Source organism: Rhinolophus ferrumequinum, chromosome 11 (assembly GCF_004115265.2).
Source record: "Rhinolophus ferrumequinum isolate MPI-CBG mRhiFer1 chromosome 11, mRhiFer1_v1.p, whole genome shotgun sequence".
Taxonomy (NCBI): Eukaryota; Metazoa; Chordata; class Mammalia; order Chiroptera; family Rhinolophidae; genus Rhinolophus; species Rhinolophus ferrumequinum.
In genome coordinates, this window is record NC_046294.1 from 55,839,340 (window position 1) to 55,983,518 (window position 144,179).

Sequence of the window (144,179 nt, forward strand, 5' to 3'; positions counted from 1 at the left end):
CCCAAATAATTGCTTCTTAATATAATATCTTAAGAGTCTTAAGATTCCATTAATGTTATCTTCTTTCTTTTGATACAAGCCAAATGAAACGGCTTCCCACTATAGAAACTCTAAGCTTTCTTTTCTCTAGTGTTTTGACTCCATACCCCTGGTTATAATCATTTTTCAAATGAGTTTCTTAATCGTAGACAACAGATTGTTTTTAACATGGATCATAGAAATCTCCTACCCTCTGCTTTAGATAATTGTCCTGAAACTTGTTATTCATACTTGTTGACTGTAATCATTGAAGCCTGATACTCTTTCCAACCCATTCTGGGCCCAGCTACTGGACAATTAACGTCACCTGAATAAGGGGTTAAGTGGCCACAGGCTCCAAAGAGCAGATGGATTTTCCATCATGTAGCCACCTGGCATCAATACCTTTGAGCTCTGCTCTTTAAGCCAACGCTTTTAAATTTATTAATTAAAATCTATTTTTCCTCATTCAAGGGCCTTGGGGATACACATGATACCCCAGCAAGATTGCCAGTTGCAGCCAAAGAAGTCAATATGGTCTTCCAGGCAGATTTCGGTCCTCCAGGTGGATTTCAAGACCCCTTCCTCTCATGTAAGATCAGATAGGGCGAGAGTGCCGTGAATCCCCAATAGGCAGGGACAGATCTACACCCCTGTCCAGCAGGAAGTAGATACAGAAGAAAATACCTCCTGTCCCTCAACTTCCCATAGAGATTTTGTGGGGATCACATCTCTCAAGGAGAAAACAAGGCAGGCAGTTAGACATAGGCATCTGATATCTGCATTCCTGCACGTCCAAAACAACCCACAGCATGCAACCGCCCAAAACTTCTGCTTTTCACTACAATTATCTATCCCTATGAGGAAACAAATGGGTACAAAATATCAAACTAGATTAAACCAGTCACTCAGACCTGCATAGTTAAGACCACAATGACCTTCATTTCACCTGGGCCTCATTATACCATCATTATAATATCATACATATGCCCGGAGGTTAATTAATATTATTATAACAGACTGAACTCTGGGAAGGAACAGGCTCAGTCTAAAAAAATGAGATGTTCTCTTGTCCATCATAGGTGTCAATCAAGTGGTCCCATGCCCAGAAAGAAACAGTCCATTCTAGAGAGAAAAGGGATAAATATCAACCAAGGCCTCATTAGTCAGGCCCCGTGGGCCACTCTCTACTGCTCAGGCCCACTCCTATTTTTTTGGAGTGTGCTATCTCTTCTAATAAACTTTTCTTTCACTACTTTACCTCTGTCTCATTCAATTCTTTGCTCAAGATGCCAAGAACCTGGATATCGCGCCAAGAAGGACCCATCCTCCAGTAACAACTTTCGCTTCTCTATAAAGTCATCCATTTGTGTTAGATTTTAATTGACAAGTTCAAGGACCACCTACCAAATCCCTCAGCACTTATAGTCATGGCAAAACAAATTGCCAGGTCCCATCAGAAATCAGCAGAAAAGGCAATTTACTCATTGGAAGTCTACTCTTCGGGGATTCATTTATGAAAAAGTAATTCCCCATGCCCCGCCCATCAAGCCTCTATTTTGGGTATAGCAGGTGGCTTTATACATTGAATGTTTAAAACATACTTTTTGGTGATTTTTCTACTACCCTGGGAATGGTTCACACAGTTATTAAAGTGATACATAAAAATAGCAAAATCAACAGACAGTCAAGAGTGATTTCTAGGGGGAGCTCTATTTCCAGGTTAGGTTTACGTACTGCACACATTATAAGCAAAAAGAAGTGGAATGCTAGGTAGAAATGAGTTTTTAAAATAAACTAACAAAAAATATAAATAAAAATAAGAAAAAATTTATAATAAGGGAGATAGATTTTGACTCAATATGAAGAAAACTTTCCAAATTGTAAAATAATGAGTTTCCTGATGATCACAGTGCTTACATGATTGTTGGCTGAAACCTGGTAGAGATGCTGCAGTCAGGATTCACACACTGAATTGGTTTTGAGTCACAATGTTGTGTAAACATCTTTCCATTTCTGAGCTTCTGGGATCTTGTTGCTTTAGTTTGGAAAGAAGACACATAAGCAATTGAGAACTAAGACTGGACCTCTATGGTAACAAACCCATAAACTCAATTAATTTACTGAGCAAAGGAAATGATCATTCAGGGAAAATGACCTGCCTGCCGGCCTAGCCTAGAAATACCATTTTTCCATTTAACAGATAAGGAAGTTGGTACTCAGACAAGACAAAAAACTTCTCCAAGAATATACGCACATGTAGCAGAATTCTAGGATGATAACTCCAGTATTTCTGACTCCAAAGTCTATGCCCTTTGCATAACATCTAATTGATTATAAAAAAGAAATTTGGTATTGATGATGGAAACAAAGTGAGTAATACTCTCTTGTTTATAGGATATCAGACATGCATCACATGAACTGGGGAAAGAGGGAAAATGATTTAAGAGCAGGGTCCAAGGCCCTGAAAGAGGGAGACTTCAAGAGGAAAGCAAGCACCCTAGACTCTGGGGCTCAGGGAAAAGGAGATTGTATGGTTGCTCCTCCTTCTTGGCAATCAGGGAGTGAGGCTCAGCAGACCTGGTCAGGAGGTGTCCCGGGCAGAGCACTAGCCTCGGTGGCAATGTACAGTCAAGAGACAATCATCACTTCTAAGAGTGACTGAAATTGAGTCACCATTCCAAACAGGGCAGCAAACAATAGCAGTAAGGACCCAAAGCCACACAAGAGGAAGTTCAAAGCAGATCTTAGGAAGAAAGCCAGGCCTGATTGTAGTACATGAAGCACAGACTGCTGCAATGGGGTCAGCTCTGGTTTCCAGACCTATGGACATGCATGAGTGGGGTAGGCAAGAGACAATCCTCGGAGTCCTAAACAGAGAAGCTAAGGCAGGAGATAATTTGCATGGGCAGGGGCCTGAGGGAGTGGGAATTTACCTGTGGTTTAGGAAAACTAACTTTCCTCGTCATTCTGATCTTACTCCTTGAAACTCATTTAATAAAAATCTGGGCAATATTATAATAATTGTATATTCTTCCATAAAAAGAGACAGAGGCTGCCGAGCAACTAAAAGTTTACCTTCTACTCTGAACAGGATCAGTTCAAGAGCAAGATAAGCTTGATCTGCAGGGAGAGTTACCAAGGATTCCAGATGATTATCACTGGGAAAAGCAGCAGCTTTTTCCTAATGGGATATATTATTTATATGTATTTTATAAATTATATATATATATATGGCTTTATATTTATTTTAATTATAATGGCTAGTATCAGTCTCAACAAATAATACGTATGCTTTAAGTTATTATAATACTGGGAAATACTACTATAGGGTTGTGGGGTTTTTTGTCTGTGGGTTTTTTGGGTGTTTCTTTGGGTTTTTTTTTTTTTTTTTTTTTGGCTATTGTTGTTGCTATTTTGTTTTTAAGAGTAATATATATAAGAGATTATGTCAATTCATTCCAGCCTAAGAGAAAAACATTTTTTTCAAACCTTGGTATATGGATAGCATTTTTTTTTTACTTATTTGTCTGTCTGGATTTATTTTGTAAATTTGCATGCATATTTTCTACTTAGTTAACTGTGCTTTTGATTCTCCTGCATCTGGAATGAGGGTTGTGATACCACATAACATGCTGAAATCAGAAAAGAAACAAACAATGAAAAAGCAAACAAACTCTGCTCAGAATCTGAAAGGAGCCATTGTTAGTCACTATAGATTTCCTGCTGATTTGTGCTCATTTGTATGGGCAAAGACACTGTGTGTCCAGATAGAGATCCCAAACCATTGTCTCCAAATCAGTGCGGCTTGGCTTCACTACCAGAATGCAAATTACACTATTTGCTACCATTGTGTGTCAGTTAAAGATAAAATGTGAATTCCTATTGCAATATGTTTCTATTGGCATAACATCTGGGTTAACCTAAAATTCATGGACCAGTTTCCAAAGATGTTGCCTGCTTAAATGCAGACGATAGGAAGCCTTGGCCTCTGGGGAGGCTGGGCAACATCTCTGGCAGCAGTAGAATTATGTCTATCAATGTGTATTCCAAATGTATTTTCTAAAAGGGAATTTATCTTTACTTTCTCCCTGTTCGGTTTTTGGATCTATGCTAATACCACTACTATATCCCCAGTCACCAAGATTCATAGCTTAACACAGAGTATGCTTTTTCTCCCACTTCCTCTCGTGTCACTCTACGATCTGATACCAAATCCCATAGATTCCACTTTGCTATATTTGTTACTGAAGCTTACTTCATCATTCCTACAGTCCCTGCCTGGATTCATGTCTCCTATTCCCATCAGCCTAAAATATTTCAACAAATTGGTGTCCCTTCCTCCTCTGGTTCTACCCCTCTCTCTCTCTCTCTATATATATATATGTATATATAATTGAAAAATGATTTCATATATATATATATACATATATATATATATATATATATAAAGAGAGAGAGAGAGAGGAAGACAGAGACAGAGAGAAACAGAGAGACAGAGAGATACATACATATACAGAGATATACATACACATCTATGTATATATACTCATACGTACATATATACACATACATACACATTTGCCTTTGTAAATCACTTTCTGATCATAGCATCTCCATCAGCCAAACATTTAAGGGCTTCCCCAGTTAAAGATGTGGTGCTATGAGCAGGTTGTCTGTGACTCCATGTGTCTCTTTCCTGTCCAGTTTGCCTGGGATGCTCTTTGCCTTGCCAACCTCATTCTTTCTAGTAGTTTGCTACTCATTTTTCAAGACACAGCTCAATCATTTCACCCTCTGTGTAGCAGCCACCTAAACATTCAAACAGAATCATTTTCTCATCTGTGTAATTAATTTCATTTATACTAGCTATCTCCATTATTCCATTTATCTCCTATTTTTATACTATTTACATATTTGGTCACTAAACACTATCAGAATGTGTTTTTGAAAATAACTGGTGTTATTTCATTTTCTCTATCTTCAAGATTTAGTACATAAATAGGTGCCCAATAAATGTTTTCTAATGAATGGTGAATCAACTTTTAGGTATACATTTAAGTAAAAATTCAGGGGTAAACAAAAACACTATTGCCTCTAAAATGTTTAGCTGAATGAATATAATTCTTACAACTCCAATTGATATTGGATACAGCACATTCTTACTGACTTATTCATACAGCTGCATCTCTCTGATAAAGAAAATAATGTGCATTGGGAATAATTCTTAAGCCTTCATAGCTTTATGCAAGTAAATAAATGGCATTGTCAATATGTCCCTTAATGAAAAAAAGTAAAACACAGCGACCTACAAAGTTTCACCCTGCTTTACTGAGTCAATTTAATAGTGTTATGACTCAGCCTCTGACTTCACTCAGTGATTTTACTTGGATAAATAGGGTAACTGCTGTACAAATAAGCTCTTGGCCATTTAAAATACAGTAAGTGGAAGGCTGACCTAATAACATCCATTCATCAGCATTTATTAGACATGTACTATGGAGACAATGTCTAGTCTATGAAGAAAAACAGTACAAAGTTTTGGTTGGAACACTTGAGATTACAGTCTATCGGGGTAGACTGACCTCTATCTAATTCAATAGCGATAATATCAGAGAATGAAAGCTCTAACGGGGGAGATGAATAACTGATTCAAGGGCCACGAGGATGGTGAGATCAAGTCAACCTGCTAGTTCTGGAATGAAGGGTTAGAGCATAGGTTTTTAAGGAATAAATAGAAGTTTGACAAGCAAAGAAAAGGAATTGACATTTCAGGAACAAATTACAGTCTTTGAAGTCAAAAGCATATGAATGAGCCTAAGTTGAACTCCCAGCTAAGAGACAGCATCAACCAGCAGACATGTGTTGGAGCTATACTGGACATGCAGTCCAGCCCCGCTGATGGTTATACAACTAGTAAGTAGCAAAACTAAAACTTAAATACAGGTCTGATGATACTATGTCCAATGCTTAATCTCTGCTGCACTGCTGCCTGCCAAATGGAACTAGATTATGTAAAACATAGAGTTTAAGACCAGTATGGCAGAGTAGTTAAGAGCTCATACCGTGTTTTCCCAAAAATAAAAACTAGTCGACAATCAGCTCTAATGCGTCTTTTGGAGCAAAAATAGGACTCAGTCTTATTTTACTATAAGACCGGGTCTCGTATAATATAATAATGTAATATAATATAATATAATATAATATAATGTAATATAATATAATATAATATAAATATAATATAATATTAAGTAATAAATATAATGTAATACCAGGTCTTATATTAATTTTTGCTCCAAAAGACGCATTAGAGCTGATTGTCCAGCTAGGTCTTATTTTCGGGGAAACACGGTATTACCACATTACCCAATCTTGGATTAGAATCTCAGCTCTGCCACTGACTAGTTGAGGGGACTTAGATAAGCTTGTTGCTATTCTGGACCTCAGTTTCTCCATTTATAAAATGGAGTTAATAATAGACTCTACCTACCTCATAGGATTATTATGAGGGATAAATAAGTTAATGGATATCATATCCCTGGCATATAATAAGCACTCAATAAATTATAGCTATTGTGAATATACTACTATCCTAAGATTTTTAGCCTTTATTACTTTCAACCTTGTCTCTAATTCATTTTCCACCACCATGTTCTCAAAGACTATGAAAGCTTTCACTTCTAAATAGCCTCAAGTGTTTATTTGTTCCTTGGACACACCATCAGCAATTATCTCACAGCCAAATGCATGAACTTGACTATAGTGAAATCTACCAATTTTACACATATTGCAAGAGACTGAAAATTCATCTAGATAACACTAACCCAGTGTTCATTATAGCTTTAATTAAATTCCACTGGGGTGTTTTATCTATCTACTTATCTGTCTTTGAAGTCTCCTGTAAGGTCAGAAACTTTATCTGGCCATAAAAACTAAATAGATTTTGATGACTTTGTATCAGAAAACACTAATGCAATTTCCTTATCTCTGTGAAATAGTCTTTTCTCTATACACACCTCTAATGACTACAGAAAGCAGTTTTGGTTGTATTGTCCTCAATTTGCTTCTGAGTAATTTTTTTTTTGTCAGCTTTTCTGCTAAAAACTCAGCTTAGTCTTCCAAATACGTAGATACATGACTTTAAGAAGCAATAAAGCAAATCTTTGCATCTCTTCATCCTTTAGGATACTGCATGAAATATTGTTATATTCATAATGCCCCCTCTACTTGTAATATTTAATATTAGCATCTGGAAACTTCTTCTCAGAAGTAGGTAAAGGCTAGTACTATATGTTTGAGCACACAGCATACTTCATAGGCCTGCAGGAAAAAACAGAAAACAATAACCTTTCCATTCATGACTTTCTTTAATTGAAGTTAGCTGCAAAGCATCATTGTCCATACCTGGACCCACGATAATATAAGATCCACCTCATATTTGCCTAAGCTAATACTCCCACACAGAAGGCTCTGCTTCCCCTCTTCCTATATACAAAATCCTGTCCTTTCTCCAAGGCCTTGTGGGAACTTTTTGTGACTATGGATTTTTTAACTTAAAAGTGTTTTAAATAATCAAATTTAGCCATTATTTATTGAGTACCTGCAATGTATTTTATATAAAGGTTAATAAAATATGAACCTCATTATCAAGAACACCAACATTAAATAAAAGAGAGATGGGGAGAAAAAGCAAATTAGAAAAAGAAGAAAGCAAGTATTTCTGAGTCTACAATATGCTTTAGGTATTCTGTGAACATTACATTCTTTAATTTCCAAAATTCTTTGAGCTAAGTATTGTTGTATTTATTCCACGGGTAAGAAAGTAGGTGTGATTTGCCTATGTTCATGCCAATAATGAGTTGTACGCCTGGAATCTAAGTTCAAGTCTATATCCTTGCAAAGGGTATCCACCTTTCACATACTAGCATGGAATCAGAAGAAAATAATATAATAACACCTGAGATTTTCACATAAATATTCCTAGATGTAATCTCTTTCTTAAAAGCTTGCTACCTATTTCATATTTTACCTGCACGTCTTGCTGTCAAACTCAGTACCTTCAATATTATCACTGATCCTTAAAACTATCCCTTTCTAGGTACATCACAGATCATATTACTAATATCTGCCAGCCAATCCAATTCCAAACATATCTGCTATCTCCATTTCCCTCACCACCCTCTACCTAAAGCCATGAATTCAACTCTCACATTTATTTCTAAAAAAAAAAATCTTTCAAAATGATCTCGATGTTGTGACTGCTCTCATTCAGCCCTCATCACTTTGAGGCCTGACTGTGGTGACAGCCTCCATTATAACTGCCTTTTGGCCTCCATCCAATGCATCCTCTACATGGTGGTCAGTGTTGTATTTGTCAAGTAATGATCTGGCCACTTCACTTTTCATGTTGCAATTACTCTGTCTATATTGCCTTCAGAATAAAATCCTAATTACGCAGAATGGCATTCAAGCTTATTTACAAACCTCTTTTCTAGTGTATCCCCCTCACACACATTCCCACACACTCATTTAACAACCAGCCCTTCCTGAGGATGCTTTGCAATTTCACATCTTTGAGCCTGTGCAAATGCTATTTCTTCTACCTAGAACCCCCTGCTACTGTATGAAAGCCTCATAGTTATCCTTCAGAATTCATCCCATTTCCACTTAGAAATGCTGAATTAAATTAGAATGAGAGGAATATGTTCGTGTATTCATGCACCTACTATGTGCAGTGCACTCAATCAGGTGCAGTAAACAAAAGAGACAAAGGGTAAATAGAGACATGGATAGGTAAGGTGCTCTGGGAGTTCATGGAAATAAAATATATTATACTAATCTGACTTACTTAAATAATAGTTCAGCATTGAATTAGTTTCCTATTGTTGTCATAACAATGACCACAAACTGGTTACTTAAAAAAACACACATTTATCATTTTATGGTTTTGGAGGTAAGAATTGTAAAATGGGTCTCACTGTGGTTAAAAATCAAGGTGCTGACAAGGCTGAATTCCTTCTGGAGGCCAGAGGGCAGAGTCTACCGTATTGCCTTTTTCAGCTTTTAAAGGCTTCTTGTATTCCATGGCTTGTAGCTCAGCAGTATAGCATCTTCATAGCTCTCTGATTCCAGCCTCCTCTGCTACCTCCCTCTTACATTTTATAGGGTGTTTGTGATTACACTGGGAACACCTTGATAATCCAGGCTAATCAGTTCTTTTAAGGTCATCTCATTAGCACCCTTGAGCCCCCCTTGCTATGTAATGTAATACAGTCTAAGTACCAAGGAATAGGGTATAGATACCTTTGGGTGAATGACACTATTTTATCTACCATAGGCAATGGAGGAATGAAAATTACATTTTGTCTCTCCTTTCCACGTGTTGGAAAACGTAAGCAAACTTTTGCCCTTTGACCTACTTTCCCTTGATGATGCATAAGAAGGAAATTATCTAGGCAATTGCCAGGTCAAGCAATAAAAAATTTCTAAAATAAAGTCTATTAACTTGTTTTCAGATATATAGAGCCATATATTAGGTGGGAAGAGGAACAGAGATTTCTTCAATATGGAGAGATAGATATGGCCTACACTCTTTAGCCATTCCACTTTTCCTTTTTGTGATCTGCTGCCCCAATCTTAAAAATAATGAAATTAACATTGACTCTGCCACTTACAAATCTCTTTCATCAATTATATTATTTTATCCTCAAAATAACCTGAAAAGAAAGTAAAACAATAAATTTAATGTGAATTTTACATTAAGTTGTGTCATCAGACACAAAGTATTCCCTTCAGAATCCAGGGCCCATGTTTTCTGCAGGACGGCACGCTCATTACGTCAAAACTCTCATCTCCCTTCCCTCTTCTCACATGGTCGCAAAAGTCTGAAATTGCATTTCCACTTGTGGGAAGACAAAATAGGCCTCTTAGATAATTTTCAAGCCTTATCAAAAATTAACTCAAAATGGATCATGAACATAAATGGAAAATGTAAAAATAAATTTTAAAAACTTGTAGAAAAAATTAATAAGAGAAAATTTTTCAGGATCTAGTGCTAGATGCTAAGTGCTAGGCAAAGCGTTCTTATACTTGACATCAAAATCACAATCTATAATTGGAAACGGTAAATTGGACATCATCAAAATTTAAAACTTTTGCTATGTGAAAGATTCTGTTAAGAGGCTTAAAAGGCAAGTTACAGACTGGAAGAAAAAATTTGCAAACCACATATTTAAAAAGAACTAGAATCTAGAATATACAAAGAACACTCAAAACTCAACAGTGAAAAAAAGTCAGATCAGGAAATGGGCAAAAGACATAAACAGAGATTTCAACAAAGAGAACATACAGAAGGCAACCAAGCATATGAAAGACGTTTAACATAATTAGACATCAGGGAAAATGCAAATTAAAACCACAATGAGATGCCACTGTGTAAATATCAGCATAGCTAAATCAAAAAATAGTGACAACAACAAACACTGGTGAGGATGCAGAGAAACTGGATTGCTGAGACACAGCTAATGAGAATATGAAATGGTACAGCCACTGTGAAAACAGTTGTACAGTTTCTTAAAAACCTAAATATAAAACTACCATGTAACCTAGAAAGTACACTCCTGAGCATTCATCCCATAGGAATTAAGAATTATCTTCACACAAAAACCTGTACATGAACGTTTGTAGTAGCTTTATTTAAAATAGCCCCAAACTGGAAACAACTCAGATGTCCTTCAGTGGGTGAACGATAAAATGAATAGCAGTTTATCCATACCACGGAATGCTACTGAGCAATAAAAAGGAATGAACTGTGGATACACACAACCTGGAAGAATTTCCAGTGAATTATGCTGCATGAAGAAAAGTCTATCCCAAAAGGTTACATACTACATTACATTATTTATATAATTCTTTTTAAATTAAATTTATTGGGTGACAATGGTTAGTAAAATTACATAGGTTTGAAGTGTACAATTCTATAATACATCATCTATACATTGCACTGTATGCTCACCTCCCAGAATCAGCAGAATCAGTTCTCTTTCCATCACCATATATTTCACCCCCTTTACCCTATTCCACCATGTCCTAAAATTCTTAAAATGACAAAATTATAGAAATGATAAATAGTGCTTACCAGTATTTAAAGGGGTAGGGGCTGGAGAGAAATAAGTATCGCTATAAAAAAGCAACATGAGAAATCCTTTTGACAATGAAAATATTCTGTTTCTTAATAACACATCTGCTTACATACTGGTTGTGATATTACAGTAGTATAGTTTTGCAAATTGTTGCCATTGGGAGAAACTGAGTAAAGAGGACAGAGGAGCTTACTGTGTTATATTATAGAACTGAATGTGAATCGATAATTATTGCACAATGAAAAATTTAATTTTAAAATATCTGAACAATATGGTAGTTCTTTTTTTTTTTTTTGAGGAACCTCCTTACTGTTTTTCATTATGATTGGACCATTCTGCTTTTCCACCAACAGTCTCTAAATTCTTATCAACATTTGTATTTTTTTCTGATAACAGCCATTCTAACAGGTATGCAGTGATATATCATTGTGGTTTTGATTGGCATTTCCCTGATCATCAGCATCTGTTGGCCATCTGTACATCTTCTTTGGATCAATTATACTCAAGCCTCTAGCCCATGATTTAACTAGGTTATTTGGGTTTTTGTTATTATTGTTGTTGCTATTGAGTTCTAATAGATCCTTGTATGTTTTGCAAATTAACCCCTAATCTAATATAGTCTGTAAATATTTTCTCCCATTCTGTAGGCTGCCTTTACAAACTATTCATTGTTTCTTTTGCTGTGCGGAAGCTTTTTAGTTTGAAGTAATCCTACTTGCCTATTTTTGCTTTTCTTACCTGTGCTTTTGGTGTCATATGCAATGAAATCATTACCAAGACCAATGTCATGGGGGAGAAGGGAAATGGGGAGCTGCAAATGAACAGGCAGAAAGTCTCAGTTATGCATGCAAGATGGGTAACTTCTAGAGATCTGCTGTACAACATTGTACCTCTGATAACAATAGTGTGTTGTACACTTAAAGAGTTGTTAAGACACTCATGTTAAGTGTTCTTACCAGTGATTATTTTAAGTCTAAAATCACATCTGACTTTGCTTTCTCTGAATGTCCCCAATTTTTACAATATAACACATGTCCAATCACAATTAAAATATTTCCTTGATAAAAATGAAAACCTATTATTTTGTGGTAGGTGGCTTTCTGGAAAATGGAAAAGTCATAATGAAAGCTGATACAAATGACTGTCCCATGGATACATCACCTTAAAAAGTAGAAAGATGCTACTGTCTGAAACTTACTACAGTCTATTTTCCAATTACAAAGTAATATATTTGAATACAATTATATTCTCTTTTAATAATTAGTGACTTGGGCATCTTGGGTTCATGTAATTTTGATTATTTATGGAGAGTCTATTTCCCAGAATATCATTCCACTTAACATTTCTTGGTAATAATAGAAATGTCACATTGCCTTTTAAATTATATCAACCACTGTTATGTCAAAGAACATTAGGAGAGAACAGAAGATCAAAGTTTGAAACCCACAATCAGTTAAAGTTACACACAGGGACATACACACACACAGAGTTTTCCAGACTCATGACTTTTGTCTCGTTCCTTTCACCCAGGATGACACATCCAACAGGAGAATTTGAAGTGAACAACAGTATTTATTATCTTGCCATTCATTAAGTAGTCAGTAATTTCTGTGTGCTTCACAATGCACTAGAGGCTGAGAAACTGTAAATTTCAAAACAGAGTCATTGTGGTGAGGGATTTTGTACTAGACTGGAGTTTGTGGCTGAAATGGCTGTCCTCTCGATACATGTATCTGTTTGTACCCCGCACCATTTCTGCCCTTCTAAACTCTCCCTTGTACACAGATTCTGAAAGACTGGAAATCTTCTCTTCCCAGATTCTAGAGCCAGCAGGATGGTATGGCTAAATTCTAGCAATGGAAAACAAATGCAGAAGATTCAACTGTATTCATTTGATTCATTGTTTTATATTTCATTGATGTCTGCTCTTATCTTTATTTTCTTCTTCTTCCTACTTATTTAAGGTTTACTTTACCTTCTGTTTGTTTATTTGTTTCTAGCTTCATAAGGTGTGGAACTTTAGGTCATTTACTATAGATATTCACTGTGTCAGAAAAGCATTTAAAACTATAGATGTTTCTCCAAATTTTTAACATAAGCATTTGATTTAAAATTCCCTCTAAAGTCTGATTAGCTACATACCGCAGAACTTGATGTATTGCATTTTTAGTACAGTTCAGTTCAAACTCTTTTCTAATTTCCTTTGATTTTTTTTCTTTAATCCATGAATTATTTACAAGAGGATTGGTTAATTTGCCAATACTGGGGGTGCGAGAGGATTGAATATCTTATTGTTATTGATGGTAATTTATTTGATGGTAGCATCTATGCTTTTAATATTTTTAAATGTATTGAGTCATTTTTGTGGCCTGTCATAAGGTCTGTTTCAATAAATTGGCCATTGACTATTTTGGTATAATCATTTTATCAACTGCTGAGGATAGGATGCTAAAATCTCGAGCAATGATTATGAAATTGTCTATTTCTCCTTTTAGTTCTGACAATTGTTGCTCAGTACATTTCAAAGTTCTGTTGTAAGGTTGCATCAACTTTTACAATTGTTATGTCTTCCTCACACTAATTTTCTCTTTTATCATTATGATATATCTCCTTTGATCTGTGTAATACATTTTGTTTCAATAGTGTATTGTATGTAATAGTAATCGAGCCACTTCAGCATTCTTAAGATTACTATTTTTCAAGGGATATCATTTTCCTTCCATTCACTTTAACCTATCGTATCATTGTATTTAAACTGTATTTCTTGTGGATAGCATACAGTTAGGTCTTGCTTTTTTATCAGCTCTGACAAGCTCTGCCACTGTATTGCAAGTACTTAGTCTATCACCATTCAATGTATTTTGATATGGTTTGAAGTACTTATGGTTTTCTATCTATTTTCCTTGTTGTTCTTCTTCTACTGTTACTACTTTGCTGCCGTATTTTGGATTATTGAAATATTTTTTAGAATTTTAACTTATCTATTGATGTTAGCTATATTTCTTTGCATTATTTTATAATGGTTCCTCTAAAGATTATATTACACATCGTTAACTTTTCATGGTCCACTTAGAGTTAATTTTGTATCATTTTACATCAAATGTAGAAAACTTCTAACATACAGTTCTGTTTACAATCTCTTCATCCTTTATGTTATAGCTTTTGTATGTAATATATTTACACATTTTACAAACCAACAAAACAATGTTGTTAATTTTGCTATACAATTATACATAATTTAAAGAAATTAAAAGGAAAGAATAGTCTGATAGTTATCCACCTTTTTACCTTCCAATATTCTTGATCCCTTCCTAAAGACATGTGTTTTCTATCTAGCATAATTTTCCTTAAGCCTGAAAAAATTCCTTTAACATTTCTTTTACTGCTGCACTCATGGCAGAAAATTATTTCAGTTTTCTTTTATCTGAAAATGTATTTACTTTCATTCTTAAAGAATATTATTAATGATATACTCTAGGTTGACTTTTATGATTTTCTTTCAGTCATTTAAAGATAGTTTCCCACTGTGTTAAGGCATCCAATGATTCTGATGAGAAGTCAGTCATTCAATTCTTTGTTCCCCTGTATGCAATGTGAATTTTTTTCTCAGGCTGTTTTCAAATCTTTTCTTTACATTTTATTTTCATCATTTTATACATGATGTGACTAGGTGTTTTTTGTTTTGTTTTGTTTTGTGTTTCATATTTTTCATGATAAATCCATTGAGTTTCTTTTATGCCTTTCATCAAATATAAGAAATTATCAGCTGCTGTTTCTTCAGACATTGTTTCTGCCCCATTCTCTCTCCTCTCTTTCTGGAATTCCTATTTACATGTAAGTTACAGCTTAGACATGTCCCTAATGTTCATTAAATTTTCAATTTAGTTTGCTCTGTTCATCATACTGGATACTTTTTTATTATTATAGTTTCAAATTCACGGAATTTTTGGCAGCTCCATTCTTTCATTAATCTTATCCAATGATTTTTATTTTTTTTATTTTAGATACCATATTTTTCAGTTCTTCTTTTTAATTCTTTTTTGATAGTTTCTGTTTCTCTCATGAGATTTTCTCTCTTTGCATTCAACAAGCATTTGCTTTTACATCTATAAACATAACTATAACAGCTGGTGTATCAGCTTCCTAACGCTGCTGTAAGCAAGTACCAAAACTGGTTGGCTTAAACAACAAAACTGTATTGTCTTACCGATCAAGGTGTCAGAAGATTCGTTCCTTCTGCGGGCTGAGAAGACGACTCTGTTTCATGCCTCTCCCTAGCTCCTGGTGGCTTGCTGGTATCTTTGGCGTTCCCTGGCTTATAGATGTATCACCTCGATCTCTGCTCTCATGTTCACATAGTGTCTTCTATGTGTGTATGTCTGTCTGTCTCCAAATTTCCCCTTTTTATAAGGACACCAGTCAGATTAGGGCCACTCGACTGACCTCATTTTTAATTGACTACCTCTGTAAAGACTCTATTTCCAAATAAGGTTACATTTTGAGGTTCAGGGGATTAGGACTTCAATATATATTTTGGGGGGAATGCAATTCAACCCATAAGAGCTGGTTTGAAATTGTTATCTGCTAATCACAATATCTGGGTCATCTCAGAGTGTTGATTGGTTGTTTTTTTCTCTACAGAATAGATCACGTTTTATTACTTTTTAAGATGTCAGGTGATTTCAGATTGTATTCTGGAATTATGAATATGTTATACGACTTTTAGTTATGTTATTTCTCTGGAGAGTGTTGTTGAGTGTGTGTCGTGTGTGTGTGTGTGTGTGCGCGCGCGTGTGTGTATATTAGCAGTCAATCAATCTGGCTAGACTCAAACTGCACACTCAGTCTCCTTTTTTGTAAGCAGTTTTTCTTTTAGCCTTAACCAGGGTTCCTGGAATCTGCTCCACACATATCTGCTCTAGGGGTCAGTCAGAGATTTGCATAGAATTTACACATCAAATTGTGAGCTCACCTTTCTGGTTCTCTCCTTTTCAGGATTCCCCCTCACTTTCTAGTAGCTGTGGTCACCTTGAACTCTGCCCTCTGGTTCTTGAAGCCATTAAGTCTGTAGGTTTTTGTGTCCCCACATGACATGCTCTCAGGCTAAAAGCCATAGAAATGTAAACTATATACAATGCTGTCTTCTTCCAAGGGCAGACATGCCTCTGGTATGCCTCTGCTCTTAGTTGTTCTCAAATTCCTTCACATGTGTTTCTATTTCTTTCTTATGTTTTTCAGTTAATACTTGTCATCTGTGGAAGGGTTGATCTAATAATATGTACTGGCTTTCTCAGAAGCCTGCAAAATCTGTGAACAGCAGAATCAGAGCAGGGGCTATTATTTCTACTAAAAAAATGTATTTCAATTTATTATTGCATTTTAACAAAATCCTCCAAAACTCTGTGACTAATATCAGAAGGGACCTGTACCAACTTCTTTGGGTAAATAACCAAAAAACTGTCAAGAACCCCAAGAAAACTTCTCATGTAGTATATTTAAGCCAATAGTGCCTAGATGCTCTCAAGAATAAAATCCATCATCGTCATTAGGTATTTCTACTGTGATCTCATGTGCAAGTTGTCTTTAGAAGACCAAAAGAAAGACTTTTTGTTTGCCTTTCTTACAGTAGATCCTGACATTTCTCAAGAGTCATACATACTTATACCCTAGAACCTTTGTGAACTCCTAAATTTATAAATAGATTGTTTTTCAGGATCTCTCCTTTACCTCAAATTATATTTATGTTGAGAATAATGAGCTCCCTGGCATAGCTTCAAATTTTAACCACAGTTTTCAACATTTACTAAAGTTTTATCTCTCCCTTGTCAGCAATATTTCATAAATAAAACATTTTTACAACCTTAGGAGAATTTATAAGTACATAAGGAGGAGGAGGGAACAATCCAGCTGCATTGAGATGTGATAGCCTATCATCATTCACTATCTTAGTTATTCACAGCTCAGCATTCAGGTTTGTGCTTCAGCAAGGAAACAAATTGTCATTGTAGCACTTATCAAGTATTGTAATTACATTATTTATTTGTGTCTTCTACTAGATCATAAACTAAACTGTCATTGCAACTCTAGTACCTGGCAGAGTAGGCCTTCATTAATATTTGTTGAATGAATTAATGAAAAGATAAAACTGAGAATACTAAAACTCTATTGAATTTAATGTTAAAATAAAACCTGTTTTTCACTATTAGTGATCATTATGAGACCATATACATATGAGGTCTGACAATTAAGTTCCCAAACTTGTTGCAGCAGTGTTGCTAATTGTCACGCGGGGCGGACTGCGGGGTCTCTGCTCCCACTCCCCTCATAAGAAAGCAGGATATGGTGAGGCCAAAGATAGGGGAGTCATACCACTATGTTCTCGCTGGTGGCTGGGTTGGAGACACAGGAAACAGGAGCCACACGATCTGCAACCCTCACTCCGCCGTCATCTTCTTGCTAGCCCCAATTTTCTGCTAGCATAGCCACAGCAGTTATATTAGTGGCCAATGGCTCACTGGTTACAGCTGACAGCCAACTAGCCACAGCTGATGACCATCCAATCACAGTTGATGTCCATTTACTATCCTAGTGAGCACCTTTCCACATGAGGCCGAGAGCCTGGAAACTGTACTCCTGGCTCTGTCCTCACACTAATGTTTTTGGCTATCACAGGGATTATTCATTACGAATTTGTACCAACTGGACAAACAATTAACCAAGTTTACTATTTGGAAGTGCTGAAAAGGCTGCGTGAAAAAATTAGACTACCTAAACTCACAAACAATTCATGGCTCATGCATCACAACAATGCACCAACTCACATGGCCCTGTCTGTGAGGGAGTTTTTAGCCAGTAAACAAATAACTGTATTAGAACACCCTCCCTACTCACCTGATCAGGCCTCCAATAACTTCTTTCTTTACCCAAAGATAAAGGAAATATTGAAAGGAAGACATTTTGATGACATTTAGGACATGAAGGGTAATACAATGACAGCTCTAATGGTCATTCCAGAAAAAGAGTCCCAAAATTGCTTTAAAGGGTGGACTAGACACTGGTGTCAGTGCATAGTTTCCCAAGGGGAGTACTTCCAAGGTGACTGTAGTGATATTCAGCAATGAGGTGTGTAGCGCTTGTTCTAGGATGAGTTTGCGAACATAATTGTCAGACCTTGTATATATGGGGAGGTGGGTGGGTATGCAGGTGTGGATGTATATGGATGTGAGTGCGTGGGTATGGATATGATGATATAAATATATATGAGCATATGAATAATTTCACAAGCTGTAAGTGTCTTGGATGACTACATTTTCTGAGACATGAGTTGCTTGTACCTTAACCACTTCTCTTTATGTGGTGATCTATAATATTTTCTTGATATGCCTACCCTATTCCCTGTACCTTTTTTTTTTAATATAACCTAGACAAAAAAAGATACACCCAGGGTGGGATTTATAGAGACTTCATTAATCTCTAAAATATTCTGCGATCCAATCTCTGACATCTGATGAAAACGATTCCACTAACGAAAGACATGCCATTCACCAATCCACCACCACAAGAATAATTTTCCTTCCATTATATCATGTTCTTGCTTGGAACATTCATTTGTTCCCCACAGTCTAATGTATACAATTCAAACTTCTAAATAACTATTCTCTTTGGGCCCTGCATCTAGCACAACAAGAGCAGTGGGAAGTGAGAAGGGCTGCACAAGGTTAAGAAAGACAGTAGACAAAAGTAGAGTGCAAGTGGGGCCAAGGGACTCAAGCCTCAAGGACTGAGCCCTGAATTGGGCCGACGCATGGCTTCTATTAGTAATCATGCAAGGAAGTTTGATTTTTCCATGGTCCATGAGCTACGTGCCTGACTGGCTGTTCTTCCCAAAAGCCCCCACTGTGCTCCAACACGTGCTGTGCCTTCACACACACACGTGTAACCCCAGGGGATGGAATCACTGTACTGAAACCATCAGATAAGAGAGCCTGACCGATATTATTCCAATAGGTTCCAATCTTTCCGGGACACTCCCGCAAGGGAGATTTACCAACATTATTCCATCGGGTCTCAGCTTTCCAAGACACTTCCTTGCGATATCATGGGGAAAGCGCAGGGAACAGACCGTTCAGCAGCTGTAAGGCAACAGGCCCTGTCTTCTGCTTCAACCCATTCACTAGCTGAGTGACCTTGGAAGACCTTCTCTAAACTTCAGTCTCCACTTTCATAAGTGGAAATATTAGTATCTATGAATATCAAATATAAGCAATATGGAACATATAGGCAATCAATGACAGCTATTAATTTAATTATTATAATTTGTCTATTTTTTTCACAAAGAAATCTGAATTATGAGCCATTCTTCCAAAATGTGCCTTGTACCCCTAGCACAATTCTTAATATTTAGACCAGTGCTTTCTGACAGAACTTTGTGTCATGTTACAAATGCTCTATATCAATATTGTCCAATATGATAGACACTAGCGGCACAGGGCTATTCAGCACTTGGAATGTGGCTATGTAACTGAAAAAGTAAAAATTTAATTTAATGTTTAGTTATTTAAATATAAATAGCCTCATGTCTTTATTGGCTACCATTTTGGACCACACAGATCTATAATTTCCTTGAAAATCTACATGATTCCCTGTAGAAAAATGTGAATCTTTCTTGAGATGCCCTATTTTCTCAGCCTTAGTGAACTCCTATTTGATCACTTCCACTAAGAAGCCTTGAATTTTTCTGTTGTTTTGTTTATTGTGTGTGGAGTAATTTTTGGTGGGGTAACACTGATATCTCTCTCCGCAGATGGATTAAATTATTTTTGTCATCCTTAGGTAATATTTTGTACATGTCTCCATCAAAAGTTTTTAACTGTGTTGAAATTATTTACTTACATGAATCCTCATTAAAATTTTTCAAAGACGGGGTGTGAATTTTAATCTTTTCTATCTCCAGTGTTAAGCGAAAGGCCTACATATAACAGAAACTCACCAAAGATAGCTATAAGGTAGGAATAGAGGGAAAGAGGAAGGAAGGAAACAAAGGGGAGACCTCAAGGTAGGCTGGCATAGATTATGTGTCATGGAGGAAGTGACTCTGAAAAGTACATTGTCACAACTACTAACAAACCAACATTGCTAATTAGGTTCCCAATTTTGAACAAATGCTATCTAGAATTTTCCCTGACGATTTTATCTAAGCAATAATTATCAATAGACAACTAAATATAATGGCACCTTCGTTTGGATTGTTTGGTAGAGAGCTCTATTATGAGAACACAGGTGATCAATATAAAATAAGAAACATTTATCACTGCTCTTTAAAAGCTTCTGGTCGTAACACAGGTAACATTTGATACTTCCCAGAAGGCCCTCAGTCAGGCTGTCACCAGAAAAATCATTGACACAGTAGACACAGTCTGAATGGCATTTTACAATTGCAACTTTTTCACTTATATTCCATGAAAACTAAATTTCTGTGAGTCAATTCTGCCCCCCACAGAAACACCAATCTATAAACCTGCTCTTCCCCAACAGGAAATTCTAAGATTAATGGACTTTCTCTTGAGATCCAATCAATAGCATTAATGTAACATGTAAATGTTATGTTCCCATTATTACTCACTGAACCCTACCCCAAATAATATCTTAAAGTTTCTCCAGAAATCTCCATAGCAATGAGCTCACTTAATAAAATTTAGGTATGGAAATGAGATGAATATCACTATGCAAAACTGGCTGGAAGGAGTCCCTCCCAGGTCAACACTTCACTAGATATATGCCGAGAAGAATGGCAAAAGTGGTATACATATTTTTAAAATATTTGTATTCATGACATACTATGTTCAAGCTTAGACCAGGCATTGGAGACACAAAAGAGAACAAGATACAATTCCTGAATTTAAAGACCTCACAGGCTAGTATGGAATATAAAGTGAGTAATTTAAATACAATATGATAAATATAACCATATGGGGTGAGGGTGGAAGAAGTCATAGGACATTTCTGAGAGTAGATAAAAGCTGGAATTGAAAGGATATTTAGGGTTTACCCGTATGTGTCTGTATTGGTATTGGAATAGGACAGGAGATGGTAATGCAGAGCGTTTTGAATTGAGTATTCTATTCAGAGGGAATAATATGTGCAAAGTCTTAGCAGGTGATACTCAGCCAGGTATAAAGAACTAAAAATGAATAATAAACAAAGATACTATCCTTGGGGAGCTCCCAGTGTGTATCTTCCCTAAAAATGGATAAATTAAACCATGACAAGTTGAGTTCTATAAGAGAGAATGAATTAAGTTCTAGGGGTCTAACACGCCCTAGAAAGTAAAAAAAAAAAGAAATTTTACAGAAGAAGAAGGTAATATTTGATCTGGATCTTCAACCTTCAGAGTCCTGCTCCCAAGTGGATTCTTTTAGAAAGCTAGACAATGTCCCTAATGTCTCTAATACACAAGTACCCTAAAATGGTTTCAGAATAATTTGAAAATGAAAATAGGTTTCCAAAGTATGCTGAAAACAGAAAAAAGCAAAGGTGACTGTTGAACCAACAGATTGAATAGTGAAGTATTCCTGCCAATGCCTGGGTCAAAAATGTGAATTTGTGGAATCACAGAAATATAAAATATCATAGGATCAGAAATAAAATAATGACTCAGTCCATTCACTGAGTTATCCAACTGATATTAAGTGCAGGCCTACTCCATCAAAGGTATTTTGGACATAGGGATATAGACACATAGATTAAAAAGATAACACCTTCCCTCAAGGTTAACACAGCTATTGGGGTAGGCGGGAGTCATAGAAACATATGAAGCAAAATGGGCTGAATAAGCGCTGTGATGGGATAATCACAGGACACTCAGAGGCACTGAATCAAGCTTTCTGGAGGGGAGAGGAACAAAGTTAGGCAATTAGGTCAGAGAAAGTGTTCTGTAGGACATCCTAGCATAATGGAGCTCGCAGTCCTGCAGGTAGCCGGTCACCAAATCTGGGGTTGTAAAATAAATGAAGAAGTTCATCATTTAACGCACTCAACATTTTTGTGTCTGGTGTAAATATAGTCAGAAAGCCAATGGGCAAGGCACAGGTAGATATTAATATAGTCAAGGCTCTGCCTGAAGCAAGTATCTTTTGACACTCCCCTTGAAGGAGACTGTCCACAAGTTTACTCTGATAATTAACGCCAGATACAACAAACAGAAAGCAAAGCCTGAGGCAATGGAAGTAAAATCATATTTATTTGCCTGAACAATCCCTTCAATCCACTGTTTCTCCTGAACCTTGGAGAAATGATCATTTAAAGTCATTTCGCTTTCTGGTGTTCAATGTTTTCAGTAGACTAATCATGGAATAAGAGACTGCTTAGTTTGGAGGAGTCCTAGGTGTTCACTTAAGTGTAATTAGAAGTACAAAATTTTGTCTGTGGTATTCCCCTGGAGACCATAAGCAAATGAGAAGATGACTTAGTGGGTATTTATCCAAGACAAATATTTCAGTACAGGGACTGCTCTGGGCTAATGTAAGAACATGGAAAGGCATTGACTTGTTTCAGAGCTACAAGCTGAACCTAACTTTTAACCTACAGAAAATTAATCTGTTCAAGTCATCTCATGTGAACTAAACATAATTAAATACAAACTTACACTACAACAAAGCAACTAATATTTTCAGTTGTGCACTTATTTTCACACATATCTTCAAAGCTATTCTATGACATAAATATCATTAGATTCACTTTGTAAATGAACAAATGAAAAAATAGGGCTCCAAGAGATTAAACAACTTGTCCAAGAACATACAGACCTGAAATGACAGAACAGAGATTTAAATCAAAACTTTTCTCTACTCAAAATCCAAATTGCCTCCCTAATTCAAAAGTCATCCTCCTAAAGAACAAAATTACCACTAATGTTTTTTGGAACAGGGTTTGGGAGCAGAATCATAATATAAAATACCACCAGCTTATCTTCTTAAGGAGTGATTGGTAGTAATATTAAGAAAAATTCAAGTGGCAAAAATATATTACAAGATTTAAAAATATAATATAATAGTATCAGAGGAACTCCATACCAAAAATATTGTTATTTGGGCCTTAGAAGAGTAGGCTATTTCAATAAAAATGAAAAGAACAGAAATCAAAGCAAAGTCATGGATCTCTTAGAAAGATAGTTCCAAATAATATCCTATAAGTGGATACAACAATATTCAATACAAAAGACCCTTTTAAGCCCCAATCTTATTCTAAAACCAAATCTCTGCAGCATTTGATTCCACTGACCACTTTCTCTCTTCCCTCTTTGTCTGTGACAACCACACTCCTTATTCTCCTCTTACCTGTTGGACCATTCTTTTCTAATCTCCTATTTGGATCTCCTCTGCCTCTTCCTATTCCTTAAATGCAGGTATTCTCCTTAATTCTCTCTTGATCTATTGCTTATTTTACCACATATTACTTTGTTAATTAACTTCTACTGTCAAAGTCTTAACTTAAAATGACATGTTATTGTGATCCAAATTAATAGCTCCAACCCAAGGCGAGAATTCCAGGTCCTCTTTCTGACTCATCATGCTATACTCTTTCCAGTAAAACATTCTTGCTCTAGGCAAAATATCAACAGGTTGAGAATTACAAATGGGGTTCCTAAAACCTCATTGGATTACTTATAGTTGACTAAAAAGTCCACAGAAGGAAACCAGACAAGACCAAGTATGAAATGAGGGCCTCCATCATGAATTCAACGAGCCTAGACAGATTTAGTAGTTTAAATTTGTGTTTCCTTCAATTGCCCTCCTCTTCTTAGTCAACTACCCTTTCTCAGCTGTGGCTCGTCTACTTTAAAACAGAGCTATGGTTTCTACTATAAGTTATTCCTTACCTCCCCCTAGATCTGTAAAAACCAAAGCAAAATGCAGCTGTTGAACAAATTTCCCGTCACTTAGCCTATGTCTCTAATTCCCTGTTCTCATTTTTCTGCAAACCAATTTTCTCCTTACTGACTGTCTCCTACAAATACATTTGAGAAATCCTTTCTTGCTGATTGAATTAGGCCTTGCAAATTAATACTCTATGGTTTTCCTTCTTTCACTTCCATATAACTAATAAAAAATTTCTCAGCGTATTTGCCTTTGAATCTTCCCAATTCGTCTCATAACTGAAGAGCTGTGGTTTTCTTTTAAAGCGTTCTATTTTCTATGACTTCTTTGTAAGAGTAGCAGAAAAAAATTATCTCTTTAACTGTTTTATCAGCAAGCATTATTGTGTTTTTAACTGAAGTTCATTAATTTTGCACTTTAATATCACTGCCTTCAGCCATACCATAATTAAATACATATCATGCTAATACTTGTTCATTTATTCAAAAACCATTTATTGAACCTACAATATGCTAGAGACTATATTAGATGTTAGAGATGTTAAGATGAACTACACATGAAAACTTCCTCAAGGGCTTAGAATGTTGGGGAAAAAAATATGTGAATTGGTATTGTATGATAAATAATAAGTATATTTATTAATAGTAACATGTCATAGGAGATCACATGAAAGTATAACTAAAGGAAGTAGTTGAACAGAGATGATATCCTAGAAGAAATATGCTTGATGTGGCGCTTTCTATGCAGACAAAAGTTAAAAGTGCATTTAAGGTAGAGGAAGCAGCATTCTTAAAGCCACATGTTTACAGCCAACCCTTTAGGGGTGTCTGGCAGGCTCAAAATAATTCACCCACCCTTCTCTGGGAAATGTCTCCTACTATGATATTGACATAGCCTCTAGAACTAAGTTTGTACTTCACGACCCACACCACACTCTTAGCCATAACTTGTTGGATCAGTAATGCACACTTAAACTAATACACATTTAAATACAATTTATTTTCTAAATAATTTTAATGTAGGACCTTAAAAAAATCATGTCACTTTCCTTATATGCCTGTAACTTTAACACAAGAAGTAAGGAGCTCTGAAATAGCAGCTATATCCCACCATGTGGCCTGAGATTGCAGAGGAAGAAAAAAATTAACTGGACACAGAGAATAAAGCAGAAAAGTAGAGGTCCTGATATCCAAACATGCATTTCATTTCTTTGGAGACCTAGATGTAATCTAGCTCAAAGGTTCTGGAAGATGTTCGTATGTCCTTATAATAATTTTCCCTTTTATGGCTTAAGCAGGCCTGAGCTGGTTTCATTACTGGTAGCTAAATTGTCCTTACTAATCCAGGAATTTAAAAGTTTGAGTCAACCATTTCAAAATCCCAATGGCCAAAGCTGGAACATGTCAATCAACAAATAATGTAAAAAAAAAAAAATAAAAAATAATGTAGTATATTCAGTCATAATCCAAAGTATAAAATGAATATTCACAAAGCCATACTGAGACTGGGGGGGTTATGTAAACACTTTATTTTTGCAAATTTTCTGTAAATCTAAGATTACTCGAAAGTAAAAGTAAAAAATGAAAATTACTATAAAGTACAAAGGATTTATGTATGGCTACAGTGCAGGATTAATATAAGAGCAGTGCAGCAAACACTGAGATCAAAGAAGTGAAGACCAAATTTTAGAGAACTGTCTTTCCCATACAAGACAATGAGAGCTCAACAAAGGAGAGAAACTATCAAACCTCTTTTAGAAATAGCATTCCGCTGTCTTTGCCAAAGGTATATTGAAGGGAAGGCGAGAGCATAGTTGCAGAGGCATTACAAAATCCAGGTGAAAGATTTCAAGAACTCAATTAAGGTGTCTGTTAATACGGTACTACCCACTGAGATCAAGATCCAAATAATAGCCTATTCACTCAACGAGACAAGTGTGAAGTCACAAAAAGCAATTTTTCAAAGGCCAGAGAGACCCCTGATATACAGGGACAGACCCTAGCTCTGAGACTATGTCACTGGTCTGAGATCATTAAGGAGGTTTAATTTTCTTTATTGATTTATAAGTAGCACTTCAATTCACCTTTAAATATTCTTCCCCTCTTCCCTTTTACATTTAAAATTTCCATCAAAGGTCCTGAGGGCTTTCCACATGTTCCTTCAACATCAACTTCCTTTAATGTTTCTTCCACTTAGCATTTAAAGTCTAATAATATTGTGGTCACTGCCATTCCCCAAAGTGTCACCCATTATCATCACTGGCTTTTTTCCTAGAATGTGCTTAGAATACCAACTGACCACAGCCTAGGAAGGGCAGGAAGGTCCCCCAGCTTGAATCTAAGACATCCAACCCTGTTCTCAAACTCCCCCTCTGTAGTTGGGTCCTAGGTGTTCTGATCACTATCTGAGTAATTAAAATTCCTCATGATCAAAGTTGTGACCTTTGCATTGGCCCTGCTTATCAGTAAAAACATGTTTTGATCTCATTGTCCATAGCCTGGAAGCTTGTACAGCACTATCTCTGAGCCCCTGCTTCCCTCCCCTGACTTTGCCTTTGCTTCATGCTGTGTCTGCAGCATCAGCCAATCTCATTCGGTAAATGCCTTGGCTGCCTCAGCTAATCCTGTACCAGCACCACCTCCCTTCCCTCTTCTGTAATGCTCCTCACACACTTTCTTAACTACCATTTTAAATCTTCTGATATTTTGCTGGTTCAGCTCTGTGTCTGATAGGTTTTTCTTTTATGAATCCTTAAAAATATGGAATTCAAATTCAATAACCCACGTTTGTATGTTTTGGGTTTTTGTAAAGAAAGTATACTTTTGGCTTTGCCAACAGAGCCAGTGACAGTCCTCTATTTGTGATGAGCATCATTACCACCCTGAGTCTCCAACCCCCCACCCATAAATAAAGGCTTTCTTCAGCAGGAAATCTCCTTCACCCTGACTAGGGTCATTATATATTCTTCTTTTACATTCACCCAACAGTTGCCTACTGGGTGACTCCCATCACCAGGTACTGGGCAAGGTGCCAGACATAAAGCAACAAAGCAGAGAGATACAGTCACTGTCATCATGGGTCTTAAATTTCAGTGGTGGAGAAAAACAAATATCGGAGTAATTGTAATAAAAGTTGCAGTTAGACAGAGGGTTGTCCACAGCTATGTGCTGATACATAAGAACTGCCTACCCAAGATAAGTAATTAAAGACTAGAGAAAGATATTGATTGATCCAAATGTCCATCTATGTTGAAGTTCAGGAAAGCCAGTGCTATCCTGGGGACAAAGAAAGACAGCCAGTCACTCAACAAGTGTCTGAGGATTGCCTTCCCCAGATCTCAGGGACACTGAGATCATCTTTACATTTTAGGCCACTTTTTACATAGGCTTTTTGTGCTCAAAATCCCAAACCACTTTTCTGGCCACTTTCTCAATTGAAGTCATAAAGGGAAATATGAAATCTTTCAGCAGTTCAGACTTACATAGAGAACTAAAATCACCATGTGGACTGGACTCCATCACCATTTTTGATTTCTAAGTGTCAAGTGCTATGGTAGTATATCTACCTAATTTCAACCCAAATTGTCCTAGATAGATTGTCAAAAGTTGATCCAGGCACCACTGGGACTACCACAATCATCCACTTACTTAGTCTTCCAAAATATTTTTATGTGCAATTTTTGTACAGTAAGAGCCATGACGAAAGTTAAAGTTCAGAATCTGTCCATATAAAATGGTCAACATGCAAATTCTGGATAACCCAAATTTTTCAATTAAAAAAAAATAATGAATGTAGCTCTTAAGAAGCATGGTCGTAGAACGTTATCGACAGCAAGCCATAAAATTTACTGGTTCCGCCATCTAACTTAGAAAAGAGAGAGCTGAGACCAAAGAACTTAACCAACTTGCTCAGTGTTACACTGTTAATAATAAAGCCCAGACTAGAATCATTATGTCCTTGAATCTCAAGTTTTAAAGGACAATAAAAATCTGGGTGGTGAACACACAATGTGGTATATAGATGATGTATTACAGAATTGTACGTTTGAAACCTATGTAACTTTACTAACCACTGTCAACCGAATAAACTCACCACTGTCAACCGAATATTATTTTAATTAAAAATAATAAAAGTAAAATACAGATGACCATAAAATAAAAAATCTTATAAGGCTAGCCCTTAGTAAACATTACTGTGTGCTAGTTCAAGATACTCTCCTAATGCTGCCCCTTCCTACCTCATTGCATTGTGATATACGTATATATTAAATGCAGTGAGGATGTAAAGAGTAGTATAAACTGTTCAGCACTTAACAATTTAAATCATTATAATAATATAATAGTAATTGGAATATTTAAATCATTACACCCTCCTCCATTTCTGTCAAAGCAGGATAACACAGTTTGCAGTCACCAGGTGCATTAGCCTCTAACAAGAGAGTCAGCTCATCCTTAAAGCTTTGAAGCCAGGCATTGACTTCTCCTTTCCAGCTATGAAAGTCCTAGATGGTATCTTCTTCCCATATAAGGCTATTTCATCTACATTAGATATCTGTTGTTTAGTGTAGCCACCTTCATTAATTATCTTAGCTAGATTTTCTGGTTAACTTGCTGCAGCTTGTATTTCAGCATTTGCTGCTTCACCTTGCATTTTTATGTTATGGAGACAGTTTCTTTCCTTAAACCTCATGCTAGCTTCAAATATTTCTTCTGCAGCTTCCTTGCCTCCCTCAGCCTGCATAGAATGGAAGAGAGTTAGGGCCCTGCACTGGATTAAACTTCAGCTTGAAGGCAAGTTGCGGCTCACTTGGTCTTTTATCCAGACCTCTAAAACTTTCTCTTTATCAGCAATAAGGCAGTTGCACTTTATCATTTGTGTGTTCACTGGTGTAGCACTTTTAATTTCCTTCCAGATCTTTCCCTTTGCATTCACAACTTGGCCAACTGTTTGGCACAAGAGGCCTAGCTTTCAGCCTATCTCGGTTTTCTGTATGTCTTCTTCACTGAGCTTAATCATTTCTAGCTTTTGATTTAAAGTCAGAGACATGCAATGCTTCCTTTCACTTGAACATGTAGAGGCCATTGTAGGATTATTAGTTGGCCTAATTTCAATGTTATTGTGTCTCAGGAAATAGGGAGACCCCCCAAAGAGAAGCAGAGAAATGGGGAACAGCCAGAAACACATTTATCAATTAACTTTGCCCATCTTACGTGGGCGTGGTTCGTGACGCCCCGAACAATTACAATAGCAACATCAAATATCACTGATTACAGATCACTACAGCAAATATAGTAATAATGAAAAAATCTGAAATATTGAGAGAGTTATCAAAGTGTGACACAAAGACATGAAATGAGCAAGTGCTGTTGGAAAACATGCACTTATCGACTTGCTCACCATAGGGTGCCATAAACCACTAACTTATAAAACATGCAGTATCTGCAAAGTGCAATACAGTACAATAAAGTACAATAAAATGAGGTCTGCCTCTGGTCTATTTTACTAATTATATATTAATCATGACATGCTAGATTTAAAAAGGAGAAATCAAATAAACCAATTCTGTCATTTTCATTGAGTTGACTTTTAGAGAAGTTAACTCTATTTTCTATCTTCAGACAGATACCAAGTGAGTTATCCAAGAGTGAACACAAGTCAGACGGGCTCCAAACACAGTACTCATGGATACTAGTAGGATATGGCTGTGTTTATATCTTCATAATTTTGTATAAATCAAGAGTGTTTTTTCTATGGCCTCCAAAATTGTAAAACCTAGATTAGGAAACCCATCATAAAAAGGCAAAAAGAAATATGCACTTAAAGTGGTAGTACCTAACAGCAATGGGAAACATTCACTGTGCTTTCTCTGTGCAAACACTGGTCCAAGTCTTTTATAAGGTAACGGATCGGTTAATTCTCACATTAACTCAAAGAAAAAGGTAACATGACTATCAGCATATTGTTGATGAGGAAACTAAATCACACAAAGGTTAAATAACTTGCCTAAAATCAAACAGCTAGTATCCAGCTAGGTAGCCCACATTTGTTATATGAATTGCAATAACTTTAAGCCCAGCTTTCTGGCTCCAGAGTCATCCTTACACTAAAAAGGACACTGTCTATTGGTAATCAGTCCATGCCATTGTTTTCTTCTTTCATCCTTCTACAATTGCAGAGGAGAGCCTCTTCACGAACAAGGCTCACATCTGCTTCTGTGCCAAATTCCAACCAATTCCACCTCTGCAAGGGAGTCATTCTACTCATCCCCTCTTCCCTTTATTCCCCTAGATCCCCTTTTTCATACTGGTGCTTTAAACCAACATTCAAACATAGTCAGTATAATCCCCAAACCCTCCTTCAACCCACATTCTTTTCCAAACATTTTTTCAAATACGACTTATTATTCTTTTGTCTCTTTCACAGGCAGTTATTTAAAGCAATTCTATTTATGCAATCTCTCCTTATCGGTTGTCTATCGATACTGTAATCCACTGAAACCTACCTTAGTTATGTTTATATATCGATCACTCCCCAAACTCTGTAACTCTACATGTAGAATCTTCTTCCTGAGCCCTAAATCTCTAGATCTAGTCAATTCAACTGCTTAGTCCACTAGGTAACTCAAACTCAACATATGTAAAACTAAACTTCTTTTTCCCTGTACTCTGGCCAATCACAGTGAATGACACAACCATTAAGACAATCTAGGCTTTCTTCACATGCACCTCAAAACTCCTTCAGCCTTCTCCCATTACCCAGTTCCAAAGCCACTTCCACATTTTTTGGTGTTTGTTATAGCAGCACGCCACTTAGTACCAAAATGTTATTCAAGCTGAAATTATGAGGAAAAAAAACTTTAAGTCTTTGAATCCTCCTACTCCTTACTGCCTTTCCTCCAGCACTCACACATTTTCCATCCATTATCAATTTGTATCAATTCTACCACCTGAATGTATTCTAAAGCAGTCCACTAGTCCCGCATTTGAGTGCTCGTAGCCTTGGTTAGGTTGCCATGAATTCATGCCTGTGTATTAGTTTCCTATTGCTGTCATGACAAATTACCACAAACTTAGTGGCTTAAAATAACACAGATTTATTTTCTTACAATTTTGTAAGTCAGAAGTCTGACACGGGTCTCACTGGGCTAAAATAAAGGGATCAGCAAAGCTATGTTTCTTTCTGTCAGCTCTAGAAAAAAATCCATTTCATTTCCTCTTCCCTTTTCCAGAGGCCACCCTATTCCTAAACTTGTGTTCCTCTTTTTCCATCTTCCAAGCCAGCAAACTCCATCTCTTTAATCCATCAGCTCTCCTCCACTATCTTTATCTGACAATAAGCCAAGAAAGATTCTCTAATTTTAAGGACCCGTGTGGTTAGATTGGGTCACCTGGATAATCCAGGTTAATGTCCACATTTCAAGGTCCTTAATCACGTCTACATAATCTCTTTGCCCTACAAGGTAACATATTCACAGCTTCTGGGTGTTAGGATGTGGGTATCTTTGGGGGTTATTATTCTACCTACCACTGTCTAGATTATTCAAATAGCCTCCTAACTAATGTTTCCACATCTGCCTTTTCTTACTCGTATACCCACCATGTGCCACCAAAAACACTCTCCCACGGTGCAAACATGTTACTTTAAAATCTTTCACCAGCTTCCCACTAATCTCTAAATAGAGCAACCAGTTATGCCACAGCAAGAGGGAGCCCCGGTAGCAGAGCCATTTGGCCCACTGTGCACATTCATGTAAGTTTTCATATGATTTTTAAACACCAAAGATTATGCCTAGTTGTATTTGTATCATGAGATTGTAACTTTGTCAGTATAAAAAACTTTAATTAGAAGATAAAGTTTGTAAACTTTCCTTGAATTTTTATAAAATTGTACCAGGAGCCTCAAAAACCAGAAGGCACGATTAAGATGTCCTACTCTTTCTCATAGCTTATAAGTCTCCTCTGCTCAGACTGCTTATTGTCCCTCAGCCTCACCTCTAGACCCTGTACTCTTGCCCTCTCTAAACTTTATACTGTAAAACCCAGTCATCTCAAACTCTTCCCCAACAGCAAATGTCAAAAGGACACAGGATCTATGCTAGATGGAGTCAGCACATTTTGGTAAAGTGATCTTTTCTCCCTCTGAATTCTCGTGGCCTGAACTCAACACAACTCCAAATCCTGAAGTGAGCAATGCTGAGAGAGCTCCAGGAAAATCCCTCCAGCCCTAGGAGGAGGAGCTGGGAGGGGAAATCCTGACACACAGAAAGAGTGCAGAAATCCCTCACTTTTCTGTCTTTTTTTCCTCCATGTTCTGGTACCCCAACTCCCAGGCAATCCTCTGGGGGTGGAGATGGAAGTAGAGAACAAGCAGCCTATAATGGAAACTCATAAGAGATAAATTCTAAATGAGGATAATTTTCCTCTCCTTTCAGTAGGTCTGCAGCTCCAATAAGATGGAGTTCACCTGTAAAGGAAGGTTTCAGGGAACCAAAAAGTACTGGGGACGTTACAGAAACAGAGGAGCTTGGGGAAGTGACCTTCAAAAGTTATTCATAAACTCTGGGCCCAAACCCAGAAACCCAAAAATGCACGGAGCTGATATTAATTAGCGTACTTAAGACTTTGAGAACTGAACTAATAGATAAATTACTGCCCAGGTTCCAGACTTTCCACTAGGTGGCGCACGTTGGAAACAGATGCAAAGCTAAAATGGAATCCCAGCCCACAGAAGGTTTAGAACTTGCTGCTCCATAAACCTAACTAGTTCAATTGCCTGCTAAAATAAAAACGTCCGCATTTTCCATTGGATTTAAACAAGACCCAGAGTCTCATACCATAATATATTAAATGTCCACAATTCAATTTACAATTATTCATCATTGGAAGAACCTTAAAATGTTGAACACTCTTGGCAAAAGACAATCAATTGATGCCAACTTCAAGATGACACAAATACTGCAAATATCGTTAAAAGAATTTAAAGCTTATCTTATAAAAATAATCAAATGAGCAATTGCAAACATTCTTCAAACATTCTAAAACAGAAAATTTCATCAAAGAAAAAAACAAAATGGACATTTGAGAAATGAAAAAAACAATAACTAAAACTAACGAAAAAATCTCACTGAATGGACTCAATTGCTGAATGAAAATACTAGTAAGGTCAGTGAACTTGAAGATAAATTAATACAACTTATCTAATGTAATCAACAGAGAGAAAAATATTTTAAAAACATGAATAGAGCCTCAGGAACCTGAAAGGCAATGACAAATGATCTAATATTTGCATCACTGAAGTTCTGGAAGGAGAAGAGAGAAAGTGTGATATTGAAAAAGTACTTGAAAAATAATTACTGAAAACTTCCCAATAAATTAAGTAAGGTAAAAATCTCTGAGTCTATACTGATGAGAGAGATAGCATTATCTATGGTGCGTGAGGGCCAGATACTTTCAAAACAACCGAAATAGATTTTCTTATCTTTCATTTCACTTCACTTGACTAAAAACAAAAAACAATAAAAGCCCACTCCTATACAGAGAGATAGGAAATGTGTTTCTTTAAGAAGCAGTATAAGTACCTCTTGTCAATCGCTTCTAGATAAAATAAAAAAATGAAGCTGAATGGAAAGACAGAATCAGAAAGACAAGGTTTGCATTTTAACTCAGCTACTTACTAGCTTTGTGGTTCGGAAAAAGTAACTTAAACTCTCAGAGTTTCAGTGTTTACACTATGAAATGATGGACAAGGTTATTTTTGAGAAACAAATGAAATGCCGTATGTAAAATTGCCAAGCACATTACCTGTCATAAAGTTAAGTAATACATTTATATTGAATCAGTTGGATAGGGACACTCTAAAATATTTCCTCTGTATGGATGGGCAGAAACTGTCACTTTGTAAAACTTGGGAAATGTTTCATCAATCATAAAGGAAATTCTCTCCTGCCTTGGGCAGGATAATTTATTAACCAATTAAAGTACTTTTGTAGAGGGAAGAATAAAGATTTCTGGTACTTCAGCAAGAGTCATTTCTAGATAACAACTGCCGGTTAAAGCCTGCATTAACCTCTGCTCCCCCCTAAAACTTTACTAAAATAAGGATAAAAAATGTTTTTGAAGTTATCAATCCATGAGAATAAAGAAGATGTGAGGGGACAAAAGAGTAATACAACTTTGGAGACTGAAAAACAAATGAACCAGGCCGTATTGATAGCAAACCTAAGACAGGTAGATTCTGAGTTGAAAGTAGGCTAATCTTGGAAGCAATTCAGTTTTCCTTTCAGGACTCCCAGAAGGCTCAAAAATTGGTGGACCTATTATCTCTAGAAATGGAAATAAAACAGGGCTAAAATCAGCAGACTTGTCTGAAAATATGTTTAGTAAATTCAACTCCAGATCCCGTCTTTTGTTCTCTACAGCTCAGCAACTATCTACTCCCATTCCAACAGAACTATGAGGCTCTTTTAAATTTTTTTTTTTTTTTTGAAAATGTAACACCGAAGGTCTCCAAACTGGGAAAATCAAGCATAATTAAGGCTTGATTTCAGTAAATAGGGGTACTAAGTATGAATTCCCATACCAGATTTTGATACCAACACCTTCCTCCCTCATTCAGCTGCCAAAATTCTGGCAGCCACGATGATGTTCCATAGGTAAGGATGAGTCTGACTAGTCCATGGAGCATCACCTGGAGCTATTAGCATCAGAGATTCCCCAACAAATAAGAATGCATACGCCACTTTACTGTGAAGCCCAGAGGAGCCAAGTCTCACTCCCTGACATAGAGCTTTTTAATCATTTGTTTTGGTGTTCCAATGAACAAGGAGCAGACAGATAATTAAGTTTAGCTATGGTTGTAATTTATCAAATGGGTAGGAAAGAAGAGTAAGGGAGTCAAGAATATGTGTAAGGGAGCACTTACTGTGTGGACCATGAAAACTAATTTTTTCAAAATGAAGGTTAGGAAGGGAGAGGGTGATACATAAAGGAAATGGAATATACTCAACCAGGTAGAAGTCTCTGAGCAGTAAAAGCATCCTTGAAGGGTTTTGGAAGTGTTGGGCTTGAAAGACAGGTTATGGTAGAGAATGGGATCCTAAAATTTCTGTTTGAGAAAAGGATGGTGCACGATATGGCCGCGGCCGTGGGTAAACTTGAATTAGTTGGGAAAGAGGAAACTCTAGTTGCAGTTAATGAGGTTATGTTGTAAGTGACAGACATATAACTACCTTAAGACAACTCAAACTATCTTAAACAACATATAGTCAATATTGCCTCATAACTGGGAAGCCTATGAGTGTAACTAATATTCAGAAATTATCTCCCCCAAAAATGTCATAAAATTCAGGCACTCTCTTTGCTCAGCTTTTCTCTGTGCTGGCTTGAGTCTCAGGCAGCTGGCTCTGAATAAATATGTATTAAATGATTCAATGGATAATATAAATTATATTAACTCACTTCCCTTTCACTTCAAAATGTTTTTTCCTTTCTCCCCAGTGCTTTCTGTATTTATCAAACAAAAGGCATGCATCCATTTTTCTTTCTAAGCTTAAATTCTATATGTATAATATAAATTCTCATTTCTTTCCAGGACTCTTAGTACTACTCTCTATAAATTACCCTCTTACAATTTTAACACCATCCTCTCTACTTAATTATTCCTTGACTGAACCACACAAAATTTTATATTTCCCTATGAGGAAAACAAAAACAATAAAAGATCTCTCACGACTGCCACCCCTTCATACTCCTGTGCTCTCTCTTCTTCACTTGTCAAATTTCTGTTAAATGCAGTCCATATTTTCTACTTTTTCCTGCTTTTTAATCAATCTTTCACACATAACCTCTTGTGATTCAACTCCAGCTCCAGCACAGTTATGGCTGCTTTTTGGAAAGTCAATTATGATTCGCCATACATATTCCACGGTCCCGGTCTGACCTTAGTTTTCATTTCATGACCCCAATCAGCCTTATCCAGCTCATTTCAAATTCTTATCCTTAATATCTTATCAAATCTACTTCCCTTTTAACTCAACTATTTTTGCCAATGGTACTTAAAATTTTCTAAGAATACAGATGGAAGACTCAGAGTCAAATGGCAAGAATCCTTTGTCTTCTTCCCTACCCCCTAGGAACCAGTCACTAAGTAGTCTCACCTTTGCCTCTGGCAACTGCCCCTTGTTTTCCTTTCTCACTTCAAATAATCTACTTTAGTCCTGTGTAGCAACTAAACAATGACATCTACTATGCTTTTCTAAAACTAGTTCCAATTCACCTCTACAAGGCCACCAATGTACATCATTTAAGACAACAAACATCGCACGGCTCCTCTCTTTAAAAACCTTCTTTAGCTCTTCAGTTCCTACAGACAAAACTTTCCAAACTCCAAGTATTAGTATTTATTTTGCTGTGGATTTTTCTCAGCTGTTATAGTGAAATAAAATAATTATAGAAGTAGAGTCAGAAGACTCGGTCTCAAGTCCAGTGCTAACACCTCTTTTAAATAACACTTTTAAAATTAACACTGTATAGGTAGAATGATATATATATAATATGGAGCAGACAGATAATTAAGTTTATATATGTAAAAAAATTCTTTTTTTTTTTTTTAAAGAGAAACATTTGAGAGGTAAAGGTTAACTTGTGGAAGATTGACCATTTGAAAACCCAATTCCCAGCAAAGGATTCTGTCTTCTGGAAAGCTCCACTGAAACTGACATGATCAAGTGTTTAAAGTGACCAATTTTGGTCAATAACAAACCTGGATTGCCAATGCACCAGTCATCATGCGAGGGGAGGTGCTAATGCTTCCCAAACACTTAGATGACAGGAAATGCTGAAGACAAGGCTCCACAGCATCACATTTTTATCATATCTCAGCTCTGTCCACACCAGGGAGAGGATAAGGTCTTTCCTAATAACAGCTTCAAGGCACTATAGCCAAGGGTCAGTGTCCCTCTCCTGTAATCTGATGTCTGTTCCTGCCAGATGGCTCGGCACTGCCTACAATGTAATAGGAAACATGGGACTGGCACATTTTCTGCTGCTCTGTCTGCATGAATGTTCTCCAATAAAAACTGCTCCAGCATTGGTGCTTGGGCAGATTCCCTTGCTGCTTGATAGCCATGCCATAAACACTGATATACTCTCTATGCTGTTCTAATGATTTCCAATTAGGACACTTTCGAAAGTCACATAAGCTCTTCGACTCCAATTTCCTTACCAAAATAAAATAAAAATACAATGTTTGGTGATTAAAAAATGTAACATGCATGAAAGTGCCAAGTTCAGTACATATTATAATATTGAATTCAAAATGGTCGTTGAATCTGAATTGAATAAAATTCAATTCTACAAAATATTTCAGGTCATCAATAAAGGAAGTAGCGTTTAATCAAGAAAATTAATGGACTTTTTAAATACAGCATACCAAACTAATCTAAGGCAGAGAACATTATCTGTCAAGGTACTTACTTTCACTGCCATTAATAGAATATAAGAGAAAATAAGCTCTTAAGAGAATTTAAGCACAAAAAACATAATAAAAAGCACGCTCTCACACAGACCACAGGGTCACAAGCAGCCATCTACTGTTACATGTATGGCTCCATGTTCAGAGTTCTTGCTTCCTGTAAGCCCTACAAAACCAAAACATCAAAATCTCATCTTACCCGAAATAAAGAGCTTTTTTTTTTTTTTTTACCAAATAAACAACTTTTTTCATTAAGAGCCCAGTGTCTGCATTTCCTAGACAAAGAGTTATAAGGGATACAAATATATATGAAACGTAAAATGGGTCACACTTATGAAAAAAAAAAAAAAACAGTGTGGCTTCCCAACTTAATCTATAGAGTTAATGTAATCCCAATCAAAATCCCAGCAAATTATTTTGTGAAAATTGACAAACTGAGGGTATATAGAAAAAGATTATATGGAAAAGGCAAAAGACCAAGAATAGCAAACATAATATTGAAGGGGAATAACAAAGTTAGAGGACCAACAGTACCTACTTCAAACTATAAAACTACAGTAATTAAGACAGTGTCATATTGGCCGAAGAATAGACAAATAGATCAATGGAACAGAACAGAGATCCCAGAGATAGACCCCCATAAATACAGCCAAATGATCTTTGACAAAGGAGCAGAAGCAATAGCAAAGATAGCCTCATCAACAAATGGTACTGGAACAACTGGACATCCACATGCAAACAAAAACAACAACAACAAAATATTAATCTAGACACAGACCTTACACCCATCACACAAATTAACTTAAAATGGATCACAGACTTAAATATCAAATGCAAAACAATAAAACTAAAAGAAAGACGTAAGATAAAACCTAGATGACCTTGGGTATGGCAATGCCTTTCTAGGCATAATCCATGAGAGAAAAATTTGACAATAAACTAGACTAATTAAAACCACAAACTTCTGCTCTCTGTAAGACAATGTCAAGAAATTAAGACAATCCATATACTGGGAGAAAATATTTGCAAAATACACATTTGATAAAGGATTGTTATCCAAAGTATACAAAGAGTTCTTAAAACTCAGCAATAAGAAAACCAATAATTCAATTTAAAAATGTAATGTACAGCCTAAGGAATATAGCCAATAATATTGTGATAGCATAGTACGGTGTCATATGGTTGCTGGACTTATAATGGTGATCAGTTCTTTAGGTATTTAAATGTTGAATAGCTATGGTGTACACCTGAAACTGATATAATATTATATGTTAGCTATATTTTAATAAAAATCTTTTAAAGATAAAATAAAACTTGGTTAAAGACCTTAACAAGCACATCACCAAAGAAGACATATGAATGGCTAACAAAGACAGGAAAAGATGTTCCACATCATACGTCATCTGGGAAATGCAAATTAAAACAACAATGACATATCATGACACACCTATTTTAATGGCCAAAATCCAGAACACAGCTAACAACAGAGCTGGAGAGGATGTGGAAAAACAGGAACACTGATTCATTGCTGGTGGGAATATAAAATGGTGTGGCCACTTTGGAAGGCCATTAGGGAGTTTGTTACAAAATTAAATATATGCTTACCATATAGTCCAGCAATTGTGCTACTTGGCATTTACTCAAAGGAGTTTAAAACTTATGTTCAGAAAAAAAATTGCACATAGATGTTTATAGCTGTTTTACACATAATTATCAAAACTTGAAAGCAATCAATCTGTCTTTTAGTAGGTGAATTGGATGTACCACAATTTAACTAAAAAATTGTTGTACATCCAGACAATGGAATAGTATTCAGTGCTAAAAAGAAATAGTATCTCAAGCCATGAAAAGATATGGAGGAACCTTAAACACATATTACTAAGTAAAAGAAGCCAATCTTAAAAAGCTACATACTGTATATTTCCAAGTATGTGACATTCTGGAAAAAGCGAAACTATGCCTTTTCCAAACCAAACCAAAAAGATCATCGGTCACCAAAGATTAGGTTGGGTAGTGAATAGGCAGAACTAGGAGGATTTATGGGGTAGTGAAATATTCTGTATGACATCATACTGATAGTTACATGTTATTATATATTTGTTCAAACCCAAATGAATATACAACAATAAGAATGAACCATAATGTAACCTATGAATTTGGAGAAGATGATGTGTCAGTGTAGGGTCGTCAGTTGTAACAAACGCATTACCCTAGTGGGGATGTTAGTAATGGGAGAGCTATGCATGTGTGGGGGTGGGGGTATCAGGGAAATCTCTTTACCTTAGCCTGACCTGTGAGTGCTGTGTTCTTTCTTGTGTGATTCTTTTCCTTTATTTTTTTAAGTACTTGCTACAAATATTCTCAGCACTACATCTCGTTATACTGTCTGGGATTGAGGCATTGTTTTAGTCCACTCAAGGTGACTTGGTGGCTTACAAACAGAAATGTATTTCTCACAAATCTGGAGGCTGCAATGTCCCAGATCAAGACACTGACAGATTCAGTGTCTGGTGAGAGCCTGCACCCTGCTTCATAAATGGCCATCCTCTCATTTTGTCCTCACATTGTGGGAGGAAAAAGGGAGCTCTCCAGGGTCTCTTTTATAAGGGTAGGAATTCCATCAATGAGGACTATAGCCTAATGACCTAATCACCTACCAAATGCCCCACTTCCAAATATCATGACAGTGAGGGTTAGGATTTCCACATGTGAATTTGGGGAAGACACAAACATTCAGTCTGTGGAAACTATATTTCACTCTGGTTTTTAGTAGAGAAACAATTTTCATTTAGATCTTATTTGAAAAAATCTTTCTAACAAAAATTATGTCCTTTCTAACACTGTCTAAGAATTTCTTTTCAATACGTCACCCTCGTTTCATCCATTTGAGTTTTCCTAAGTAGTAAGTCTATGTTTGTTGTTCTTTAAACTATCAAAGATTTTGTAATATAATTCAGCTTGTAAGATATGAAATCATGTGGAACCTGTGATAGATTGTGTAAATATCCATAATTTGCCACTCCTTCTTGCATGAACATTTCTTTTGCAATGTGACTTTAAAGCTCCTTCCATCAAAAGATGGTATCCATTTCCCCAATCCTTGAATATGAATAGACTTTTCACTTGTGCTGGTCATTAGAATTGTGCAAAAATGATATTGCACCAATTCTGAATCTAGGTATCATGAAACAATGTATGCTTCCACCTTCTCTCTTAAAAATCTGCTGTCCAGATTAGCCTGCTGTGTGATGAGATATGGTAGTCCAGTCACTTTCATAATCCCAGGTGACATTCAATAGCCATGAGACATGTGAATGAGGCCATCTGAAAACAAAAAGCCCACCTGGCAGTTGACTATAGATGCATGATTGAGTCTCGCTTAGACCAGAAGAGTCCAGTTCAGCAAAGCCCAGCTTAAACTGCCAAATTATATAATCTTGAGCTAAATAAATCATTTTTATTTCAAGATACTAATTTTTGGTGTAATAATATTCACATTATCCACAGGAAGAGAGGAAAATTAAAACAAAAGACAACCAACAAAAATGGAAAATAAAATGGTGGGTGAAAGCCCTAACATACTAATAATTTCATTAAATGCAAATGATCTATACCAGAGAAATATGCCTAACTGAATTTTTGTAAAGGTGCAAAGACAGGTCAATGGAGAAAACATACCCTTTTCAACAAATAATACCTGAACAATTAGACATCCAAAGAGGGGTTGGGAAGGGACTGTGACCTAAGTCTCACATGTTATACAATGACTAGTGTAAAATGAATCATGAACATAAATGTAAAACCTATAACTATACAACTTTTGAAAAAAACTAGGAGAAAATCTTTGGGATCTAAGGGTAGACAAAGAATTCTTAGACTTGATACCAAACGTACAAAACATAAAAGGAAAAAATGCTCAACTGGAATTCATCAAAATTAAAATTATTTGCTCTGTGAAAAATTAAGGAGGAGACCAAGTCAAACTAACAGTGGGGGGAATAAATTGCATACCACATATCTAACCAAGCACTAATATCTAGAATATGCAAAGAACTCTCAAAACCCAACAGTCAAAAAAAGAAGCAAGCAATCCAATTGAAACCGCAGCAGTGGAAGTGAATAGACCTTTCACAGAGAGAGATACAGAAATCATAAATAAGCACAAAATACTCAACATCATCAGCCATTCAGAACATGCAAATTAAAACCACAATGAAATGCCACTGCACACCTATCAGGAGAGCTGATGTAAATGTGAAACAGACAAAACCAAACGCTGACAAAAAATGTGGAGAAACTGGATCATTCACACATTGCTGGTGGGAATGTAAAATGGCACAACCACTTTAGAAAACTGGCTGCTTAATTTAAAACTAAACATGCAACTACCATACAGTCTAGTAATGTATTCCAGGAAATCAAGTCTTATGTGCACACAAATGCCCACACATAGACGTTTACGTATATAGCAGCTTTATTTGTAAAAGTCAAAATTGTATACAACCCAGGTGTTCTGCTACAGGTAAATAGTTAAACACACTTGTGTATCCATACTATGGAATACTACTCAGAAATAAAAAGGACTGAACTATTGATATACACAAAACCCTGGATGAATCTCCAGAGAACTATGCTGAGTGAAAAAAGCCAACTCAAAGGGTTATATACTGTATGATTCTATTTATATAGTTCTTGAAATGACAAAACTATAAAAACCAAAAACAGATTAGATGTTGTCAGGCATTAAGAAGGAAGTGGGAATGGCAGGGAAGTGGGAATGACTATAAAAGGGCAACTTAAGTGATTCCTCTGGCACTAGGAATGTTCTGTATCTTGACTGTATTAATCCCCAGTATCCTGGTATTAATCTCCCAGTATCTTGGGAGATTTTATTGTACTACAGTTTTGCAAGATATTACCACTGGCAAGAACTGAGTAAAAGGCACATGAGATCTGTCAATATTACTTCTTACAACTGTATATGAATCTACAGTTATATCAAAATGAAAGTTTTAATTTTTTAAAAGTTATGTAAATCTTAGAAGTTATAATGTCAATATCTAAGAAGAATCATTCTGAGAAAATCCATTGTTGGGCAAACCAAGACTTCGTGGCTCCTTGTGAGGACTCTGTTCTCTACTTGAACCTGCTTCTCCCATAGGAACTTCTGTGAACTAAAACTCCCCTTTTCAAACTTCTGCTGACTCTATGGTCTGCCATCTCTGATTTGCTGAGGATAATTTGAAACTAGTTCTCCCATTTACTAGTTGGTTCTTACATAAATTATTTAACTACTGACCTCCAATTCTCTAATCTACAACATGGGGATAACCTCTTCATATGGTTTTGGGGAAAAATAAATACAATTGGTATATACAGTTGTTAGCACATAGTAATTGCTCAATAAATAATTTCCTTTCCTCTAAAGTTCCCTAAAGTTCCATTGTGCATTTAACTTAATTCAACAAATATTTATTTGACAATGCAATGTATTCAGCGATTTTTGGGTTATAAGGATTAAACTGCTATGCCTTCAAGAGTTTTACACTGAGACAAAAATGTCATTTCTATTTCTATAATTCCATATAAAAAGTTGTAATTAGTTCTGTAAATTGGCTCATTCTGCAGTCATTTCAACCTCCTTCTAGCTTGCATTCTCATATTATGGAGATGAGAAAGGCAAAACTACATTTCTCTGACTCTATTACAGCTACAGTACAGCAAATGACTTATTTTCTAACAAATCAGGCACACACCCCCATGATTTGGAAGCAAATGACCAAGATGAGAGAACTGGTATTTGCTGGTAGTCATGATAAGGTTCTTAAAAAAGCAAATAATGGAAAACATTTGGTATATCTGGAGTGACTGGAGTTCTCTAAGTCTTAGAATCTAATTCTCACATCATAGGTGTTCAGGGACTGGAAGTGGCTGCAGTGACGTTTTTGGAAGAAACGTCCCATTATTTATCACATACCTTTCCTGTGTTGTGCTTGACTTCATTTGTTCTAGCTGCTTATTTCTCTGGCCCATTTTAAGATGTCTGTTAATATTAGATCTAGTGTTCCCTGTTATCCACAAGTAAGAACACTGATAGACAAAAAAGTGGTGTGTTTTGTTTTGTTGCTTCTTGTTTTTATTTAAAACTGTTAGAGAATTCCATGTGTGCTGTGGATGTTCAGAGGAAACTAATCTGAATTACCATGTAATTCCACTTTCCCTTTTTTCCTAGATTCAGTGCATTGTCAATGATATGGAACATAAAGAGATTAAAAAATGCATCAAGGTACAGCTGCCAAACAATATTCAGTGGTGAAAAGCAGAAAATGGGCCTACAGAGTGTATTCAGAATACAAGAAGGAAATGAATACTATCACCAGCAGAGGTTAAAATACTCTCCACTGCATGCTCTGAAACCCAGAAGCAGGGTTATGATGAGATATTATTCATAACTAAACAGAATCAAATGTAGAGAAAGTAGAATAGTAGAGTCAGACAGACCTGATTTCAGTCATCAACTCCACCATAATCACTAACTGGTTATCCTTGGGAAGCACAATTTACCTTTCTGGAATTTAGATTCATCACCTTTAAAAGTCATATAATAATGACAGTAATTAGATCTATTTTCAACTAAATGTAATAATTCCTAGTATTTTTTACAAAGTCTGGCAAATTCTACCATTATCAATATCAATATCATCATCATCTCCACCATTATTAATATTTTTATTATGACCAAAAATATCTTTTGTTTAACTATTTTTAATGTGTATAGATATGTATAGTAAATTAAAACTATTTTCATCATAGTTTCAATTCTAAAAAAATTCTTTATTAACTTTCCTTTTAATAAACCTGTGAGGTATTTTAATACATAGATATATGAATATGAAGTTTGGTTAGGGCTCTGGTGTTCAAAGTGGAAAAACAAATAATATTCTCAATCAGTAATATTCTCAAATTAGTAATGCTAATTTCTGCCTATGGGGGATTCTATACTATACATTCTCATGAGAAAATATACAGTTGAGCAGTGGTTCTCAACAAGGTGTGATCTTGCCCCCCTGGGAACATGTGATAATGTCTGTGACATTTTTGCTTGTTATATTTTGGGGTGGGGCTGCTACAAGCATCTAATGGGTAGAAGCTAGAGATACTGCTAAACTTTACACAATGCACAGGACAACCCTTCACAATAATTACTCAGCCCAAAAGGCCAATAGTGCTGCTTTTAAGAAACTCTGTAGGAAAGCAGTGATTACCAGTAATAGCCAGACTACCTGAGCCATAACTCAAGTTTTCTACTTACCAGCTGTGCAACTTTGGGCCAGTTATTTGTTTCTGTGATTTAATTACCTATAAAATGAGAATAATGATAATACCTATCTAAAAAATTGAAGTGAGAATAAAACCACTTATAAAATGCCGGCAAAATGCCATTCAACAGCATTAGTTATTAATATTATTTCACATACATGATATCTTTATCTTAATCTGTGAAGTGAGTATTACTTCCCCTGTTTAATTAATTAGAAATTGATTCTTGGCAAATTTAAATTATTTGTAGTAGGTTACCTAGTCAGTGAGAGGGAGTACAAGATATAAATTCAGGTCTCTAAATCCTATTTGTGTTTTAACCCAATGCATATAATTACAATATTTTTGGGTGGGTTAAATCTAGACTGATTTTCTGCTTGGGACTCAAAGTTAATAGGGTCAACTTACAATTTTCTTTTAAATATGACTTGTTTATGGATTACCCATGCTCAAGAACACAATCACACCATTCCTATCCCACATTTCTCCTAGAACAAAGAAATATTCAAGAATTGTTGATCGAATATCCAGCAAATAATTATTAAGCACCTCCAGGAAGTAGAACAAAAAGCAAAAGAAAATGGTCAAATCAATTCAATTACCTATTTTACCAAATGAGTGGAAAAAATAGAAAAATTATAATACAGATGTTAGTGATAAGTGTAAAGGTAGGAATAAATAGGCATGTCAAAAATGTAAATGCTTAGTCATAATTAAATGGACTTCGAATGTAAACTGAGTATGTCCAATTGTGAAAGATAAGAATTTAAAGAATATATCAAACATCAAATATTGTAAACAAATTTCTGAAGAATTTTTCTAAAAGGAGCAATACAGGCAATGGGAAATACATGGTATGATTTGCTCCATGTATTCATGATATAAACATGGCAAACATTGTCCAGGAGGGCAAGGGTCTTTGGTTGTTTTGTTTATTGATGTATCCCAACTGTCCAGAATAATGCCTTCAATGTAGTAGGAGTTTAATAAATAATTGTTGGATAAATTAATTAATACGACTCTATCACTTTGATTTTCCAAATTAATTACTAATTTCTCCCTAGTCTAGTGTCAGAAAGTCTACTAATTCACTCCTGAGGGCATGTTCCTCCAAACTGCCCATGAAGTCGGGAAGACAGACCCGAACCCAAAAGTCAAGTGGAGAATGAACACTGTGGTTGATCCCATGTTGCCACTGCCTCTTGTATCATGCATTGCAACACTCTCAAACTCGTGCCAATCCTCTCCAACTTGCAAACCCTTGGGAATCCAACTACCTGCCCACAAACGGGCTCCCAAATTATATTCTCCATTCATAGTGTGATTTTTAGCTCTTGTTTCCTAAGCATCGCCACTTGGCACTATCTAACTGCAACAGTGCTTGGGATGTGAACAATTACAGATATCAGTAGCAACAGGTCCAAAAACTAGGCCTATCCACAGAAACTAAGACTCAAGTAGTAAGCCTAGTTTACCTGCTCAGACTCCTTCTGAATTCATTATAATTTATTATAATTTAGTAAACCAAGCATATTCACATTCCTTCTCACTGGGTCTTAAATAAAAATACCTAGATTCACACTAAGTAATTTACCTCTCAGAAAATCTGGGTAGTAGTACCTGGGTCTTGAACTCTTCTCCCCCAAGAAAGCCTTATACAGAAAATCTACTTCCTATCCAATAACTGCTTTTTAGCACCAAGAGATACTTAAGTTTTTTTCAGCAGCTCAAAGAAAGACCTTGTTGCCCTCTTTTCTCCATGTTAATGAGTGTCTTCTAAACCTACCTTAGTGCAGATGAGTACTACAGAGATTCTTTATAGATTTCTGGTCAAGATGGCACTGTAGGGTAAATGCTATGCTCACCTCCACCCACAACCACATCAAAATTACAACTGAACTAAAGAACCACCATCATTGAAAATTGCCTGAAGTCTTGCTGAACAGAAGTCCTAAACTAATGACATACAAAAGAAGAGCCACGTGATGACTGGTAGGAGGGACAAAGGTACAGAATTGGCTGCTTTTACACCCATGTGTGGTGGTTAAAAAATCAGAGGGAGATCTTGGCTATGGAAGTCCCACCTGAGGAGCAAGGGGTCCCAGCCCCACACCATGCTCCACAGCTCAGAGTTCCAGTGCTGGGGAGAGAAATCCCCAAAACTTCTGGTTGTGAAAACCAGCAAAGACTGTGGCTGAGTCAGATAGAACTCTGCTGGAGTCCCTCATAAAGAGCTCACTCATGGGCTTACTTGCTAATGGATTCACTCAATCTGAGCTCCAGCACTAGAGCAGCAGCCAAAAGGCACAGGGAGGAACTGAACTGTCAGGTTTCAGGGCAATGGCTAAAGGGGCAGCTTTCTCCCAGAAGTGTTGACAGAAGCCATTACTCCTTTGTTGAGCCCTCCCCTTACTCAGCTGCATGAGCAGGAAGGTGCCATATGTGAGTCTCCATCAACCTAACACCATTTATCCCACCCTGGTGATTCCTTGCTACCCCACCCAACCCAGCTTGCAGGCCAAACCAAGCTGCTTGCAGTGGCTTTTCCATACAAACAGCAAGTCTTGGATCATGGTGCAGATTTTCTTGAAATCTCTCAAAGGTTCACAAACGCTAAACAAGCAGCATTTGACCTCAGCATACCCCATACCTCTTGCTAAGCAGTTCCAAACCCCGTACTAAAGGCAGACAACCTTAGTATGCAGCTTAGCCTCTCCCAAGCACTACCAAGCCCAGCAGAAGTAATAACCATTTGCAGATCACTCTGAAGCTCCAAAAAGTGGCTCTGGGCAGGGAAAAAGCAGTGGTTGACCTTGGACAGCACCAGAGTTCCTCCCAAGAGGACCCAGAACCAACACGCCCAGTGGCCACTTTCAGACAACACCTCCATACAACCACCTCCACAAATGACACACCCAAATGGCAGACTGGGAAGGCACCAGAGCCCCACTAAAGCAAATCATTCTCTGTAGGGTCAAATTCTTCACAATAGCTCCTCCAATGTAGTCATGGCCAGCCCTCACAAGCAATCAGTCTGAGGATCAATCCCTCCCACTGATGTGACAATAGCAGTCAAAGCTCAACTACACATGCAGGACACACACAACCTATACAAAGGTCACACCTGGTACACCAGGCTCAGATGACCAGTGAGACTGTGTCACTGGGCCCCACAGCACACCTACTACATAAAGCTACTCTACTAAGACCGGAAGGCATAGCAACCTTACCTAATACATAGAAACAAACACAGGGAGGCAGCCAAAATTGGGAGACAAAGAAACATATCTCAAAAACATAACAGAACAAAACTCCAGAAAATGAACTAAACAAAATGGAGACAAGCAATCTACCAGACACAGAGTTCAAAGCACTGGTTATAAGGATGCTCAATGATCTCAGTGAGAACTTCAACAAAGAGATAAAACATAAAACTGGAGATTAAGGAAAAAAAAGAAAGGAAAAGAACCAATCCGAAGTGAAAAATAACTAAAATAAAGAATGCATTAGAGGGATTCAACAGTAGATTACATGAAACAGAGGATCGGATCAGTGACTTGGAAAACAAGGTAGCAGAAAATATCCAATCAGAACAGCAAAAAGAAAAAGAACCTGAAAAACACTGATGATTGTTTAAGGAGCCTCTGATACAATATCAAGCATATTGACATTCAAATGATAGGGGTACCAGAAAGAGAAGAAAGACAGCAAAGATTTGAAAACCTATTTGAAGAAGTAATGTAATGAAGGAAAACTTCTTTAACCTGGTGAAGACATATAACTCCAGAAAGCTCAGAGAGTCCCAAACAAGACAAACTCAAAGAGGCTCACATCATAATTAAAATGCCAAAGGTTAAAGACAAAGAGAGAATTTTAAAAGTAGCAAGACAAAAGCAGTTAGTTATCTACAAGGGAGCTCCCATAAGACTGTCAGCTGATTTCTCAACAGAAACTTTTCAAGCCTGATGGGATTGGCACGAAATATTAAAAGTGTTGAAAATCAAGGACCTACAACCAAGTTTACTCTACCCAGCAAAGCTACCATTTAGAATCAAAGGACAGATAAAGAGCTTCACAGAGAAGAAAAAGCTAAAAGAGTTCATCACTACCAAATAAATATTACAAGAAATGTTAAAGGAACTCCATTAAGAAGAAAAAAAATTAAAAATATGAATAATAAAATGGCAATAATTACACATTTATCAACAATCACTTTCAATATAAATGGATTAAATATTCTAATCAAAAGACATAGGGTGACTGAATGGATAAGAAAAGAACACCCTTACAAATGCTGCCTACAAGAGACTCACTTCAGATTAAGAGATACATATAAACTGAAAGTAAAGGGATGGAAACCGATATTTCATGAAAATGGAAATGTTAAAAAAAAAGAAAACTAGAGTAGCAATACTTATACCAGACAAAATAGACTTTAAAATAAAACAAAGCTATAACCAGAGACAAAGAAGGATCCAGTAATCCCATTCCTGGATGTTTATCTGAAGAAACCCAAAACATGAACTGGAAAAGACATACGCATCGATATGTTCATTGCATCAGTCTTTACAATAGGCAAGATATGAAGCAACTTAAGTGTCCACCAATGAATGAATGGATAAAGAAGAACATACCTATATACAATGGAATATTACTCAGCCATAAAAAAGAATGAAATATCTACAACAACATGCATGGACTGATAGATTACTGTGCTGAGTGGAATAAGTCAGTCAAAGATAAAAGCTATATTATTTCACTTATATGTGAAATCTAAAAAAAAACAAAATAAAATAGAAACAAACTTAGAGATACAGAGAACATTTTGATGTTTGCCAGATGGGAGGATGGTTGGGGGATGGGTAAAAAAGGGAAAGGGATCAAGAAGTACAAATTGGTAGTTCCAAAAAATCATGGGGATGTAAAGTACAGCATAGAGAATATAGTTAACAATATTGTAATAACCATATATGGTGTCAGATAGGTATTAAATTTATTGGAGTGATCACTATAAATTATATAAATGTCTAATCACTCTGTTATACACCTGAAACTAACATAATATTGTATGTCAACTGTAATTGAAAAAAAAATTTTTAAGAGAGATTCTTTGCAGAATGAAAAATATTAGGTATAATCTGATGACTGAGTGTCTACCTTAATGTGTAAGCATAAGTAACGGGGGTTGGGGTGGTAGGGTGCTGGTAAAACTTTAACATCCAGCTCTCAAAAAAAAAAAAATCCTGATTTGTGGCATTTACCATTTTCCGTGATGCAAACATTCCCTTCATGGCCTGCCAACAAGACCTCACGGAAATGCAGTTGGGATGTGGATATTAAGCTTCCCCTCTAGCACAAGCCTTCACCACATCTGTTTGGAAGAATGAGTAATATAGAGGGAAGGCATGCTAGTAGACTCTCTAAAAAAAAAAAAAAAAATTACCAATGATACTTGAAATTATAATTTAATAGTGTGTATTATAAAAGCATCCCAATAATTTATATGCACAAGAATTTCATATTTTCCTAGAATGGAACAGATTTTTATATATACATAAAAAGAAGAAGGCTTTCCCAAAGTTGCAAAACACCTTGCAAAATGTCCTTGCTTCTAACATTAAAATCAGTACTTTTCCATTGCATTGTCAAATAAGCTGAGTAGTCTATGGCCATAACTCCCTGAACGTGCCCAATCTCGTCTGATCTCAAATAAGCTGAGCAAAACAATCCTGAACCTGACAGCTTCAGTGAAGGCCAACATAGCTGGCCCCACAAATTCAGAAACTGAAATTAACCACAGATGATAGTCTGAACATAAAAATTCCTAACTAAAAGCAAGTCATAGCAGGTAGCCACATCTGGGCCTGTAGCTTCCGTGACAAAGGTCAATATTTCCCTTAAGTGAGCCTGTCTATATTGCCTTTTTCATCTAAGATAACATAAGCTTGGAATGTCAGAGTAGTCCTTTTTTCTGAACTCCTCAGAGCACAACATACCACACCAGAGTACAAGACCACAGAACTCCTCATTGTTATCTTGTTCCCCAATACCATCGGTACGTACTGTAAAATGTTAGTTATTAACTATCATGTACTCACCAATGTAAAAGAAGTACATGTCTCTGTTTTATTTTTTATCCAATCCCAGAGATTTCCCCGCTTTGCTTTCTAGCCACCTCCTCCTCACCTTAATCCCACCAATGGATTTCATGTAACCCTCCTTATGTCTCCTCCTTTGATTCTAATGTATAAAATAAGCTGTGAAACTGCCATTCTTGGGAACATTTTCTTAATTCATTGAGATATTGCTTCCTGGCAATTGTCATCTGTTTGGCTCAAATAAACTCATTAAAATTCTCCACAGGTTTGGATGTTTCTCACATGGACAACAAAAATTAAAAGAAGGTAAACAATAAAATACCATGTATATCTAACTAAAGTGGAAATAATAAGGCACAGAGTCTAAGTCTTTGGGGAGCCAGATCCACAACCAACCATATCTCTCTGGGTCTGGACACATCTAAAGGTTTTAAATGTGTGACTGAGGAAATAAAACTAATATCCCCAATAATGAAAACCAAACTTTAATAAAAACTTATGTAGCTTGTTTAAAGCTGATTTCAAATACCATTACCAAATTTTTGGCTTTGACGTACAATGCCATATTAAAATAGAAAAGGAATGTAAACCTTTGAAATAAAGTTCAAAATTTCTCATTTGTCACTATTAATAAATTATAGGTGCACTGACCATTCTCTTATTTTCTTTGCAACCATTAGCATCTAACATTACTCAAATAAGTTACTCTTTTTTTATAAGTATGATAATAGCATTGAATTAGTTTTTAAAACCCTGTCACACATGTTAACTTGATATTTTTTTACTAAAACCCTGAAGGTTCTCATGACTCCATTGTTGGAGCTGAGGCCTTAATTGGCTCAGTTTCCTTCTTTTCCAGAACTCCTTTCTCTATAGCACATTTGTTTGACAGTCATATACCAAGGCAGCACTGCTCCTCAAGTAGTTGCTCATAAATATTAGACAGATCCCTAAATGCAAATGTGAACAGGGAGCATGTAAATGATGCTTAAAAATCTTTTCTAATTTTCAAAGCAGAGTGGAATATTAAATTCTTTTAATTTGCATTTATTTGCTTTCTTAGATAGTGGATCATTTTTCAAGAATTCACTAACCATTTGTACCTCCTATTGGGGAATTATCAGGGTTAGCTTTTTAACTATGAAGGAAGAATACAAATTTAATAACAGTGCTGAACTGTTCTATGACACTGCTTAGAGGAGTGTCATAGAATAGGTTCTCAAAGGATGTTTGGGATTTGGACATGCAGAGAAGAAGATAGTGGAATATAGTTTTATTTTTTCCTTCCTATTTTTTGTTTTCATAGTATCTGCCTTGTGAACTTCCCTTATTTCCACTTCTTTTTTCCTCCACAGGTAACTAGCATGTCTTCTATTTGTAGGCTAATATTTTTGGGACTTTATTAAGATGCATTGTAATTGCAATCTCCTTAATTGCTTCCTAATTGGTTCCTTCCTCCCCTTGGTGTATTTTTCATGCATTATTAAATTCCAACAGGCTTCCCGGAACTCATTTTGCATTCCTTCCAGACAGTTTTTCCAAAGTGAAGCCCCTGCTCCCTTGGTCACACAGGAAATAGTACTGGGGGAATTGAGAAGACGGCTGTTGGGAACCTATGTGCTTCCTGCAATAACTAACAACAACGACAGCAACACTATCAAGCATTCCAATCGTTCACTGTCATTCCCAAGCACCTTAACATACAGCAAGTCATTTGATAACAGCTTTTTAAAGCAGGTATTATTCCCATTCACCACGGGAAGCAGAGGTTAAACATCATTCCCAGAGTCAAAAAACTGTTCTGGGATTTAATTTAAATCTCCTGACTCTAAGTCCTGTGCTCACCCCATCATCACTTGCTGCCTGTGTATTAAACAAAATCACAGGCTTATAACAAATTAAGATCATCAGTTCTTCTACATACTGCTCAAGAAATTATTTTTTCTCTTCTATCCATGAAATCCTTTAATAGGAAAAATGTGTCATGGAAAGATTAAGTCATCTGGAGTCAGAAGATCTGATTTTGAGTCTGAACCCCCAGTTGGGGAAATTTCTTACCCCATCAAACGTTCAGTTTCCCCAACCATAAAGCTAATCCTGATTCTACTACCTTTACAGATTTATTATAAGCCTCTCAAGTATGTAACTTATTTTTATAAGAAGAGTATTGCTAAGAGGTCATTGGGTTATAGAAATTGTAAGGTTCACTTCCAATCCAAAATTTTGTTAATCTCTGAATATCTTTAAATGGCATGCCAACAGATGCTTGAAAGATGTAATGTTTGAAATTCTTTCTGAAAAAAGTAGAATTAAAAACTAGTAAGCATCTCAAGATAGCCAACAAAGCAATCAAGGTCTATTCTGGAACTCGGGGAAATTTCAAATCTTAGGTCATTTATTGTTTATTGTATTCATATATACATTAGTATATATTACTATGAATCAGTCAAAATGCTTTAAACCCTTGTGATTCAGAATTAATGGTAGAATTGTAAGACTAATCCAAAACAACTGTGAATTTGTTAGTAATTTGAATCATGCATGTACTCACCCAACTGTTAAAGCAAGTTAGTTAGGTAGCAGGTTTGTTTAACTCCACCCTCATCTAAAGTAACCTTTGATTTTCTCTATGTGTAGATATGTAGTTCCTTTAATAAGTAAACCATACTCTAAACTGGTACTGAAAATTGCAAAAGTCTAAGAATATATCTGATGCAAATGTGAAGAGTACTTTCTATTTATTGAGTAAATTCTACCACTGCCTTTTGCATTTTAAGTAGTAGAGGAGGAATGGAAAGCCAGGCCTAGACTAACAAATAAGGAGGAACAATATAGTAATGCCACAATGTTGCTAATCAGGAAGTAAATGAGTGGCGTGATAGTAATATACATAAATATCGCCATAGAGGAAAGGTAAATATGGTACAGGTTCAATTCCAAATGTGCCTCTTAACCTTGAAATTCACTTAATTATCTCCTACCTTCTATGCTTCTGCATGCTTTTTGTTAATAGATTCTCTCTCCACATTTCCACTCACTTCTCTTCACACCACTTTCCGCTGTAAAAAAAAAAGTTCTGAGTTTATCTTTTTTATCAGATACTGTTACCTATCTCATTCTTAAATAAAGACTATGCCTTACCTGAGGGTTTCTTCATTTTTTCCAGAAGAAATGACTCAATCACTTCTTATCAAACACACATGGGTTTAGGAGAGTTTTGATACTCTCTTAATTTCCCATTGCCATTTCCAGATCATTATATTCCACCTTTCAGTCAAAATTCATCATCTTTTGAAACTAATGACATCTCAACTTTTCTTTTGCTCACTACTGTCAACTTACAACATGTTAAGAATTCTCCTTTATTCAATGAAGCCTCTAGATTCTGTTTTCCTTTCTGTATAGTTTTCCTTTCTACCACAGCTCCTGCTTTCATTCTTGGAGATTTCAAAATTCATGTAACTGCAGCCTTAATCTTAAGACTCCACTCCCATGTCTTCACCTCTTTTGAACTTCACCCCTAATAAACAGGGACATACAATAAGTAATATTATCTGCAGATCTGTTCACCCTATAAGTCACCTGCTTCAATATTCTACCCTGAGCATGACTTCCTACCCTGCTATAGCTCACATGTCCTAATTTTTCCTTCCCCTACACTTGAAATTCATGGAGACTTCCAATCTATTGACTCCTCCCTTTTCTACCTGATGGTCTCCTCCCAGAGCTCTTTCCTTTTCTATCGATTCTGGACCCCAAAAGATTTTATTTCAACTATCTTCATAGGTACTGTCAACCAAAAGTCACTGTCTCCAATCCAATACCAATGGAGTCCCCAATCTGGGGTGCTCCTAGAGAAATGTGAGAAATAAAGGTTTGATGTGTTTCAATTCATTGCAGTCATTATTCTCTTGCATTTTTAAATTACCCCATCTTTATCCAGTGGGAGCCCCTTTAATTAAATCCTGTTTTTTTTTTAACATCCCTAGGCAAAAAAAGGCATTTATAAAAGTGACCCTAGAGGGGGACAGCCCAGGCCTGCATTCCCTCCCCAGGAACCGCCCAGGCTCATCCCCTACAAATCATTCTAAGATGTCTAAACCCCTCTAGAAGGGGGAGACAAGACCTGATTGGTTTTAACTGGTTCTTGGCACATGCACAAACTGCCAAAACCTGTCCTTTAGTTGAACTTTAGCCTGATTATAATGCAATTAGAATGTAATGAACATTAAGGCTTGCCCCCCGACCTTGGGTTTTTCTGTATGCATTCTGGGTAAGAGCATGCACAGAAAGAAACTAGTTATATAACCAATATATGTCAATCAAACGACCTCAGTCTATATGTCACGTCTCCTGCCGTAAGGAAATTTACCTACCTTTTCCTATATAAGAAAAAACTAACCTAAAGTTAGGTGCAGTACTCTGCCCCGGCAACTTCTACACTGGTATCCTGAAAAAACTTACTCCCTTGCCCTCCTCATTTCAGGCTGAGTCTGTGAATTCTTTTCACCTTTTGCAAACGACCAGGGGTGAATTCCAATGACAGAACACCTAGGATTTTCTGAGAGCTTCCTTATTTTCTGGAACAATAAAATATTCCAGGCTCATTGTGTATATTTCCTTCCCCAGATCCAAATCCTGGGTCCTGGTTTACTTGCATGGAAAATAGTGTTTAGAGATTACAAACCATCACTAGAAGTGGAAATTGCTCAGTGGGTTTTCCATTACTACTTGTAAGCCTTTGTTTAAAATCAGACAAAGCTAAGTAAGAAGCATTTTTAAGAGAAAAATAAACAAAGAATTCACGCTGATATTTCCAATTCAAATGTAAGATTATAGAAAGTAGTCTTAAAAACTTTTTTTATGTTTGTTTTTCTTTAATCTTACATTGAAAACCTTGGTTGCTAAGTTATTAACAAAATAAAATCACTTACCACTTACTGCTTTATTACCAATAATAAAACTGTAAAAAAAAAAAATCAGCTTAACTGATTTCTTAAACTTAAAGCAATTTTTTTATTCTTAGCGTATATCCAAAAGTATGTTTATAATTATTTGAATTTATCTTTTTTAAATGATTATGCAACCAACCTGAAAATGATGTTCAAATTTTCAGCTTTGACAATAGCTTTACATTTTCTGTAATTTACTTATGTTTTCATTAAAAATAAAATATTTAATTAAAAATAAAAAAATATTTACATATGGCGGGCGGCCGGATGGCTCAGTTGGTTAGAGCGCGAGCTCTTAACAACAAGATTGCTGGTTCAATTCCTGCACGGGATGGTGGGCTGCGCCCCCTGCAACTAAAACTGAAAACTGTGACTGAACTTGGACCTTAGCTGCACGCTCCACAACTATATTGAAAAAACAATAACTTCAAGCTGATGGAACCTGGAAAAACACACTGTTTCCCAATATTCCCCAATAATTTTTTTTTTAATTTACATGTGTCAATGTCTGCATCCACCACCATCTTCATTTCGTTTTCTCCAGTCCATGAGGTGTTTCTCCTTTTAAAACAAAATCCATTAACTGCTGTCTTCCTCTAGAACATTGCCGTTACTGTCTTCTATCTCTTCATCTTCAGTATCTTTCTCAAAGGAATTCTCCCCTTTAAAGCCCTACTATATTCTTTCTGCTTACAAAGGTGTTCAGATCAATTCCAACAACAAAATGGCATTCCCTAGACTCTGAAACACTCTGGGGACTTGACAAACTATTTATTATACAATTCATCCAAACTGCTCTACAGAATTCACTGCCTGCCTTTCCTCTTTACCCAATTGAAAAATGTCTTCTAACAGGGCATTCCTTTCAAACAGAGCCTGGAGGTGCCTAACATGGTGAGAGAAATTGTATAAAGTTGCGGAAATGAATTGGATGCACCAAACAAACTCCACACCCTTCTCTAGAGTACTGAGCATAGCTCTAGTCCTGCTGACATATTGACACCTGCTTTGGGTCCTTAACAAAACAATGCACAGATTCTGACACTCCCGCCCACCCCACCCCCAACCCCCACACTCAGCTTGGTCTATGGATGACTTTTGAATAGGCTCCAAGATACAGATGCTGCCATTGCAGATTGCGTTTTTCTTTTCGTTTTTTTAAATTGACCCATTTTTTTTTGAATGAATATATCCTGATATATATTCATAAAGTTCACACCGCTTATGTTATACCATAACAAACTGGTACATCACACACATTATGCTGCCCTTTTCTAGGAAAAACTCAGAGCCATTTCTCTCTGGGTTACATGGGCCAGCATTATGTAAAACTTCTCTGGTGGCTTCTTCTGCCTTATCTCAGGTATCCAAGCCTCCTCATGATTTTACTCCAGGGATTCAGCTCTAGAGGGTCATTCCTGAGATTATAGACCAAGGAATGAATTTACCACATTGCAACTTCTGGACAGAGATAAACAAATGAAAACAAACATACAAACAAAAAACCCACCACCCGTTTATCTGTTCAAAGAATCCAGGATTGAGTGCAGAAAACAGCTGAACATGCTCTCTGTTAATGTTAAAAAAGAACCTGCTAAAAATTGCTAGGGCTTCTAAATGGGAAGTACCTCAACCACTTATATAGCCTTTCTAGTTTCCCAGTTCAAAGAATGTGCTTGTGCTGAAAGATAAAAAAAGACAATCAAAGTACGCTCACTATATTGTTGAAGCTCACAATCCTCTTCTCTGTGTCTTTGCTGATGCTGGGATCCCTTCCTTTGATCTCTCTGTGTTCAGGCATTAGAAGATCCCACAGAACTATACACCTGAAGCCTATGTAATTTTACTAACAATCGTCTAACTAATAAACTTCAATTAAAAAAGAAGATCCTACCAAAATGAGATTATGTTTCCTCAGAAGGGGCAGTGAGATACTGTGATTTATGAGAAATATATATTTTGTCATTCAGATGACCAAAATATATCTCTCATATATATGTGGTCTTTGTCCACTTCCCTGGCTTTCAGCTGCCCAAACTGTTGGAATTTTCTGATTTTGATAAGAGCAACGGGAGCCTCTTTCATTATAACAGCTGGTCCCTTGTCCTCGGTTCCTGAAATTGCTTCAGAGCCATAAAGGTGAAATGGGTGTCCTGTTATTCATAACAACTCCCTTTCCAACAAAACTGGGTTTATATTAATGACGTGACTCTTGAAAAGCACCTAAGGAGTGGAGCTGGTTGCCAGGGGAACCAACCAAGAATAGAGGGTTGGAGCTTTCAGTAACCACTGCGCCCATGTCCAGGGAGGGGAAAAGAAGTTGGAGGTTGGATCAATTGCCAATGTCCAATAATTTAATTAATCATGCCTATGTAATGAAACTCCAAAAACCCAGAAGGAGAGGGTTTAGAGAGCTTCCTTCCAGGTTGCTGGACATTCTCACATGCTATCATATGGGGCCTCAAACACCACAAAGACAGAAGCTCCTTTGTTAAGGACCTTGCCTTATGTATCTCTTCATCTGGCTATTGATTCTTTAATATCGTTTGTAATAAACTGGTAGTCTAGCGAGAAAGTCGGTTTCCTGAGTTCTGTGAGCCACTCTAGAGAATTAATAGAATGAAGGCGGGCGTCATGGGAACGTCTGATTTACAGTCAGTTGGTCAGAAGCAGAGGTGATAAGCTGGACTTGTGATTGGCATCTGAAGTTGAGGGTAGTCTTGTGGGATTGATGTCTTAACCTATGGAATGTGATGATAACTTCTGGTGGAGAGTATCAGAATTGAGATGAATTGTAGGATACCCAGCTGGAGTTGAAGAATTGCTTGTTGGTGTGGGAAACCACGCCCCTGCCGTGCGCGCGCGCGCGCACACACACACACACACACACACAGGAATTGTTGGGTGTATAACCATTAGAGAATAAGGTAATCTTACTATCAGTGATTTATATTTTATTACAAATAGCAGGTAAACAGCATGGCCTAGTTGACTGAAGTACACAAGTTGGCCAAGTTCTGATCAGGAGGAGAGACATGGTTGTGAATGACTGGGGTTATGTTCGGAGTACTAATCATAATGATGACCACAATATACAATTTACTGAATTATTTCTACGTGCCAGATTTTAGTATAAGCACTTTAACACATCAACTTAATTAATCACAAAAAGTTCATCAAGTAAGTTTGATTATAATCCACAATGCAACATGAAGAAACAAGGCCCTCCAGCAAGTAGAGCTGGAAAGGTGCAGGCAGGAGGAGCTGTGAGCATCCAGCTGTAGCACAGGAATCTGACACCTAAATGAGGGAAGGTAGAAAAGGTGAAAGCAGCCTTCTCTTCTCAACAAAAGTTAACTTTTTATCAACCTAACAAACCTGCCACCGAAGCCTAGATTCTCAGCTGAAAAAGAAGTCTTGGCATTTTTTGTTTGTCGAAAACTCTCATTTAAACTGAGGCCCAGAAAGGGAAGATAATTTGTCACTGACAGCTAGGTCAGTAACAGGCCTGGACAAGAACACAGCTGTGGTGACTTCCCAAGTCACTTCTACATTCTAAATTACTGTACCCACTTTCCCAACTCTCAATGTGCATTTCCTGTCATTCTTCTGAACTCCTTTTAATTTAAATTTATAATTCCAATGGACAGTGTCGTGTGATAGAAAAAATGTGCTATTCAGAGGTAAGCAGACTCACATTTGTATGCCAACTTTGGACCAGACATTCAACCTTTCTGGATGTCCCTTTCCGTATCAAGACATAATTCATTCCATGGGATGATCATGAGATTTTATCCAATGTATGCAAACGTCTATATATATGATTAGCATCTCCTTGGAACTGAATAAATGCTTTATTCCTTCTCCCTTCAAAACTCAAGGTGTTCAACTATATGAAATTTAGCAACATATCCTCCTGTTAATTCGTAAAGAGAGAAAGAGAAGCCTTAAGCATGCCATCTATTCTCTCCTGATCCTTGATTAATTCTTTTGCTTCTGGGAAGACGTATGTTCCTGTCGTTACCTTTATCTTATTATCCACGATTATTCTTTGAAACACCTTAGTGTTTATCTACCAGGAGAATTCCTTAGCGCATGATACATTAATTGATGTCAGGCCTGCTGTCCTACTTTTGAATTCTAAATCATTCCTTGTTTTCTCTTCCAAAAGGAGGGGCTTGGGGAAGCTTCAAGAACAGGTACCAAAAAGTATTCCTCCTTAATCGGATTATACTTGTCATAAACAAAGTTCTATACAAAATTATAATTTGCCTGGGAAGATAATTTGAGTTTAGATACCAGACTAGCCTCCTTTCTGGCCAGTCCTTGAGCTCTTCGGCAGCCCTCCAATCCTGTGCCAGGCATTCATGACAGGCACCACATCACAGCCTCACTTATGAACCCTTTCCAGACTTGTTCCAGGCACTTTATCCTGTTCTCCTTCTCCAAGTTTTGAGTCGCTGCCGTCCTTACACTCAGCACCATTCACCAACTGCATTCAGCCTCTCCTTCCTCTTGCCCACAATTCATGTTCTGCCTGGGATGGAAATATAAACCAACAATTTTAGTACCTTTACTTGGGACACTCCAGCTGAAACAAGAAAAAGAATGCTGAATGTATGTAAAATTCAAAGTAACGGGACTGAATTTCTTGGAGATTCTTGCCCATAACAACTATGCTCAGACCTCTATTATTGCATTTATACTCCTCTCTATATTTAGAATGTCCTTACTTCCTTTTTCTTTACTTAGTCAAATCTATTCATCATTAAAATTTCAGGTAAAGTATAACATTACCTGAAACCTCCCCAAAATTTCCCTGCTTCTACAGAATGTATTAGGTGTCTCAGTTTTATACTTCATTAACATCATGTGCATATTTCTATTATGGGATGCGAGATAACTTATTGTGATTATAGTTTTATACTGATGACATAATAAGCATCACGTTTCTTGACTGCGAACTCACTGAGAATAGATCATTGTTCTTTTTCATATCCATACCATTTCTACTACATTGCATAGCACAAAACAAATACTCAATATTTACTAAACTTGACTAAATTCTAATAAAATGTCAATATGGAGCATTGGGACAGCACGAAAGAGAAAGTTCATAAACATACCACTTTGAAACAGAGATTTCCAATTCATGCAAAAACCTTAGTTCCTGACTGAAAAGTAGACTGTGGAGAAAGCCTTTGGAAGTCTCATTTTCTTTATGGGAAACATAGGAATAAATATCTTTAACAGTGTTAAGGAGATTTAAATGAAATATATGAAAGTACTATTTAGGAATTGGCACAGGTAGGTGCTTTGTGGTAAGAAATAACTGTGAGCTGTTATTCTAGCTAGAATCCTATAATTTTTATTAAAACAGAAGATATGGGAAACAATTTGTCTATTTTTTTAAAATATGGAAAAGTTTTATGAGGTTATTTTATTTATTTCCAGCTTTACTGAGATCTAATTGACATATAACAATATGTAGGTTTAAGGTATACAATGTGATAATTTGACACATATATATTGCAAAACAATTACAACACTAAGGAAGCGAACATCTCCATCACCTCACGTGGTTTCTATTTATTTTTGTGGTGAGAACTTTAAAGATATACTCTCTTTTTCATAGCTGAATAATATTTATATGGTCACTTAGGTTGTTTCCATGTCTTGGTTATTGTGAAAAATGCTGCAGTGAACATGGAGGTGAGGATATCTCTGCAAGATCTGATCTTATTTCCTTTTGACATATGTCCAGAAGCTGGATTGCTGGAGCACATAGTAGTTCTATTTTTAGTTTTCTGAGAGGTCTCCATACTGTTTGAAAGGTAATTATTTCTTGACCCCTAATTCAATTAACGTTTTATCATCTATTTTGTGTCAATGGGTGCAACTGTTACGTAAATCACATGGTCTAATCTATATCTCTGCCATAAACTCCCATTCTGAGCTTTGGAATCATTCATTTATCTCCTTCTAGATATTTAAAAGTACCTTAAGCTCGTGTCCAAGAGTGAATTTATCATTTTCTCCAAAATGTTTTCCTCCCCTAGTATTCATCTCAGTGGTAACATCAATAAATCACCTAAACGCAATCTCTTCTTCATCCATTATTTTTGTGTCCAATTATTCCTCCAAATTCTCTCTCATTAACATTCATTAATTCCAACAAATAATTAAATGCTTGTATCAAGAAATATTCTAGGTTATAACTCTATAGCAGTGGACAAATAAACAAATCTTACTCTAATATATTTTACATTCTGGAATCTAGACAGATGAGTAAATGCATGTATATATATATATATATATACACACACACACACACACACACACACACACACACACGCATACAAATTGTCAGGGGGATCAAGGCAATGAAAAAAATAAATAAATAATGGTAAAAGAATATGGAATAACTGGAGAAAAGTGCTATTTTAGCAAAATGGCCAGAGCAGGGTCCTCTGATGAAGCAACTTTTGAGCAGAGACCTAAATAAATTGAGAGGGAAAGCCACTATGGCTAGAGCAAGTGGGTAAAATGGCACGGAATGAAATCAGAATGGTAATAGAGGACTAGCTTCTGAGAGCTTTGTGAACCATGGTAAAGTAAAGATTCTAAGGGAAATAGAGCCCTTTAGAAGGTTCTCAGCAGGGAATTTCCTGATCTGACTTAAATTGTAGAATAATCACTCTACTGCTAACCTCTTCATTGAGTTAACTTCTGTATCAAATATCCAACCCGAGAGTTGGCATCTCCACTTACACATCTCATAGGAAAACCATAACTCTTGATTCCCAATAATCCAAAAGCTTCTTATCTTATTAGTCTCTCTTTTATTAAAAAGTATTGTTACTCAAGGCTCAAACCCAGAAGTCATCCTTTGTCTCAATAGTTCTCTCATTCCCTCCACCCAGTATCAGCCAATCCCAGTAATGCTGACTCCAAACTGAATCACAAATTTCCGCATCTTTACTGCTTCCCTAGGTTTAAAGTGACCTATATCATTCTTTACAAAAACCATTGCCCTCACCACGATTTTCTCTGGTCTTGTCTCCCTGCTCTCCTGTTCCTTTACAATCCACACAATAAGAAGGATGATCTATATATCAGATCATGTCGTTTCCTTGCTTAAAACTGTCTGGTGAGGGTCTTTTGGTTATTGTTTGTCGTGGTTTGGGGGATTTTTTGTTTGTTTGTTTGTTATGTGGGGTTTTTTTGGTTTTTGGTTTTTTTCATGCTTAGAATAAAACCTGAATTCCTTTCTTTAACTAACCAGGTCCTATATGACCTAATTTCAAAAACCTCACCCTCTCTGTCCCAGGAGTGTCAGTTTCTATTTTCTACTTCTCTAACATATAAGCTACCATGGCTTTTGCTGTTCCACCTCCAGTATTCAACATGTCTGAATTCCTCATACTACTCACATCTCAGCTTGAACACACTGTCCTCAAACAAGTTTTCTCCAACCATCCAATTTAAACAACTGCCTGATATTGTGCTCAGTTTTATTCTCTTCACATAACATATCTATGACAGGCTGAATAATGGTACCACAAAGATATCCATGTCCTAATCCCCAAAACTTGTAACTATGTTAGCTTATAGGGCAAAAGAGACTTTGAAGATATTGTTAAGTATCTTGAAATGGAAAGAATATCCTAGATAATCCGGGCGGGCTTAATAAAATCACACAGGTCCTTACAAGAGGGAGACAGAAGGACAAGAGTTAGAGAGAGAGATTGGAAGATGCTATGCTGCTAACTTTGAGGATGGAGGGTGGGGTCATGAGCCAAAAAATACAGGTGGTCTCTAGAAGCTAGGAAATGCAAGGAGAGAGAATGTCCCCTAGAGCCTTCAGAATAAATGTATCCTAACTGACTTTTTCTATTTCTATTTTAGGACTCTGACCTCCAGAACTGTAAAATAGCAAATGTGTATAGTTTTAAGCTGTTAAGTTTATAGAGAAGTAGCAATAGGAAACTACACAGATTTTGGTAACTGAATACAGGGTGCCGCTGTAACAAATCCCTAACAATTTCAAGAGGCTTTGAAATTGCTCAATGGAGAGAGGCAGAAAAAATTTTGATGAATATGATAAAGTATAGATTACCTTGAGCAAACTATTAGTAGAAATACATATTTTAAAGACTGCCAGAGAGGGCTGAGAGAGGAGTAAGGATGACAATAAGTAAAAATCTACCTAGTCTTAGAGAATACCTAAGTAGTTATAAACAAATTGTTGGTAGAAATATAAACATTAAAGAAGCTACTGGTAAAGACTCACAAGGAAATTACAAACATGTTATTAGAAATTGGAGAAATGGGATCCTTGTTATAAGATGGCAGAAAACTTAGCAGAATCGTATTCTTCAGTGAAGTGGAAAGCTGAGCTTGTAAGCAATGAACTAGATATTTAGCTGAGGAGATTTCTAAGCAAAGTGTCGAAGATGAAGCCTGGATTCTTCTTTCTACCTATAATAAAACGTGAAGTGAAAGGTATACATCAAGGGAAGGAGTGTTGCATAAAACGTAACTAGCACCTGATGATTTGGAAAATTCTCAGCCTATCTGGATGGCAAAAGACACCAAAATTAGTAGAGTCATTGTCAGGGAAACATACTCTGGAAGAAAAATCAAGGAACATTTTATTAGTGCCTTGGAAGGATCAAAGATCGGAGTATTCAATCACAAAGAAGGCTCTTGAAGAGGTTGGGCATGTGAGTCATGGATCTCCTCAGTCATCTAATTAGAAGCCAGGGAAACATATAGGACTCTCCATGAAATCTTATGGAGGAGTCTTGCCTAATGGAATGAATCCCTGAATCATACATGAGAGACATACAAGGCTTTTGAGCATGCTACACTAGCAGAAATCCTGCCAGTATGGATTAAAAGATATAGAGAAGGGTGAATTAAAACAAGGTCCTTAGACTCCCAAAATTCTAAAGGCATGAAACAGGATGATAAAATTACTCAACTGCAAACCCTTTATACTGTGTTTCCCCGAAAATAAGACCTAGCTGGACCCATCAGCTCTAATGCGTCTTTTGGAGCAAAAATTAATATAAGACCCGGTCTTATTTTACTGTGATAAAAGACCGGGTTTGATAATATAATATATTATAATATAATACCCGGTCTTATATTTTACTATAAGACTAGGTCTTGTATAATATAATATAATATAATATAAATATAATATAATATAATGCCAGGTCTTATATTAAGTTTTGCTCCAAAAGACGCATTAGACCTGACTGTCCAGCTAGGTCTTATTTTCAGGGAAACACGGTAATAAAAGAAGGATTATTCAGAGAGCCACAGCCCAGAGGACAAAACCACCAAGTTCAGAGAATAAAACTGTGGATCAAGAATTTGTGGTAATTTATAATAGGAGCAACAAGAACCTAATACCACATCAATAACTGAAGTCATTTTACTCATTCATTTGTTCAGTATTAGATTTTTTCTTCTACAAAGTAAGTTCAATGAGAATCAAAGACCTTGCTTGTCTGGCTCACTACTGTATCTACAGCACCTACAACAATGTTCAATAATTTTTATATACTCAATATTTGTCAAATGAATTAATATATTAATGAACATGACATATATTAATACTGTGTTTCCCTGAAAAGAAGACCTAGCTGGACAATCAACTCTAATGCGTCTTTTGGAGCAAAAATTAATATAAGACCCACTCTTATTTTACTATAAGACCGGGTATAATATAATATAATATAATATAATATAATATAATATAATATAATATAATATAATATAATATTACTAGGTCTTATATTAATTTTTGCTCCAGAAGACACATTAGAACTGATTGTCCGGCTAGGTCTTATTTTCAGGGAAACATGGTAGTATAACTACAGAAATAGATAATAAGCTAAGAGTTCCATGCAATTCCCAGATCTAATTCTAAGCATTTCTCTTCATCTCTAAAGTATATGGTGAAATGTACCATTAATATAATAATACATATGAAACCATTCTAAATAATTTAATAGAAGTCATAAGTAGGTGTTAATATTTAACCATGATAAAGGACAACTGTATTTGTGTTATATCTCACAATGACCTTGATACATCAGTGTGTCACAACACCAAATTTTAGTGACCTCACTTCTGGGATAATGTCAAAAGTCATGGGTTTTCTGGAATCATTAACCGTCAAGAGACCACTTCTCCCAATAGATTTTAAAAAATGGTATTTGACATAACTCTTTGGGTTTGTTCCAAAATCCTGAAGCTATTTACTGTTGAGCTGCTGCCTTCCTGGCATATTTTATCATAGGATAGCTTAAAAGCTGGTGTATACCATTGTGAGGAACCCAGAGACAATCTGGAAGTCAAATCATTTTAAACCTATGCATACTACTTACCAAATAAAATTCAAATGGGATGTCCAAAACCCAACTTGTTTTTTTTTAATCTGGTAGCTCCATCTGTGGGCCATTGCTGAAATCCGCTGCTAGTTTTGTGCTTCCAAATCATACCAGCTCATTGCCAAAATCAGGCCCAAGAACCATGTATATAATTTTTTCATAAATTTTGTTCATATAAATGGGCTCAAAATACACCTGAGACAAGAGGAGAATCTCAAATGTCATGTTCACCCTTGAGTGAGAAAATCATTTGGTTGTGCAAAGTAGTCTAATTGAAAGTCCTCCAATTAACTTATGTCATGCATGGGAAAATTTTCCAAGTACGTGAAGAAAAACTGAATTTTAATAATAAGATGATTTTGATTTCTGATTGTATTTTGGATCGCTCAGGTTGCTACAACAGGAACAGGAAAAATAAACAGAAATAAGAATGTGTAGATATTCACAAATGTAATTTACTAGCCTCTTAGGTATTTCATTGCTAACTTTGGTGGTTCTTCTTTCTATTCTTTAAAATGTGCTCATTAAGTACCTATCGACTGTCCTAGACTTAGCAATTCCTGGTTAAAATCCAACAAGGCAAGATGCTCTTTACCTTCTATGTCTCAATGGCATCTCTACATCCAGCAACAAACCCTCACTAAAAATCCAGTGGAAGGAAAGAAGAATCCTTCTCAGACACATCTCTAATTAACAAGCAAGACAATAATGGCTCTTGGATTAGTTATCTGTGGCTATGTAACCAATTCCCTCAAAAGTCAGAAGCTTAAAACAATACACACTTATTATCTTATTTCTTCTGTGGTTCAGGGATGCAGGTGTGGCTTAAATGACTGCCTCTGACTCAGGATCTTTCATAAGGCTACAGCCAAGTTGTTCACCAAGGCTACAACCACCCCAATGTTTGAGTAAAGGAGGATCAGCTCCCAAGCTCACTCACATGGGTAGGTATAAGGTCTTCAATGTCTGTTGACTACAGACATTAACTCCATGCTGCAAGACACTCTCAATTAGGCAGCTCTACAACATAGAAGCTGGCTTCCCTCAAAATTAGCATACAAGAAGAGAAGGCATTCAAGATGTAAACCATAATATTTTTATAACCTAATGTCTGAGGGGGCATCCCATCACTTCGCAGTATTCTATTGGTTAGAAGTGAACTACTAGGTCTAGCACACACTCAAAGAGGATTACACTAAGGGCATGAATAATAGGAGGCAGGAATCACCGGAGAGCACCTTAGAGACTGCCTACCACATCTTCCTACTCAGAGATTTGAGATTCTCATCTCATATAGTGATGGTTAATTTTATGTGTCAACTTGACTAGGATATAGTGACCAGTTGTTTGGTCAAACAGTAGTCTAGATGGTGCTGTAAAGATACTTTTTAAATATGATTAACAATTAATTCATTTGACCTTAAGTATAGCAGATTATTGTTCATAGTGTGCGTTGGCCTCATCCAATCAGATGAAAGCCTTAAGAGCAAAGATTGAGATTTCTTGAGAAAGAAGAAATTCTGTTCCCAGACTGCATCATGGAAACCCTCCCTGCATATTACCCAAAGCAATATACAGATTCAATGCAATCCCCATCAAAATCCCAATGACATTTTTTAAAGAAATAGAACAAAAAATCATCAGATTTGTATGGAACCATAAAAGACCTCAAATAGCCAAAGCAATCCTAAGGAAAAAGAACAATGCTGGAGGTATCACACCCACTGACTTCAGCTTCTACTACAGGGCAACAATAATCAAACCAGTGTGGTATTTGCAGAAAAGCACACACAGACCCATGGAATAGAATTGAGAACCCAGAAATGAACCCACATAAATATGGACAGATAATTTTTGACAAAGAAGCAAAAACCATAGAATGGAGAAAAGACAGCCTCTTCAGTAAATGGTGCTGGCAGAACTGGAAAAGCATCTGCAGAAGTATGAAATCAGACTGCTGCCTGTCACCATGTACCAAAATTAACTCAAAATGAATCAAAGACCTAAACATAAGACCTGAAACAATGAACTGCATAGAAGAAAACATAGGTACTAAATTTATGGAGCTTAGATTCAAAGAGCATTTTACGAATTTGACTCCAAAGGCAAGGGAAATAAAAGTTAAAATAAATGAATGGGACTATATCAAACTAAAAGTCTTCTGCAAAAGAAAACCATCAACAAAATAAAGAGGCAACCAACCAAATGGGAGATTTTTGCAAACAACACGTCCAATAAGGGGCTAATATCCAAAATATATAAGGAACTCACACAACTCAACAACAACAACAAAAAACCAATTCAGTTAAAAAATGGGGAGAGGACCTGAAGAGACATTTCTCCAAAGACATACAAATGGCCAATAGACATATGAAAAAATGTTCAACATCACTAATCATCAGAGAAATGCTAATAAAAACCACAATGAGATATCACCTCACACCAGACAGAATGGTTATCATCCACAAGACAAACAATAACAAGTGTTGGAGAGTCTGTGGACAAAAAGGGACCCTCATACACTGTTGGTGGGAATGCAGACTGGTGCAGCCGCTGTGAAAGGCAGTGTGGAGTTTCTTCAAAAAATTAAGAATAGAATTACCATATGACCCAGCAATCCCTCTCCTGCGTATCTACCCAAAAAATCTGAAAACATTTATCTATAAAGACAAGTGTGCTCCAATGTTCGTTGCAGCTTCATCTATAGTGGCCAAGACATGGAAACAACCAAAATGTCCTTCGATAGATGAATGGATAAAGAAGTTGTGGTATATATACACAATGCAATACTATGCTGCCATAAGAAAAGATGAAATAGTACCATTTGCGACAACATGGCTGGATCTTGAGATTGTAATGCTAAGTGAAATAAGTCAGACAGAAAAAGCAGAGAACCATATGATTTCACTGACATGTTGTATATAAAACTGAAAACAACAAAAGAATAAGACAAACAAATGAAGAAACAAAATCTCATAGACACAGACAATAGTTTAGTGGTTACCAGAGGGTGAGAGGGGAGGGAGGTGGTAGATGAGGGTAAATGGGATCAAATATATGGTGATGGAAGGAGAACTGACTCTGGGTGGTGAACCCACAATGGGATTTATAGATGATGTAATACAGAATTGTACACCTGTAATCTATGTAATTTTACTAACAATTGTCACCCCAATAAACATTAATTTAAAAAAGAAAAAGAAATCCTGTCTGAATTTCCAGCCTTCAGACTCAATACTGTAATATCAATTCTCACCTGAATCTTCAGTTTGTTGGCTTGCCATTAGGATTTCAAACTTACCATCAGCTACAATCATATGAGCCAGTTTGTTAAAAATCAATCTCTCTCTCTCTCTCTCCTTCCCCCTTCCTACCCTCTCTCATAAAGGATAAATAGACAGATAGATAGATAGGTAGATAGATGGACGATAGATAATAAACAGACATATACATATACATCCTATTGGTCCTGTTTCTCTGAAGGGCCATGATATGTATCTCCATATAATCCTTAGTTACCACAAAGGATTATTGTGAGGCTAAAATATGGTAGCATATTAAAGAACATTGAGTTTGGAGTCAGTCACATAGACCTATGTTCAAAACTCAGCTCTCAAAAAAAAAAAAAAAAAAAAAAAAACCTCAGCTCTGCCTCACATAAAAGTTTTTTGACGTTGAGCAATTACTTTATCATCCTGAATTTGTACAATCAACTAAAGATAATGATACTTACACTGTGGAATGAAAATAAAATATGCAAGAAAAAATGGCTTGAATATGATAGTCATCTGATCAAAGTGAGTTAGAAATATTTTTGTTACCAAATATAAACAACATAGTTATTTTTTAATATAATTATTATTGCTACTACTATCATACTTTGTCATATCCAAATAGTGAAGACTCCATGTGGATAAAAGAAGAAAATACCAGTTCTCTTTTTATTGTTTATAATGTGTTTCCTACCAACTGGAAACACAAAAATTAATAGCACATAGGGCATTACAGGTGGAAGGAAAAACTCAGTTAAAAACAGTCAATTCATCAGATCATTTTCCTTGAAATCAATGTGTTCTCATATCTGTTAGTATGTTAATTATTGTGGCAGCATTTTTCAAAGTTGCTTACTAGATTTAACCACATTTTAAGCCATATGTGTGTTGGTCATAATGTATTTTAATATGTAAATACTGACAATATTTCTCTGGGGATGTTTTGGCAGTACTATATTTCTGCTAGTTTAACAGAGTATTTGCTCACTTTTTCCCAGCTTAGACAGTGGATGTAAACATTAGCTTGTAAATCATGACATGGTGGACATGATGTGATAAAAACCATAGATTGAGCAGAGAGTGGATCTTCCCATAGTCTACTGAACGGGGTGAACATCCTACCTGGGGAATATATTTACGACCCTGCCTTAATGAGTATAGGCTCCAAGTCTCTATTTGGTAACTCTGTTGTCCATTAATACATACGATTCATTAAAAACTGTCCATGGCTTTCATGTATAAAAGATAATGCAGTATTGCACGGTGCACATAGCAGTGTGCTGAGGGCCAAACAAATATTCTACTGGCTTTCTGCTTGTAGCCGCGTATGATATTGAAGAAGTCATTTAATGTCTTTCCAAGCCTTAGTTTTCTTGTCTATAGAGTGAACCAGTCAGAATACAAGCCTATCTTGTATTTATGAGCCTATCTAAGGATAATATGAAACTTCAAATTTTACCCTTTGGGAGAAAAAATAGGTCCTATTATGTTCCAAACCAAATTATACTACTTCTTGCTTCATTTATGTCATTGATGACTATAAGCTAAACAGTTTTTGGCTACCTTTTTACCAAACTCTCAAGTTAGTCCTCTAGCAAAGTTCCAAGGAAGTGAAAAGCTAGATAGTTAAGTGTACATCTAAAAGATGAATCAGGAAAAAAATCAAGGTGAAATAAACTGTCAAATAAGAGTGTTTAATTATAAAGGATATAATTCTCAATAGTTACTTTTATTGTTATCACTAATAGTTGATTAATGTCAAAACTAAAGTAATTCCATTAAGCTCTCATCATTTGCCCTCCCATCTTCCCTATGGTGGTGATTGAGTTTTGAAAAATAAAATGGCTGGATGAAAACCAATAAGAGAAGAAAGTATTCAGTCCCAGACTCAAGAACTGGAACTAAATGGGAGCCTGTTTGGGGCCTGTCTTTTCCATCAGCTGTCATGCAGATGAGAGCACAGCTAGAACGCAGCTGTTGCAACAACATCAACGTGCAGGAGACAAAGGGACCTAGCACGAGCATAAAATCTTTAAATACAAATCTTATAATGTAAAGCACTGAATAAAAATCTATATGAATCTATTAACAAAAATGCTATTTTGAAATGATGTCTTAAACATGCTTCATAACTAATAACTATTTTTAAGAACTAAAAAAAAAAAAAAAAAGATGAGATTTATTCAAATATCTCAAGCCTGTTGTGCCTCTCATGATATCTTCTCATTTCAGTAATTGGTCATTGTCCACAGCAGCTCAGGATAGAAGGTCCTGCCCCACTGGGGTTTTTCCTGCTTCTTTATATACTACCCCCAGACCTGGTAATCCAAGGATCTACAGTATGTGTTCTTTCCGTTGAGAAATAAACTATTCTCTGTATTCTGATGCACAGTAACCATCATGAAAAAGCATCATAAATTTTACTGCACCATTGATGAGGAGATCTGAATGGTGTTTACAACCAGACTCCAAATGTCCCTGCAATCTTTATGGGATTTGAGGTCTGTCTTGCAATCATGCATCCCAAGTGTCTTCCATTCCAGGTTGCTGCAGTCCAGCCTGGATTGGCTTCCGAGATCCCATGAGATCTAAAAAATCCAACAAAAACCCAATACTAATTGTTGATTAAAAACTCTTAAACTAGGAATCGAAGGGAATTCTCACTCAATAAAGAACATCCACAAAAACCCTACAACTAACATTGTATTTAATGGTGAAAAACTGGATATTTTCCCACTAAGAACAGGAAGAAGACAAAGTTGTACTCCCACCATTTCTATTCAATATTGCACTGAAGGTCCTAACTAATACAATAAGACAAGAAGACAAAAAGGGAATTAAATATATACAAAGTTGGGGAGGAAGAAATGAAAGAAATGCCTTTCACAGATAACATGATTGCCTATGTAGAAAATTCCAAAGAAATGACCAAAAAATTCCTGGAACTAAGCAAGTATGGCAAATTTTCAGGATATAAGATTTATATACATAAGTCAATTGTCTTTCTACATGCCAGTAATGAACAAATGAAATTTGAAACTAAAAAAAATACTACTTATAATATCGTAAAAAAGTAAAATACTTAGATATAAATCTAATAAAATATGTAGAAATTTATATGTGAAAAACTATAAAACTCAAATGAAAGAAATCAAAGAAGATCTACATAAATGAAAAAATATTCCATGTTCAGGGATTGGAACTCAATATTATTAAATGTCAATTCTTCCCAGCATGATCTGTACAGGCAATGTAGTCCCAATCAAAATCCCAGAAAGCTATTTTGCAGATATCTACAAACGAAATATAAAATGTATATGTAAAAGCAAGAGACCTAGAATAGCAACCAAATACTGAAGAACAAATTTGGAGGACTCACACTCCCTGATTTCAAGATTTACTATAAAGCTACAGTAATCAGAACAGAATTATATTGGCAAGAGAACAGATGCACAGATCAATGGAACAGAATAAAAAGACCAGAAATAGACCAACACAAATATAATCAACTGATCTTTGATAAAGGAGCAAGGTAATTCAATGGAGGTAGTTTTCTTCAACAATTTTTTTTGAAACAATAGGAGGTCCAACAAACAAAGACACAAAACCCCACAAAAACAACAGAAAAACTATACATGCCTAGACACAAAACTTACATACACCATTCATAAAAATTAACACAAAATGGATCATAGGCCTGTATGTAAAACTCAGAACTACAAAGCTTATAGAAGAAAATACGGGGAAAAATCTAGATGATCTTGGGTTTGACGATGAGTTTTTAGATATAACATTAATGTATAATCCATAAAAAAATTACTCAGTTGTAATTTGTTAAAATTTAAAAATTCTCTGCAAAATACATTGTCAAATTCAAAAGACAAGACACAAATAAGAAGAAAATATTAGCAAAATGTGTATCTTATAAAGAACTGGTATCAAAAATATATAAAGAAGCTTTAAAATTCAGCAATAAGTAAGCAAACAACCCTTTTTAAATTGGGCAAATTACCTGAGTAGTCACTTCAATAAACAAGCTATATAGATGAAAAATAAGCACATGAAAACATCGGTTGTCATTGGGAATTGCAAATTAAATCAATAATTATATACCACTATGTACCGATTAGAGTGGCTAATTTTTGTTTAAATTGACAATACCAATTGCTGGTGAATATGCAGAGCAGTCAGATCTCTCATTTATTCTTGATGAAAATTCAAAATCGTTCAGCCACTTTGGACATTTTTCTAGTTTCTTACAAAGCTAAACATAGTCTTACCCTATGATCCAGCCATCATGCTCCTAGGTATTTACCCAACCAGTTTGAAAACTAAGTCCACACAAAATCCAGCATGCAAATCTTTATATCTGGTTTATCCATAATAGCCAAATAAAAATAATCGAAGCAATCAAGATGTCTGTTAATAAGCGAATGGAGAAACAAACTGTAGTACATCTCTACAAGTGAACTTTACTCAGCAACGAAAGAAATGAGCTACCAAGCCACAAAAGACATTGAGGAAATTTAAGTGGTATATTACTAAGTGAAAGAAACCAGCATGAAAAAGCTACATAGTGGACTATCCCATTTATATGGCAATCCAGAAAAGACAAAACTCTAAAGATGCTAAAAAGGTCAGTGATTGCCAGAGCTTCTAGAAGAGGGGAGGGAGGGTTGAAGAAACACAGTGAAATTTTTATAGTGATGACATATTCTATATGATATTATAATGTAGGATACATGATACTATACATTTGTGCATTTATTTTTATTGAACATTACAGCACAAAGAATGAACCTTAACGTGTGTAAATTTTTAAAAATTATTTAGTAGGTCAGGGGATCCCAGGATGAAATACAAAAATGTGATAAAACAGCCTCACTGTATGCATGAAATAACATCACTGAAGGGATTGGGGAGGAGAAGGTGCTGACCTAAGTACTTTGGAAACGAGTGGAGTCTGTAAGACTAAAGTGAAAAAAACTGTACATAAGAATCATACTCTAGATGATATAGTATTTTACCTGCGGCCCCTACAGGAGTATGGATCAACAATTCTAATACCACTACACATAAATACTGAATTGAACAATTAAGGAAATGGATGGTAAATCGTAGTTGCCAGATTTCTTGCTTTTGGAGTGGGAATTTATAGACAAGCAAGGAAAGAGGCTAGATGATCCATGTGGTAATAGATTAGAATTGGAGATATGAGTACAAACTCATGCTTAGGTTCTTATAGATACCCATGATTCTGTATATAAATATTTATAGATACATGTGTGTAAAATATTACATCACCTGTTTCCCTGAAAATAAGACCTAGCCGGATAATCATCTCTAATGTGTCTTTTGGAGCAAAAATTAATATAAGACCTGGTATTATATCATATCATATCATATCATATCATATTATAAAGGCCCAGTCTAATATTATAGTAAAATAAGCCGTGTCTTATATTAATTTTTGCTCCAAAAGATGCATTAGAGCTGATTGTCTGGCTAGGTCTTATTTTGAGGAAACGCAGTACATATACATATATATGTACTAGACTAGATTCACATACATTTCTTTGCTGTGTCAGCTAAAAGAGCTAAAAGCAATGGCACTCAATAGCAAAAGCACAACTACCTCCCAGATCTTGGTTTGTAATACCAATATCTTTTATTCTCCAATAAAAGGAAGCAGGAACTTTTGAAGAAATTGCTGGTTTTAGAACTAGAGCAGAAAATACACAAGATTAACTTAGAGCATCTTGTCACTATATATATACACATATATAATTGTATATATATATATATATATATGTTAATGTATAATTGTATATGTACCTATATATATGGATATATAATTATGATACCATACACTCCATAAATATATGGGTATGTCAAAGGAACACAGGAATCAACTGAAAGAGCTGCCCAGTCTGATCATTGAAAAAAAGAGGGAGAGAGACAAATTTCAATTTTGTATATTCTACAAAATACAAGTATACTTCAAAACTGTCAATGTCATCAAAAGCAAGGAAAATCTGAGAAACTGTCAAAACTTAAGAGGAATCTAGAGAGACAGAATGAGAAAATGTAATGTGGCATCCTTGATGGGATCTAGGTTTATAAAAAGGAAATTAGGTAAAACTAAGGAAATCTGAATAATATACATTTTATTTAATAGTAATATATCAAATTTTTTATTAATTGTAATCAATGTGCCATTCTAATGTAAGCTGTCAAAAATAGGGAAAACTGGTTGTGAAGTATGGAAACTTTCCGTAGTATACGCACAATATTTTTCCTATAAATCTAAAACTATTAGAAAATAAAAATATTTTTAAATGAATCAATAAACCATTAACACTATGTAATTTCTTAAACTTTTGTTTCTTTACCTTCTTCTGACCTATGATATAACCAAATCTGGAAGCTCTTATTTTAGATCTTTTGAAGACCTCTTACAAGCATTACCCACTTTAATACTTATTATAATTCTCTGGTATACCTAAAATAGCTATTATTGTTATTCTCATTTTATAGGCCGGGAATATAAAGTCATGAGATATTATGTGCTTTTCTTATGAGCACTTATCAAGGAAATCATAAAAATAAATTTTGGCTCTCTATCCATTCCTCTTTAATTACACCATTCTGTCACACACTTAGCTTCACACCAAATTACTGACATATTCATACATGTATCACCAGTACCTTACAAAGGGTATGATTAATGAAAGATTCAATAAAGAATATGTATAATAATCAATGCTTTCTGTTTAGATTTAAAGAAATTTATGACTAGAAGAAGATTCAGAGATAATCTTCCCAGCTCAAGACTTTTCATTTTGAAATGAGGAAAATAAAACTCAGAAAAGGGGACTAATTTACCCAAGTTCATTGAACGACTAATTAGTATCTGCGCCAGAGCTGAAATCCAGTTTTATCTAATTCTTGGTTCTTCCTTCAGCAGTATGCTACTTAATAGACTGTAATCCTGAAAAAAATTCCATCTGTAGCAGAAGACTTATGAAGCAAATTGCCGTAAGAATGAATTGTAATGTTTTCAAAAGTTCAAGAAAACCTATAAGCAGATGTTGCCTAAAGAGCAAGAAAATAAAAATTAATATTAAGCAAGAAAGAACAGCTGTAGACAAATACTCTAGGGCATTAGGATGAGACATATGAAGTTGATTTTGAACATTTGATCTGCAAAAATGGCAGTTTCATATGGTTTAACTGAAGAGTCTCTAGCAATTGGATCAACATAGGATAATGTAATAAAACCTGCCTATCACAGTGGTCTGCATATTAAAATGGCAATAATGGCATGAACCTTTATGTATGCATTAAAAACAACATTTACTCATTCATTCATTTGGTAAATATTTATTGAGCATTTTCTATGTATGACATTGAACTTCATGTTTATACGATTAAAAAGATAAATAAGATACAAACCCTGGGCTGAAGGAGAATGCTAATCCACTCTTAGGACAAAAACATGAGCATTATCTTCATAAAACAATAGCTCCTCTTCATGAATCAAAATGTAAGAGGAACTATATTATATCCTTACATGAATATCTCATTTTAATTCTCTAATAGTCAGTCTTCCGGTTAAACAAATATTATCTTATACCCCAGGTAACAAAACTGAAATTCAAAAAGGTGAAAAGACTCAAGCAAGTAACAGAGTTTGTAAGTGCCACAGCCAGCATCTGAACTCAGGTCCACCTGCCTCCAAAACTTATGTTAATTCTCTTAATCACATTGATTTTTGTTGATAAAATGTTGTAAAAGGTAATGTCGTTGACAAATAAAATGCTTCTGCACCACTTATGAGAGTGCAAACTGAGAAACTGTTGGTTATTATCTACTCAATCTGAATATAAGCAAACTCTATGACCCCAAAATTCCATTTTATATTCTTCATAATCAGTTGTACCTTAGGATTCTCTATTTTTTTAACCTTTTCAAAGAACCAGTTTTTGGATTTGCTTATCCTCTTTAGTTTATCTTTGGCTTTTTATTAACTTCTGCTTTCATGTTTATTACCTTTCTTTTCTTTGGGTTTAATCTGCTATGCTTTTTTAATTAAATTTATTGGGGTGACATTGGTTAGTAAAATTATATAGATTTCAATTGTGTATTTCTATACTACATCATCTATATATTGTATTATGTGTTCACCACCCAGAGTCAGTTCTCCTTCCATCACTATATATTTGACCCTGTTTACCCTCTTCTACTATTCCCCTCCCCCCTTGCACTCTGGTAACCACAAAACTGCTGTCTATGTTCATGAGATTTTTTGTTTGTTTGTTTGTATTTTTCATTTGTGGTTTTCAATTTTATATCCCACATATGACTGAAATCATTTGGTTCTCAACTTTTTCTGTCTGACTTATTTCGTTTAGCATGATAATCTCAAGATCCATCCATGTTGTTGCAAATGGCGGTATTCCATCTTTTCTTATGGCTGAATAGTATTCCACTGTGTATATATACCACATCTTCTTTATCCAATCATCTATCGAAGGACACTTTGGCTGTTTCCATGTCGTGGCCACAACATAGGGGTGAGTACTGCTGCAATGAATGTAGGAGTACGTATATCTTTATGAATAAATGTTTCAAGATTTCTGGATAGATACCCAGAAGAGGGATTGCTCTGCCATATGGTAATTCTATTAATTGTTTGAGGAAACTCCATACTGTTTTCCATAGCGGCTGTACCAATTTACATTCCCACCAACAGAGTATGAGGGTTCTTTTTTCTCCATAGTTTCTCTAACACTTGTTATTTCTTTTCTTGTTGATACTAGCCATTCGAACAGGTGTGAGGTGGTATCTCATTGTGATTTTGATTTGCATTTCCCTAATAGCTAGTGAAACTGAGCATTTTTTCATGTATCTGTTGGCCATTTGTATGTCTTCTTGGGAGAAGTGTCTGTACAGGTCCTAGGCCCATTTTTTAATTGGATTGTTTGGTTTTTTGTTGTTAAATTGTATGAGTTCTTTATATATTTTGGATATTAGCCCCTTATCAGAGGTGTTGTTTGCAAATATCTTCTTCACTCTCTTGGTTGCCTCTTTGTTTTGATCATGGTTTCTTTTGCTGTGCCGTAGCTTTCTAGTTTGATATAGTACCATTCATTTATTTTTGCTTTTACTTCCCTTGCCTTTGAGGTGAAATTCATACAAGCCTCTCTATACCCAAGGTCCGTAAGTTTATTTACTATGCCTTCTTCTATTCGATTTATTGTTTCAGGTCTTATATTTAGGCCATTGATCCACGTTGAGTTAATTTTGGTATATGATGACAGATAGCAGTATAGTGTCATTCTTTTGGACGTCGCTCTCCAATTTTCTCAACACCATTTGTGGAAGAGGCTATCTTTCCTCCATTATATGTTTTTGGCTCCTTTGTCGAAAACTATCTGCCCATATATTTATGGCTCCATTTCTGGGTTTTCAATTCTATTCCATAGGTCTGTGTGTCTGTTTTTCTGCCAATAACATAGTGTTTTGATTATTGTCTCTTTTTAGTATAAATTGAAGTCAGGAAGTGTGATACCTCCAGACTTGTTCTTTTTTCTCAGGATTGCTTTGTCTGTTCAGGGTCTTTTGTGATTCCATACAAATCTGATGATTTTTTTTTGTTCTATAAAAATTGCCATTGGGATTTCAATGGGGATTGCATTAAATGTGTATACTGTTTTGGGTAATATGGCCATTTTAGCTTTGGTAATTCTTCCAATCCATGAACACGGGGTATCTTTAAATTCTTTTAATACTGTCACAGTTTTCAGTGTATAGGTCCTTCACATCCTTTGTTAAGTTTATTCCTAGGTGTTTTATTCACTTGCAATTGCAAAAGGAATTGTTTTTTCATTTCTTTTCCTGAAATTTATTGTTGGTATATAGGAACATACTGACTTCAGATTAATATAGAAATGTGTTTATAAATCTCCAACTGTCTGGGGAAGTATTTTAATTTAGGTTATTGATTTTATTTAGGTTATTATTGATTTAATTTCATTGTAATAAAATAATACAGTCTAAATGGAAATATCTTTTACTGAAGCAGTACAAAAATCCGTGTCAGTGACCATCATTGGCTAATTGGTATTAGGAGGAAAGAATAATTATCAATGAAAACCAAAAAGGGAGGTGTAAAGCTACGCAGACACCCAAGAAGTTGTCTGATAGATTATATGCATATAACAGGTGATGTACAGATACATACAATAAAATGGAGTGTTATTCATCCTTAAAAAAAGAAGGAAATCCTGCAATTTGTGACAACATGGAGGACATTATACTAAGTGAAATAAGCCCGACACAGAAAGACAAATATTGTGTGATATCACTTCTATGTGAAATCTTAAAAAGTTGAACTCATAGAACCAGAGAGTAGAATAGTGGTTGTCAGGGGCTAGACAAAACAGAGAGATGTTAGTCAAAGGCTATAAACTTTCATTAATAAGATGAATATGTTCTGGGGATCTAATATAGAGATTGTTGAATATTGCTAATTATGCTCTATTGTATACTTGAAATTTGCTAAGAAAGTAGACCTTGTTTTCACCACACACACAAAAAACTGCTAACTCTGTGAGGTAACGGCTGTGTTAATTAACTTGATTGTGGTAAGCATTTCACAATGTATACATGTATTAAATCACCACATTGTACACCTTTAAAAATTACATTGTACACCTAAATTTATACAGTATTTATTTGTCTACCATACCTCAATAAAGCTGGAGGGAAAAAACAAATAGAAAATGCTTCCTTGGAAATTGTTGAAGAATGGTCTGTCCCAGTAGACCAATAGGGAAGCATTCATCTAATGCCTATGCCTACCTTTCTCAAGGGTAGCCCAATGGCATTAGCTCCCATACTTGCACTTCACACGTGCATGGATGTGAAAGGGCTCCTACGTTGTCAGAGAAGGAAGTTAAAGATACAAGGTACATCTATGTAATTTTATTAACCATCATCACCCCAATAAATTTAATTTTTAAAAAAAGATACAAGGTACATGCATAAGCCAAGACACTATCCCTCCCCACATGCAAAAGTCTGGTCAAAACCTCAAGGCAAGATATTAGTTGCCAAAGGGAAAGAAGTGCATCTGAGAGGATACTTAAGTGCCATCACAGAAATGCCTAATGTGCTCCTAAAGCTAACTAAATTTCACTTTTTCTTTTCTTTCTCTTTTTTTATGATTCCTATGATACTTCCTGAGGAGAAAGTCTGGTTAGGGTAAACGATTCAAGTATTCCTAGGTCTTCTGACTACTCACCTCTTGGAAATTCAGATATCATCATGTCATCTCCCCAGTTCAAACAATTTTATAGTTTTCCATTTATCTTAGAATATAAAGACAGAATCCTTTAGAGCCTTCCTACCTAAGCCAAGTCTCATTTTGTGCCAATCTTCCTGTCTCTGTGCTCCAACCACACTGATCTTTCTCACCTGTAAGAGCCAAGCTTCCTTCTCCTCAGGGCCTTCAATTCTGCTCTTTTGTCTGCCTCTTCTCTTGTTTAACATTTTTCATCTCTCAAATCTTACCCCAAATATCTAAGAATCATCTTCCAAGAATTAATTTTTGTTTCCACACACTCTCCTAGGTCCTTCAGTTGGTACATGCCCTCATGATGTTTAACACCATTTTAAGCTATGTGTTGATTTGCATGCTTATGTGACCCACAGCTATCTCCTCCATTAAACTGTCAACATCAGGAGGAGAGGAGGTGGGTTTGCATTCATCTTAACATACCTAGTGCCTGGAACTTACTTAATGCACATCAGCGGAACACAAATATTCATAGAATCAAAGGTGTCTTAGAAAATAATCTAGGTATAATCTAATGTTCTTGGCCCTTATCATTCAGTAATCCTTTTGAAGAAACTTCATGTGTTCAGATTGCTTTCACCCCTTGAACATATTTTGTTAGCTTCTATCTATAAACCCTCTTTCTCACTGTGTTTCCTCCATAGTTGCAATATTCCTCTATGTTCTGCCCACCATAATTCTTCTACACATTAAGGCCCAGCCCGTGTTGCTCCTTTCAGAATCGTAGTGATTAATCTTCCCACAGAACTACTAAAGCTACCTTCATCACCTCTGTTTTTCCTGTGTGTGCGCACCTCTGGACTGTCAGTTTTCACACCTAATAGGCAAAATTTATTTTAAAACATAGGACAGAGATCAGACGGCAGATTGCAGCAATTTCATAGTTACCTTATCTTGAAGCCAACACACTCTATTGACAAATGCCAACAACAGATAAGAATTGTCAGAAATACCTGATATAGCAAAATGAGGATAAATCAAACATGATTTACTTATCTGATTGCATAACATAAAATCAGCATAGCCAGGGTACCCAACAGAAAAATTAACTAGAGTCTCTAACACAGAGAGACCTGTGTAGATATCCAAAGCCTCACAGTTACAGACAACATCTGTATGAGCGAGAATCACATCAGAACTCTTGGAAGCATAGCAGTCACCTGTAGGGCATAAAGCAATCTGCATATGTCCCAAGGACCACCTCATTTTAGCCTGGAGCACCCATCAATCCCAAAGCTCTACAATTCACAATCTAAACATGAGCTCTACAATATATAGCCAAACTCTCATACACCGTGCTCACTCTCTCCAGGCGAAATCAGGACTGGTCTGATAGTATCCCAGAACTCAGTGCCACAAAACCAGGGAAGAAATCAGTTTGCCAGACATTTCTGGGGAAAGATAACGGGCTCTACTCATTCCATAAATCCATACATTACTTTGCTGATATTATTATCATCATTTTTTTTTAATACCTAAAAATAAGAAGGCAACAAAAACTGTAAATTTTCTGTTGCTCTTAAAAATTCAGAAAGCAACAGTGGACACAGCTTCCCCATGGCTACAAAGCAGTAACTGTACTTTTTAAATGAAAAATACATTCTCCCATTTATCTATTACCCACTACCCACTAGTACATTTCCATGGACAGCTGCATTTATTTCCTTTACATACCAGGGTGCTAGAGGCCTCTGCCTTTTTGAATCTTGATCTAAATCATAAGCTCTTTGTGGGCTGGGGCCTTCCCTTGCTTAGCTCACCTTTTTCCACATCACCTAACACATGGTCTTACTTATAAGCATGTGAAAGAGTGGACTCTGCTAAGAGCAGGGGACATGGAATTCAAATCCCAGTTCTTCCCATTGGTGGTTTTATGGTCAGGGGGCTGTTTCTTCATTTGTCAAATAGAATTAGCTGTAACACCCATTTGATAAGGTTACTGTGAATTAGATAACATTATGCAAAGTCTCAGAAATCTAGTAGGCAGGCACTCAATAGATGCTCATTTATCATTTTTACTGTTACTTGATTGATTGTGGAAAATATGCAAAGAAAAATGAAGAGTAGATCATCAGGCCAGCAAGAGACACATTAAACAGATGGCAAGGCAACAAGGAGATGAGGCACTAGAGAACAATTTGAAGAAGTCAGGAATGGTGAGGTTTAATCAATATGAAAATGCAAGCGCGAAAGAGGATGATGCTGAATATATTTTTCTTCTCTAATAATGAGGATACAAGCCACCCTAGCAGGCTGTGGAGATTTCCCAGCTTATTATACCAGGGCAGTTTTCACCCTGTGCTACCCTGTAATTTACATGGCAAATGAAAGTTGGGTCTGAGATAGGGACACAGAGCCTGCTAAGGCTGGCCAGATAAGCCAATCCATCTGAAACACAAAATAATAGACTCATGTCTTTCATATCTGCTCCTGATGAGGACAATAATTGCAAACACACAATAACTATTATTTTTATTTCGTTATTATCACTCTTACTATAACATGCATTGCTTATATTGAGTTATATTGAGTATTGGCTATGAGTTAGGGCTTATGCTAAATGCTTTACATATTTACCACAACCAATTCTCAACACAACTCTACAGAATATGTTGGAATATGTGGAATATGCACTATTACTAGCCCTCTTTCAATAAATAAGAAATCTAAAATGCACAGGAATTAAATAACTTGAAATTTCTCATATGACTGGCAAGTGTTAGAACCACAATTTGACCTTTTGATTTTAGAGCCTTTGCTCTTAACTAGAAAGGAAAAAAGAAAAGAAAGGAAAAGAGAGAGAAAGAAAGAAAGAGAAAAATTCTTTTCAGCATGGGGAAAAAAAGCCCAGGGCACCCAAGGCTAATTCTAGCTATTTATGGGTTATTTAAATTTTAATTTACATTTCCTAATTTTCAAGACTAGACATAAATCATATATTCATAAGTTTAAAGAACCAATAAAAATTTGTGAAAAACCTTTTCATCATTAATACCATCAACATTGGTATCATACTGTCATTACTGTTCAGAGTTAACAAGTTAGTCACTGTCCCTGATTGGTTTGTGATCTACTGAGGGAGAAAAGGCATGGATACCAATAAGTGGCTATATGACTACACTGTCTTCCATCAATATTAATGGGCATACTGTTCTGGTATCTTTTATGTCTTCCTAGCCCTATAAAGGAAGTAAGAGGATCAGTTAGCATAAGCCTATCTAAAGTAAAAATCCAGCACTTTTGCCCCCCACTGCAACACTCCCACTAGTTCTTCCAACTATAACATTACTATTGACAGAAAACAGATGACCTACTAATGCAAGCTAGCCATCCCAAGAAAGTTCTGACTTCTAGAAAACATTTTGTAAAGGTGGGAGAAAGTCGTTCCCCACATGTTCATCCACTGATCTGTTTTCTAGAGTCTCACAGATCAAATCTTACTGCACTGAAATGGAAAGGAGAAAATAAATAAACAGAATAAACAAAATATAAAAAGGGATATACAGATATAGAAACTAGAGCAATCCCAATAAAAGGCATCCAAATTGGGAATGAAGAAGTTAAATTGTCACTCTTTGTAGATGACATAATACTATATACAGAAAACCCTAAAGACTCCACCAAAAAGCTATTAGAAACAATCAAAGAATATAGTAAAGTTGCCAGCTACAAAATCAACATACAAAAGTCCATTGTATTCCTATATACTAACAATGAAATCTCAGAAAAAGAAGTTAAAAAGAAATTATTTTGCAATTGCAGCAAAAAGAATAAAATACCTAGGAATAAACTTAACCAAAGATGTGAAAGAACTATATGCTGGAAACCATAAGACATTTTTAAAAGAAACTGAAGAAGACACAACGAAATGGAAAGACATTTCGTGCTCATGGATTGGAAGAATCAACATAGTTAAAATGGCCATATTACCCAAAGCAATATACAGATTTAATGTAATCCCCATCAAAGTCTTAGTGGCATTTTTTAAAGAAATAGAACAAAAAATCATCAGATTTGTTTGGAACCATGAAAGACCCCGAATAGCCAAAGCAATCCTAAGGAAAAAGAACAATGCTGGAGGTATCACACTCCCTGACTCTAGCTTGTACTACAGAGCAACAATAATCAAAACAGCATGGTATTGGCAGAAAAACAGACACATAGACCAATGGAATAGAACTGAGAACCCAGAAATAAAACCACATGAATATGGACAGACAATTTTTGACAAAGAAGCAAAAAACATGCAATGGAGAAAAGACAGCCTCTTCAATAAATGGTGCTGGCAGAACTGGAAAGCCACGTGCAAAAGAATGAAACTGGACTGCTATCCGTCACCATGTAACAAAATTAATTCAAAATGGATCAAAGACTTAAGCATAAGACTTGACACAATAAACTGCATAGAAGACAACATAAGTACTAAACTTATGGACCTTGGGTTACAAGAGCATTTTATGAATTTGATTCCAAAGACAAGGGAAGTAAAAGCTAAAATAAATGAAGGGATTATATCAAACTTAAAAGCTTCTGCACAACAAAAGAAACCATTGACAAAATAAAGAGACAACCAACTGAATGGGAGAAGATTTTTGCAAACAGTGCCTTCGACAAGGGGCTAATATCCAAAATATACAAGGTACTCATGAAACTCAACAATAAAAAACAAAGAACCCAACTGAAATATGGGCAGAGGACCTGAAGAGACATTTCTTCAAAGAAGACATACAAATGGCAAATAGACATATGAAAAAATGCTCAATGTCACTAATCATCAGAGAAATGCAAATAAAAACCACAACGAGATATCACCTCACCCCACTCAGAACAGCTATCATCAACAAGACAAATAGCAACAAGTGTTGGAGAGTCTGTGGACAAAAAGGAACCCTCATACACTGTTGGTGGGAATGCAGACTGGTGCAGCCGCTATGAAAGGCAATGTGGAGTTTCCTCAAAAAATTACAAATAGAATTACCATATGAGCCAGCAATCTCTCTCCTGGGTATCTACCCAAAACATCTGAAAACATTTATCTATAAAGACAAATGTTCTCCAATGTTCATTGCAGCTTTATTTACGGTGGCCAAGACATGGAAACAACCAAGATGTCCTTCAATAGATGAACGGATAAAGAAGTTGTGGTATATATACACAATGGAATACTATTTGGCGGTAAGAAAAGATGAAATAGGACCATTTGTAATAACATGGATGGATCTTGAGATTATAAATGCTAAGCAAAATAAGTCAAACAGAAAAAAGCAGAGAACCATATGATTTCACTGATATGTGGTATATAAACCAAAAACAACAAAAGAACAAGACAAGCAAATGAGAAACAAAAACTCATAGACACAGATAATAGTTTAGTGGTTACCAGAGGGTAAGGGGGGGTTGGGGGGTGGGAGATGAGGGTAAAGGGGATCAAATATATGGTCATGGAAAGAGAACTGACGCTGGCTGGTGAACACACAATGGGATTTATAGATGATGTATTACAGAATTGTACACCTGAAATCTATGTAACTTTACTAACAATTGTCATCCCAATAAATTTTAATTAAAAAAAAGAAACTATCCCCCCCAAAAAAAAACCACTACCTTTTGCAAATCAACCAAGAGTGCTTCCTTATTAATGCCCTTCCGTAGGCATTGGTTGGAGCAAGCAAATATCTATTTGGATAACCACTTAAATTGTTTGGCTTTTAAGATATTTAACCTGTCAAAATTCAGTTTGCAATTCAATGTCATTCCCTGGTTTTTGCACTGCTTCCCAAGTATAGCACCAATGTCCTCAATATTTCAACTGTGCCCCCTTCCGAAGCCAATCTTGTAGTGAGTGCCTCAGTAGACATTAATTCAGTTATCAATAAAAGTTAGTTGTGTTGATCATGTGTCAAGTACTATGATACATGCTGGCAAGGAAACAGTTGAAATCGCAAATTCCTGATATTGTTCGAGTTTATTTTCTGATAGGACAGACTAAGAATAATAAATATTTAATTTGGTAAGTGCTACAAAGAAAAATAAAGTATGCAAAGGTTAAGTGATTAGGACGGGCATGCCATGTTACAAGGTGTAATAGGGAACTTCCCTTTGATGAGTCAACATTTGAGTAAAGACTTGCAGGAAGAAAGAGAGAAAGTTTAGTTGAACTCCAGACAGACAGGAGTCCACAATTCCTAAGGTGGGAGTGACCTTGGAGTACCCAAGAAACAGGAAGGAGAAAGGAGAAAGAAGGAAGCCAAGGGGAGAATGGTGCAAAATAATACGAGAGAGGTACCTAGGAGAGGGTGGAGGTAAATAATGTAAGGCCTATAATCCTGAGTAAGAATTTTATATGTTAGTCTGAGAAGCCATGGGAAGGTTTCGAGCCTAGCAGAACCATTCTGGCTGCTGGATAGAAATAACTGAAAAGATAAATAATGAAAGTAAGGATTTCAAATAAAAAAGATATTAGAGCAGCCTCATAAGAGCTGTGGTGACTTGGATCCTGATAGGAACACAGGAGGTGGTGAAAGATAATCAGATTTGGGATAAATGCTTTAAACCAGAAACAAAAGAATTTGCTGATGGTTTAGATATTATATTAGTTCTGGCTGCCATAACAAAATACCACAGACTGGGTGGCCTCAACAACAGAAATTTATTTTCTCACAGTTCTGGAGGCTAGAAGTCCAAGATCAAAGTATTGGCAGAATTGATTTGTTTGAGTTGCCGACAAATCCTTAACTTGGAGAAAGCTATCTCCTTGGCTTGCAGAAAGCCATCTTCTCCCTCTGTCTTTATATGATCTTTATTTGTCGTGTATCTATTCCAATCTCCTCTTCTTCTTTTTTTAACTAAAATGTATTGGGGTGACCTTGCTTAGTAAAATTACATAGTTTTCAAGTTGTACAATTCACTAATACATCATTTACATATCACATTGTGTGTTCACCACCCAGAGTCAGTTCTCCTTCCATCATCATAGATTTGACCCTGTTTACCCTCATCTACCATCCCCCTTCCCCCCTTACCCTCTGGTAACCACTAAACTATTGTCTGTGTCTATGAGTTTTTGTTTCTTTGTTTGTCTTATTCCTTTGTTGTTTTCAGTTGTATATCCCACATATCAGTGAAATTATATGGTTCTTGATTTTTTTCTGTGTGACTTATTTCACCTAGCATAATAATCTCAAGATCCATCCATGTTGTTGCAGATGTCACTTTTTCATCATTTCTTATAAGAGTACTATTCCATTGTGTATATATACCACATCTTCTTTATCCAGTTATCTATCAAAGGCCACGTTGGTTGTTCCATGTCTTGGCCACCGCAAATAAAGCTGCAATGAACATCAGAGCACATATATATTTATGGATAAATGTTTTCAAAATTTTGGGGTAGATACCCAGGAGAGGGATTGCTGGATCATATGGTAATTCTATTCTTGATTTTTTGAGGAACCTCCACACTGCCTTCCATAGCGGCTGCACCAGTCTGCATTCCCACCAACAGTGTATGCTAATCTCCTCTTCTTATAAAGACACCAGTCATACTGGATTAGGGCCTACCCACATGACCTCATTTTACCTTAATCTTCTCTTTGAATAAAAATATAGTCACATTCTGAAGTACTGGGAGTTAGGGCTTCAACATATGAATTTTGTGGGGACACAATTTAGCCCAAACAGATGTAGAACGTCAGAGAAAGAAAGGATGCTAGAGAAACCTTTTTTTTTTTTTCTATCCCGAGCACTAAAGATCGGAGTCTCCATTTACTGAGAAAAGCAGACTGGATACTAGCAGGTTGGAAGTCAGAAATCATCCAGATGGCATACTGTGTAGGCAGCGGATATGATACTGGAATTTACGGAAAGGTAAAGGAAGGAGATACACATTGGGATGTTTGTCAGCAAATACATGGTATTTAAAACATGGGATGGTTGAAATCACCTAGAAAGTGTGTTTGGATAGAGAATAAAATAAGTATACAGACCGAGACCTAAGCCATTCCAATATAAGAAAGTGCTGCAGTGGACCGAGAAGAAGTGACCATTGAGGTACCGTAGAAGGAGGACCCAGAAAGTATGAGCCTGAGAAGCATAGTGAACAAACTGTTTCAAGCAGGCGGGAAGCATCAAATGTATTAAACTTTGAAAACAAGAAGACTAAGTGAGGACTGAGAGTAGACCACTTGCTTTTTCTACCTGAAGGTTATAAGTGACTTTGAAAAAAGCAATATTGGTGACATCGTAGAGATGAAAACTTAATTCCCCACGTATAACAGTTGGCTTCTGCAATTAATTCTGCTTCTTTCTGGCTTCTGCAATTAATTCCAGACATTCAGCTGGTGTCTAAAGCATGTGGAGAAGACAGCAATTAACTGCATGCCCTTCTGGACCCATTGTCTTCTCACTCCTCTATGATTAGGTTCCTCCACTTGATTAGAGACCTGATAGCTCACCTACTTCTTGCCACCTTATCCTTTCCACGAGAGGAAGACAAATGCTTGGCGTTCTCTGAATCAAATGAACCACCCTAAATCATAATTCTTTCACCTCCTCAGACCAAGAATCCCAGCTGCCTGCCTAGAAATACCTATTGCCATTTTAAATACTCTCTGCCAGCCAATATGTATCACTATTTAATCTGTACATCTGGAGAATTACCTAAAAGTCATGCAGCCAGAAAATGATTCTTGATACAATAGATTACTACATTCTAGGAGGCTACCCACTAGAATAATTCAAACCACAAATTCTTCTAAAAGCGGTCTTATATTCACCATCATTCATTTTATAATTTAAGTCATTTTAAAAATTAAAGCATTATCTGCTATAGTGTATGGTATATAAAAATAGTTAGACACACCACTGTGTGAACAACCCACTGGTGATGGATGGCGGTTATCTGTCAAATGGATATGATGGTGTATTTCATAACAGATCATAGCAACGATTTCTCACTGGTAACATGTTAATTGTGGCTATTATTAGCCATTTTGTGTTAAGGCCAGTAAAATCTACTTTAGAAAATAAATTTCAATCATGGAAGTGTACACAAATTATACGAATTTTGAACAAACAGGGCTTATGGAATGCAATCAGGAAAAAAAAAGTGTTATCTTTTTCTTCCCTACCGTCCGTTCAGATATCCTCTATAGCCTATTTCATCCTCCTCCTTGGATGCTGTTTCTAAATCACAAAGTAGTTATCACTTAGTAGTTATAGGTCCAACCAGGTATAAGAATAAAATAAATAAAATCTAGACTTCATTTAGAGTTAAAATTTCTGCCTTCTCCCAGCCAAGACTTGCTTGAAATTGTGTTCGGTTTATTTTCCACTTCTGTGCTTTTATTCTTCTTTTCCTATTTACCAGGTTGTTTCTGTTATATGCAGGATTGAAGACAGGGGAAGTAGAAGAGTTCTGGAGACAGAAAAGATCTTAGTCAACTGGCATGCCATATGCTCACTTCTGGGCTCTCTGGACTTAAGAGATATGTGACTCCGCCTTTCATAGGTTCTGTGGTCTCTTCTTATAATTCCCCAACATGGGTAATAACACCACCTTTAACCTCTGGTTGTACATGGCAATTTCCACACCATCTTATTGTTTATTATTATTCCATCATCTTAATGTCCCTTTAACATGGCCTCAGATTCCTCCTCCCTCCCTCCTTGCCACACAGAAAACACCTTAACTCAGTATTGGTAAGAACACAGCACAGGTACTTCTAAAATGCAGCACTCTAGTGTCAGACAGGCAGTTCCAACCGCACCCTTTCACTATTATTGCTCCCAGGCATATAGGTCCACACCAGACTCTGCATCTTTTACAGACTCCAGAGACACAGAATCAAGTTCTTCATGTGACTTCCTTGAAGCCCATTTCACTTGGTGTGAAGAGAAGGAAGAACTACTGACACCCCTGCCCCATGAGTTCGTAAGACTCATAGTACACTAACAACACTCTTTTAAAAGTACACCTTACCAAGGTGAATGGGAATAAGAGATACAAACACCCAGTTATAACATAAATAAGTCACGAGGATGTAATGTACAGCACAGGGAGTATAGTCAATAATATAATAACTTTGTATGGTGACAGTTCTATTAGACTTATGATGGTGATCACATCGTAATATATGTAAATGTCAAATCACTATGTTGTACACCTGAAACTAATAATATTGTATGTCAACTCAGAGAGCAAGAAAGAGAGAGAGAGAGAGGTGCAACTCAAATTTATAACCACTCTCTTGGCCTCTCCAATGCAAGTGTAAGATGAACTAAACATTGAAAAAACAGTTCTGACTGCCTGCTTTTTATGTTCCACTTGGGCAGATTTGCACCTCACTTTGGAATATGGAAGTATTTGCCACATATTTCATCTATTTTCTTGAGGTCTCAGCAAATAATAGAAGAAAATGCATTTTAATGTCTTGCTACATTAGCAAATAAATATATTGCATGATAAAAACTTTTGGGGGGCAATTAATCTATTTAAACTCTGGAAAAATTGTTCAGCCCAAACTGATCAGGTCATTGACATTCTACATAAAGAAACTTCTGTTCACCTTTAAAACATGGCCTAGTTGTACAATGAAATACTAACCACTAAAAAATTGAATGAACTAGAGATACATGCAGCAATATGGATGAATCTCAAAGGCACCTCACTGAGCAAAGGAAGCCAGACACAAAATAGTACATATGTATTATTCCATTTGTATGAAACACTAGAAAAGACAACTCTAAATCTTTAGTGACAGAAAGCATATCAGTGGTGGTTTAGAGGGTGTGAGAGGGTTTCACTAAAGCGGGGTACAAGAATTTTGAAGGTGACAGAAATGCTTCTGGTAAATATATGGATATATAGATATATAAGTTTGTCACAACTCATCAAAGTATACACTTTTAATGACTACTTTTAAATTTTATATAAATTTAAATATATATATACGTATACACACACACACACACACACACATTCCTAAAGTAGAGGTGAGAGGTACATACCTGGATTGTATTATGTTTGCCCTTATAGAACAGTTTTCACTGAATTGTTCTGTATTTTTATGTTTTGTCATAAAGCCCCCAAAGAATATAGTAAAAAAGTCTTATCAAACCCAGCTGTATTTTCTGGAGGGATTTTTGAGTGAGTTGTTCACCATGTTAGATAATATCCTTTCTGTGGGGATAAACAAGAAAAATTTCAGTAATATATGAGCTACTTGTAAACAGTATGTTTGCTTTCACCCTGTGGATACTAAATCGCATAAAGGATCATTTTTTTCCCTCTCTCGAGTTACTTCTACCAAACTCAGAGCTTTGAAACCTATGGGTTCCATAGCATGCATTCTGTACATTAACAGAACTTTTTAGTTCTCTTATTTTCCCTCATTGAGATGAGTTTCCTGTATTGGCACTGATCGATTACTTTAGAAGAAACAAATAAAGTAAAAATCAGATTCTTCAAAACAGCTGTCAACCAAAGAGAATGACTATAAAAGACTGTGAAAGCAAACAGACCAATAATTTAAACTCAAATGCTAAAGACCTCCCGAATCCTACCCTATACATGCAAGACACAAAAAATGGAATCTGTTTTATGCCATAACTATTGCTAAGGAATCTGAGCTGTAGGTCGAGGGCAGACAATCTAAGGAGATAATGCTACTCCGAAGGCTGAGAACCTTGCCTTACAAATCAAAGGACAGAATTATAAGAAAGTGATTTCCATTCTATTAACTAGAAAAAAGGAGGATTTAAAATGCTCATTTTACTGTGCTGTTTAAAGTATTAATTAACATAATGTGTGTACGAGAGCCTGCTCGTGTTGGTGTTAAAAAAAAAAAAGTTAATGAAAATTAAGTTGTACAAATAGCATCTAAGAATACGATAGTTGGTGGCTTATTAATAAAGATAGTGTTCAACAAGTAGAATGTGCATACCACATACAATTGCTTTTCAGACAATATGGACTTGAGATGAAAAACAACGTAACTATTTCAGGATTTTCTCCTTCTGGCAATTTCTGATTGTTATTGTTCTGTGTTCATTGCTTTCACAGCTGTTCTCAAGTTCACTAGCTATCTTATTGTATTTTATCCTGTCAACATGTCTCACATCCTTTTCCACCTACCCTTCCCAAGCATTCCTAGTAGAATCCATATATATATATATATATATATACACACACACACACACACACACACACACATATATACAAGCAATTTTCTCTTCCCATTTTCCTTTTATTTCTAGCTTGCTCCTAGCATGTCTGCACACAGAAAGGGATATCATTGCCAAGACTTTCTCCAAGTTGAGTGTGGAAAACTGCTAAACATGTTCCAATTTTCTCTCTAGGTCCACAAGAGGTAAAGCCTTTATGTTCATCTACTGGTTCATTTGACAAGGAATAATTGAACATCTATGTGTGAACTGCTATGTGATTGCAAAGTGTGTTCACAAAGACAGTCCTCAGCATCATCTTGAGGTGGTCTTGTTTGTGTCTCCATTTCACATAGGAAACACTAACATTCCCAGCCTAGAGATTAGACCCTTACCTATTACTTTCTGCAGGACAGCAGTCTAGAAGGATGCTCTCATGATAATATAACTAATTCCTGTGGACATTAAAAAAAAACACTCATAATAAACTGCAAAAGTGTAATGATGTATATTTGGGAGAAAAGAAGGGAGAGAGAGAGGAAATAGGAAAGGAGGAAGGAAAGAAGAAAGGAAGGAAAGAAGGAAACACAGGAGGAAGGGAGGGAGGAAAGGAAGGAAGAAGGAAAGAAGGAAAAGATGAAGGGAGGGAAGACAACCACAGTAACAGAGAGCTAAAACAAGATTTGAGAGTAGTGGGCTGGTAGAGAACATGGAAGCCAGGTTACCTTAGGATAAATGCCTACATCATCGCTGTGCTATCTTCAGCCCACGTGCCTTTGGAGAAGATGAATCTGGGAGTGCCCCACTCTAAGCTCAGACCCTCAAAGAGGAATAATGTGGTAATAAATCAGCAGGGCCCACAGTTCCCCACAGAAACAAATGAAACCCTTTGAAAGAAAGCATGATCAATTTATACCCTCAGGGTGCACTCAGGTTATTGTACCAATAAAATATTAACCAACACAAAAGGAAACAAACCACCATACGATTCAGCAGAAATAACAAATTTCTTTAGATGACTAAATATATCAGATATGAAATAGAACAGGATAAAAAAATGTGTATTCGATATTTAAAGAAAAAAAGTTAAGGTGGAATTTAGAACCTAGAAAGTAAAACTAATATACTCCAAAGAAAGAGAAGTGGCAGCAGAGACGGCACTGGAAAGTCAAGAAGGTGACTGGGGAAGACATATAAACAGAGTCAACTGCATGCCCATGGCTGAGGTAGCTGAGCAAATAGCAATGAATTGGCTAGGATGGAGGGATTACCACAGATGCCACAGCCAGCTCAGCAGCCTTTAGCATTTACTATAGTGCTGATATTCCATTGACAAATTCTTACAACTTTTGTATATTTCAAATGTCTATATCTCACTTTCATTTTTCAAAGATATTTTCATTGGACACAGAATACGTTAACAATTTTTTTCAGCATTGTAATGATGGCATTCCACTGTCTTCTGTCATTCAATTTTTCTTATGATAAATCAAATGTCATTCAAATGTTCCCTATGTACAGTTTCTTTTTTTTTTCTGGTTGTCTCAAAGATATATTCTTTAATTTTACACTATTTATTATATGGTTTTATTTGTATTTATCTCGCTTATTTTTCACTGACTTTCTTGGAACTGTGGTCTGTCTTTGTTTTTTTAAACCAAGTTTGGAAAATGTTTGGTGAATTATTTTTCAAATAAGTTACCTTAGCAACTCTACTCTTAAGTAATAACCCAAGAGAAATGATAACATATCTTCACCAAAAACTAAATAAATTTTACACACACACACACACCAGGGGTGCCAAAAAAATGTATTCAAGTGGACATTTTGGTTAACTTGCAAAAGCAGTAGTTCACCATAATCAGAAGTGCGTGGACGCTGATGGTAACCACTTTGAGTATCTCTTGTAATTGCAGAAGTCAAAGGTGACTTGTATTCATCTTTTGTTATCAGTATATATTGAGTATTACAATTTTAATAGATTTTTTTCCTTTCTTAAAATGTGTATACATTTTTGGCACTGTACATATATAGCGTTATAATAGCAAAGATCTGCAAATAATCTAGATGTCCATTACCAGATGAATTGATGAACATACAGTTGCATATTTAAACAATGAAATTCTACTCAAAATAAGAAGGAATGAAGTACTGATAAACACAGAAATATGCATGAATCTGAAAAATAATGCTGAGTGTAAGTAGCCAGATATTTAATAATATATTCCACATGATACATTTATATAACCTTTTAAAGCAGAACAGATGAAACTAAGCTTTGGCTGTAGATATAACATTGTGGACTGGAAAGAAGCGTAACAGAATTTAGACTTTACTGGGGTAAGAAAACATTTTAGATCTTAATCAGGGTGGTGATTACATGTGTTTACAAGTATATACGTCTGTCGAAAAACATCAAGCCATATGCTTATTATCTTTGGATTATATGGTAAGGTACTTATATGCACACTCCTTCCCTCAAAAAAGAAAATCAATGGGAAGGCTAATTAAACATATCTAAAGAATTAAGTTGAGAAATGGAAACTTGAGCAGAAGAAATTACACAAAGCACAGAATGAGCAAGAAAGGGAAAGTATAAAAGAAAGTTAAGACATAAGGTATTTTCTCTTTTTGTTATTTTGATAGGTCAGGTATTTGTATCAACCTTCTGTTAACAAATAATTAATAATTCAGGTTAAAATATTTTAAGGATCCTCCTAAAATAAGTCTGACAAGAGACTTATGAATTATTACACCAAAATCTAAGCAAAAGAAGGAATCAAAGGTGGTGCACAGAGAATTGAAACCACTTTAGTTCTGAGGGCTTTTGCCACCTGTGGACCAGATTTTGACAGACTCCCAGGTCTTAGAGTAGAGTGATAAAAGCTTAGGAGCAATAAAATCTGTGTCTGAAAAGACAATTCACTTAGGTAAGAATGACCCAAATAAACCCATTTAACTCTGTCCCAGTCCCAAATCTGATACAAATATCTGGCCCATCAAATTAACAGAAAGAGAAAATGTCTTCTCTTTCTTAAGTTTCTTTTATTGCTCTTTCCGTGCTTTACATTGTGTAATTTCTTCTGATTAAGTTTTCGTTTCTCAACTTTTCTCTTAAGATGTGCCCAATCCGTTTTTCAGCCTTCCCATTGATTCCACTGTTGTTGGAAATGAAAATTGGTGCAGGCACTATGGAAATCAATATAGAAGGGCCTCAAAAAATAAAGAATGAATTACCATGTGATCTAGCAATCCCACTTCTAAGTACATGTCCAAGGAAATTGAAATATGGATCTCAAAGAGATATCTGTGTTCCTGTGTTGACTACAGTATTATTCATAATAGTCAAGTTATGAAAACAACCTAAACATCCATCAGTGAACCAATGGATAAAGAAAATGTGGTATATACATACGATGGAATATAATTCATCCTTAAAAAAGAAGGAAATCCTGCAACAAAATTTTGTTGCAAATTTGCAACAAAATGGATGGACTTAGAGGACATTATGCTAGGTGAAATAAGCCAGACACAGAAAGGCAAATACCACATGATCTCACTTAGATGTGGAATCTAAAATAGTTCCTTCGATCTTATTTGTAATCAGTGCTCAATTATTTTTATCACAAGAAATGTTGATTAGCAATATAGTTGACATTCTACCCTTATCAGATTCCAGAGCAGAGATAGAAAATCTAATTGATTAACAGTATAGTTGACATTCTACCCTTATCAGATTACCAGAGCAGAGATAGAAAATTTAAGAAAGACCAAATTCTCTATACCAACTATATGAAGTTACCATTTATATAAGTCAAGAATGGTCAAATATTAGAAAATTGTATGTGGTTCAACTTAATATTATGTGTTTAATAAATATATAGCTATCAAATTTAATTGAACTGAATTGAACTTACAAATTCAAGGTTGGGATAGTTAGATATCAAACAAACTTGCTGCAATGGAGAAAAAGTGTCACATTCAGAAAAACAAATTAATTTTAACAAACATTTATTGCTGTGGAGGGTCCCATTTCAGTTCAAGTTATTTAAATGAAATTGCTTGGAAACACAAAACACTAGGATGCATGGTAAAAACTAGAAACAGAAATGTATAAGGCATGACCCCTGACCTCAATTAGTCAATGTGCTTACATTTATTGAGCTTCTATTACAAGCCAGACATTATGCTTCTACCTAAGGAAAAAAGATAAATAAGATATAGTCTCTGCACTTAAGGTATTTATGAACAAATGCAAACAGACAAAAATTATCATTTAATAAACAAGGCAAAGAGTTGCAGGGATGAAGGTGGACAGGCAAATAGGGACCAAATAATAGAGAGCCTTGAAAGTCACGCGAAGGAAGTCAGTGAAAAGTCACTGAAGGTTTTCATCAGGGCAGTAGTATGATCAGAAATAATCCTTGCTGCTGTTTGCAAGATGCATTGCAGGAAGTGAATGTAGAGACAAAAAGATAAGTCTTTGAAGAGAGAAAGAGAATATGAATTAAGGTGATGGCAGAAGAACGAATACTGTCTTTGCTTCGGCTTCTGCTCAAATCAATCCACCACCACGACACCACAATCAGTCACTAAAACAAGTCCTGCTGCCTTAGTCCTCCCAGCATCAGCCTCACTACTTCCCCCATTGACTGCAAAGTCCCATCACATGATTCATTCGGGTAGACATTTTGCCCAGTGCCTGGTAAACAGCAGATACCCACGACATTTGTGTTTGCTTGACCACATGAATCAGGGAGGCTGCTACAGAGTGGACACATGCCTTGCCTCCTGTTTTACTGGCTTCCTCTTAACTTGGCAAAAGTCTGTGGCTTTGCAAAGAAGGGAATTGGGCTAAAAAAACACTGAGGAGCATCTGTGCTCTGTGTACACAGACTGTTTTGAAATCTCCTGTCCCTGCTTCAAAGAGCTTGACAGCAGCCAGGACCAACTGTTTGGTTAATGCAAGTACAAAGACTGATGGAAAAAAAAAGAGAAGGAAAAAAAAAAACACAAACTACAACTTCCTTTCAAAATATTCAGTGTTCAGAACTGACTTTGTTGTTCAGAAATCCTTTCATTATTTAGTTATTTGAATGCCTGCTATGTAGGAGGTACTGCAGGGCAAGAAAATCAATCAACTGTAGGTGTGGTTAGACCTTAGATGAATTCACATTTTACGAAATAGATGATAAATAGGTGATAGATGAGGATAGGTAGATGATGAAGAAACAGGAGGAGGAGGAGGAAAATGGTAGGTAGGTAGACAGATGATAGATAGATAGATAGATAGATAGACAGATAGATGGACAGACAGACAGACAGATAGATAGTCAACATAGAAGGTTCTAAAAGAAAAGAATAAAAAGTTTTGTCACTGAAGACAAGGCTGGCTAAATCATCAACCTCTACCTGGGACACAGGGGTGAGTTTTACAAGGGAGGGGCTTGTAATACAATCCTCAGATCTGAGTACTGAAAGATGAAAGATGAAAAGGATTGTAACAGAGAGGAGAACAGGAGAAAATTCCAAATTTGTTCAAACAGAGGCAACACCATATACAATTATATAAGAACACACAATTGGAATTAAGGAAACTTCAAGCCAGATTGTGGACAATGATGAATGAACCAAGTTGGTGCCCTCCCTTCTGAAAGTAAAGAAGCTTACCATGTGCTTTTCATGAGGAAGAGATTTTTTGGATGTGTACCTTTCATTTATAATCAGCCTATATCTGAATTATAAAGCAGTGGTCTTTGTCTTAATCATTCCTATATTTTCATCCCATCTGTGGATCTTCATAATATTTTTTTGGCTACTCTAAGTATCCAACAAAGAAGAATATAAAAAGTTTCTCTCTCTCTTTATCTATCTATTTATCTATCTATCTATCTATCTATCTATCTATCTATCTATCTATCTATCTATCATTCTATCTATCATGTATCAAATGGTGACGGGGAAACACAACATCTTTTTCAGAGAAAATAGAATCTGTTGTTCTAGGTTAATAGTGCATTAAGTAGGGAGGTAATCAAATAAATTTTAATCTAAACTCAATAAAACCTTTCATTTTTCCTGCTTGCAATGATCAACATTTCTTAATCTCCAATGTGGACGTTGTCATAAAATCTAGGGCACAAATCTGGCAAACGTAGCAAGGCCCCTACTGTGTGGGAGGTATGGGATCTGCAACATAAGCCTCCAAATAGGTCTTTGAATCAAACTGCAGATGGCCTGACAGCTCCAGTGTTGTCAACTGACCAGCCATGTGCTGAACGTAAAATGTAAATAACTGTCTCTGTGATGACCAGAGAGTCCTTCTTTGGTATTCAAATGTTCCTCAGCCCACTTAGCAATATGGTCATCCAGGTCTTCGTGAATATAACATAAAAATTTTATTATTAAAAATTTCCAAATCAGCAGTCATTATCTTACCACTATGAAAACAACTGAGAATTGTTCCAGTCACCTGGAAAGTAGACACAATTTCAAGAATGCCATTTAATCTAAAGTGAGGTGATAGGACCAACGGAGACATTACAAAATCAGGCTGCCCCACACCCACATATAAGAAACATGAGGAAAGGTTAAGGGAATTGTTCCAGAAACTTTGAAAGTAATCTGTACTTTGGTATTTTTCTCTGTGGTAGCTGTGGGCAATTCGCCTGGGTCTACTGGCAGACGGTACCCTACATGACATTGACCATATTTTCTGAGGTATCGCCCACTGGAAAAATCAAATGGGTGGTGACTGATGTCTTCAAAGGGAAGTTTAAGGAAAAGACAAAAATCAAAAAACACTGAGTTTTGGTGTCATACACTAAAAAATTTAGACAAAGTAGAATCACTCCTAAAAACATGAGGGAAACATGCAGGTATTAGATTGGATAAAGCTATGGCCTCTTCTGGAGACTGGTGAGAAGAACGTAAAAATTTGGGCTTTCAACTACACAGACACAAAGGTGAGAACAGTGACAGTGGGAGCACATGGAAATGACATAATTTTGTCAAGTTATGAAAATGTGACTTTTTCCTCATCCCATTATTGCTTCAGATCTCAAAGGAAGGGAAAGGTTCAAGGCTGAGAGCCTGCACCCTCCTTTTAGGGAGATGGTAGACCTCAGATGCAGGACACGCTATGAGATGACGAAATCAGTTCTGCTAGTATTCGCCCACCCCACACATCCAAGCTGCAGAATGGGAAGACTGAAGAGAATCATAACAAGTAAATAAATGTTTGGAGAGTTGTCAGTGTGCTCTGTAGAAGGGGAGGAGCTCGCGAATGGAAAGGAGGCTGCTTCTCCAAAATGAGGGCGCTGTGAGGACTTGACAGGTAGTCAGGAACTGGAAGAATCTGAAGATTGGTACCCGACTCAGGCCTGGAAAGTCTAAACATAGGAGGCGGTGGCTGAAAGAGGGCTACATTGAAAGGGTCTGTATTTCCCCTGAAAGTAGGGCAAAGGTAGTAGATGAGAGCCAGGTTTGGCCATCCCCACTGAAGCTGGAGACCAGAAGCGACACGGTAGAGTGGTAAAACGCTGAAAGGCAGATGGCCAACAACAGAGTCAGACACAACCAGCATGAAGCTGGAAAGAGAATGTGGGACTCTCCAAAGAACACACAAAACCACATCATGAGAAAAAAGGAAATCAATATTTAGCTTCTTCCACATCTCACAGTCACTGTGTCACTTATCAATTCATTGCCTCAGGCCTGAATGCAGCCTTCAATACATGCTTTGTGACAAACAACAAAATTCCTTTAAGCTTTTCTCCTATAAAGTGAGAACAGTATTAAGCTTTCTCAGTGCTGGGTGCTGGAGGGACACTGCGGGAGGAAGAGGCTGTCCTGCTGTTTTCACCAAGAATCAGGGGTGGGAGGTGTGGGTGTGAGGTCATCTGGTAGAGCACTGGCCCAACCATGGGCCCGGAATGCAGACTTCCCAGGCTGTGACCTTCTACAGCCCTCCCAACCTGCAAAGCCCCGTCAGCCCACATGCTCTAAACACCTCCTGCCTACACCTGCACTGAGACTCGCACTACAAGCCCACAACCCCCGCCGCTGATCTCCTGCCCTACTGCTTGCACTCCAGAAGGTTGCCTACTGCTTCCCGGCAACTCCCCACCAGCTCCAGACTGGCCCAACAGAAAACCCCCCTGCTGTCCAGTGAGCTGACCATTCCTTCTCCTGCAAGAAGGCCTGAACCCCTTCCAAGTTGTCCTTCCTTGGGTAATCTCCCACAGTCTTATGGCACCCTATAGTTTCCTTTTATCTTACAGTTACTCTTTTATTTTATTTAATAATTCTTTGTATTAAACTTTCTCTGTTTAACCTACTGCACAATTTTTATCTCCCGATTAGACCCAGACTGCCAGTCAGGGATACAATTCTGTAACTACACAAATCAGGTTAAACCTTCTGCCCCTCACCGCTTTCCCCTTCTCAATCCCCTCCAACTCTGGATCCAGATGAGCCCAGTGAGCGGAGGTGAGACTGGTAGAAACCAGAAGAGAAAATTGTTCGAAAGAAAGAAAACACAAGCTCCATTCCCGACTGTAGGCTTCTTGATTCACTGTGGGCCTGATTCAATGTACTGCCTATTGTGTTATCTTATTGTGAGATTTCACAAAACTATTAGAATTATACTCTGCGAACCTGGAGGCTACATGAACTGTGTCATTTTTCCCACATATGTGGGATATAAAACTGGAAGCAACAAAGGAACAAGACAAACTAAGAAACAAAAACTGACAGACACAGACAATAGTTTAGTGGATACCAAAGGGTAAGGGGGGAGGGAGGTGGTAGATGACGGTAAACGGGATCAAATATATGGTAATGGAAGGAGAACTGACTCTGGGTGGTGAACACACAATGTGCAATATAGATCATGTATTACAGAATTGTACACCTGAAATCTATGTATCTTTACTAACCATTGTCACCCCACTAAATTTTAATTTAAAAAAAATTCTTAATAATATATATTTTCTTTTTTTTTAATTTATTGGGGTGACAATTGTTAGTAAAATTATATAGATTTCAGGTGTACAATTCTGTATTACATCATCTATATCTCACATTGTGTGTTCACCACCCAGAGTCAGTTTTCCTTCCATCACCATATATTTGATCCCCCTTACCCTCATCTCCCAATTATTATGGTCAAGGACCAAAGAAGGTAGAATGATAATATTTAGTCAGAAGAGACCAAATTTATTCAGAAGTAGAAATCTTAAATTAAACCAGATTCCAACAAAATTTTTCAAAAAAGTAAATCCCAGAGTGAAAAAAGCTATTTTATATATATATATATATATATATATATATATATATATATATATATATATATGAAATTTATTAAGCAAAGGGCATCCCTTCATAAATAATCACAAAATTTTATTAGACCTAGGATATCCCTTTGGTCCTTTACCCCTTTCCTGAAATTTAGTTCCCCCTGAAGTACCCCTGTAGCTTATTTTCAAACAACTAGTAACAGCTCATCCCAGTTTCAGAGAGTACAAACGGTCATAAAATTCTTCCTTTAACTGAATCAGAAGGAACACAAAATGGTGATAGCCCTTCAGATGCTTGAAGGTGGTTGTTATAACTGCAGACTTTCTTTCTCTAAGCCCGTGAGCCAACATTGTGTTTGGCATGTGCCATGGTTTAATGTTTTCTCACTGTCCTAGCTAGTATCCTCTGAACACACACCAGTTGTAAATGTCTGTTTCTACTTTCTTTACATACTTTCTACCACATCTAATGAGAACCTTACACTCTAGTTGGCATATTATATGAGCTACATGGCAGAACAGAGCCAAACTACCATATCCGATTCTCAATATAATTTACTTGGATGAGAATAACCAAATCACCTCACACTCTACTCATGCTTCCTGAGCAAACTCATTAGTGTTGGGTGGTTTTCACCCCCACAAATATAAACTCTTCGAGCCTGGTCCATGTCATCAGCTCAGGACTCTTCCCAAGCTGATGCATTTACCCTTCTTTCTGCTCTTCGTTGCTCCAGGAAATCCCAGACATGCTGAAACGTCAACAGGCTAAACACTAAAATCTCCGATTTCCCCCTGGAAATGTGCTCGTTCTGTTTACTACATCATCTGGCCACACTAGCCAGAATGCACCCCACAGAGGCAAATATCACCGGTCTTGACAATTACATTCGCGAACTTTTCCACTGTGTAAAACGCACAGTGGAAAGTTCGCAAACTTAATTGTCTGACATTTTTCCTATGTGTTTTTCTCTAATAAGTATTCCTTTTTTCTCCTCCATGTTGTTTCATTTTCCATGCTATTCTTCACATTGTTCCCTCTGTATCTCTTAATAACAACCCCCATCGTTATTTCCTGCTCCTCGTTCAATGCTTCTTCACCCAGGCATCATGTCTTCCCAGAAACTCAGAGGGGAACAAAGTAAAGACCTTGGCTGAATTCAAGATACAAATATAAGCATTTGATGGTTAATGTTTACCATCCCCCTCCAAACCACCTTCTCCTGTCAAAAATATATAGCACCCACTCCTCTCACCTCATGCTAAAATGCATTTGATTTCGCCTTTGATTTTGGACTGGTTCTTTTTTCCTTCCTCTTCTTCATGTATTTCCTAAGACTTTCTTAGGTTCTTGTTATTTGCTTCATCCAAAATGAGACATCCACACCCCACTCATTTCATAAAACTTGCCTTCTACCTATTTTCTTGAATTTAAAAAACTGCCAACTTTTGACACTTATGTTCTCATCGAATCTCAGGCAGAAAGGGTCTCTCTCTAACATTATGGGGACTAAAGCCCTGGATTGCAGAGATTCTATAACACCTATTATATGCATCGACTCACCTGGGCATCAAGGAAAGATTTATAAATAATTCAGAGACACGCAGCAATTAGGTAGAGGGCACGTAGAGATCAGTGATTTCAACAGAGGCCCTCTCTTGACATCTCAGGGAATGAGATTAAATGTTAGAGCCCTGGGTTCATTACTTCTAACTGTGTTCCTAAGCAAGTACTTAACTTCTCTAAGATTTAGTTTCCTCATCTACAAAATTAGAATAATAATAGTACCTACATCATAATATTTTAATGAGGATTAAATGTGATAGAAAGTACTAGTGCAGAACTCAAAAGTATTAACTAGCAGAAATGCTCAGGATCAGGAAACTAGTTAGGCACTTAAGTGGAACTTGGTCTCAAATTTCCCAGTTAATATCCATACGGTCTTTAGGAATGTGTGATGTATTTTGAGAACCAAGATATATGGCCCCAAAATGACATTGGCCCTTTTTGTTCTTCCTTTGCCTGACTGCTTCAGCTAATGTTTAAAAGACCCATCAAAACTGTCCATGGAAATTGCCAGCCAGAAGAAACATGTGCTTGGGCTATACAATATAGCACACACAGGCCTTAGTCCATCAAACTCTGAAATGGAATAAATCTTGAATGAAGAAAAACCTCTTTCGTGAGCCTTCCTTCCTCCATCATGGTCTCTTTAAGATGTAATTGTTACAAGAAAACCCTGCTGACATAGATTTTTTTTTTTTTACTTTTTTTAAAATATATTTTCATATGTTTTGCCTTTCATAAAAAATGGGAGTTTGTGTAATAGCAGTGCATTCCTTAGACTTCTCTGGTCTTTTCAACATTTTGTATTTTTTTCACAGTTTGATAGTTTATGAAATATTTTTCAACACCTACTATATGCTAAACACTGTGCTAGGTAGTGGTTTAGGAATAGCTACTGAACTGGAAGAGTCCCAGCTAAGTGGCAGGTGGATGGTCATGTCATGAAAAAGTAGTAAAGGTTTTAATTGCTTATTTCACTCATTTTGGCCATTTTGACCAAACTAGCTACACTACCATTAAGATAATAGTTATCTTTGTTCCTTGTAGTTATCCTTAGCAAACTCTAAATAAAAATGTTATACTCTAAAAGAGACTACTGTACTATGCTATAGTTCTAGTTAAAAAACTGCATGTGACTTTTGAAATGCGCCATCTGATTTATTTCAATTCCACAAACATTTGAATCCTCATTGTGTGCAAGGCTCTGTGCTAGGTCCTACATTTCTTCCCTGAGGCTGCACATTGAAACAAAGACAAGCTGAAAGTATTTTTATTAATATGACTAACATATACTAGTAAACCGCAACAGATTTAAATTATACGGGAAAAGTTTACACTTTGCACTCAAGAATTTTTCAATCTAATAATGGAGATGAAGACACACAAATAACAGTAAACAAGACAAAGTGGCAAATTATGGCATAAGCAAGGAGCTATGGGAAAGGAAACAGAGGAATTTTGTTTAGATAATTAAGAAAGTCTTCCCAAAGAAAGTGATATTTGAAATGGACCTCAAGAATTGAAAAGACTAGACAGGTCAATGAAAGCAAAAGCTTTTAAACAAAAGGAATAGAATAAATACAGGCTCGCGATCTTAAAAGTATTGGGGACTAGTGAATGGGCTAATGGAAGGAGGTATCCTTATGGGAACCCAGAACCCAAAGCTTAATATAATAGATCTGTATTTATCTTTGGATACCCAAAACCTCACATATATTTGGAATCTGTCCCATAATAGATGGTGAAAGAAAGGAAGAAAGTTAGCCAGTTAGAGAGGGAGGGAGAGAAGGAAGTAGAGAGAGGGTAGATATGGAGAGTAAGCACCAATCAGAGCATATGTCCCAGAAATGTGGACTTTGTTTAAATCTTGGTTCAAACAAATCAACTTGAAAAAGAGGTAAAGAAATATGAGTGTCTGAGAAATATGAACACTAACTATACAGTTGACTTTGAACAATGCAGGGGTTAGGGGTGCCAATCCCAGCACAGTCAAAAATCCTACAGTCAGCCCTTCGCATCTGCAGATTCCCAACCACAGAAGGAAAACACTATATAATATTTTTAAGCAATTGCTCATTTTTATGTGTGATAACAGTATTGTGGTTATGCAAAAGTCTTTATCTTATACAGATTAATGCTGAAGTATCTATAGGTGAGATAATATAACGTACTTCAAAATAATCCAATGGAGAAAGGCAGAAACGTGGTGGGAGAATAAATGAAACTATATTAGCAATGTATTAATAACTCTTGAAAACTCTTAATGGCTACATCGAGGTTCACAACATATTTTCTTTACTTATGTGTAAGTTTGAAATTTTACTTGTCAAATATTAACAAAAAAGAATAAATGCCTCTAGAAGACTTATGGTTTTAAAATATTCTACAAGATTTCTAGTAAAATAAGAAGTTCCACAATACTTTTTCACCATGAAAAATTGTCTCATATAAATGATACCAGCAGACTTTATCCTTACCTGTAGTATTTTATTTTTGTAAGAACACTTCCAGGTATTTTTTACCTGATAAACACTTAATTATAAAAAAATAAACTACCCAATCTGAAGTTAATTGTCATGTCACCTTGTCTCCAGAATATCCTTCTACTTTCTTTACATATAAATTTATGGGTAATTCTATTATATTTTGGCTTTAGTCAATAATATTCACTCAAATATTTATCCAACACTTTCCACATGCCAATTACCTGCACCTTGTATAAAGAAGACAGCGTCAACCCTTAAGGAACCCACCACATAGTGGAAGAGTTTAATGACAGATTTATTTATGTTAATGACTGCATTGAGCATGCTTCTAGATTCTTACAGCGATAACCACAAAAGATGGTATTGATAGAGGTTACTTAACATAATCAAATGAATGCTAACTTTTTGTGAAACTCATGGATAGCAGTCAGTCAATTAGTTATATGGAGAAACTTCTGAAAGCATATAGGAGATAATTTCAACCTATAAAGTATAGCAACATGTGACCATTAAAGAGATATTTGTTTCAAAAAATTAGGATATTTCTTAGGTTACTTTTACGTAACAAGTGGTGTGTTAGGCCTGAGTGACTCAAACAGACATCCATACAAAGACCAAAAACTAAACACTGAATAATGCTACTTTCCTAATTTAATTTTGACAGCTTTGGGAAAGTTTATGGTCTTAGTTCAAGTATACCGAGGGAAAAAATTTTCACATTCCTTCTAAAAGAAAGAATAAAAATAAAACCTATCAAAACCCTATTGTTCCAGTTGTTCCAAGTCCTATACACATAATTACAGAATTTAATAGTATGTCCCTAGCTTCCTATCTGTCTTTTTTTCCCTCCCTTAAGAGAAAATAACCTGGGATATTTTAGGTAAAAAAAAAAAAAAAAAAAAAATGTCCTTCAGCTTGTTCATCTGGAGGCACCATGATTCAGAGTGATTCATTGCAGCCGTGAATAAGGAATGTCACAAAATAGTGAGATGGCCTGAACCACTTTAGAAATTAATGGACTGGCTGTGATATACTGGTGCCTCTTTCATGCATCTATAATTGGAGTGCCAATTTATTTCCAATCATTTTAAGCACTGTAATTATAGAGCATCATCATTGCCTGTTTAACATTCATATGGGAAGCTGTCACAAGAATGTTGGCCAGGGACCAATATTTTGCAACTGAGATACATGAACTATATAAGGAAATATAAAAAGGTCTGGTTTGTTTTTCAAGGGCTGAGCCTTAGCCAAGGTGGACAGAATTAAATAAGGGTTAGCTGATGGATTTTTAAATCATCAGAGTTTATTTTAAACATGCCATCATTCAAAATGTGGAGAGAAAACAAAAAATGGCAACAGGAAATTGTACTGATTCAACGAAGACATTTCAGTAGGCATTCCTTGAGTATCTACTAGGTGCCAGGCCTTCTGCTAGACACTGAAAATACTGAGATAAAAATGAAGCAACACACACACACACACACACACACACACACACACACACACATTCAGAACGATGTTAACACGGTGAGAGGTGATTATGTACTGCACACTAGGTGAGTACTTTTAAAATGGTATCTGTGGGATACTATTGTTTTCATTTCAAATCTGCTGATGAAAAGGTATAGACTGCATAAAAGGTGTATTTACCAATGTTTTTCATAACTCTAGAAGCTAAAAACAGTTTGAGACTACAGGTTCAAATAAAGTTTTAACAAAAGAAATATATATTTTTTTAAATTAAAGTTTATTGGGTGACAATTGTTAGTAAAGTTTTATAGGTTTCAAGTGTACAATTCTGTATTACATCATCTATAATCCCGTTGTGTGTTCACCACCCAGAGTCAGTTCTCCTTCCATCACCATATATTTGATCCCCTTTACCCTCATCTCCCACCTCCCTCCCCACTTACCCTCTGGTAACCACTAAACTATTGTCTATGTCTATCAGTTTTTGTTTCTTTGTTTGTTTGTCTTGTTCCTTTGTTGCTTTCAGTTTTATATCCCACATATTAGTGAAATCATATAGTTCTCAACTCTTTCTGTCTGACTTACTTTGCTTAGCTTAATAATCTCAAGATCCATCCATGTTGTCACAAATGGCACTATTTCATCTTTTCCTATGGCAGAACAGTATCCCATTGTGTACATATACCACATCTTCTTTATCCAATCATCTATTGAAGAACACTTTGGCTGTTTCCATGTCTTGGCCACCGTAAATAAAGCTGCAATGAACACTGGAGCACATAATATCTTTACGGCCAATATACTTATGAAAAGATGCTCAACATCACTAATCATCAGAGAAATGCAAATCATCAGAGAAATGCACAATAAGATATCACCTCACACCAGTTAGAATGGCAATCACCAACAAGACAAATAATAAGTATTGGAGAGGCTGTGGAAAAACAGAAACCTTCATACACTGTTGGTGGGAATGCAGATTGGTGCAGCAGCTATGGAAGCCAGTGTGGAGGTTCTTCAAAAATTAAGAATAGAATTGCCATATGACCCAGTAATCCCTCTCCCGGGTATATATCCAAAAAATCTGAAAACAAAAGATATATTTAGGCCAACCTATGAGCACTGCTATAGGCTTAAGTGTCCCCTCATCTGCTCCCATAATAGCAGCCTGTCTTCCTCTGTTAAGATACGTATATGATATTACCTCCACTTCACATAACTCTAAAGCAAGGCAAGGAAAATGGCTTAATCATCGGGGTAACTTCAACGCCAATCATAGTACGAGGCCTCTAGTAAGGGCTCAATAATTGTTCTTCCAAAAACTGAATTAGTAAGTGCATGAATGAAATTCCCTTTGCAGCACCATTCACAGTTTTCAGTTCCTTTCCATCCCATTTCTACCACTTGATAAGATCTTTAGCCTAACTGCCTACCATACCATAACTAGACCCTAATGAAAGATGATCTCTTCCCAAACACCTTTATTCATGCCACACAACTCTCTCTAAAGCTTTTGATTATTCTCCATTGTATGTATGGAAAATAAAATATCTCCTTAGCCTGGTATTCAGAGCCCTACACCATTCATTGGTGATCTATCTCTATACCTTATTCCTACTATTATGGCATAAATGTTGTTCTGTAAAAATCAATTAAGAAGTGTTCTTGTGAGTTATGATATTTGCAAAATTTAAGTTCCAATTCATCAAACAGTGCCTATAATTTAAGTGCCATTTTTTATACTTATGAAAGTTATAATTATGGGAGCTTTGTGGTACATAAAATTATAATAACTACTTTGACAGAGAGTTATAAAATAATTATATGTTATTAAATCAATAAGAAAAGAGAAAGCTTATATCAGAGGGTATGAAACAGAAAAGTTTACCTGAGGATATGCAGAAGGGCGAAAAAATTTTTAACCAAACTGCATAGCCAAAGCTCTCATTCCTTCCTAGGAACAGTAAGATTGCCTAAGCATTTGCAGCCTGGTCACGGCAGATGAGAAGATATTACAATCTTTCTTTTGAACTTGGCTGGTAATCATCAATCTGTGTGAGCATTTCAAAGCTGAACCATTAACATTGACTAGGTAGTGGTAGATTTATATGGGTAATTGCAACAGTGATTGTTGATATCAATTTATATGAGGAATTTTATTATTACTATTAGTAAAGCACAATAGAAATTATGAAGTGTGATTAATATGAGTAAATCTGTAATTGAACGTATATAGATGGTCTATTTAGGAAAGAAAGTCTGATGTTATGAATTTGCCATGAGAAGGGAAGAGAGAGGAAACTAACAACTATTTAGCGCCCGGTATGTGCTTCCAACTCTGCTACATACTTTGCATATGTTATTTTGCTTTATCCTCAACAAAAAATCTAAAATCAGTACTATTATCAGAGATGATTAAAGAGCTCAGAAAAGTTAATTTGCCCAAGGTCAATCAGCTAGTATATTCAAATTGGAATGTGAACCCAAGTTTCTCACACTCAAAAGTTACATCTTCCATTTCACTAAACATTGGGAGAAAACAAAAAACAACTGAGGTAAAAAAATATAAAGTGAAATTTGGAAATCTCACATTTCACACAATAGTATGTTTGAGGAGTAAAGTATTTTATAAAGAGGAACTTTGAAAAAAACCCCTTTATATGACGGTGCATCCATTGACACTACCACTGAAGTTTCCAACTGCTGTTCCACTGTGACAATAACTGGTCACCCTGAATAAATTTTGGTAAAGATGAACTATCAATGCAAAAGGGGTAATTCTGTGATTAGATGTAGATTTGCATGTGAATGTGACTGTGAATAAAAACAAGTACCAAAAAGAAAACAACCACTGTTGCAAATCAGAACACTAAACACTGTTTCTTAATCTAAGCCCTCTTCTTCAAGGTACTACATTCCAAAAAAAAAAAAAAAAAAATGAATTTTTACTGGACAAGTACACATTAGATATATTCTAATTTTTAAAAAACAGAGAAGAACTAGTAGAGCATAGAACATCTTTGGTGGGGAAAGATAGACCCTTTAAAAAAAGAAAAAGAAAAGAAATCTTGTATTAAAAAAAAAAGTATTAAAAAGTGGAGTTCCTGTGTCCATTAGAAAAAAATTCTATTTTAAGCAATCCTTATTTTGAAACTATGGTAAGACTAGGAGAAAGGGAATACCCATAACTGATATCCCACTAAGATATCTCTTATGTTTCTCATACTATACTGTTAACGTGATAATATAGGAAGATGACTAAATAAATGACCACATTTAGAGTGTTAATTAAGGTACTTATATCCAGTTGGATTACAAATATGTCTGTGTTGATTCTTTGCTGGTCAATTTCTTTTTTTTTTTAATCAACCAGTGGAAAATAATTCAGAAGGCAATATTATCAAATCAAATTAGGAGGAACTTACTGAGGACAACAGAATCAAACATCTCAGCAGCCTTGCAAGAAAGGCCAAATCACCAAAGTCAAATTTAATGAAGTTAGTTGTAAACATTCATAGAGACTCTAAAAATCAAATACACAAATACATGATGATTAAGATATTAAGTAATTGCCATTTATGTAAAAAAGGGCTAGACAGAAGCTGACAGTAAACTCAATATGAATCAATACTGTGACATCCAAACACTTAATTTGTTCTTAGACTACAGTACTAGAAGTGTAGGACCCAAGTAAAAGAGATGATAGTCCTACCGTGTTTCCCCGAAAACATGACCTAGCCAGACCATCAGCTCTAATGCATCTTTTGGAGCAAAAATTATTATAAGACCCAGTCTTGTGTTATGTTATGTTATGTTATGCTATGTTATGTTATATTATGTTATGTAACAACTGGTCTTATATTATAGTAAAATAAGACCCGGTCTTATATTGATTTTTTTCTCCAAAAGACGCATTAGAGCTGATTGTCCAGCTAGGTCTTTTTTTTTTCCAAATTAAAATTTATTGCGTTGACAATTGTCAGCAAAGTTACATAGATTTCAGGTGTACAATTCTGTAGTACATTATCTGTATCTCACATTGTGTGTTCACTACCCAGAGTCAGTCTCTTTCCATCACCATATATTAGACCCTATCTACCCTGTTCTAGAGCCCCTCTTCCCCCTTACCCTCTGGTAATCCCGAAACTATTGTCTATGTCTACGAGTTTTTTTTCCTTCATTTGTTTGTCTTGTTTGTTGTTTTCAGTTTTATATACCACATATCAGTGAAAGCATTGATACGTGGTATATAAAACTGAAAACTCTACTTTTTCGGTCTGACTTATTTAGCTTAGCATTATAATCTCAAGATCCATCAATGGTGTCACAAATGGTCCTATTTCATCTTTTCTTACCGCTGAATACTATTCCATTATGTGTATATATACATACATATAGATAGATAGATATAGATATATGTATGTATACAGATAGATAGATAGATAGATAGATAGATAGATAGATAGATAGATAGATAGATAGATATCCCACAATTTCTTTATACATTCATCTATCGAAGTACATTTTAGTTGCTTCCATATCTTGGCCACTGTAAATAAAGCTGCAATGAACATTGGAGCACACATGTCTTTATGGATAAATAGTCTCAGATTTTTTGGGTAGATACCCAGGAGAGGGATTCCTGGGTCATATGGTAATTCTATTCGTAATTTTTTGAGGAACCTCTACACTGCCTTCCATAGTGGCTGCACCAATCTGCATTCCCAACAGTGCATGACTGTTCCTTTTTCTCCACAGCCACTCCAACACTTTTTATTATTTGTCTTGTTGATGATAGCCATTCTAATTGGGGTGAGATGATATCTCATTGTGGTTTTTATTTGCATTTCTCTGATGACTAGTGATGTTGAGCATTTTTTCATATATCTATTTGCCATTTGTATGTTCCCTTTGGAGTAATGTCTATTCAGGTCCCCTGCCCATTTTTCAATTGGATTCTTTATTTGTTGTTGAGTTGTATGAGTTCCTTGTATATTTTGGATATTAGCCCCTTATCAGAGGTACTGTTTGCAAAACTATTCTCCCATTCAATGGGTTGCCTCTTTATTTTGTCGATGGTTTCTTTTGCTGTGCAGCAGCTTCTAAGTTTGATACAGTCCCATTCATTTATTTTAGCTTTTACTACCCTAGCCTTTGCACACAAAATCATAAAATGCTCTTTGAACCCAAGGTCCACAAGTTTAGTACCTATGTTTTCTGCTATCAGTTTATTGTTTCAGGTCTTATGCTTAAGTCTTTGATCCATTTTGAATTAATTTTGGTACATGGTGACAGCCGTCCAGTTTAATTCTTTTGCTCGTGGCTTTGCAATTCTGCCAGCACCATTTACTGAAGAGGCTGTCTTTTCTCCATTGTATGTTTTTTGCTTCTTTGTCAAAAATTATCTGTCCATATTTATGTAAGTTTATTTCTGGGTTTTCAATTCTGTTCCATTGGTCTGTGTGTCTGTTTTTCTGCTAATACCATACTGTTTTGATTATTGTTGCCCTGTAGTACAAGCTAAAGTCAGAGAGTGTGATACCTCCTGCTTTATTCTCTTTTCTTAGGATTGCTTTGGCTATTAGGGTTCTTTTGTGGTTACATACAAATCTGATGATTTTTTTGTTCTATTTCTTTAAAAAAAAATGCCATTGGGATTTTGATGGGAATTGCATTAAACCTGTGTATTTCTTTGGGTAATACGGCCATTTTAACTCTGTTGATTCTACCAATCCATGAGCATGGAATGTCTTTCCATTTCCTGTGTCTTCTTCAATTTCTTTTGAAAATGTCTTACAGTTTTCAGCATATAGATCTTTCACATCTTAGGTTAAGTTTATTCCTGGTATTTTATTATTTTTGCTGCAATTGCAAAAAGAATTATTTTTTTGTTTGTTTGGTTTTTTTCTCTGAGATTTAAGTATTAGTATATAGGAATCCAATGGACTTTTGTACGTTGATTTTGTAGCCGGCGACTTTACTGGATTCATTTATTGTTTCTAATAGCTTTGTGGTGGAGTCTTTAGGGTTTTCTACATATAGCATCATGTCATTTGCAAAAAGTGACAATTTAACTTCTTCATTCCCAATTTGGATGACTTTTATTTCTTTCTCTTGCCTGTGAGATTTCCAACACTATGTTGAAAAGCAGAGGTGATAGAGGACAGCCCTGTCATGTTCCTCAACATAGAGCAAAGGGCTTCACTTTTTCACCGTTAATTATGATATTAGCTGAGGGTTTGTCATATATGGCCTTTATTATGTTAAGGTATTTTCCTTCTATACCTTTTTTTTTAAGTGTTCTAATCATAAATGGATATTGTATCTTGTCAAATGCTTTTCCTGCATCAGTTGATAGAATCATGTGATTTTTGTCCTTTAATTGTTTATGTGATGTATCACATTGATTTGCATATGTTGAACCATCCTTGTGCCCCTGGGATGAACCCCACTTGGTCATGATGAATAATCTTTTTAATGTATTGTTACATTCAATTTGCTAGAATTTTGTTTAGGATTTTTGTATCTGTATTCATCAGAGATATTGGTCTGTAGTTTCCTTTTTTGTGTGTTATCCTTACCAGGTTTTGGTATCAGGGTAATGTTGGCCTCATAAAATGAGTTAGGGAGTACTGTCTCTTCTTCAATTTTTTGGAAGAGTTTGAGCAGGATTTGTATTAGATCCTCTTTGAAGGTTTGGTAGAATTCACTAGTGAAGCCATCTGGTCCCAGACTTTTGCTTCTGGGAAGGTTTTGGATGACTGATTCAATTTTGTTACTGGTGATCGGTCTATTTAGATTTTACAATTCTTCATGGTTCAGCCTAGGAAGGCTTTATGTTTCTAAGAACTTGTCCATTTCTTCTACGTTATTGAAATTGGTGGCATACAGTCCTTCATAGTATTCTTGGATTATCATTTGTGTTTCTGTGGCATCTGTGATAACTTCCCCTCTTTCATGTCTGATTTTGTTTATTAGTGTCTTTTCTCTTTTTATTTTAGTGAGTCTAGCCAAGGTTTTGTAAATTTTGTTAATCTTTTCAAATAACCAGCTCTTTGTCACATTAATTTTTTCTATTGTCTTATTGTTCTCTATTTCATTTAGTTCTGCTCTGATTTTTATTATTTCCTTTCTTCTGCTGACCTTGGGTTTCATTCGATCTTCTTTTTCTAGTTATTTAGGGTGTAACGTGAGGTTATTTATTTGGGATTTTTCTTGTTTCTTGAGACAGACCTGTAATGATATAAATGTCCCTCTTAAAACTGCTTTTGCTACACCCCATAAATTATGGTAGGATGTATTTTCATTCTCATTTGTTTCTATGTATCTGTTTATCTCTCCCTCTTATTTCTTCTTTGACCCGGTCGTTCTTTAAAAGTATATTGTTTAATCTCCATGTATTTGTGTTTTTTCCTGCTATCTTTTTGCAGTTGATATCCAATTTCCAAGCCTTGTGATCAGAGAATATGCTTGGTATGATTTCAATTTTCTTAAATTTGCTGAGGCTAGTTTTACGTCCCAATGTATAGTCTATCCTTGAGAATGTTCCATGTACACTAGAAAAAAATGTATAGTCTGATTTTTTAGGATGAAGTGCTCTATAAATGTCAATTACGTCCATTTCCTTTAATGTGTCATTTAGAGCTGCTATTTCTTTATTTATTTTCTGTTTGGATGATCTATCCATAGCTGTTGATGATGTATTTAGGTCCCCTAGAATAACTGGGTTTTGGTCAATTTATCCCTTTTGTTGTGTTATTAACTGCTTGGTATAGTTTGGTGTTCCCTGATTGGAGGCATAAATATTGAATACTGTTATGTCTTCTTGTTGTATAGTCTCTTTTACCATTATGAAATGTCCATCTTTGTCTCTTGTTACCTTTTTTACCCTAAAGTCTGTTTCATCTGATATCAGTATGGCTACACCTCATTTTTCTCTGGATACCATTTGCTTGGAGTGACAATTTCCACCCTTTCACTTTGAGTCTATATTTTTCCTTGTAGCTGAGATGTGTCTCTGGGAGGCAGCATATGGTTGAGCTTAGTTTTTTGATCCAATTTTCTACTCTGTGACTTTTTATTGGTGAGTTCAGTCCATTTACATTTAGGGTGATTATTGATATGTGAGGATTTCCTATCATTCTATCTTTAGTTTTCTGGTAAGACTGTGTCTCCATTGTTTCTTTGCCTTTTTGTTGTTGTCTATTATTTCTGTGTGGTGGTATTCTACGACTTTTCCCTCTCTGTGTCTTCTTTTATTACAGTATACATTTCAGTTATGTTTTTTTGTTTTTTGTTTTTTGGTTTTTTTGTTTGTTTGTTTTATTTTTGAGTGGTTACCATTAAGTTTACGTAAAAGAAAGTTTCAGATTTAGAGTATTCCATTTTCTTCAGCATGCTTACTTTCTCCATTCCCATATTCCGGTTCAGGCCTTTACTCTCTCTCTTTTATGTTTTGATTGTCACAAATTATCCCTACTTTTGCTGATCAAATAACCTCCTTCATTATTCCTTGTAGTGCAGGTCGTGTGTTAGAAAATTCCTTCAGCTTCTGTATGTCTGGAAAGGTCTTTATTCCTTCATATCTAAAGTATATCTTTTCTGGATATATTATTCTTGTCTCAAAATTTCTCTCTTTCAATAGTTTCTCTCTTTCAATAGTTGAATATTTGGTTCCATTCCCACCTGGCTTGTAGAGTTTCTGCTGAAAAATCTAATGATAATCTAATGGACCTTCCTTTATAGGTTACCGTCTTCTTCTCCCTGGCTGCTTTGAGGATTTTTTCTTTGTCGTTAATTTTTGATACCTTCAATACAATGTGCCTTGAACAAGGTCTGTTGGAGTTGAGGTAATTAGGTGTTCTATTTGCTTCTTGGATTCGAGAATCCAGTTCTTTCCACAAGTTTGGGAAGTTCTCATCAACTATTTGTTTAAATATACTCTCTATTCCCTTCTCTCTTTCTTCTCCTTCTGGTATGCCCATTATTCTTATATTGCTCTTTCTGATGGAGTCATAAAGTTCTTATAGAATTCCTTCATTTCTTTTAAGTCTCAAGTCACTTTCTTCTTTCATCCGTGTCATTTCCAGATTTCTATCTTTGATGTCACTGATTGTTTCCTCCACCTGGTCAACTCTACTACCTAAGCTGGCTATTTCATTCTTAATTTCTTCTATTGAGTTCTTAATCTCCAGAAATTCTATTTGGTTCTTTTTTAAAATTTCGATCTCTTTGGTAAAATGTTCATTTTGTTCTTCGATTGTGTTTCTGAGTTCATTAAACTGCCTGTCTGTGTTTTCTTGCATCTTGTTGAGTTTTTTAAGAGCTGCAATCTTGAATTCTCTGTCATTTAAGTCACATATTGCCATGTCTTTAAGTTCATTTTCTGGAGACTCTTCATTTTCTTTCTGAGCTGTCTTTTTACCATGTCTATTCATGGCAATTAATAATTTATCATTTCTCTTCCTACACATCTACAGGAGTGGGTTCTGCAACAGGTTGTTAGAAAGAGTTCTTTCTTTTGTTTTCCAGTAGGTGTTGGAAGAATGTTTTATTTTCTCTCTGACTGCAGCCTTTTATTCTCTTATACTGTAGTATTATATTTTGTCTGCACTATTCCAACTTTTCACACAATGTGGGGATTCCCTACAAGACAGGCTTCTCTTCTGTGAACAGTTCGCCAGGGTCCTAGGGTGCCACCTCCATGTGGGGATGTGGAGAGCTTCTGAAGTTCCAAAGCTCTTCCTGCACCAGATTCAGAGCCTGCATATTTCAGCAGCTCTGTTTACTCCTGCAGGGATCCGCCCAGATAAGTGGGGACAGGGTAGGGTGGGTTGTGAGAGGTGGCGCAGAGCAATGGTGGTGACTATCACAGCCAGTCCTGCTTCCATGGCTCCCTCCCCTTTGTCTGAACTAGTTGGGTTGTGAGTCCTTGTCTGTGGACCACAGTTATCAGAACTGAAAATATTCTATGCTTTCGATCTGACACTACTACTGTTCCGCTCTCTCACTGGGCAGGTGGGGGCGGGGTGAGCTCTGTGAGGGTAGGGAGGGGGCGGCTAGGCTCAGTGCCTAAGCCTTCCATTCTCTGCTCGGCAGTGAGAGGGCTTAAACCACCATTTTCAGCCTTCTTCCCTCAGTCTTTGCTCCGAGGTCTCTGTTGTGAGCATTGGGTTCAGTCATGTTATATGCTGTCCCCTCAGCCCTGTGGGCCATAAGTGGAGTCCTAGCAGTCCGAGTTCTTCCCTCTCCTGCAGCTGTGGTAGTTTTGAGATGCAGCGAGCTCGGAGCATGAGCTAGATCTACATCCTTTGCCCGCGCCTCCCCATATCCACACTTCTCCCTTCCCTCCTCCCCACCTCATGCAATTTGTCCATCTTTAGATGATTTCAGTAGTGCGCCTGTTAGTCTTGCCTGTCTGCTGCACTGCGAGTCCTTTGTGGAGTTATAGTTGTTCAATCTGTTGTAAATTCTAGGGAAGATTTCCAGAGGCTCACCTCACACCGCCATTTTTATGACGTCATCCAGCTAGGTTTTATTTTTGGGGAAACACAGTAGTGTGCTTTGTGCTGATCATTTATAAAGTATTATTTCCACTTATGGACATAAGGTTAAGTGAGGCACATTGAAAATAACACCTAGAACAAGTTCAAAGGACAAATAATTGAAGAATGTATAAGAAAAATACTAAAGCTGTCCTCACATATTTGAAAGACTGTAACATGGAAGCCAGACTAGAGGAGACCTACAACTAAAGAAGACACGAAAGGAAATTTGGACATCTCACATTCTTATGCTAAAGTAAGTTTGAGAAGTAAAATATTTTATATAGAGAAACCTTGAAAGGAACCCCTTCGTGTGGCCCATGCATCCATCCACTGACACTATCAAGAGAATGAAACATGTTTCAATGGATTTTTTCGAGAGGCAATGAATTTCCAGGCATCAGCACAGCTGGATAACTCCAGGTTTCCCTCACATGGGTAAGGCCTGCCTTAGTAAGCTGACTCCACTGTGGAGAATAGTCCAGAATAAACTCTTTCGCAGAGAGATGGGAAGTCCTTGTAGTCTACTACTGCTCACTTACCCCATTCTCAGACCTATACAAACATCCCATGTTTTCAGTACTACTTCTTGGGAGGCAAAGGAATTCTCGACTGCTTTTCTTACTGCTCAAAGGAGGTTGTGGGATTCTACTAGCCTGTTCTCAGGTTCACTCATAAGTACTAATACTTAGTACTAATGCAATTGTTTCTTAAACCCTCCTAGATCTTATTGGACCCAAAACTTCCCCAAGAGGCTTTTAGTCTGCCCAGGATTATATCGAAGGAAGAGGAAGTTTTAGATTCTGTGTTTTAGATTCTCTGCACACATATGAGAGAATTTTTACTCACCTTCCCCAATCTCTTGCCAAGGTTTTGAAATTGATTCCCCTAAACTCTACCTTTCTCTCCCCCACTCCACCACTGGTTCCATCCTCCTCAACACACCAGAAAAATGTTCTACTTCCTCTGTAACAGGAACTTATTTGTGTCAAATTTTTACCTTTCTTAATCTATGATTTTGTTTCTTTATAAAACAAACCAAAATAAAACCTGTGGCTTGGCTTTTCTGTATAAAGTTCAACATTGGCAGATTGAAAGAGGAGAGAATTTTTTCTCTGTCTATCAACAAAACATACTCCTAAAAGAAAAATAAGACAGGCAAAAGAAAACAAACAAAAAAAATTCAAAAAAAATCTTTATCTTTACTCTACATTCCCATCAACAATTTTTAAAACCTCAGATCCAAGCAATGACTCCCTTAGTCTTTCTCTTTTTTCAATTAGAATTGACTCAATATTATTTTACATTAGTGTCAGGTGTACATCATAGTGGTTAGACATCTATACATCCTATGAAGTGATCACCCTGATTAATCTAGTTCCCACCTGGCACTATACAGTTATTACAATATTGTTGACTATATTTCCTACGCTGTACTTTATAACCTCATGATTATTTTGTAACTACCAATTTATATTTCTTAATCCCTCATATTTTTCACTCAGCCCCCCAACTCCCTTCCTATCTGGCAATCATCATCTTGTTCTCTGTACCTATGAGTCTGTTTCTGTTTTGTTTGTTCATTTATTTTGTTCTTTACATTCCACATGTAAGTGAGATAATATGGTATTTGTCTTTCTTTGTCTCATTTATTTCATTTGACATTAATACCCTCTAGGTCCATCCATATTGTTGCAAATCGTAACATTTTATTCTTTTTTATGGCCAAGTAATATCCCATTTTAATAGTATATGCACTACTTCTTCTTTATCCAATCATCTGTTGATGAGCACTTAGGTTGCATCCATATCTTGGCTATTGTAAATAATGCTACAATGAACATAGGGGTGCATATACCTTTTTAAATTAGTGTTTTGGATTTCTTGGGATAAATACCCAGAAATGGAATTGCTGGGGCATAAGGTAGTTCTGTTTTTAATTTTTTGAGGAACTTCTACACTATTTTCCATAGTATCTGCAGCAATTCGCAATCCCAACAGTGTACGAGGATTCCCTTTTCTCAATATCCACACTAACCCTGACTGTTTTTTGATTTATTGATGATGGCCATTCTGACAGGTGTGAGGTGATATCTCATTGTGGTTTGAATTTGCATTTCTCTGATGATTAGTGATGCTGACCATCTTTTCATATGTCTATCGGTCATCTGTATGTACTCCTTGAAAAAATGTCTATTCAGGCCCTCTGCCCATTTTTTAATTGTATTTTTGGGGTTTTGTTTTGTTTTTGTTTCTCTCTGTGTGTGTGTGTGTGTGTGTGTGTGTGTGTGTGTGTGTGTGTGTTGAGTTGTATGAGTTCTTTATAAATTTTGGATATTAACCTCTTTATCAGATGTACCATTGGCAAATATCTTTTCCCATTTAATGACTCTCTTACTCTTGTCTGTGTTCTATCTTTGCAGTAAACCAATGAATTCTATTGATTCAATGATTGGGTAAGCTGCAATATGAAGGTAAGAATTAGGGATTTTTCTTTTTGAAATGTTGAATAAATATTTGCATTATATAAAGGGATTGAATTCTATTGAATGTTTTTCTCTACTAATACGCAGATGATCATAAGGGTTTTGTCTTTTATATATGCATGTTAAATTACAAAGTATCACAACTTACAAGAGTAGAAAAAAATATATTTAAAGTAATAATGACTGAGAATTTCCCCAAATACCAGACACCAAATCACAGATCATTAAGGTCAGAGAACACCAAATAGGATAATTGCTTTAAAAAAAAAAAAAAAAAAAAAAAAAAAAAAAAAAAAACCTACAGCTAAGTATATTATATTCGAACTGCAGAAAACTCAAAGATAAAGAAAATATCTTCAAAGAAGCCAGAGAGGGGAAAAAACATGTTATCTATAGAGGAGCAAAGAAAACAATTACATCCAATTTCACTTCAGAAAGCATTCAAGCAAAAAGAAGATAATCAATGAATATATAAAGTTTTGAGAGAAAAATAACCTAGAATTCTACATCCTATGAAATTGTCCTTAAAAATTGAAAGAGAAATAAAGTCTTCCTCAGATAAACAAAATTTGATGGCATTTATTGCCAGTAAATCTGCCTTGCAGGAAATATTAAAAGAAGTTCTTCAGAGAGGAGGAAAATGGTATAGTTCAGAAATTCAGATGTACATAAAGAAAGCAATGAAAAAAGAATAAGTAAAGATAAAATAATCATTCATTTTTCTTAGTCTTAATTGATGTAACAGATAATAGTTTGTTCAAAATAATAACAGCACCAAAAATTACATTGATTTTTGAAATGTTAAGCCACCTTTATTTGAGGAATGTTCCTCAAATAAATCCAAGATAATCATGATGTGTTACCTTTTTTTATGTATTACTAATCTCAATTTATTATTTAGTTTAGAATTTTTGCCCTGTGTTCATTTTTTCTTATTCTCACAATTCTCAAAAAAAAAAAAAAAAAAACCCTGATAGAACTGCAAGGTGAAATAGATTAATCCACTATTTTAGTTGGAAATGTCAGCCTCTGTCAGAAATGGACAGATCTAGCAGTTAGAAAATTAGTAAGGACATAGTTGAACTCAATAGCACTTTCAATCAACTAGATATAATTGACATCTATAGACTACTTCATTCAATAATAGCAAAATACACATTCTTCTCAAGCTTAATGAAACATTCACCAATATTGATCACATTCTGAGCTATAAAAAAGGACCTCAAGAAATTTAAAAGAATAGAAATCAGACAATATATACTCTTGGACCACTGTAGAAATATCTAGAAATCAGTAACAGAGAAATTACTGGAAAATCTCAAAATACCAAAGTTGTGACCTAAGTGAGCAGACACACTGGGAACCATCTTGGACTAACGACAACCAGAATCTCAAAATACTTGGTGATTAAACAACACACTTCTAAATAATACATGAGTCAAAAAAGAAAACTAAAAAAAAAAAAAAAAAAAAAAAATTGAGAAACATTTTCAACTAAATGAAAATGAGAATACAATATATCAAAATGTGCAAGATGCAGTAAAGCAGTGCTTAAAAAGAAACTTACAGTGTTAAACACATATATTACAAAAGGAGAAAGATCTAAAATTAACCAACTATGTTTCTACTGTAGGAAACTAGAAAGGAAGAGCAAATTAAATCCAAAGTAACCAGAAGAAAAGAAATAATGTATTAAATCAGAAAACAATGAAGTTGAAAATAACAAACAAAGAGAAAAAAATCAACAAATCCAAAAGCTAGTTCTTTGAAAAGATCAATAAAATCAATAAGCCTCTAGACAGGCTAACTAAAAAAAAAAAGAAAGCAAAAATACAAATTACTATAATATTAATAATTAGTAATCAAAATACAAATTAATATTAGAAATAAAGGAAGTAACACCACTACAGATTCCATGGATATTAAAAGGATAATCAATGAATATTATGAACAACTCTCTGCCCACAAGTTTGATAACCTAGATAAAAAGAACCAGTTCCTTAAAAGACATAATCTGCCAAAATTCACCCAAGAAGAATCAGACAATCTGAATAGATTTGCATTTATTAAAAAAATGTACCAATAATTAATAAACTTCCAAAACAGAAAGCTCCTGACCCAGATAAGTTCTCTTATCTGGTAAATTCTACCAAATATTTAAGAAAGAAATTAAATCAATTCTCTAGAATCTCTTTCAGAAGATAAAAGCAGAGGCAATACTTCTTCCTTCTGAATGATGAAGCCATCATTACCCTAATACCAAACCCAGACAAAGATATTACAAGAAAAGAAACCTACAGACCAATATCTCTCATAAATACAGATGCAGAAATCTTCAACAAAATATTAGAAAATAAAATCAAACAACATAAAAAAGAATTATACGCCATGACCAAGTATGGAAGGCTAGTTCAACATTTGAAAATCATTAACGTAATTTATCACATCAACAGGCTACAGAAGAAAAATTACATGGTCATATCAATAGACACAAAATAAAAATAAAAGCATTTGATAAAATCCAACACACATTCATGATAAAAATTCTCAGTAACCTCCTCAACTTGATTTTTTTAATTCTAAAAAAAAAAAAAAAAGAAAGAAAAGAAAAACACCCTACAGCTAACATCTTCATACCTAATGTGAGAAACTTGACACATCCCACTAAGACCAGGACCAAGGAAAGGACATCCTCTCTCACTATGGCTTTTCAACATCATACTAAAAGCCCTAGTTAATGCATATAACATGAAAACGAAATAAAAGATATACAGATTGGGAAGGAAGAAATAAAACTATCTTTGTTCACAGATGACACAATCATCTACATAGAAAACCCAAAAGAATCAAAATAACACTCCTCAAATTAATAAAAGTTATTTCAAGGTTGCAAGATACAAGCTTAATAGAAAAAAATCAATCACTTTCCAATACATTAGCAATGAACAAGTAGAATTTGAAATATAAAATACTATTTACATTAGCACTCAAAAAAAATAAAATATTTTGGTATTTAAATCTAACAAAATATGTACACAATCTATATGAGAAAAACTATAGATCTCTGAGGAAAGAAATCAAAGAACTAAATATATGCAGAGATATTCCATGTTTATCTACAGGGAGACTCAATATTGTCAAGATGTCAGTTCTTCCCAGCATGATCTATAGATTCAATGTAATCCTAATCAAATCTCAGCAAGTTATTTTGTGGATATCAACAAATTGATTCAAAAGTTTATACAGAATGGCAAAAGACCCAGAGTAGTCAACACAATATTGAAGAAGAACAAAGTTGGAGGATTTACAATATTTAACTTCAAGACCTACTATAAAGCTACCATAATCAAAACAATGTGATATTGGTAAAAGAACAGGCAAATAGATTAGAACAGAGACCCCCAGAAATAGACCCACATAAATATAGTAAACTGATCTTTGACAAAGTACAGTAGCAAAATTAATACAATGGAGTAAAGATAGTCTTTTCAACAATTGGTTCTAGAAAAACTGGACACCACGTGAAAAAAAAAAAAATCCAGACACAAACCTTATACCTTTCACAAAAATTAACTCAAAATAGATCAAAGACCTAAAAATAAAATGCGAAAATTATAAAACTCCGAGGAGATAACGCAGATAAAATCTAGACATCCTTGGAAAAGGCAATGACTTTTTACATACACAAAAGGCATGATCCATAACAGAAAGTACTGATAAGCTGGACTTCATTAAAATTAAAAACTTCTGCACTGTGAGAAGCAATATCCAGAGAATGAGAAGACACACCACAGACTGGAAAAAAATTATTTGCAAAAGATACGTCTGATAAAAGGACTGTTATCCAAAACAGAAATACCACTACAAAGAACTCTTAAAAAGCAACAATAAGAAAATGAACAGCCTGACTGAAAATGGGCAAAAGACCTGACCCCTCACAAAGAAGATACAAAGATGTAAAGTTTGTATATAAAAAGATGCCAACAGCATATGTCATTAGGGAATTGTAAATTAAAATAACAATGAAATACCACTACACACCTATTATAATAGTTAAAATCCAAAACATTGACAATATCAAATGCTGACAAAGATGTGGACTAGTAGGAACTCTCATTCATTTTTGGTGGGAATGGAACATGGCACAGCCACTTAGGAAGGCTGTGTCTAGCAGCACAGTGCAGTGAAAAGATAACGTGTTTTCAAGGTTGACAGACCTGTCCCTTCCTGTGTAATCCTGGGTGCATAACCACTCTGAGCCTTGGTTTCCTTATTTGCAAGCTGGTGATAGTACCACCTATTGCATTAGGTTTCCATGAACATTAAAGGAGAAATAACATAGATGAGTGATATTCAATATTCATAATTTTTTCTGTGTGAATAAATATCTTTAGGTATTTTGGGTTTTCTTTTTCTTTTTCTTCAGATAAAACAAACAAACAAACAAGAAGGGAGCTGAATGATTATGCCCCACTGCAGTCAACAGAAGACAGTCATCAAAAAAAGAGGTGATCAGGTTGAGATCCTGAGGTCATAAAATCAGAACACGACACAGATTTTAAAAAATGATCATCTGGTTAGTATAGTCTTCCAACATGGTGGTAGCGATTATCTCTAAGCAAGCTTCCAATTCAAGAACTTGGCAATTCTAGTTCACTTTCTATAATAATACCTGAATAATCGCCTCTCCTTCCCACAAATATATCCAGGTCCTAACCCCAGGAATCTGTGAGTGTTACAGTCTATGGCAAGAGGGACTTTCTAAATGTGATTGAATTAAGGAGCTGGAGATGAGAAGATTGACCCAGATTATCCATCCAGGTGGGCCCTAAATGTAAGCTTAAGTGTCCTAATAAGTGGAAGATTTGGCTACACAAGAGGAGACCATGATGTGATGATAAAAGCAGAGATTGGAATAATGTGCTTTGAAAATGGAGGAAGGAACCACACGTCAAAGATGAAAAGCTAAAAAAGACAAGGAAAAAGACTCTCCCCTCAGAGCCTCCGGAAGGAAACCCCTACCTACACCTTGACTTTTAGTCCAGTGAAAGTGATTTCAGACTTCTGACCTTCAGAACTGCAAGAGAATAAATTGTATTGTTGTAAGCCACTAAGTATTTGTTACAGTGGCAACAGGATACCAATACACCTCTCATTTTGGAACATAGTTCTACACGATGAAACATAAAGTCCACCGAGCAAAGCAATGCAATGGTGATTGGGATATAAATTTAGGGCCTTAAGAAATGATGAACTCTGGCTTGATCATGCAGATTTGTCAGAAGGATTGTTTCCTACAGGTAGTCTATTGCTGAGTGGGAGAGGCTCTGATGGGTTCTGAATTGCATAAAGAGAGGAGGAGTTTCCCTGTAAAGTTAGCCTGTGATATGTAATTGATTTTACGTTTTAGCTGAAGCTTTATTTGAATTGTCTACATCAATAGAAGTGTTTTGTATTGATTTCTTTAAAATTTAAATGCACCTCCTGTGTACCCTCCAGGTTTTTTGTTTTTGTTTTGTTTTTGTTTTAAATCTGAGATGAGTATTGTTCTTCTATCTATTTACAATGAAAGGTGCACATAATGAATTTGAGATTTGATGGCTAGAGGTTAAAATATGGCTTGCATGTACAAATATTAAAAGTCAGTTAAATCTATTCACTTTTCCTTGCTTGTCTTGTAAGCACCAGTTGCTTTCCACCAGCATTCAAGTCCTGCCAGGATCTAAAACGTACCTCAACTCACTCTGCTTGGTATTCTATACCCTAAGTCTTTCCAAAGAGTTGCTGTTCCTCAAACATACCCTGCATTTCTTATTTCCATGTCTTTGCAAATACTATGCTTCCTCCTTGAAAAGCTTTCTCTTCCATCCCTCCACTCCCCTTAGTAGAATAACGGATGCCTATTCATTCTTTAGGTCCCAAAACATAAAGTGTCCCCAGCTCTGTAGGCTTCTCTGAACTGGAGTTCAATACTCCTTCGTTTGTGTCCCACTGTATCCCACACATTGATTTCTGGTTCTCCTCTCCTTAGTGCTATGGATTGTCTGAACACTACTGGCTAGTAGAAAGGGGCAGAGAGAGTAGTCTAAGAACGTTGCCACTTGCAGGAATAAGACATGTATTTTTGGTTTTCTAGAAAAATGCACTTAATGAAGGAAGCTAGTTGGTACTGCTATGTACTTGTATGTGCTTGTCCTTTCATTCATGTAGTCTATTATATCAGTGTCCTCATTTGGTTTCCTTCCACAGCATTTTACTAACATCTACATTTCTTTCTTGTTTTCACATTTACTAACAATTCTTTTTATTTCTGTTAACTAACACTGAGAGAGGCCCCCTCCTCCTATAAAACAGATTTCCTCACTGAATTCCTCCTCTGATCAATACTGCACCCTCAACATTCTTCTAGCTTTTCTACATGTACTTCAGAATTTTTTCTCCCCTATACCAAAATCCTTACCCTCATTGCTTTCCATATCCTTATGTTCTGATCAGAACTCCTCTCATTTCTCATTTGCCCATCATTTGTGGTTGATCATTGAATTGTTGTTCTGAATTCCAGCTTATTACAGAATTAGGTTTGCCCATATATAGCATATTTATGAAAATATTGGAAAACTCATATTTAGCCCATCTTGTGTTACCGTTCCTATTTTGTTTTATTATGCATTTGTGGATTATTCAAAAGATTCAATTTAACCCTATTGACCATAATCATTCTTTTTCTCTTATTATTATTATTATTATTATTGGCCCCTAGGATTCCTCTTTTCAGGCTCTTTTTTTTTCCTCCCCCAAAAATAGATGACTCAAACTCCTTTTGAAATTTTCTGCTCCAAGATGTGAAACTGATTCATGAGATATAGGGTTTTGTGGGGGTTTTTTTAGTAGAACATGATGCAACTGGCCCAAATCTATGGACCAGGGTTGCACATGACATGACTCAGCTCCACACCATTACTGGAATAACAGAGGAGAGCCTGCTGAAACCTCTCAGGGACAGAAGAGTGATTTTCTAAAAAGGGAGGAGGAGTTCATAACTTTATGTGGATGCATCAAATTGACCACTGTTTTTTTCTTTAACTTTACTCCAAAATGAATGTATGTAAAATCCATTTTATCCTTTTAGAAGTCTCTAGTTTGGTCCACTAAAATAGGTGTTCCATCCAGTAGGGCAGAGGTGATATCACAGGAGTAGTCTTATCCCGAAATTTATAAAGTTTTAAAATAAACTTTCTGTGATGATGGACAGGTTCTATAGTATAGAGTATTATAGCTGCTAACCAAATGTGGCTGCTGAGTATGTGAAATATGGCTAGTGCAAATGAATTGAGGAAGTGAACTTTTTATTTTAGGTAATTTTAATTAATTCCCATTTAATTAGCCATTTGTGATTGGTGGCAACAGCACGGGAGAATGCAGCCACAGAGGATCATCAAATAAAATTATGGGGTTGAAAAGCCTTCATTTTCTTTTACTTCTTCCTTCTTGACTCCCAGGCTATCTCAACAGTAGGTTGATCCAACTTTGCCTGAGCACAGCACCAACAATGTGAAAACAGAGATTATTCCAACTCCAATATGACTCTCCCTCAGAGAAACACCAGGTGATATAAACACCTAGATCATTTAGTGCCTCAAATAATTTTGCTATATACTTAATAAAGAACAACAATAAACTTTGTATATTGAGATTTAATCTAAATTTATCCTCTAGATCCTTTTCATATCAAATATATTAGCCAAATATATTTTATTGTTACATATTATATCATATAACATAATCGTCCACTCCTTTCTAATGGTCATTTTTAACATAGATTCCCAATATTTTAGAGGCACTGAAAACCATTATATTTAACAACCGCAATGTTGCAAAATTATAATTTCCTTAGTGGAGAGTGTGAATTGTCAGCAAAATTGAGACTACAAAACAAGGGGAATTTGAAAATGCCAACAATTTAGAAGTGGTGGTAGATTAAGGAAGGCTCTGACTTCCTTCATTGTTTCCCAAAAGATTTTTTATGCAGCCTTCAAGACTTTTAACTGTTAGTATTTTGTTATAAAATGTGTGTGTCCTTGCAGGAAACAGAAGCCTTGCAGTTCTCATTTGCACAAATACTGGGAACAAGTTGGATTAAAAATTAGTGGTTTAATAGTTGACTTAAGTGGGGACATAGCATTTTCAATGATAAACTGCTAAACATGATCTAACTGAACTTTATTTAGGAAATGCATATGTGGTGACTATGCCCTGGCTAGGTGGTTGCATGTGTGAAAATTTAAAAATTAAGAGATTTAATGTTTTCAGGAAGACTCACAGTTCCCTGAAATACTGAACTGAGCTGATCTTAGTAAAATTTAACGAGAATAGTATCTTAAGCTCTACTTGATGTTACAATATTTTGTGTTTCACGTACGCATTTGTATTTTGAATGACAAATTTGCTGAATTAGAGCTAATAGAGATTAGGAGTGAGTGGGCAAGAATAAAATACAGAGCAATAATTATCAGAGCTTTCTCGCAAAAGTTGAATTTGGTAAGGGAAAAAGTAATCTTTTGGGTCATTTCAGAGTTGATCTGTGAGGCTATGGTTCTGTCTGTCCTTGAGCCCCTTAGTCTCTTCCTCCACACTGAACCCCTCCATCAGGACCATTAGTCCGAGTCTGGGAGGTGCGACTCAAGGAATCTGCTAGAACATATACTTTACGGTTCATATTTATCTTCCTGCTCCCACAGACACTGCCATGAACACTGCCCCACCTGGTCTTTCACCCCGAGACGATGACTACAACACCGTTCGGAGGAATTCAGGATATAACAACAGAGAGAGATACCATATTTTGCCATGTATAATGTGCACCTTTTTGCACAAATTTCTGAGGGAAAAATAAGGATTCGCGTTATACACGAATAGTACTAATTCCATATCTATATAAATGTTTTCAATTCTTTTATTGATGCATGTGAGTTAAAAGTATAACTCTATAAATCAATAATGACGTCCATATGCAAAATAATATGCTAGAATACAATAAGCAGTTTTGTTGAACTTATGACAAATTTGAAACGACGAAGATGTGTATGATGTGTAAATATCGTAAATTTGTTACAGGTACATAACATTTCTTGCACCTTATATCTGTTCTTGTTTTTTGTAATTATTTGTTACATAAAATTTCTTGCACCACACTATGTTAAAAAAATAATAAATGCTAAAATTCATTTATATCACACAAAAAAACAAGTACCTAAATGTAAACAAATAAAATTTCGAAGTAAAAAGTTAAAACAAAAGATTTTTTTCCTTGAAAGTTTGCGCCAAAAAGGTGGGGGCGCATTATACACAGCAAAATACATTACTTCTGGGCATCAGAGCTTCCATAAAACTTGCAGTCATTCTCCTCCAAAAGGGATGTTCTTTTCTCAGTTGGTCCTCCTGCAGTTTTTCTTACATTCAACACAAGCTCCTCTTGAAACTAGGTTTACAAAGATGCCACCAGCAGTATACCCATCTCTGGCTTTCTTGTCTTACCGTAATTTTTGACTCATTCTAGTTTCTATCTTGTCCAAATCTTGCAGACAGATCCTACTACCTTGCTGCCACCCATCCCCACCCCTATTCACGTACTGGAGACTTTCCACTCCCTCAAACATAATTACAAAGCTATCCACTGAATTAACTCTTTGCAAGTTCCTTTACCAAGCATGAAAAACTACATGCATTTCCAAATCTAAATCTGTATTAGATCAAATATATGTGGTTTCATTCCTGAAGCCAGATGAGTTCAGATGGATTCATTCCGGAAGTATCTGCATTCAATTCAACTGCATCCACGGCAGCTCAGGTTAGTAGAGCTGGGATGACAGTTTTTCCTCAGTGATCAGCTCACACCCAACTCAAACACCAAATCACGTAATCAGGATCCAATTAGACATCCCCATCCAGATGATTTCAATCTTCTGGGACCAAAGTAGGGGATAAAGGGATCAATATAAATATAGGCTGTTAAAATAGATGATTTCCCAAACAAATTATACACGAGTGACATCTCAGAATTGCTCAACTCTTCTGTATTCCCAAGTCCATTCCAGGTACCAAGCACAATGGGGAGAATAGGCAGAGCACATAAATATATATTTACTCATTGCCTTTCCATATACCAAATCGGCAGGGGAAATAACAAGGGAACACTATTTACAAAAGCCTTCTAGTGGTTAATTCAAATTTAACCTTTTAGTGTATCATTCAAATTCTTCCCTGTCAATATTTCATAGAAAGTCTCCCCTAAATCTTCTTCAGACTCTCCCCAAAGGAGATGTACCTTTAACACATGACTTCACTCTCTTTCATTCCTCATTTGCACTTTATTTGTCTCATTATAATATTCCGATTATAAATTGGAGGGCCCAGGACCAAGCAAACAAGAATGGTGTATGGAAATTCAGGGATTATTGAATTATTAACTCTAACTGTGATCTTGTTCCCTTCATTCTTGCAGTTTTAAGAATGCAAGACATCCTTCCAGCTTGACTTTTATCTGTCGTTCTACGAGGTCTTGTCAACCTGTTCATTTTTTTAACTTATTCACTTATTCATTTTATTTCTACTAGATAAACTTAATGCCCTTCTTCTCTATTACAAAAGTGATTCTTTCTCTGAATTTCCTCACTGATCAATTCTGTACAGTCAACTTCTGTCCCCAACGGAACATGTTACAACATGCTTTTGCATGTTGCTGGTCTAGGAACAACTTGATAAGAAGGATCATGCCTTATGCTTTTCTATATAAATAATGTTCAAAATAGATGTTCAAAAATATATATGTATATATATTTTTTTAAGGAGGGCCCAGCTAACAGTGGCCGATGTGGGGATGGAACTGGAAACCCTGGTATAATTAGACCACACTTTAACCAATTGAACTAACTGATCACCCCTCAAAAATATTTTAATGTATTAATTAATTAAATGACTAATTGTGTAGAGCTGTGGGAGTGGTTGTAGTGGTAGCAAATATAATATGAAATTTATAGAAGGTACAATATTTTCTTAGTCCACAAACTCAGAGATACAAAACATACACATTACTTTTCCAGTTCTAAACTTGATTTTTATCTCAAGTCCCCATTTGACTGAACGTGAAAACTGAAGTTGTTGTTTTCCCCAATGACTTCAGGATCCGAACGGCAGTTTGAGATTTTTTCTGCCCAATTTGCTCTGAGTTGAATCTCAGTTGTGGGAGGAGTGGCTGAGGGACTTTCAAATATCAAGGCACTGAGAGAGAACAGTGTCCTAACGGGACATATTCTGTCCACATGGATGTTCACTAAGACGTAGATCATCTAATGTGGTTTTCAGCTATTGTCACCTGCTCACTCCAGCATCTGCAGAGATGTCTGCATCTGCTTCTGGTCAATGGTCACGAAGTTCACCCTGCCATTAAAATCGTCCCCTTGTCCTGTGCAAGAATTCTCTAAGACCCAGCAAATCTGGCAGCCATGGCTGCTCTATGCGGGGCTACACAAGGTGAGGAGGGAGTGGCAAGGAAAGCAGTGTTCAGGGCCCCTCATGGAGACAGACATAGCATCTAACCATGTTCTTTTCTTTACAGGTGCAAGAGAAAGAACTGGTCAGGGGACAATAGTAGTTGTTTCAAGGGAAAAATATCTCTGCATAAATAAATTTGCCAGTTTAAACTTGAAACAAAATTAAACAAATTCTCTTTGTTGTGGCATTACTTAGGAGCTTTAAAATGCTGGTGTGCTTTCTGAATCTCCAAGAGAGGTGGTATGAATGCAGCAAGTAACTATTTTATTTAGCAAGTAAATAGTTTAGCAAGTAACTATTTTTATTTATCCTCTGGAGCAAGTAGTCCCTGGAATTCTATTTGGGAAACATTGTTCCAATATGCCCCGCAATTACTGGCCTGTTGTTGTTATTTAATCACCAACACAACTCAGGATACAGACCAGGGTGTGAGGGCAGCTTGACTCTGTGTCTGAGAATTTGCCGTTTCATTTCAATTTAGTCTAAGTGCCCTTTTACACTGCCTCATACAACATTCAAATATGAACCTCCAGGGATAAATTCAAATGGAGCCAGTTGAACCAATTTCCAATCTCGCTCCTGCTTCTCCTTTTGTAACTGCTCATGTCAAGCTAGAGAACTACTATTGATTTAATAAGGTTAGAAGTGGGGGTGTTTTGCAAAGATTGCTGGACAGGAAATGTAGCGTCCAGTCCTGGTGCTGCCACTAACTAGCTCTGTGGCTTTGGTTAATGCACTTCCCCTCTCTGGGCCTTACTTTCCTCATTTTATGTTGGGGACTTCTGAGTTAAGAAGGGAGAAGTTGGGCTTACCTTTCCATTTTAATGATATTTTACCTAATGACCATCATTGTTGGTTGGTGGGTCAATCTAGACTGGCAGGTAAGAAATCATTTCTCACAGTGCATGAGCAGCAGGAGGCATTAATATTGACAAGCCCATATGTTTACACTGCATTTGTAGTTATTCAACCTTCTCACAACCATTACTTTATTTGATCCTTAGAATAGCCAATATACAACAGGGATTGTTATTCTTTTTAAAGACAAGGAAACCAAGTTTCAGATGTTTCTGTTAGGTCACCCAGATGTTAAATGACAGAACTGGACTTGAACTCTGGCCTTCGCACTTAGAGTCCCATGTGTATTTATTGATACAGTGTTTCCCTTGCATTCTGAAACCCAGCAGGGAGCAATTTTGCTCCAGCCGCCATTGCAGCCAGACAATCACTCTAGAGAGAGTGGTACTCATTATTTTTCTGAAGGGAAAACACAATGTTAACTCAGACAACATAATAATTTTATGGTTTCAATGAAAAAAAATTTTGCTCCTGTCAAATTCAATTTATATCACAAGACTAAATAAAAAATGTATGTACTGGGTAAAGGAAAAATAGAGAGAAAATGTCCTGAGTGGATGAGCTTAAATTATCTCCCATTTGAATGAGTTCATTTCCCACAGAGAGTTTCATCAGGCTTTTTAATTATGAGAAAATTGTTCATCTAGAGTCAGTAATTTGCCAGTAACCTCTTCTTAACCCTCACATCTAAGGTGGCAGAAATGACAATGGGACTTCCAAATTAAAAATATCAAGCTCTCACAGATACTGAGCTCTTCAGTTTAGTAATTGAGTCAGGAAAAGAGGTGACGTGGGGAAACAGTGACATTTTAGCCAAAAATAAAGGCTCAGAGGTTTTAAATTTGGCAATAATTAACATTGGAGACTGGTGACATCCAGTAGCATGCATAAACAAATATCTATAGGGAAATATATGTATAAATATACATAAACATATATGTGTTTGTGCTTACATAACATTATATGAGCTTGGAAAGAATTCAAAAAGATACTTCCTAAGTTATTAATGCGATGTTAAAAAAGCAGTAGATGAAAATGGGGTGGAGGGATGGGAAGGTGGTTCAAAAGGAAAGGGGAGCAAAAGAAAGGGAAAAAGAAATGGAAGTAAAAATAGAAAGCATGAATGACATAATACCTCTTGTTCTTTTATGCATGCTTTTATATAACTGTATACAAATAAAAATTTTAAGGAAAATAATACCACAGAAGGTTTATAAGACACTCAATAAAACATCTGAGAGCTCGGAAGGACAAATACTGTTAGGGAGTTGTAGGAGATGAAGCTGGAGAGCTGGGCAGAGGCCTGAGTCAGGAAGCCTAAATGTAGAATGTTCAAGAACCTAGACTTCGTCCCGGGGTCAAGGGAGAGCCACTGGGGGTGGGGGTGGAGGGCATTGTAAATAGGAGAGTGACGGGCTCCAACGTGGGTTTTAGGCATGCCGTTCTGTCAATGGTATTATGATTGGGCAGGGCAGGAGAGGAGGGCACTAAAGATCTAAGTGATAGGTGATGAGCTCCTACGCCAGGGCTATGGTAATGGGATTGGTTGGAAGTGCCGAATTCAGAAAATGCAGGTGCTACAACCGTTATTAGCTCCATAAGTACTACTTTACACGTATAGTACTATTACTACAGTATTACTACCACGATTACTTAACTACTACTATTTAATCAGCACTTACTGTGGATTAGGCACTGTGTCAAAAACTATAATTATCTTAATTACCATGTTTCCCAGAAGATAAGACTGGGTCTTATATTAAGTTTTGCTCCAAAAGACACATTAGGGTTTATGTTCAAGGGATGTCATTTTGAAAAATCATCCTAGGGCTTATTTTCCAGTTAGGCCTTATTTTCGGGGAAACGCGGTAACTATGACAGTAACTGTGAAAACTAGGCACCTGGCTGCTGATTACTGGCACCAGGCGAGGTGTGAGAAAGTAACCCTGGCAAAGAGAAGACTCAAACAGAAACCACAATTTACAAGACAAATAACACTTGCAAACCAAGCCGTGATGTGCAACACAAACGACCTAAACTCAAATTATTGTAACATCAACTCACTCAGACCCCAATGTCTTAAGAAAAGATCACAGATTTGTTTTATAGTAAATCCCTACAGACTCATGCATCCCCAAGGTAAGATCCCTTTCTCTTCCATCAACTCATCCAGTTTACAAATTCTAATATTGCCCAGGTATACTTATTAATTTACACCCTGAAACTTTTCCTTGGCTAACTCCAGTCTCTAAAAACCTCTAAGCCCCAATCAGTACCTAGAGAAATTCAAAGGAAAACCACTATGAGATGCCACTGTACATCCATTAGGATGGCTACTACAAAAAAAAAAAAAAAAAAAAAAAAAAAACCACAGAAAAGAACAAGTGTTGGTGAAGATGTGGAGAACTTGGGATCCCTGTGCGCTGTTGGTGGGAGTGTAAAATGGCACTACCACCGTGTGGTATATACATACCATGGAATATTCGCCTTAAAAAGGAAGGAAATCCTGTTAAAAGCTACAGCATGAATGAATCTTGAGGCTCTTATGCTAAGTGAAATAAGGCAGTCATCAGAGGACAAACACTGTATGCTTCCACTTTTGTGGCATATCTAAGTAGTCAGATTCATAGAAACAGAAGAAGAACGGTGCTTACCAGGGACCTTGGGGGTGAGGAGGAATGGAGGGTCGTTCTTTAATGGATATAGAGTTTTCGTTTTGCCAGACAAAAAGTTCTAGAGATCTGCCACACAACAGTTAACATTACTAAACTGTATACTTAAAAATGATTAAAATGGGAAATTTTATATTATCTCTTCTTTGCCACAATTAAACATTAAAATAACAACAAACCCAAACCGTCTCGGCTCCTTTCTGTAACCTCCCTCCTTGCAGCCACCACTGAGACTGTCGACATGGTACACGCCCATGTTCAACAAGTTTAGAAACCCAGTTCTGTCTGATCGGCAGCCTTCCCTGGTGGTCTTTGACAGGCTTGGACGTTGTGCCAAGTACACCCTGCACGTCACAAGTGCAGTGGTCAAGAACATGGACTTTGAAGTCAGACACACTAGAGACTTTTGGAGTCATAGCTCTGCTGCTCACTCTCTGTAAAACTGGGGAAAATGTCGACCCATTATGGGTATTGATAATATAACAAATGAAAATGTCCGGCACCGTACCAGGCACACAGTAAATAGGCACTTAATAAATGCAGCTGGTGATATTGCTCCAGGCCCACTCATGTCATTCGTCCCACCATTTCCTCACTGTGAATGAAAAGTGGGAAGGATCCCTGCCCCCTCCACCCTGAAGCTTCCTTCCTGTTGGTTTCCTTAACCACCATGTGCTAAGCTCCTGCTAAGTGCCAGGCTCTGAGCTAGGCATTGGGACTGTGATACAGAGGTGCTGCATCAGAAAGGAGCTTCACTTCCGGTAGACGAGGTGAACGTGCACCCAAACAATTTAGACAATAAATTGGAAGAGTAGGGTGGTTAAAGAAGTTGTTCAGAGGGAAGTGATCACAAGACTCTTTACCTTCGGGGTTCCAAATTAAAACAACAGGCTTCTAGAGGTGTTTGTAAATGCCATCTACAGAAAGTTAATAATGTTTTACAATAATGATAAATTGCTTTATCCTGGGAGCCCAAAAATAAGCTGAATAAAAGGGCCAAAGACAAAACCGATCAGTTGTTTCTTCTCCACAATAGCTTTGTCCTTTTAAAAATAATTCAGTCCCACCAGTTCAAATCCTCATTGAGAAGATCCAGAATGACCCTGGGACTTTCCCTCTCTCTTCTCCCAAAAGAATGAAGAAGAAAAATAAAATCAACTGATTGCATGCATAGTGCTAAAATACTTTTACATATGATACCTCATTTCTCCTTATAGCACTTCTGCAGAATGCAATGAGTGTCCTTATTTTCCAGATGCTGGAAATGAGGCTCAGAGATGTTCTACAATCTGCCCCCCTGTCTCACAGCTCTACATGTGAGAACTCAAGTCTGTATGACATGCAATCCTATGGTTAGTTCCAGTCTCCCATTCCGGCAAGAGTTGTGACAGCTCTTCCGCTGCAGGTATCTTATTATTTTCGAATTCTTCAGAAAGAAACTAGATCTAAGGATAACTTTTTCTGGAGACACTTTTAAAAAGTGGGAAGCAAGGCTACCCAGTGACCGAAAGAATCTTGAATTTGTAACCTTCTCAAGTTCTTATAACTAAATAGATCACAAAAGAAAAGCTGTTATAAATATTTCAGCAAGTTAAACTTTCTTTCAAGACAGTTACTGAATTGCAAATGGGTCTCCATACAATGCTGTGTTAACATTCACTGCTCATTCTCTCTCCTGCTTCAATGGTGGAAAAGATTAATATATCATTTGGTTAACACAAAGTGTAATTTACTTCCAAAGTGTGTCCTTTACAGCATCAAGTCTAGCAGCTCTATGCGAGTGCTGTTCTGTCAACTGGAATAATGCCTTTAATGAACTTGTTTCTGGAATATCAAATGTGTAATCTGCTGCATGACTTGAAACCCTACTGCTGAGAACCTCATCATATGACTTACTGGCTTCCACATTAAAAGGGAGAGAGAGAGAGAGAGAGAGAGAGAGAGAGAACCCATTCCAGAGCCTTGACCTCAATAAGCTACCAAGCAGCCACCAGAATCTGCAAGATTAGTTCCAGTTTGCCCCTGTCCCAATTCTGTTATTCTAACCACTGAGTGTGCAGAAGGCAGGAATATTTCACCTAAAGTGGTTGAAGCAGTGAAGTGGCAGGGGCACCTGGTAGACAATGTTCTCCAGAACCATGGAAATCATATTGCATCCCCGTGAAAAGAAGAGTATGGTCGATAGGATCCCAACACACTCTCCTGGGCCCTCATTGGGTAATGTTTAGATGCTCCAAAACCAACACTTTGCCCAGAAACTAGGCTTTGCCATTCTGCCATATTGCCCCAGTCCATACTTTAAAGCAGAATTTTATCCACCTAGCCACCATGCTTCTGAAAACCAACAAAGGCAAGCCAAGAATATCTGCTCTGCCAACAGCAATAAACTCAGGCCCTCTGCTTCCATGTACTCATTCCTGAACTTCTCTTGTTCTGAAACTTCTCCCACTTGGCTACCACAAGACCTCAAGATTTACCTGTGGCTCCTGGAATGTGAAATTTGTGTTGCTGTCTGATCTTTCCCAGGAGAACCTCAGGTTCCCCTAAGGACTGTGTAAATTTGGCTTATCCAATTCATTTAACAAAATAAATTACTGAATACTTAACATGTGCTAGCATTATTCTAGGTGCAAAGAATTACAAAAATAAAAACAGAGCTCTCATGGAGCTTACATTCTATGGTGTGGAGCAGATTAAATGAATAACTAAGTTATATAAAGTGATGATACTAAAGAGAAAAACTAAAGCAGGAAAGTAGATGAGGGAGGATAACTCAGCTGAAAACAGGATCCTCAACGAAATCCTCATGTTGTAAGTGGTGTTTTAGGGAAGACCTAAATGAAGTGAAAGAGAAAGCTGCTAGTTGAGCTGCCTCAGGTAAGAATCACCTTCCAGATGGAAGAGTCACAGACAGCCTGAGTGTCAGAATCAAGTGGCTCTACCACTCACTAGTTTAGAGAAGATCAACATATTGTTTATCTTCTCTGAGTCTTAATGTCCTTAACTGTAAAACAGAGGCAACAGTATCTTATAAAAAGATTTTTAAGATTTCAATGAGATAATATATAAAATACCTGTCATTTCATATCAGCTCAACCAATGTTATTTTAACAGATAACATATATAAGTAGACAGAGAGATGGACAGATTGACAATAGGATATAATAAATTAGGCTATGATTAGATAGGGTAAGATGAGGTAGAAAAGGACAGGACAGCGTGGGCCCATATGTAGCTAGAGAGACAACAGATATCTAGGCCCACAGACTCCATCCTTATTACTTGCTCACCCCTCCTCTGAGGCACCTGGTTACTACATCTATAACTTAGGTCGATTTCTGTTTTGTGTCCTACGTCTAGCTCTAACACAAAAATGAGTGTTACCTTTGGCAAGTCATTCAGTGTTTCCAGGCTTTATTTTCCTCATTATTCAAAGTGCGCAAAGTATACTAAAGAATGCAATGCCTTCTCCAGCTTTATTACTATATGTTCCAATAAGGTCCACAATTGATTTTTATGGGCTTTATCACATCTAAATAAAGGAGTCATAATTATTTATCAAAGAGATGACAGTTTTTCTTTTCTTAAAAACAGTGAGAAATGTAACATTTATTGAGCACCAAGTATATCCACAACCTCTTTGTGAGATAATAGGAAGAGTCAAAACAAAGACACTCACAATAGTTAAAAACAGAAATTAAAAAATGTTTAAAGAGAAAGTATATGGTTCAAAGCCTGAAGACATTAGGTATCCAAAAATCTATGGTAATCTTCATCTCTTGTATTTGTAAAATTCAGCATTTGAAAATATCTTTTATATCAATTTTCCTTATTTCTACAAGTATAAAATTATCTTAATTTCAAGTTTTAAAAGTTTATTCCAGACAATACAAAGTAATTCCATTTGATTCCAATGTTATCTAATAAAAAATGTTTTGAATGAATGTGCAAAATATTATACGAATGATATGAAAAAATATATAAACCCATTTCCCTGACATCCATGAGATGATATACTGTAATTTATAAACTGATAAACATTCATTTATTCTTTCATTCATTTGGGAGCAATTATTGAGAGGCTAACTGGTGTCAGGCACTATGTCTACATGCAGGGAACATAAATATATCAAGATCTTTGCCTTGGAAAAGCACAATTCAGTGGGGTGGAGGAAAAAAATGCTAGAAAACTAAATGATAAATGCATAAGCAATGTGAATACATGATATAAGTACATCATAATAAAGAGGTAGATTAATTATCCCTTGGGCAATCAAAGATTTCACAGAAGAAATACATTCAAGGAATTTTAAAAAATGAATTTGTCAGAAAGACAATTTTTCAACAATGGGTATTATATTCAAATAGAAAAAAGTGATAAAAAAGTCATTATTTCAAGGTGGAAGGGTTAGAGGTAATTATTTTTCTCTGTCCTTTTTATTGGATTGTGTTCAAATTATGTTCTATATCTATACTTAGAAAGTCAAGCAATATTAATACTGTAAAATGAACTATGTACTGTTTATGGTTATTAAGGTCCTTAAGTTTTGTAAAGCTAGAGCTAACTTTTCTCTAATTCATCAAAAGTGACAGCAGTCTGATGATTAAAAAAGATTTTTAAAAAAGTAATCTTTGGTTTCCTGATACAGAAATAATATAGTCAACAGTTACTTTCTAGAAAGCTGTCCGGAAACAACTGTAAGTGCCAGTAAGCACACCACTTGAAGAATGGTCAGACCTTGTGCACAGGTCTAAGTCACTCCTGCCTCTACATCTCTCTGACGTCTCACACAGCCCACCTTACACCTCTTGTATCTGAATACACCAGGCTGATTGGTGCTCTCTCCCCACTTGCCCTTCCTTGACAGTTTGCCAAACTTCTACACACGATTCTAGACTTACCTTCTGACATTTCTTCCATGATGCCTTCTAATATAAAAAGGGAAATAAGATGTATCTGTTAGTTTTCTTTCAAAAAGAAAATCAAAGAGTCTAAAGAAAGGGTATTTCTATCTTTAAGACCCCCTCAGCTCAGGCCGTCCTTGACTTGGTGAGGTTTTTGGACATTTTACTCCTGCAGTTCTGCCCCTCAGTGATCTCTCCTAAATAGATTGTGTTATCCATCTTCTTCCTCACATTCAGTTATGAATAAGATACACTCATCCATTGGCCCTGCATCATGGATCCTTTGAATACCTGGACTCCCCATGAAAACAGAGGCACTGGGCAATTTTCACCAAGAATGTCAATTCTGTGCAGTGATATTGATTCTATCATACTGACCAGAAGGTTTGTCTGGCTAGGGAATAATTTAGAGTAATTTTAATCTATGCCGGAATATATAGGTCCTCAATAAAAACAGAAAAACTAGTTATTATTCAATAAATAAAATTTGTGAAACAAAATGTTTTTGAGATGTATTCAATAAATTTTATTGAATTTTTACTATATGCCTGGCATTATACCTCAGGAGCTTGTGTTCTAGTGCAGGAGACAGAGTAAGTTCTTCTGAATAAAAAGGTGATTAATCTACTAAAGAACTGCCTCTGGCATGAAAAATGAATACTTGGTGTATTCTGGACAAACTCCAGGGTTTAATCTGTAAATGCCATCTTAACAATACCAGATGTCGCTGAGCACCACTGAACTATACTCCAGGATTCCCTTTGCATTTCTCCCTAAAAACATATTTGTTATTACTTGAAACTTCCTGTTTATATTTCTATCTCTTCTATTATTATGAGCTTCTCAAGGACAGGAGTCATAGCCATGTCATTTTTTGAATTTAATATAAATTAATCATCCACCAATATGTCATAAAGCAAATATACAATGACTATAAACCATCAAAATCTTGTACACATTGTTTTGTACACTTGAAATTAATTTTAAAAATCGTGTACAATAGGAGAATCACGTTCCAGGCTCTACAAAATGTCCATAAGCCTCTACAAATATTGATTAGACATGTAGCTTCAATAGACTGTGAAAAAAGCATACAACACACACAAAAAAATGGCAAACATTGACCTACATTATCAGAGCTGAGTAGAGAAAGAAGCTCTCTGGTCGATTCTCTTTGGGCTCCCTCTTCCACACCAACTACTGGCTATCTACAAAAATCTACATGAATATGCACAAGGAATAAAAAACCCACAAGATGACTCTTCCTATACCTAGAAATTCACAATAATTTCAAAACAGGGGTAGTATTTGAGTGGAATTCAAAGTTTGCATATGTTTTGAAGATAAACTAGAGACTTCAAAATAAAGTCGTGATTTTACGGGATCGCATTGAATCATATTCTCCAAAAAATGGATGTGAAGGGTTGGAGGCAAAAAATAAGGAAGAGCAACACTATACTCTGCCATTGAGGAAACTAATGAAAAAGCTTAAGATCCTCTAGTCAAAACTCATAGGGAGTCCAGAATGGGACCCAATTTAAAGGAGAATCATGAGTTTGGTTTTGTACACTCTCACTTTGAGGTACTTTCGGGGATATATGGCAGTTGAAAGCAAATGGATAATGGATTATAAGGATCTAGAATTCAGATAGATGACCTTGGCTGTAAATATAACCTATCAGCTGAAAGCAGATAGTCATTGAAACTGTGAAATAACTCGTAGAAAAACTATGGAATAAGAAAAGCAACAAGCCTAGGGCTGAGACTTGAGAAACCCCAGCATGTCAGGCAGAGAGGATTAGCATGCAGAAAGTGAGAAGCAGTCGAGGGGGTAGGAAAGAAAAGAAAGACTTCCGTATCAAAATAAAAGGCAAGAGATAAGGTATTTCAGGGAGGAAGAAGCAGCCAACATGTTGCGAGTACTGAGAATTTAAGTAATATGAGTCCCAGGAAATGTGCATTAAGATATTTTAGATTATATAAAATGAAGCATAACATGTTCATTAAAGACTCTGGAGCTTAATTTTATGTATCAAATCTAAGCTCTCTCATTTATCACCTACATGACCTCAGGCAAAACCATAAACCTCTGTGTACCTCAATTTCTTTATCAATAAAATGGGAATAGCAATAATACTTACTCCAGAGGGTGTATGTAAGGATGAAATGTTAATTTGGTAAATTACCTAAGAGAGGGCCTATCACACAGTAAGAGCCATGTCAGTATAAGTTATTGCTATTGTTATTTCTAATGAGAAGAAGCTATTTCAGAAAATGAGGTTGACTATAAATGGAAGAGAAGAAATAGTCATTTCTGATTTTTGAGAGGTGAAAGGGGTTGCATGCAAAGCATAAGTGGAGGGATTAGCCCAAACTAGGCATACTATTAACCTCTCTATTATAAAAGATAAGAAGTAGGATGGGATACATGTAGATATACGAAGGTCTGTACCTTATATTGACAAATAAGATGGCTTCACTCTGATAATTTGAATATATTTTCTATTATAAATGAAAGCTAAGATCATCTGCTGACAGTGTAGGGAGAGGAGTGTTTAAAATACTTATTATGGGGAGTAGATGGGCAAGTTGATCAGAAAAACATAATATGATTGCCCTGGAATACCAACAGCCCATTTGGTGAGACGGATGAACTTAAATTTATAAATAAATAAATCTGTGTCTAGTTTAAATTTCTCTAGACCGTTAGCTACTCAGATGTAGGGATGGAGAAAACAAATGACTGAGTTTATTGAGATCGCCCAGGGTGAGTGTTCTGCTAGTGGATTGTGATAAAATACAGCACAGCAAGCAAATTTACGTCATTATCAAAAACGTTATTTAAATAATGACATAATGGAATCAAGACTGAATGAGGGGAAAAATTAGTAAAGGAAAGATTTTATGGTTGGGTGAAGGCAAAAGGGTCAATGAAATGGAAGTCTTTCTGAAATTGAAGAATTGTCATAGGGTGAGGAGGTGAGGCTAGAAGAAGAAAAGCTTTGGGCAGAAAAAATGAATTAATGATAGTTGTAGGTAACTAATTACAAGACTCAAATCATTACCTTGTCGCCATGGGAATGGCTGCCTAATGTGGAGTAAAATAGTAGGTCACTGTAAATGAGAAGGTGAGGACAGATCACCTGCACATATAGTGAAGTCATTGAGGATGGTGGTGAGCTTATGCCAAAAATGTGATAAATGAGGAAGGGACTACAACCTGGCTTCGATCTGTGGGATGAACAGCTTTGTTTCTACTGCAT